Consider the following 144179-nt stretch of genomic DNA (forward strand, 5'->3'; position numbering starts at 1 on the left):
GTTTTGGCAGGGTGTGGTTGCAGGTCTGTATGCAATGTTTTTCCTCCTCTGATTGCCTTCAAGATCTCCTTAATTTGGTACTTAGGAGTTTGACAATGATGTTTTTTTTTTTTCTTTAAAAAAATGTTTTTAACGTTTATTCATTTTTGAGAGAGAGAGACAGAGTGCGAGTGGGGGAGGGGCAGAGAGAGAGGGAGACACAGAATCCGAAGCAGGCTCCAGGCTCCGAGCTGTGGGCATGGAGCCTGATGTGGGGCTTGAACCCACGAACTGTGAGATCATGACCTGAGCCGAAGTCGGACGCTTAGCCGACTGAGCCACCCAGGTGCCCCTCACATTTTTTTTTTTCTTTAATATATCTTTGGCTTATATTCTTTCATTGACTTTGGAAAATTCTTGGCTATTATCTCTTCAAATATCCTTTACACTTCCTCTCACTCTCTTCTTCTGCGACTCCAATTACAAGTGTGTTAGCTCCTTATCCCACAGTTGTTCCCTTCCCTCCCTCCTCCTCCCCTTCACCTTTCTCTTACTCCTCACCCTCCTCCTCCTCCTTCTTCTACTCCCTCTTTGTGTTTCAGTTTGTATGATTCCAGTCGACTTATTTCCAACTACACTGATTCTTTCCTCTGAAGTTTCCAGGCTGTTAGTAAGCTTATTGAAGAAATTCTTCATCTCTGATCCCATTTTTTAAATTTTATTTCTAGCATTTCCTTTGGACTGTTTGATAGTTTTTATCTTTCTAATGCAATCAGTACGCCATCAGTTAATGCCCATTGTCCATTTGTTCCATCAGATCTTTTAACATTTTAATCGTGGTTCTTTCAAATTCCCTGTCAATTCTCACATCTCGATCATCTCTGAGTCTGGATCCATTGAATGCCTTATTCCTTGAAGATGGATTGACTTTTCTTACTTTCTGTAGAAGCTATCTGTGATTATATTTAAATTCATCCGTGTTAGCGAACAGGAAATAAAAACTCACTGTGAGAGAAGGGAGAATCTGTACTGGGGACCCTCGTCTAATTGGAGGTTTCTGGGCAAGAGCTGAGTCTGGTAGAATACGTGACTGAGGTAGAAAGGGCCTCTGAAACCAGGCCTCCGCATAAGGCAGTCAGGCTTTGGCAAAAATAGCTAAGTGTGTGAATATAAACATTTTAAAAGCCACAGAATAAAATATCAAGTCTAAGACACACCCTGCAGCCTGCACAGGGATTCAGACAAGTAACAACATCACACACAGCAGGGATACCTCTGGCTGTACGCAACAAAGTTTGCTCGTTTGTTTGTTTTTTAACTAATGGGTTTCAATTTTTAAGACAAGTTTAGGGTTACCAAAGAAATGAGCAGAAAGTAAAGAGTTCACATATACCCCCTCCCAGTTTCCCCTATTATTATCTTGCATCGATGTATATTTGTTGTAACTGATGAACCAATGTTGATACATTATTATTAACTAAAGTCCTTGGTTTACATTGGGATTCACCCCCTGTGTTGTATAGTTCTATGAGGTTTGATGAATGCCTAGTGTCATATATCTGCCATTAGGACATCATATTCCTAGTTTCATGGCTCCACCTGTTCATGACTTCTTTCCTGGCAAACCCCTGCCAACCGCGGATCTTTTTACGGCGTGTACGGTTTTGCCCTTTCCAGAATGTCGTAGAGTTGGAAGTATATATTGTGTAGCCTTTTAAAATTGGCTTCTTTCACTGACAACACATGTTTAAGATTCCTCTGTGTCTTTGCATGGCCTGATAGCTCATTTCTCCTTACTGTTGGAAGATATTCCATTGTATGGATGTGGTGATGGTTAATGTTTACATGTCAATTTGACGGGGCCGTGGAGGGGGGGCTGGAGGAGGCAGGCAGATATTAGGTTAAATATTATTCTGGGTATGTCTGTGAGGGTGTTCCTGGATGAGATTAACATTTGAGTCAACAGACTGAATAAGGCAGATGGCCTTCCCCAATGTGGGCAGGCTCCATCCAACCCACTGAATGCCAGAATAGAACAAAAAGCTGAGCAAGAGAGAATTCGCTCTCTTTGCCTGAAGGTCTTCAGGCTGGGACATCAGTCTTCTCTTGCCTTAGGACCCAGACTGGAACTTACATCATCAACTCTCCTCATTCTTAGGCCTTTGGACTGCAGATCTGTGGACTTTTTGTCCCAAATATATATTTAAGAGAGGAACAAAACAGCCCAGAGAGAGAGCCAGACTAACTTACACTCCTCCATATGGAACAACCTAGAAACCATATATTTACAAGGCCAGGCGAAAGCAGGGCAAATGACAAGAAGCGCCCCCCCATCAATTGGGACTTGTAAAACTCTACACCAGGGACATGTTCTACTTTTATTTCCAGATACATAATCAAGGTTTCTTCCAATGGTCTGCCTTGGTGCCTAGAATACAGCATTGGTAGACCCGGAGGAATTTGAGATGTATGTGGAGATGGGGTGGGTGGTGTTGCAGAATGAAACAGGATGGAACGTGAACCCTGTTTTACTCTTGTTATCGTTTGCCTACTGAATTCCCAGGCAAGTGTAGCCTGCAGAAACACAGATTATACGTAGAAATGTCCAGAACCATGAAGAAACATTTCAGACCCATTATCACACCACCCAAACCTGACTATTCTTAGCTCGAAATTTACCTGCCATCATTAATTTACTCAATTTGTCGGACATGTTATTTATCGGAAAGTACTGAACATTGCTAAGGTATTTTCTCCTCCTGTGTGTGTGTGTTTTTAATAAATGGTAAAGGGAGTTTTCAATCCCAGTTTAAAATTCTCGTGCAACTTTAAGCTAAAAAGCCAAAAGTCTAGGGTGAATCTATATTTATAAAGTCATAAGTGGCTAAGAATTGGAGTTATATAAAACATTTATACTTCTTTTCTTTCCCAGTGGTAAGGAGTGGAAGTGGAGGGCCAGCAGGCAAAAGACACACAGGCAAAAGCAGTCAGCTGACTAAACCTTCAGGTTTTAGTTAGATTCTTTTTTTTAAAAGTTTATTTATTTATTTACTTTGGGGGGAGGGGGGGCAGAAAGAGAGAATCCCAAGGAGAGAGAATTTGTCAGCACAGAGACCAATGCAGGGCTCGAACCCATGAACTGTCAGATCACAACCTGAGCCGAAACCAAGAGTCGGATGTTCAACCAAGTGAGCCACCCGTGTGCCCCTTAGTTAGATGCTTAAAGGAGAAGACTTTAAGTAGATTAGGTAAAATATCCTTCCAAGTATTTGCCAGTGCTTTATAACATGTTACCTTCTACCCCAGCTTGACCCGTTCATTGCTGGTGGGAATGCAAAATGGGCTGGACGCTTTGGAAGCCCATTTGGCAATTTATTACAAAACATCATACGCCATATAGTCCCATAATGGTGCTCCCAGGTGTTTTCCTAAACGAGCTGAAAACTTATGTCCACACAGAAACTTGTATGCAAATGTCTATAGCACCTTTGTTCATAATTGCCCCAAACTGGAAACAACCAAGGTGTCCTTCAATAAGTGAATGAATAAATAAACTGCGGTACAGAGAAACAGAACTAATAGAAAGTTACATATACGAAACTTTTATTTTAATGTAGTCAACTTGTCAGCCTTTCAAAAAATATTTTTGTGCTATTTGCATGTTGGTCAAATGAATCTATCCTATCCCAACATCATAAAGGTGTAGCTACAGATATGGATAATATATCCTTTATATTTTCTTTTAAAAGTTTGAGGGGCGCCTGGGTGGCGCAGTCGGTTAAGCGTCCGACTTCAGCCAGGTCACGATCTCGCGGTCCGTGAGTTCGAGCCCCGCGTCAGGCTCTGGGCTGATGGCTCGGAGCCTGGAGCCTGTTTCCGATTCTGTGTCTCCCTCTCTCTGCCCCTCCCCCGTTCATGCTCTGTCTCTCTCTGTCCCAAAAATAAATAAAAAACGTTGAAAAAAAATTAAAAAAAAAAAGTTTGAATATTTGGGGCAATAATTTTTTGTCTGCTTTAGTTACTACTATATTCAAACGCCTGGAACAGTGTTGGCACAAAAAAAGGCGGGCGCTATTTGTTAAGAGAGTGGAACGAGAGGGGTACCTGGGTGGCTCAGTCGGTCGAGCAACCGACTTTAGCTCAGGTCATGATCTCAGGGTGTGGGAGTTCGAGCCCCGCATCGGGCTCTCTGCTGACAGTACAGAATCCACTTCCGATCCTCTGTCCCCCTCTCTCTCTGCCCCTTCCTGGCTCTTGCTTACTCTCTCAAAAATGAATAAACATTTATATGTATATAACAAAAAGAGCGGAACGAGAGGAAATGTTCAGGGGAAAACAAAGTAAAAATGGAAAATCAGAATCGTGAGGGGGAACTGCGACGTCTTTGATTTGTGAGACATAGAGCAGGGCCACGAGGCATACTTTTCAGCACTTCGGATTGATTGGAAATCAATGGGTGCCCATGTCGGGCACGATAAATCCTTGTGTTTGGCCATTAGCCAACACAAAGTGAAAGAAGATAGCTACTGTCTGACTCAGCCACGACGTCAAATCAGGAAATAATGACACACAAAGGCGGCACTGTCACGCACGGTGGCTTCACCCAGCTGCTCAGAGGTCACCGTTGACGAGTTCCAAACTGGTTACTAAGTTGACAATGTGTCTACCCTGTTGGTAGGTTTGTTTAACGAATACTTTTATGGCATCTTTCTATTGTGTTTGCTTTTCATGTAGCATGAGACAAGTTTTACTTTGGTTTTAAAATGGTGAAGATAATCTAAGTTTTAAGCTGGTGGGCCCGGTGATGTTATTTCTAGCTCTCATAAATTTTAATCCAAACATAAATTCTCCTCTTCAGGTATTCTATTTTCCTTCAGCTCCTGAGGAGACACTTTCCATAACCCTGACAGCTATGGCCTTCAAAGCAGCATTGGCAATGACATTAATTACTTTCGTTAGATCAACATTCATTGTTCTTTGAATCAATCAATGTAAGAACTGCCTAGTATTTTCCTGCTACTAGTGGTACGATGTGGTCCCATCATCCTTGGGCTAAGAACCAAGGTAGGTATGTTTCAGAAGCTGCAATGACAGAAACCTGGGTTCCCAAACTGAGCCAGTAAAATCTCCTGTAGGATTAGCACCATAGAGAGGGAGGATGTAAATCACTGGATAAGTTAGACGTTGGCATCTGGTCAGAAGAAACATAGAGAACTTCTGTGGATGTGAAACTTCTGGGCAGAACTTACATCTTGATATACCACGGGACTCGGATATCATGCCCAAGGACTGAGGCATAGTTTTCGTCTCTTATTATCTTACCTTTAGCAATTCTGCTTCCTCTGTGACATACACATTTAGCATACCATGACTCATTATAAAACATGACTTCCCAATTTATCTGAACATGTTGCCTCATGTTACTGGTTGTCTGTATCTGGCCCACAATGCCTTTTGGCTGGGCACAAGTGTCACGGCAGATAAGCCGTATTAGCTAAATAGTGACGGTTCCGACACATGCACCGTGAGTTGTCCAAGCTGCAAACCTGACCCCGAATTCCCCCAGTCCCTACCCCACCCCGCTGCCCCACCCCTATCCCTTCCCTCCTTTCTACCTGGATCCCAGGCCCCGTCCTGCCCCGCATCCAGTCCTACAGCCAGATCAGAGTTTATGGTTTCCTATGCTTTCTTAGTCCAAGTTGCATGCTTCTGTTGGTCACGGAGCTTTTAATGACTGGAGGCAGTGAGATCTTTCCACGTGGTATTCCTATCACACCACACAAATATGAAGTTAAAAAAGAATTTCTTTACAAATTCTATCCCTGGGAGTAGTATCAGTGAGTGCTTAGTGAATATTTTGCCTTGTGGATGGAAATATTTAACCTATACTCAAATATTGTTGGCTGTATTCTGGTACACTTTCTCACTCTGTCCACAGGGCAGTCATCTAGATATTGTTTTATTTTTTTTTAATGAAAAAAAATTTTTTTTGAGAGAGAGACGGCATGAGCAGGGGAGAAGGGAAGAGAAAGAGAATCTTTTTTTTTTTTTTTTTGACGTTCATTTATTTATTTATTTTTTTTAATTTTTTTCAACGTTTTTTATTTATTTTTGGGACAGAGAGAGACAGACAGAGCATGAACGGGGGAGGGGCAGAGAGAGGGAGACACAGAATCGGAAACAGGCTCCAGGCTCTGAGCCATCAGCCCAGAGCCCGACGCGGGGCTGGAACTCACGGACCGCGAGATCGTGACCTGGCTGAAGTCGGACGCTTAACCGACTGCGCCACCCAGGCGCCCCAACGTTCATTTATTTTTGACAGAGAGAGAGACAGAGAGACAGAGCATGAGTGGGAAGGGGCAGAGAGAGAGGGAGACACAGAATCTGAAACAGGCTCCAGGCTCTGAGCTGTCAGCACAGAGCCCGACACGGGGCTCAAACTCCAGACCGCAAGATCATGACCTGAGCCAAAGTCAGACACTCAACCGACTGAGCCACCCAGGCGCCCCTAGACATCGTTTTAAAGTCAAACGTGTAGACACCGATTATCATTATTATTTATTTCAATACCTTGATTACGCTCATGGGTTCCTTCAAAAGAGAGCTTGATCACTTCTCCATAGTTTGGTTTGCTCCTATATAGCTCAGCCTCTTCCCACAGATCCCTCCCAGACATATTATGGGGCGTTTTTCATCATTGAGGTCCTTGGCTAGGTCTCTGAATGGGGCCCACTCTGCAAGGGGCCGCCGGTGCACCTTCGGTCTTCCCTACGTGTAAGGGTTTGTCACATGTTGTGACTCGTGCCACTTATCGGTACAGGGAAACGGCTCTTTTTCTGGATACTGTAGGTGCACAGAACTCCAGCTCTGAAGAGTAGCTGTGTCAAGAGCGACAGGATTGGGGAAAATGTACTGGAAAAGGAGAATGAAATTAAAGAGTCAACTTAAGGGGCACCTGGGTGGCTCAGTCGGTTGAGCGTCCGACTTCAGCTCAGGTCACGATCTCCGGGTTCATGAGTTCAAGCCCCGCGTCGGGCTCTGTGCTGACAGCTCGGAGCCTGGAGCCTGTTTCAGATTCTGTGTCTCCCTCTCTCTCTGCCCCTCCCCCGCTCATGCTCTGTCTCTCTCTGTCTCAAAAATAAAACATTTAAAAAAAATTTTTAAATAAAAAAAATAAATAAAGGGTCAACTCAAAAACTTGGTGGATCTTAAGTTATGTTGTATTTACCACATATCCTTCTGTCAGTCCTACTCAACTCACTAAGCTTGGTGGCTTAGTTCTTAGACAGTTCATTTGGACACAGTTAATTTTCCTTTTTTACCTAAGTCTTTTGTAGCATTAATAAAGCTGTGGGGGCACCTGGGTGACTCAGTCAGTTAAGTGTCCGACTTTTGGCACAGGCCACAGTTTCACTGTTTGTGGGTTCAAGACCCACATCAGGCTCTGTGCTGTCAGCCTGGAGCCTGTTTACGAGTCTTTCTCTCTCTGTCTCTTTCTCTCTCTCTCTCAAAATAAATAAATAAACTTTAAAATAAACTTAAAAATAAATAAATAAATAAATAATAAATAAATAAATAAGGTTGCAAATTCTTCTTCTGGGTTTCTTCAGTAAATTGCTATCACATTGTTTCCCCAGTTTATGTAAACAAGGATTTATAAAGACTAAGCAAACAAGTAAACTTTGATTCTATTTAAAAAAATTTTTTAATGTTTATTTTTTTTTTGAGACACAGAGAGCGAGCGAGCACGAGTGGGGGAGGGGCAGAGAGAGAGGGAGACCCAGAATCCGAGGCTGGCTCCGGGCTCTGGGCTGTCCGCACAGAGCCCCACGCGGGGCTTGAACTCACGAACCTCGAGGTCCATGACCTGACCCGAAGTCACATGCTTAACCGACTGAATCATCCAGGCGCCCCAAGTAAAGTTTGATTCTAATCTGAATAATAAATGATTAAAATAAAGTCTATTAATTCTGTTAAAAATGGTTAGTAACCATCAATATTTGGTATGTGTTTTGTTTGTTAAATTTAATTGATATAGGGAAAATAATACCCTCAGATAATTAATTTAGAACTCTTGTTTCTATTTTTTCTTTGCTCCTGAGTAATTTAAAAGACTGATTATAAATTTCCAAATGGAAAGAATGTATTTTGTTTTGATTTATTATTATTTTGTTGTGAATTTCCACATTTTCTGCATTATGGTCCAAGAATGTGGTCTTATGTGGATTCTGATCTGGGGACTCTAAATTCTTCAGTGTGGCCTAATGTATCATCAGTTTTGGTAAGTATTCCATGTGGATTTCAGTATAGGGCTCTCTATAGTGAATTGGCAAACAAAACTAAGGGTCTGAACAAACAAAACAAAACCGACTGAGCCACCCATGTAAAATGGGTTAATTACATGAAAATTACATGAAAATTTTTACATGTTAATGTAAATTGTTAATTACATGAAAATTTTTAAATTTTTACTGTTCTCAGTTTGATATTTTTATTTCTCCTTTATAATTAACTTTCCTACTCTGGTTGGGGATTTCTCATTTTCTCCTTGTCATTCTGTCAAGTTTTGTTTGCTATACATTTGAAGGTATATTGATAGGTACATTAGTGGTTCATCAATAAGGGATGCCTTCTCACTAATAAAGATTTTTGCCATATAGTCCAGTTGTTTTCATTTTTATAGTTATGCTTTTCTTTATATTAGTGTTTGCCTTGTATATCTTTCCCATTCTTTTTGTTCGCTTTTTTTTTTTTTTTTTTTTTTTTTTTAAATTTCAGAGGGAGAGAGAGCATGACTGGGTAGAGGGACAGAGGGGCCGAGGGAGAGAGAGAATCTCAAGCAGGCTGCATGCTCGGTATGGAGCCCAATGTGCGGCTTGATTCCCACGACCCTGGAATCATGACCTGAGCCAAATTCAAGGGTCGGACACTCAACCAACTGAGCCATCTAGGCACCCCTTTTTGGTCCCTTTTTATTTTTAATGTATGATTTTTGAATATTGAAGAGTTAGAATTTGTTTTTACCCCACTATGAGAGCTTCTGCCTTTTCTTTCTTTTTAAAGTAGGATCTAAGCCCAACGTAGGGCTCAAACTTACAACCTGAGGTCAAGGGTCACATGCTCTACCCACTGAGCCAGCCAGGCATCTCTGAGAGCTTCTGCCTTTTAATTGGATGAAATTATTGTATGTCTACTTTGTTTCTCATATCTTCCCATCCTAGTTTTTTTTTTTTTTTTTTTTTTGCCAATTATCACTCTTTCCTATTCCTCATCCCCTTCCTACCTTTGTTGGACTGAGGATTTTTTTCTCTGCATATTTAATTTTCATTCTCTTTTATGGCATATATATAGATATCTGTATCTATATAGATGGATAGATATAGATATCTATCTTCCTAGCACGTAACATATACATGATGTATTAATAGAATAGTGCTTATACTCACATGTTTAATGCACTTACTTAATTTGTAGTCTTCTAGTAACATCTAGAGATATTCAGTGTCTTTTTATGTTCTCAAACGTGATTTGAGCATGGTTTGACTTCCCTCCTTCCATTCCAGAATCTTCTACGTGCAGATAATGTGCAAGGTAAGTTCCAGTTTGTTGTGTTAAAGTTTTGGCTCTTTTCACATTTTACACCAACAATTAGACTTTCTATATTTTGCTAGTATTACCATTATTTTTCACATCCCACACACATATCCCTCACTTTTCAAGTCGCTGTTTAATTTCCTAGAATATATCCCCAAACAATTCTTCTAGGAAGAATGAGTGGCTATGCCCCTTAGCCTGCTTATCCATGAGGGCTCCTCAGTTTTTCCAGGAACCACTTAGCTAAGGCAATGTCTGGCTTACCTGCTCCAGTTTCCACACTGAGAATTCTATCTGTGAGGAGGCCGCAATCGCCCTTTGCCCACCTGGGAAGAAGGAGAAGAAGAAGTGTGCCTGCTCTGTACCCAGATGCCCATGGATAATTCTAAATATTCCAAGAACTCTCTCTTGCTTCTCGTACTTACTTCTTTGGCCTTGGAGTTGCCGTAAAATGTCCACACCCTCAAACTGAAGCTTTTCTGCATATCTTCCGGGCTACAGTTTTCTTGGGTAAAGGAACATGGCGCTTTAACACTTCTGTCCATCACTTGGCTGCTTCTGAGTGTCCCAGGGGAAGAGTCTGTTTCTGTTTAACTAGGACCTCCCTCGCTGCACTCACAACAGCAGAGCGGTCGGCCAGTTGAGTCAGATGCAGCTCTGGTGAGCTGTGTCCAAAGCCCAGAAGCTAAACGGTGTCATGTTTTCATAGTGGCCATATGTACAGGGTGGTACAGTAGACTCAGTGATGACTTTCCAAGGATGTCCATGGAGTAATGCCCAGAATTGGCCAAAGTGTTAACGTACATGGTAAAAGGAACTTTGCGGTTGTGATGAAGGATCACATTAAGTTGGAAAGAAAGTCCTGTACAGTATTAACAACGTGGGCCCAATGTAATCATGAGACTGGGGAAAGGGTTACAGTCAGAAAGGCAGATGTGGCCACAGAAGCTAAGTTCAGAGACATGAACTTTGAAGATGGAGGAAGGGACTTGAGCCAAAGAATGCAGGCAGCTTGTAGAAAAGCAGGGAAATGAATTCTCCACTACAGCCTCCAGAAGGAACACAACTCTGCCAACACCTTGAGTTTAGCCCCTAAAACCCCATTTCCACCTTCTGACCTCCAGAACTGTAAGGTAATATATTGGTGCTGTCTTAAGGCACTAAGTTTGTTATGCTTTGTTATAGCAGCAATAGGAAACTAATGCAGTGGCATCTTTCTCCAGCAATAATGACTCTTTGGGTGTGGGTTCTCTATTCCCCATGCTCCCTTCAAGGTAGGGTGGTCCAAGCCAAAGCTCTTCAGAGAAACCTGTTTCCTCTTCCTTGCCCTAGAGTCAGAAGAACGGACAGGTGCCAGTTACCTTACAAATGGGAATCCGTGGAGGTTTGCGCTTCAGTGGAACAATGCTATTGGGTTGTGTCGGCTACTATAAAGGCAGAACAACCCAGGAAAGTCATTGGGACTGGTGAAAGATGAAATCAGGGATGTGGGAGGAAGAAGCAAGTAAAAGAAAGGGCCTCTGCCCTGATGAACCACGCCGGAGAGCTGGGTGGAAGGCATAGTCTCACTGGCTAGATTCTCTACCCCGGCTGTGAGACCACAGGGTAAAGAAATCTCCAGATTATTTCCTGAAAGTTCTTCACCCCAGCTATTACATCTAGAAGCAACCTGCTCTTGCAGATATGTGTCAATGCTTCATAAGCACAAGTTGACCTCTGGATACTGGGTCAAGGCCAGTCCCCGGACCCGACCTCCCAGACCCAGACATGCCATCCCTTCACTTCTCTCTCTAAGAGAGAGAGAGAGGGACAGCGAGACAGAGACTCATCGGCAGAGCTGGCTCACCCTCTACCTTTACAGTAACTCTATTTCAGGGGCCTCATTCCCCATATCTAGTCTGGTTGATCTGGGAGATCCCCATAACTTCAAATCTTACAGAACAAGAATTAGAACACAGCTTCCTTGCCTCGAAAAAGTCTCTGAACTCTTTAACTGCTTCTTGCCCCTCCCCACACAAGAAAAATGTGCTTCCAGGTGATTTTCCTGTCCCTGGGGTCGACTGTGAAGCATGTAGCAATTATAAAGAGAGCAAGTTAACCAAACGTAATTTTTGACTGTGTACCCTTCCATGGTTGGGCATGAATCCTTACTCTGACTTTCCATGAATTCTTCCGACGAACTTTGCCCCTCATGCTGTCGTGTATCTTTAATGGTAGAAATCAAGTGACACAGTTCCTGGCATATTAAAAATGCCCAGTACACATGAATTACTTTGAAGTTATACTGTAGCAGAGAATACTGATTGCTTCACCATATCCATTCTCCCTTCTTTAATAATAAAACCCTAGGAAGTGTGTTTGGCTATAAGAGGATATCTCTTAGACCCTTAGCAATTAGATATGGCCAGTGAGATGTAACCAAGTATTCTCTGAGGCTTAGCGCCATAAAAGGAGGGGACCTGCCTTTTGGCAGGTCTTTTCTTCCTTTTTCCTGTGTTTGGAGTATGAACATGGCGCCTGGAGCAGAGCAGGACTCTTGCGTCATTTACTTCTAGATTATTTTTATGTGAGAAAAATTAACGGCTCTATTGTTTAAGCCACTTTATTTTGGATTTCTGTGGGCAGCTAAATATAATCCTGACCAAATCAAGCATATTTTTCCTTGCCCTAGAGAACAGAAGAAAAGAAACATGGAGAGAGGACGGAGGAAATGGCAGAGGGTGGGGGCGGTGGGCGGAAAGGAAAACAAAACAGTGTTAAGATTCTAGGGGTGGTGTATTCCCTGAAGTCTTTCAAAGAACAAAAGGTACATATGTGTGCTGCTGTCACACGTGTGTTGGCGACACGAATTAGCTCATACACAACTGGTAAGCAGGGAAATGGTATCAGTGAAACAATGGTGAGGTCACTTTGGTTCATAAACCATTTTTCCTGCATGTGATTTCCAAGAAATCAGGAGCAAACTTTCTCCACAATGAAAGCAAGCCTTAGCAATACATGAACGCCATAAGAAAAATCCCACAAGGTATCTTCCTTTCGCGAAAGCAAGGACTGGGGTGGTGATTCCAAGAACTGCTACACATTTTCCAACATTAAACTTTTTGATGAAGTTGTGAAGACAGATAAGGAAGTTGCAACAATATTTCCTTCTATATTAAAAAAAAAAAAAAAAAAAAAGATGAAGCCTCCTGAATCAGATGTTTCATTTTGATAATCTGGTCTCTTGCAAGCAAATGACCTTATGTTTCAAGGAAGAAAGTGCAAGCCACCAAGTTCAAACGCTACCCAGGGCAAGCTGCTAGTGGAGACTAACTGAGCCAAAAAAAAAAAAAAAAAAAAAAAAAAAAAAAAAATGTTTGTTGTTTTGTTAGCACTCCTGTTATAAAGTTGCATGGCATGGTCTGCCCCTAACCCTATTTATCCCATATGCCTGTTATTTTTAGCACATGTTTTTATAGAATGCAAAGCTTTAAATGAATGCATACATGATTTTATACATATAAAAAAATTAGATGTTAAGAAAACAATAAGAATAGCTCTAGAGCAAACTATAACTGATAAAGTATTCCTCTTCCACATCTTAGCACCAGTTCTTTAGCCCAGCTTGGCTTTCCAACCCGCTTCCTTCTATAATTTCATTTCTTTTATCATCTAGAATAAAATCTTGAAAAACGCCGAGCCTTAAACATTTTACCCTCCATGCTCCTTTTCTCAGGAGGCTACTAGGGGAAATACTCTTGCAGATTGCGAGCATGAATGGAGGCATGCAAGAGTGAGGGGCTCAGGGCAGGAAAGCAGTGAGGTAAGGTCTAAGGCGATGGTGACGGAAGGTCCCGGAAAACCTCTGGGGCTAACACAAGACAAATGGCTCAGACGGGCTTCCTTGGAAATGCAAAGGAGGGGATCTGCTTGTGCCTATGGAAAAGTAACATCTAAAGGTATTTTGCAGCTCTACTGGGGACACCAGGAAGAATCAGCGGTAAGACCACAGACAGCCAGTCCTGACTTGACTCAAGAAACAAGAGACAGGACAACACTTGCACCTCCCACTATACAGTGTGGGTCACGCATCCTACGCTGGCCATTAGGACGGAAGAATAACAACATGGATGTCATCCTGTTACATTTCAAGAGTTCCAGTAACAGTCCTGTGCTTTTAATAGGAGATTTACTTGCCCTGAGCCCATGGGATATTTTGTGCTTTTGTGCGGGTGGCCTAGCTCAGAGGGTTTCCCTCCGTCCTAAAACCCTGGTCAGGAAGCATCATCTCTGCACATTTTCCAGAGGTATAAAATTCTGATCGTCTAGTTGCTCTTTTTGAGTGTGCTTATCTAGACCTTTGGCTTCAAATAACAATAGTACACCTGTTTCTCTCAATTTCCTATGCCCAGCCCTGATCTTGCTCCTGAAAGATTCCTTGCGAATCTTATACGCCTCTTTGACGGATACTGGGTTTATTGTGATATAGGCCTCCCTTGCAAAAGGTGGGCCTTCATAAGGTCAATCACTGAAGAAGAGGCTGATCCTTGGAGAGGAAACAACCTCTTAAAATATATACAGGTGAATACCTATTCTTTTCAAACTATTCCAAAAAAAATAGAAGAGGAAGGAAAACTTCCAAATGGATTCTCTGAGGCTAGTAGTACCCTGACACCCAAAACAGATAAAGACACCACAAAAAAGGAGAAATACAGGCCGGTATCTCTCGTGAATATAGATGCAAAAATTCTCAACAAAACAGCAAACTGAATCCGACAAGACATTAAAAAAAAAAAAAAAATCATACACCATGATCCGGTGGGATTTATACCCCGGATGTAAGGGTGGTTCCATATTTGCAAAGCAATCAACGTGATCTATCACATCAAGAAAAAGGAAAAATACCGTGTGATCATTTCAATAGATGCAGAAAAAGCATCTGACAAAGTACAACATCCATTCATGATAAAAACCCTCTGCAAAGTAGGTCTAGAGGGAATATACTTCAATATAATAAAGGCCTTATGTTAGAAACCCACAGCCAACATCATGCTCAATGGTGAAAACCTGAGAGCTTTTCCCCTAAGGTCAGGAACAAGACAAGGATGCCCACTCTCACCACTTTTTTTCAACATAGTACTAGAAGTCCTAGCCACAGCAATTAGACAACATTAAGAAACAACAGGCATCCAAACTGGTAAGGAAGAAGTAAAATTCTCACTGTTTACAGATGAGGTGATAGTATATATATAAAACCCTAAAGACTCCACCACAAAACGACTAGAACACATAAATGAACTCAGTAAAGTTGCAGGATACAACATTATCGTACAGAAATATGTTGCATTCCTATATGCTAATAATAAAGCAGCAGAAGGTGAAAGCAAGAAAATAATCCCATTTACAATTACACCGAAAACAATAAAATATCTAGGAATAAACTTAACCAAAGACGTGAAAGACACCCGTACTCTAAAAACTACAAAATACTGATGAAAGAAATTTAAGATGACACAAAGAATAGAAAGACATTCTATGCTCATGGATTAGAAAAACAAACACTGCTAAAATGGCCATATTACCCAAAGCAATCTACAGATTTAATGCAATCCCTATCAAAATACCAACAGCATTTCCCACAGAGCTGGAACAAACAATCCTAAAATTTGTCTGGAACCACAGAAGGCCTTGAATAGCCAAAGCAGTCTTGAAAATGAAAAACCAAACTGGAGATATCACAGTTCCAGACTTCGAGTTACATTACAAATTGGTAATAATTAAAATAGTATGATACCAAGCATAAAAATAGACACAGAGATCAACAGACTGGAAGAGAAAGCCCAGAAATAAGCCCACAATTATATGCTCACTTAATCTTTGACAAAGGAGGAATGAATACACAAAGGGGAAAAGTCTCTTCGACAAATGGTGTTGGGAAAACTGGACAGCTACACACAAAAGAATGAAAGGGGACCACTTTTTTTCACTATACACAAAAATAAATTGACAATGGATTAAAGATCTAAATGTGAGGCCTGAAACCATAAAAATCCTAGAAGAAAGCACAGGAAGTAATGGCTCTGACATTGGCCACAGAACATTTTTCTTTTCTTTTTTCTAAAAAAATTTTGTAAAATGTTTATTTTTTTTTAAATTTTTTAATGTTTTTATTTATTTTTGAGACAGAGACACAGCATGAGCAGGGGAGGGGCATAGAGAGAGGGAGACACAGAATCTGAAGCAGGTTCTAAGCTCTGAGGTGTCAGCACAGAGCCAGACACAGGACTGGGAACTCACAGACCATGAGATCATGACCTGAGCCAAAGTCGGATGCTTAACCAACTGAGCCACCAAGGTGGCCCTATGGGACATTTTTCTTAGGCAAGGGAAATGAAAGCAAAAATAAACTATTGGGACTACCTCAAAATAAAAAGTTTCTGATAGCAAAAAAAAAAAAAACAAAAACAAAAACAAAAAAACAAAAAACAAACAAAAAAACGGCAACCTATTGAATGGGAGAAGATATTTGTATATGGCTTCTCCAATAAAGGGTTAATATCCAAAATACATGAAGAACTTATACAGCTCAAACCCAAAAAACAGATAATCCAATTTAAAAATGGGCAGAAGACATGAACAGACATTTCTCCAGGAGACATCCAGATGCCCCACAGACATGTGAAAAGATGCTCAACATCACTCATCATCAGGGAAATGCGAATCAAAGCTAGAATGAGATACCACCTCACACCTGTCAGGCTAAAATCAAAATCATAAGAAATCACAAGTGTTGGTGAAGATATGGAGAAAAAAGAACCCTCTTGTGCTGTTGGTGGGAATGCAAACTAGTGCAGCCACTGCAGAAAGCACTGTGGAGGTTCCTCAAAAAGTTAAAAATTGAACTCCCATATGATCCAGTAGCTACACTACTGGGTATTTACCCCCCAAAAATACAAAAACACTAATTCAAAGGGATCCATGCAACTCTACGTTTATAGCAGCATTATTGACAATAGCCCAAATCGGGAAGCAGCTCAAGCACCCATTGACTGAGGAATTGATTAAGATGTGGTGTATATACCTATACTATAAATATTATTAAAAAATGAAATCTTGCCATTTGCAACACCATGGATAGAGCTAGAGAGTGTAATGCTAAGTAAAATAAGTCAGACTGAGAAAGACAAATAGCCTGTAGTTTCACTCATATTTGGGATTTAAGAAACAAGACAGAAGAACTGAGGTAAATGAGAGAGAGAGAGAGACAGAGAGACCAAGAAGCAGACTCTTTACTAGAGAGAACAAACTGATGGTCACCAGAGGGGAGACAGGTGAGGAGATAGATGAAGTACTTGATGAGGATTAAAGAATACGCTTATCATGATGAAAAAACAATTAAAAATACACATGCAAGTGAGATCATGAATTCCTCCCTCTGGCCTTGTTTTGTTTCTTTTCATTGCACAATCTGCCTCTTAACTTGCGGTTTTGAGTTACTTCCCTGTGCAATCTTTTGGAATGCATTTTCTGTGACAACAGGGAATCCAAACTTATGTTAAAAATCTAATGGTTGGAGTGGTTAAGAATGCAAATAATACAGCCAGGTGACAAAGTGTTCAAGGGATATCTTCTGAGCCTGGCGACATGAGCAGGCAAAACATTTTTTAAAAACCTGTCTCAACTTACTTTTTGGTCCGGCAGCTGAAACATCCTATCAACACTGATGATTACAGAACTCTTAAGTTCTGACTTGTTAAAATGGGAACAACAGGGGCGCCTGGGTGGCTCAGTCGGTTAAGCATCCGACTTCAGCTCAGGTCACCATCTCGCCGTCTGCGAGTTCCAGCCCGGCGTCGGGCTCTGGGCTGATGGCTCAGAGCCTGGAGCCTGCTTCCGATTCTGTGTCTCCCTCTCTCTCTGCCCCTCCCCCATTCATGCTGTGTCTCTCTCTGTCTCAAAAATAAATAAACGTTAAAAAAAAAATTTTAAATGGGAACAACAATGGGAACGTGGATCCGAGGAACCAAAAAATACGGTAACTCTAGACGTGTAGAAAAATAGCCGTTCCCCGGGCACAGCGCCAGGCATCAAAGACCATTTCCAGCATAGACCCAGCCCTCAGGAAGTTTCTATAAGATGAAGTAATGATGACATAGAAGAAACGATAGGGAAGAAAAGCAAAGACAAGGCCATTTCTGATGACGCGCAAAATTACATACGAAGGGCTATCGAAAGAGCTGAAGGATGAGGGGGCCATCCAAAGGTCAAGTAACTACAACTGCCTCATTATCCACACGCGAGAGACTGAATGATTGAAACTGTAGTAATTTTCCATATGAGTACAGTTCAGAAATTATGCATTTTCCTGGCTGTATAAATGCAACTGCTACGGCTCATTCTGAACATCTGGAACGCTTTTGGCCACGCGAAACTTGGAACAGAGCATTTGGCATCCTTGTGAAGGGTGTGTGCTTTCACCGTTTAGGGAGGAATCCCAGAGAGAATGCCACAGTTAAAAGCAAATACCATTTGTAATATACCGAAAGAGTACTGGCCTGTGAGATAGAGGAATACCCAGCTGATAAATGATGGAGCCCAGGGTAACCTAAATGTCAATGTGGCACATCTCCTGCGAAATGCGGATGCATTCAGAGACTTTAATGATTTTACTTGCTTAATAGAACCCAGACGCTCCTAACTATTCCAGGTATTATTAAGCATTAAATTATTATGGTGTTCTTTCAATAATCGTTTCGGACACTGGTGTAGAAAGAGCCGTGTCCTTTTATCAACATGGCTGTTTCGCATGCGCTACAGTAAATTCTTGTATATTGCTGACCATCTCCTCATATTTTCTGTTATAAGAATTCTGTATCCAGTGCACTACAGTGTATTTATATTTCTTGCCTCGGAAGTGTTATTCATCAGGGTCAGTGAAAGAATATAGAAAATAGAACCTTGAAACAAAGCAAATGACCCAATTGACAGTTGAAACTCTTTTTTTTAAGACCCACTTCACGTTAGCTTTGCTTTAAAATTTTTCAGTAGCCCCCTAGAATATTTCTATTTTGTGGAGGAGAGGGCTTTCTAAATGAGATGAAATGTATTTTAATTTCTTAGGGAAGTGGAATTCAACACACACCTTTGAAATGAGAGTCAAGTGCCATGATGTAAGTTAATTCAACTATATTTACGAGTTATGTTTAACTTATTGGTATGTCATCCAACCATACTTTTATTACCTGTGAAAGGTGTGGCTCATGACTGTGATGGAATATTTATTTATTTATTTATTGGGGGGGCCGGGGAGAGACTCTTAAGCAGGTTCCACGCCCGGTGCAGAGCCCCAAGCAGGACTAGATCTCACAACTGTGAGATCCTGATCTGAGCTGAAATCTGGAGTTGGTGGCTTAATCAACTGAGCCACCTAGGCACCCCTGTGATGGAATTTTTAGTGCAGACGACCAGTTCAACATGACGAAATCACCTATGATGAAGGAATTTTAAACACAGCTTTGTAAAAGAAGGCAAGAACCCCAATCCAAAGGAATACATGTGCCCCTATGTTTATAGCAGCATTATTTACCATTGCTAAGATATGCAAGCAAACCTAGTGCCCATCAATTGATGGGCATAAAGCAGATGGGATAAAGCAGATGTGGCATATATTCACAATGGAATATTATTCAGCCATAAAAAGAATGAAATCTTGCCATTTGCAATGACACGGATGGAGCTAGAGGGTGTGATGCTTAGTGACATAAGTCGGTCAGAGAAAGACAAATACTATATGATTTCACTCATACGTGGAGTTTAAGAAACAAAACAAGACCAATAAGCAAAGGGGGGGAAACATCACTGTATGTTAACTAACTGGAATTACAATTAAAACTTAAAAGTAGCTTTGTAAAAATTGTGAATACCTGGGAAAAAATGGTAATTTAACAACAGAGACGATTATTATTTACACATCAGTGTTCTATTGTAAAATAACCAGTCACACTACATCCAAACTTAAGAAGTAATATTTACTAAGGAATAATTATTCACTCTTCGCAAGTGTCTTTACACTTAAGTCAATGTTCTTTTGAAATAGGGAGCACCCCTTGCATATTTAAGAAGTGACTGAATTGACATATTATTCACATATTTGTTTTCCAGGAAGGTATTCTCTTTTAAGTGAGATTCTCTAGAATGTACGTAAATTTGTTCCAGAAAAGTCAGCTGAGGAGGGTTTTAAGTGGTGGTTTCACTGTTCAATAAAACATTGTTCATAACCTTGTTGATGCAAAACCCTGAGGAAGGAAATGTGTTCCGGAATGAAGGTTAACATTATAAAGAGTTTAGGGCAGTCTGGTTAGTCATGTGGCTGAGAGTTTAAAAAGGAAGAGAAAGTTACATAATTCAATAGAGCAAGTGACCTATAAGTGATTGACTGTTTTTTGTCTTTACGGTAAAATGAAATCTTTAGAAATAGCAATAATGCTAATTAGGATAGTACTATTCATTATTAGTATTTCAAGGGCCTGAAAAAGACAAAGTTCTCAGTTCTGGAGATTGAATAAAAATGTATCGTAGTCGTTCCTATCTTTACTGCTACCCATAAGCAACATTATAAACCAGGAAGAGATCCAAGGTGCAATTTTTAAATAATAGTCCTATACTTTAGGCATTGCGTGGAATATAAAGAGATTTTAATATATAGTAGTATCTTTAAAAAAAATTTTTTTTAATGTTTATTTATTTTTGAGAGAGACAGAGACAGAATGCAAGTGGGTTAGGGGCAGAGAAGGAGACACAGAATCAGAGGCAGGCTCCAGGCTCTGAGCTGTCAGCACAGAGCTGGACGCGGGGCTCGAACTCACGTGCCGTGAGATCACGACCTGAGCCGAAGTCAGACGCTCAACCGACTGAGCCACCCAGGCGCCCCAATATATAGTAACATCTTTGGTTAGGCATACCCTACCATGGTCATTGTCAGAGCATATTCGTATTTGTGGATCTGTTTTTGTATCAGACCAAGGAAAGTAACATGTTCTGGAAAATAACATTAGCGTCTGTGGCTACCCCATGATCATGGTTTGGGCCTAAACTAATAAATAATATGTTGATCTTACTATGCCTACATAAATATTATTCAAAGATGAGTCATGTAAAGCGATATGATTACATTTCTTTTCTTGGTCAGTTTGCCTCATTTTTTCCCACTGGTTTGTACTCTAATTTCTTATTAATTCATCTCCCCTCTCCCAGAAGCAGGAAACTCTTGCTATGTTCACATACATTACTTTTCTTGGAGACATGCCGCCTAGAGCCCTCTATCATCCAGTTTCAAATGGGATCGCTCCTTTCTGGGCCTCTTACATACCTGTCATCCCAGGGTCTCCCTTCAACAACATCCTTCACCAATGTTTGCCTCTTACTGATGTTGAAGCCTCTGTGTTGTGGGAAACTTCTCACCTCCTTTGACTTGCGGTCTTATTTTTGTGCAGCAAGTGCACATTTAATTTGCCACTTACTTCCTGTCAAAGAGAGCATGAGAGAAACTTTATGATTGATTCTTTGTAGTATGTAGAAAAAGTCTTCGTTCTATCACACTCGAATGATCTTGTTCGGTTCAGTATACAGTTGTCGCTTAGAAATCACTTTCCCTTAGAATTTTGAAGGCATGGCTCCATTGTTACGTAGCTTCAAGACTTTCTGGTGGGAAGTCCAATCCATTCAGATTCTCAGTCGGGAGCTTAGGACATGTTTCTTCTACCTGGGAACCTATGCACAAACTCAGTCTCCAATGCTGTCTCCTCCTTAAACGCTGGGAACCAAGGCTGAAAGTACCAACTCTCTAATCACAAGCTTGGTCTTTCTGGCAACCAGCCTCCATCACGAAGCTATCTAGGGCTCCTTTCACACGGCCATTAGCTACCTCATTAGCATAACAAAGACGCACATTATCACTGGAAACTTGAAGGGTTTCTGAAGCTCTGGTCCAGGAACTGGAGACAAAGACTAAACATATAAAGACCACAGACTGTCCTCTGGCCTTTGACCAATGCATAATGTCATTGTCTACCATTATGGTATCATGCAAAAGAGCTTCACCACCTATGTTTCACCCACCCATCCTTCCTGTTATTCCTCAGACTTCGGGCAGCTATTTTTTACTGCCTCTATGATTTTACTTTTCCCATAATGTCGTATGGTTAGAATCATACAGTATGTAGCCTTTTGAGACTGGCTGCTTTCACACAGCAATATGCAGTTAAAGTTCCCCCCATGTGTTTGCATGACTTAATAGCTCACTTCTTTTTATCGCTGAATAATCTCCCATTGTATGGGTGTATCACAGTTCATTTATCCATTTAACTTATTGAATGATACCACGTTTGCGTCTGGTTTGGGGCAATTATGAATAAAGCAGCTCCAAATATTCACGTGCAGGGTTTTGCATGGGCATAAGTTTTCCACTCATTTGAGCAAACATCCATAAGTGTGGTAACTGGTTCGTGCGGCAAGACTATGTTGACCTGTGTAAGAATATCCAAATGATCTTCCAAAGTAGATGAACCATTTGGCTATCCTCTCGCAATGAATAGGCATTCTTTTTGCTCCCCGTCCTCACTGGCATTTGGTGTTGTAATTTGGATTTTAGCCTTTCTAATAGGCGTATAGTGCTATCTCATTGTTGCTTTAATTTGCATTTCCCTAAGGTCATATGCTGTTGAGTCTCATCATACACTTCCTTGCCATTTACATATCTGATGAAGTGTCTGTTTCAGATCTTTTGCCCAGTTTAAAAAAAAAATTTTTTTTAACGTTTATTTATTATTGAGAGACCGAGAGGCACAGAGTGTGAGCAGGGGAGGGTCAGAGAGAGGGGGAGACACAGAATCCGAAGCAGGCTCCAGGCTCTGAGCTGTCAGCACAGAGTCCAACTCGGGGCTTGAACCCACGAACCCTTGAGATCATGACCTGAGCCAAAGCCGGTTGCCCAACCAACTGAGCCACCCAGGCACCCCAGATCTTTTGCCCAGTTTTAAATTGGGTTGTTTTCCTATTGTTGAGGTTTAGGTGTTCTTTGACTATTTTCGATACAATCCCTTCATTAGATATGTATTTTGCAAATATTTTCTTGTAGTTTGTAGCTTGTCTTTTCATTTTGTAAACAGTGTCTTTCACAGAAGTTTTAAATTTTAATGAAGTCTAACTTGTCAATTTTCTATTTCATGGATTGTGTTTTGGTGTTGTGTCTAAAAACTTGTGACCAAACCTAAGGTCACCTAGTTTTTCTCCTATGTTATTTTTCAGAAGTTTAAAGTTGTATGTTTTAAATTTAAGTCTGTGATCCATTTCAAATTAAGTTCTGCAAAAGGTGTAAGGTCTATGTCTAGACTTTCTTTTGGGGGGGGGGGCAGGTGGAAATTCAGTTGTTCCAGCACCATTGAAAACAATTTTTTTTTCAATGTTTATTTACTTTTGAGAGAGAGAAGACAGAAACAGAGCGCAGGTGTGGGAGGGGCAGAAAGAGAGGGAGACATAGAATTTGAAGCAGGCTCCAGGCTCTGAGCTGTTGTCCCAGAGCTCTACACAGGGCTTGAACCCACTAACTGCAGGATCATGACGTGAGCAGAAGTAGGCTGCTTAACCGACTGAGGCACCCAGGTGCCCCTTCCAGCCCCATTGCTGAAAAGACTATCCAGTTAGCACCTTTGGCAAAGATCCATTGAATGTATTTGTGTGAGTCTGTTTCTGGGCTTTGTATTCTGTTCCACTGATCTATTTTTCTAGTCTTTTGATAATGCCACACTGTCTTGATTACTGTAGCTTTACAGTACGTTTTGATATCAGGCAACTGTCAGGCCTGTGACTTTGTTCCTCTTTGATATTATTGGTCCTCCTGGGACTTTTGCCTTTCCATAAAAACTTTAGGATTAGCTTGTTGACGTCCATAAAATAACTTGCTGGGATTTTGAGATCATATCAAATTTATCGAGTTAGGAAGCACTGAAATCTTGACAATATTCAATCTTCCCATTCATAAACATGGAATATTTTTCCATCTATTTGGATCTTCTTTGATTTCTTTCATCAGAATTTCATAGTTCTCCTCATATAGATTTTGTACACATTATGTTAGATTATACCTAAGTATTTCATTTTTTGGTGTTAATATAAGTGATACTGTGTCTAATTTCAAATTTCAGTTGTTCCTTGATGGAAAATATAACAACAATAGGCTTTTGTATATATTAACCTTTTATCCTGCAATTTTGTTATAATTGTTTAAATTTTAGGGGGTTTTCTTGGTTAATTTTTTAAAAATTTTCTACATAATCATGTCACGTTTATGATTAAAAAGGAGGTATATTTTTTTCCTTACCAATCTATTGTCTCATTATTTTTAAACGTCTGTTTCATTCACTAGACCATAAACTCTCCGAGGGCAAGTTTCATTCCATTTACTCGTCATCCCTTTTATGCTCAGATTTTTTATTAGTTTTACTACAGATTATTGTGGCACTAAATAATTTAGCTAGAGATAAAATGCTTCTAAGTTAATGCTATGTGGCCAATTACTCGGTGTTACTCTACGGTAATACGGTAAACTTTGGTGATTTAGTGCCTCAGTTTCTTTGTATGCTAACAGGGATGTTGTACCTTATAGACTGATGTAAGGACCAAAGACTATATACATCAAGTTCTTAGGACAGTGCCTGGAACATAGCCCTCAAGAAATATGGTTGTTGTTGTTGTTGTTGTTGTTGTTGTTGTTTTAGTTTTTGCATCCAGATACTGGTTATTACTTTTACGCAATACCACACACAACCTTGAACGGCCAACGAACTTTCGCTCGGATGGCCGAAGAGTTTATTACAGCCGAAGAAAGCAGCTGTCCCAAAGAGGGCAGGCGCTGGGAAGGGTTCATGGAAGCAATGTTTCTAAGCCTGTGAGTGGCGAGGTAAAGCGAGAGGGAAGAGATTAGTAGGAGGAAAGCGGTAGAAGTCCAAGGCTGGCGAGGAAATCTCCAGACGATGGGCTCTTCAGGACTCCCTCTGTATTGGAGGCAATGGGAACCAAATGACCCTAAGCACGGACGAACGCGGCGGAGGGCAGGTGGCACCCGGCCCTGCCGCACTACCCGTCGGGGGTGGGGGGTGGAGAAGGTGGGAAGCGTAACCCGGGGCGGCGGGTGGGCACCAAGAGCGCCCCATCCCCGGCTGGAGCGGGAGCCGGAGCAGCCCCCGTCGCGCCCCCGACACCCCGCCCCCGCCGCAGCCCCGTTACCATAGGGACTGGATCACCTGACCCGGAGCCGCGCGCTTGCGCGGGCGGAAGGCGGGGGCGGCACCGTGACGCGCCTCGCGGGCGGTCCTCGGGCGCGCGCCGCTCTTCTCTCTTCGGGTCTCGGAAGTCGGTGCCAGTTACCGAGGCGGCGGCGGCGGCGGCGGCGAGCGAGTCCTTGTGGCCTAGGTGAGCAGCCTCGGTGGGGAGAGAGGGGAGCTCGAGCCGCGTCCCGGGCGCGGAGACTGCGGGCGGAGGCGAGGGGGCCCCGGGTCACCTAGCGGAGAGCGTCTGGGTCACAGCGGTTTTCGGGAGTCGGCGGCGACGCCCTCTCTCTCCTCAGTGGTCGCCGCGCCCCTCCTTCCGCCCCGCGGGGCCCGGGGCGAAAGTTTGCGCGGGCGGCGCGCTCTGCCTGCCCGCGACCCTGTGGGTTTCGTGGTCCCGCCCGGGACCGGGGCGAGGGGATCGGGGTCGGCGGGGGGCTGGCGGCGGCGGGCGTAGGGACAAGCCCCGAGGCCCGGCCCGCGGCGACGCCGTCAGCTGCCGCCTCAGCTCGGACTCCTGGTTCTGGTCGCTCTCGATCGTTTTTGTTCGTCTTGGCCGAGATCCCTCGGGACCGGGGTGGGAAGAGCCTGGCTGCCGCTCGTCACGGTGCGCCGCTTTCCTTGGACTGCACTTAGCCACCTTCCCGGGTGGCTTCATCGGAACGGCCTGGATTTAGAAGGAGGAAGGAGGTGTCTGTTGGGTGGGCCAAGCCTTGACTTTCTGGAAGGGGGTGGGGAGAGGTTATTCGCCGCGCGGATTTCTGGAGAAGTTGGAGGAAAGGGAGAAACGTTCCAGCAGGGTGTGTTCAGAGGGAAATATCCCCTCGAGATGTAAATGACTCACAGTTTTCATTTCAGGATTTCCTTGTAATAAGGGGAAAGTGAAGGCATGTATGGAGGTGGAAAGTTTTCCTTTGCGCTGCAGTGGAGTTGATCGTGGGGTCTTCCGGTGTGCCAGTTTTCGAAAGGAATTTCTAGGTTATCTAGGCTGTGTGTACTATCTGCATAGGCATTTACTGTGATTTTTTTTTTTCTTTCTTTCTTTAAGTACACTACGTTGGTTTACCAAAGTCTCAGCATCCACTTGTTTGCGGGGCACCTGGGTGGGTTAATCGGTTAATCCTGGGACTCTTGATTTGCGCTCAGGTCTTGAGCTTAGTTGGTGGGATCGAGCCCCTCATCCGGCTCTGTGCTGACCGCGGGGAGCCTGCTTGGGATTCTTTCTCTCCCTCTCTCTGCCCCTCCCCCGCTTGTGCACTCCTTGCTCTTTCTGTCTCTTTCTAAATTAATTAATTAAGCGTAAAAATTTTCTGTTTTAAAACTCTACTTGTTTGACAGAGAAAACGATTGATTAAAAAGGAAAGTTACATTGAAAACAGCTGCAGGCTGTTCGCTGTCTCTCCAGTGTATGTAAGGGATTCGTTTAAATTCAGATTTTCCAGTCTTTAGCTTTACTATTGAGGGCAAAAGGTAAAGAAATTTCTTTTTTCATGTGTTCTGGTCCCAGTTTAGTTGTATACGTTTTTGTCCGTTAATTGGTGTGTAAATATTATGGATCAAGTGGGTTGTGCCACAGAATGAAACTAAGGATGTGGAACGTGTTTTAAAACGTTCAGGAAATAGTCCATTAAAATCCAAATTTAACTTTGACAGCATTAGTTTTTACTTATTGGAGCATTAAAAGGATATAAAAGTCATGACCAGAAGAGGATGAATTTACGAATAGGTGGCAGTTGAACGCACTCTTTAATAAAGCCATTCCTTTAATTAAACATGACTCAACAAGTTTTTTCTTTCCTCTTTTTGCCAGATTTAGATACTTGTTTTAGGCAGTAAATACCAAGATTTTCTTTAAAAAAAAAAAAAAAAAAAGATTCCCCTGAACCACTTTATTTATTTATTTTTCAAGTTTACTTATTTTGAGAGAGTCATGGCGAGTGGCAGGGGAGAATCCCACGCAGACCCCACACTGCCAGCGCAGAGCCCACTTCGGGGCTTGAAACCACAAAGCCATGAAGTCATTGGGACGCCTGGGTGGCTCAGTCGGCTAAGCGTCCGACTTCGGCTCAGGTCATGATCTCGCGGTCCGTGAGTTCGAGCCCCGCGTCGGGCTCTGGGCTGATGGCTCAGAGCCTGGAGCCTGCTTCCGATTCTGTGTCTCCCTCTCTCTCTGCCCCTCCCCTGTTCATGCTCTGTCTCTCTCTGTCTCAAAAATAAATAAACGTTAAAAAAAAAAAAAAAAAAAGCATGACCTGAACTGAAACCAAGAATCATGAACCTTAACCAGCTGAGCCACGCAGGTGCCCGTTTTCTTGAGTTTTTGATTATAGCCATTCTGGTAGGTGCTAGGTGATATCTTATTGTATTTTTGATTGCATTTCCCTTTGAGAGTGATGTTGAGTATCTTTTCATGTGTCTGTTGGCCATCTGGAAGTCTTGGTTGGAGAAATGTCTGTTCATGTCTTCTGTCCATTTTTAAAAATCTGATTATTCTTTGGGCTTTGAGTTGTATAAGTTCTTTATGTATTTTGGATACCAGTTTTTTATCAGATCGGTCATTTGCAAATATCTTTTTTCATTCAGTAGGTTGCCTTTTAGTTGTGTTGATTGTTTCTTATGCTTTGCAAACAACTCTTTATTTTGATGTCATCCCAATAGTTAATTTTTGCTTTCAATTCCTTTGCCTCAGGAGACATATCTAGAAAAATGTTGCTACAGCCCACATGAGAAACCATTGCTGCTTGGGCTCTCTTCTAGGATTTTTATGGTTTCAGGGCTCACATTCAGGGCTTTAGTCCATTTTGAATTTATTTTTGTGAGTATGGTGTAAGAAAATGATCCAGTTTCATTCTTTGGTGCCTGATCAGTTTTTCTTCAATACTTGTTTTTTGTTTTTTTTGTTTTTGTTTTTATAGTAGCCATCCTAATGGGTGTGAGGTGATATCTCATAGTTTAGATTTGCATTTTCGTAATGATTAATGATGTTTAGCATCTTTTCATGTGTTTATGGCCATTCTTGTATCTTATTTAGAGAAATGTCTATTCAAGTCCTTTACCAGTTTTGTTGGTTTTGTTTTCTTGTGGAGTTTTAGTAGTTCTCTAAATATTCTCAGTATTAATCCCTTACTGGACATATGATTTACAAATATTTTCTCCCATTTTATGTGTTGCCTTTTTGCTCTGTTGATGGCATCTTTTGAAGTACAAAATTTTAAAAGTTAATGAAGTCTAATGTGTATATTTTCTTTTGTAAATATACACATTGGTATGATGTGCCTTGGTATGATGTCCAAAAAATCACTGCCAAATCCAAATTCATGAATCTTTAGTCCTGTGTTTTCTTCCAAGAGTTTTTTTTTTGCTGTTGTTGTAGATCTTGAATTTAGATCCTTTATCCATTTTGTTAATTTTTGAAATGGGGTTGTTAGGTAAGGATTCACATTTATGCTGTAGCACATGGGTACCTAATTTTCTGAGCACCATTTGTTGAAAAGACTTTTATTCATTGAATGATCTTGGCACTCTTGTCAAAAATCATTTGACCATATATACGTGTGAAGGTTTATTTCTAGGCTTTCTGTTCTTTTCCAATGATCTCTGTGCTATTATGCTGATACCCTACTGTTTTGATTACTGTAGCCTTATAATAAGTTTTGAAATCAGCAAGTGTGAGTCTTCCACTTTTGTTCTTTTTCAGGATTGTTTTGGATATTTGAGTCCCTTGAAATTCCATATGAATTTTAGGATGAGTTTTTCTATTCTTGAAAAACATTCATTGTGATTTTGATAGGGATTGCATTGAATCTTGAGATCACTTTGGATGGTATTGACATTTTAACCATATTAAGTCTACCAATCCATGAACATATGGTACCTAAGTATTTTATTCTTCTTGATGTTATTGTAAGACAGTAGCAATTTTAAGATTGTTCATTTTTCATGTATAGAGATGTAGCTAATTTTTGTGCATTGACTGTATCTTGCTACATTGCTGAATTTATTAGTTCTAACAGCTTTTTTTGTGTGGAGTCTTTAGAAGTTTTTAAACCCTAAACATATACATCATATAATATGCACAGATCATTTTACTTCTTTTTCAATTTGGATGCCTTTTATTTCTTATTTTTGCCTAATTGCTCTCACTAGAACTTCCAGTACTATGTTGAATAGAAATGGAAAAAGCGGGTTTCCTTGCCTTGTTGCTGATCTTAGAGGAAAAATATTTAGTCTTTCACCACTGAGTATGATGTTTAGTGTGGGGTTTTCATGTATGGCTTTTAATAATGGATGTAGTTTTCTTCTATTTGGTGAGTGTTTTTATCATGAAAGCATGCTGAACTTTATCAAATGTTTTTTCTGCATCAGTTGAGATGATCATGTGGTTTTTGTCTCCTTTATTTTATTGGTGTGACCTATTACGTTGATTAGTTTTTGTATGTTGAACCATCCTTGTATTCCAGGAATAAATCCCAATTGTTAAAAGGTGTATAATCCTTTAATGTTCTGTTGAATTCCATTTGCTTGTATTTTGAGGATTTTTGCATCAGTGTTCATAAAGGATGTTGGTCTGTAATTTTCTTTTTTGGAGCGACTGTCTGGCTTTGGTATCAGGTTAATGCTGTCCTCAGAGAATGAGTTAGGAAGTTATTACCTTCTCTTCAGCTTTTTCACCAATTTTGAGAAGGACTGGTATTCTTTTTTAAATGTTCAGAATTCAGTGAAGTTTCACGGTTAGGGCTTTTATTTGTTGGGAGATTTTAGATTACTGATTTAGTCTTCTCACCTGGTATGGGTATATTCAAATTTTGAATTTATTTGTGATTTAATTTTGGTAGGCTTTATGTTTCTTGGAATTTGTCCATTTTATTTAGGTTATCTGATACTTTGATGTACAGTCATGCAGACTACTCTCATAATTTATTTCTGCAGAATAATTGTTAATATTACCATTTTCTGATTTTAGTATTTTGAGTTTTCTCTATTTTTTAGTCCATCTAGCAAAAGGTTTGTCAGTTTTGTTGATTTTATTCAAAGAACCAACTTTTGGTTTCATTGATTTTTTTTTTTTTTCTCTCTCATATTTTCAATTCTCTGGTTCACTTATTTCTAATCTTTATGATTTCCTTCTTTTTGCTAGTTTTGGGTTTAGTTTATACTTCTTTTTTTAGTTCTTTAAGTTCCCTCTCCTTGTAACACATATGTTAGCATATTTTGCACAGTGCTCTAAAGCATAATTTGTTTTCCCAGTTAATGATATTTTAGACCTCTTTCAATGTTCGTATATATAGAACTTCCTCCTTTGAAGTCTTTTGCTATTGCGGTTGGTGCTTCGATGAATAAGCTTTTACATATGTCACTCTTTACATGCGAATATTTTTGTAGGCTGAAGATCTAAAGTGGCATTGCACTATGTTTATAATTCTGGTAGATACTGCAAACTTCTGTATGGAACTTGTACTAGTTTACACTTCCACTAATAATGTATGAGTGTTTCCCACAACCTTACTATCAGAGTGTTGCCAAACTTTGGATTTTTGCCAATCCAGCAAGTCAGAAATGTAACTTTATGGGTAAGAAGACAGTATCCTACATAACAGTAGACTTTATATGGCCACGTTTCACAGTGGTTTATGAGAATCTCCTTGGATAATTATTAAAGAGTTCCTAAGTCCTTCCATGGTCTGTGTCAGCCTGGGAAGCTCTTTTTAACTAGTGCCCAGGTAATTCTGATCTGATGATTAACCAAGTTTGAGAACCATCACCCTAGACCTGTTTAGGACTTTATCAAAGTGAGCGCATTGACGCCATTTATGAGCCATATAGAATGCTTAGTAATCCTTAGTGTACTGTAATAAATGGTTATCACCATTTATCATGTAAGCCCAATGGACACTTCTTTTATTTTTTATACTTTAATTCACCTTATGAAAAACTTGTAGAAGTAAAAAGTAAAGGGACAGTGAAGCACAGTTTTACTGAAAACACAATTTTAATAATGACTGGACACAAGAAACCCACATTTTATTCTAAATTTTCCTGGATTTGGGGTGCCTGGGTGGCTCAGTCAGTTAAGCGTCCGACTTCAACTCAGGTCATGATCTCGCGGTTCATGAGTTCAAGCCCCATGTCAGGCTCTGTGCAGACAGCACAGAGCCTGGAGCCTGCTTGGGATTGTGTGTCTCCCTCTCTCTCTGCCCCTCCCCCACTGACACTGTCTCTCCCTCTCCCAAAAATAAACAAACATTAAAAAACAAACCTGAGAATATGTGTAGCAGACAATAAATAACACAGAGAGCAGGAAAAAAAAATTAAAAAAAAAAGAAATAAGTAACATTTCCTGGATTTGAAAGCGTATGTGGCTGAAATGGGCAACATCCTTTTGAGTACGACTAATTGCTCATCAATTGTAATAAAGGAAATTAGCGTGTGTCTATCTTATAAATATTGTTTCCATTTGAATATGTCTCTAATATGTTCTAGCTTGTCATTACTTCATGATATTTGTTGTCAAAACAATACTGATTCTAGATCTCAAATATATCTCTAATAGATTCTGTCTTTACCATCTGGTAATTTTTGTATTTGCATTGTCAAAATGCAGTACTTCTGCAAATATTAATGTCTTTTTGAGGGGAACACTATCTTTGTTCTATATTTACAGAGAATTTTGACTTATACTTTATATTATAAACTCCAATTAGGGTAATTAATGTGCTGAGTTTTAAAAAATTTCTCTACATTAGTTTCCTTCCAATCATCTTTGTTTAAACAGCGCCTTCATTTGGCCATTTAAAAGCCATATCAAGTAAATTTTGATTCACAGATAATAAGAGTAAAAAGATGATAATATTTTAGTAAAACTAACTGAGTGAAAAGTTGTATTTCTTTATTAGAGATATATATTTACCTACTGATTCTTAAGTTTGAAGAATTTCTGTTAGGGTATTGTCATCTGAAAACCCAGTCTGTGATTTGCTTATGTAATCAATTTCCTCATTATATAAGAGCCTAGAGTACAGCTACTTGTCACTTTGCATTATCTTCTGATTTGTCTAATAAATAACTTCCTCCTTCAGTTTCCTTCTTTCTTCCATCATGGGTGAAAAATGAAAAATTCCAAGTGTTCAAGAAATGCTTGTTTAGAAAATAAGCTACAAATGTGGTGTCTAAAGAGTATATATATTCTTGAGAGAGGATGCAATACTCTGGCCAGTACAAACTGAAGGATGAAAGAGTGTGATTAATTTACTATTGCATCATTCTAGGTGATCTTATTTTTTGTTAATTTGGTTTTTTTAGCATGGTTGGGGATAACTGATGAATTCTGATGAAATAATTCCTAGATTGATGAAATAGGTGTTTCAAAGACAGAGGAAAATAAGTTCACTAAGATCTCATAATAGATCTTAGTTTTATAAAAAAAAAAAAAAGTCCAGTTGAGCCCTTATTAAATTTATAAGATAGAGTGATTTTACTACATTTAAACATTTTTCTTCCTCTTTGTTCTTTGGATGATCTGTACGAAAGAATAAAAGTCGCTAAACAGAACTCCTAAAAAAAAAAAAAAAAAAAAAGGGAACTCATTGGACCCTGATGGGTACACAGTGTTGAGGGCAGATTTCTGAACCTGACTCCAGACTTGACTGTTTCATTTTCTGGGCTAGGAATCTAGATTACGGTACTATAGTAGTCTCCCTTTATCTGCATGGTCAGATGTGGTCTGGAAGCAGATGATTCTTCTCTGATGTATTATCAGAAGGTCAGTAGTAGCCTAACGTTAGGTCACAATGCCTATGTCATTCACCTCACCTCATCCGTTTTATCACCTAACATCATAAGAAGGGTGACTATAGTACAAAAGCATATTTAGAGAGCGAGAACACATTCATATAACTTTTGCAGTATGTTTTTATAATTGTTTTATTGTTATTGTTAATTTCTTAGTATGCTTAAAACTTTGTCGTAGATACATACGTGTAGGAAAAAGCATAGTGTGTTTAGGTTCAGTGTTATAACTAGTCCATATATCCAGTAGGGGTCTTGGAATGTGTCCCTTGCAGATAAGGAGGTTATGAGTGTACTTTAGGTTCCTTTACTGATGTGCATTTGTTGTTTCTTGTGCTAATTAAAAATGTTTTGTACCATATTTTATTTTACAGTAATTGTAAGCTAATTAGGCTACTTCTATGTTTAAATAAGAGAATAGTTTCATATGCTGACTTCCTGTGAAAATAACTTGTGGGACTAGAACATTCAAGCCCTTTGCTGTTGAAGAGTTCAGGAATATAGCTTGTGGTGGCAGATATTTAAAAAACAAATGGGTTCTAAAAATTTTTGCCTTACAGGAAAGATACTTTGTTGATGTCATACGTTAAATTGAGACCCTGGAAAGCAAATTAAGTTGGTGGCAGAGCTGAGACTAAGACTTGGCTCCCCTGCCCCCCACTATATTTTTTAATTTTTAAAAACTGTTATTAAAGTTCAGAGGAGACCTATATCATTGTTAGTTTCAGGTGTGCAACAGAATGATTTTATATTTGTATATAATGTGAAATCACAGTAAGTCTGGTTAACATCATCACCACACATAGCTTTTTTCCCTTGTGGTGAGAACTTTTAAGATTCATTCTCTTAGCACTTTCAGATATACAGTACAGCATTATTAACTGTAGTCATCATCCTGTACGTTATATCATCAGGATTTATTTTATAAGTGAAAGTTTGTGCCTTTTGACTCCCTTCATTCACTTTGCTCATCCCTTACCTTCCCCCACCACTGGCAACTACCAGTCTGTTCTCTGTATCAACAAGTTTGTTTTTGTTTTTGTTGTTTAGATTCCACATATAATAAAGACCATATGGTTATTGTCTTTGAACTTTTTTCACGTAGCATAATGCCCGTAAGGTGTGTCCATGTTGTTGCAAATAGCAAGATATCCTATTTTTTTATGGCTGTGACATATTCCATTGTGTGTGTTTGTGTGTCTTATATTTTCTTTGTCCATTCCTTTATTCATGAATAACAAGATTTCCTTCTTTGTTATGGCTGAAAATATTCCATTGTGTATATATACCACATTTTCTTTACCCATTCATCCATTGATGGACTCTTATGTAGCTTCTGTGTCTTGATTATTTTAAATAGTGTTGCTTTGAACGTGGAGGTACAGATATCTTTTTACGTTGGTGTTTGTGTTCAGATATATACTCAAAGGTGGAATTGCTTGGTAATTCAGTTTTTAATTTTTTGAGAAACCTCCGTGCTGTTTCCCACAGTGGTTGCACCAGTTTATGTTTGCACCATTGATGCACAAGGGTTCCTTCTTCTCCGGATCTTCACCAACACTTATTTCTTGTCATTTTGATTACAGTCGTTCTGACAGGTAGAGGTGATATCTCATTGTAGTTTCGATTTGCAGTTCCCTGATGGTTAATGATGTTGAGCACCTTTTCATATACTTGTTAGCCATTTGTATGTCATCTTTGGGAAAATGTTTGTTCAGATCCTCTGCCCGTTCTTTTAAATGAGATTTGTGTGTGTGTGTGTGTGTGTGTGTGTGTGTGTGTGCGCGCGCGTTCGCACGCTTAAGTTGTATGAATTCTTTATTTTGGACATTAACTCCTTTTCAAATATATGACATGAAAGTGTTTTCTCCCATTTTGTGGGTTGCCTTTTCAATTGTTGATTGTTACCTTTGCTCTGCAGAAGTTTTTAGTTTTAGTCCCACTTACTTAGTTTTCTGTTGTTGCCTTTGCTTTTGGTGTTACATTCAAAAAATCATCAAGATGAATGTCAAGGAGCTTAACATCTATATTTTTTTCCTAGAGGTTTTCTAGATGTTCTGAAATATCACATATGGCATTTGAGTTATGGAGGCCTTTAGTCCGCCCAGATAGAAAGACTCCAAGGAAGTTACCCTGACACTGCCCTGAGGAAATGGAGAGTCAATGGGAAACTGGATACTGAGGCAGAGTAGTTGGGTAATTTTTATTTTTAGGCGTTCTAAAGAAACCCTGGCACTATTTCAAGCTCTGAGAAACCTCTTAGTAGAAACGAATTTGGGGGTTATTTTCTAAGGCCTGGGATGCAGAGGCCTTTCATTATGCATGGAGAAAGTTGAGAGTCCATGAGGTTGCATAGAGTGGGCCAAACCTGGTGTAGAGGTAAATGGAGAACACCAGTTCTTTCCGGGCATTAGACCAGTGAAAGAAAGCTGTTACAGTCAGGAATGTTGTACTGAACGGGTGGAGTAGAGTGGATGGCAAGATGTTTTGCCTACTAATCTCAGGGTGAGTAGGATATACACCAGTTGATTCTCAGCTGTAGGGGAGGCCTGGAAACAAAATTGTATAGTCAGTCCGATGATAGTCTGTGAGGGGCGTTTTAAGAGAAAGTGAAATGAGAATTCACATACTGATGTAATAGAATTATTTTCACAATCCCCTTAAATCTCATCATTAGTCATTCTGAAATTCCAGCCATACTTGAAAGGATTTTTCAAAGATAGCTTTGTAGTTCTTCAGAAAGAACTACTTATTGTTGACACTTAAGATTAGACCAAAGATTAACTCATACAAGTTGATAGAGCCTTTCGGAAAAATAATACAAGAATTTATTATTATCCTGGAAGAGCTTTAAACAGGGTTGTGTTCAAATATGTAGACTTGGAGGTGAAGAAAATTGAACTTTTCAATAAATGTTCGAAAGATACTTACTGCTATTGACAGACAACATCAGTAAAAATGTAATAAACATTTGACTTGGTTTAGGACAAGACATCATGCTAGATAAATAAGAAATTAAAGGCCTTGACCTCAAGAACAGAGATAAACGTAAACTAGCTGTATAACGTAAGGCAGAATGACGCTGGTGACTTGAGAGAAACGGTGTCAGACTGAGGTCATCAGTGGTGTCCTCACAAAAGTGGCTCTTGACTGCGATTTTGATAGAGAAGTCCTGGAAGGACATTCTGGGAAGAGGAAGCAGCTTTTGCAAAGATACGGAGACACAGAAGCACTAGACCTGGCTGGGAAATAGCAAGTAGTTTGTGGCTAGAATGTTGTAACGCTTAAAGGAAATGATGTGAAATGAGGCCACAACAATAGTTTGTGAAGGAAAATCATTAAGGAATCCTTTGTATTTTAGAAGAGTGGTGAGAGTTAATTAAGGTCAACGTACTTAGAGCAAACCTGAAACTAAATGTTTAAAAAAGCATAGGTTGGGGTGATATTTGATATTTAAAAAATGTCTGAAAAGCCATTTATTTTTTCGGGGATTGAATTTGAGTATTTGTATGAGTGTGAAGTCACTTCTGGGGAATGAGCAGCCTTAGAGTTGTTTGGATGACTTCAGTTAATATTTATTTGAGGGAAAGCTTCTATGAGGAAAATCTCTGAGAAAATTCACTGAGTTTTGAAACTTACCACTCATCCAGTTCATTTTTCATGAGGAAAAGGGGATCTTGTGGGTGGCCAGTGGCAAAACTAAAAGTAGAAACCAAAAATAGAAATAGTACTAGATTAAAAGTCAACATTTGTTCCAGTGAATTTCAAAGGATTTTATGAGGTTGATAAAATGGTTGGAAAGGTAAATAAAATGTGTTTAAGGGGGAAGCTGTTAGAGAAATGATTTTTTGAGACACAGAAAAGGTACTCCCATTCCCCCCGCCCCCTGGATTAATAGAATTAAGTCATTTTTTAAAATTGTGCTTTCACATAAATTTGTATTTTATTCATAAACCTAAGCCCTATTTTCCCCTTAAAAACTATCAGGCCATTTTTATTTGGCATTTTGTTGGAGGCCCTATCCCAGGAGAATTAGGCAAAAAAAAAAAAAAAAAAAAAAAAAAAAAAAGAGAGAGAGGAAAGAAAGTAATAAAGTAGTCAAAGGATTTGAATTGGCGTTTTCCCTAAGATATACAAATGGCCAATAACCAAATGAAAAGATGCGGAACATTGTTAGTCATAGGGAAACACAAGTCAGAACTGCAGTGGGTGCAGCTTCATGTATGCTAGGGTGTCTGTAGTCAAAAAGACAATAGTAAGTATTGGCGAAGATACGGAGAAATTGGGACCCTCTGTTATTTGCTACTGGTGGCAATGTCGAGTGATGCACTTGGGTAAAAAGCAAAAGATGTATGCAATCTGAAAAGCCAGAGTATGATGATGCAGTCACTTTGGAAACCAGTTCGACAGTTCCTCAAAAAGTTAAAAACATCAAGTGACCACGTGACTCAGCAGTTCTACTCTTCCCTGTGTGACAAGAGAATTATACATGTTTACACAAAAATCTGGATGTGAATGTTCATTAGCATCATTAGCGGCATTATTCGCAATAGTCAAAAAGTGTAAAAACCCAAAATGTCATCGAGTGATGAATGGATACCCCAGATGCAGTGGCTCTGCAGTGGAATATTACGTAGCCATAAAAAGGCGTGAAGTGTTGGTCCGTGCTACAGCGTGGAGGAACTCGGAAAGCATGAGACTAAGTGCAAAAGAAAGAAACACGAGAGTCAGCATGTTTTGTGATTCTAAATTAAATATCCAGAATAGGCAAATCAAGAAGCAAAAAGTAGATTCTTAGTTGTCTAGAGCTGGAGGGAGGGGAGAATAGATAGGCGTGTCATTTCTTTTTGAGGTGCTGGAAATACTCTAATATTAGATGGTAGGGATGGTTGCACAACTGTAGACATGTTAAGACTGTAGAACTGCATCTTTTAAAAGTGAATTTTATGGTATGTGGAGGATATAAATTTTTTTAAAAGTACGGTGGTCCGGCATCCAGTCAAGAAATGGAAGCGATACGGCAATTTAAACGGTGAAAGTTGAATGCACGGAATTATTAACTATAACATGATTTAAGGGACAGGAATTGGCTGGCCAAAAGTAAAGACAACTTTAATGAATGCAGGAAGAGCAGATTTAGTTAGTACCTACTACCCCCGGGGCTGAGCTGGAGCGCCCCCAGTGGCTGCCCTCTTCCTGCGTCTGAGACCCGGGCCTCGGGGAGTGCGGGCCTTGCTCGGTGGAGGGTGAAGTTGGCGTCTCAGAGGCAACCCTACTGGCCCTTCTCCCTCCGGGGTGCTGGTGGAGGCCAGGATGGTGCCGTCTCTGGGGACTTGCTGCACACGAGGCGGTGTCAGGGAGAGCTGCTCACGGGGAGGTGCCTCTCGGGTGGCAGCAAGCGGGAAGCTGCTCGGCGCGGCGCCGGGGTCCGAGGCGCTTCTGCGCACTGTGGGCCTCGGGCGCTAAAGAAGCCGCTCCCTGGCGGGAGCGAGGTGCTGGAGAAGCAGGTCCCGCGAGGGCCTGGCCAGAGCGGTGTCCTGGACCCTGGAGGCGAAAACCCTCTCGCCTCCAGCGTATCTCCAGCTCCCTGCACTGAGGGAGCTTAACCTGGTGCTGCTGGTCACAGAGCGGTGTTCAAGGGCCCATCTCCATATCGCAGAGCCTAGAGGAATGCCTGGATTTGGAGAGGGGAGGTAGGTAATAAATTGATAGCTAGTTCCCGAATCTCTGTCCTACCTACCCTATGCCAGTTTGGGATATGTTCTGTTTGGTTGGCTTTAAAGAAGTACCACGTATTTATTTCAAAATAGCCAAACAAAATTTTAAAGTACATATCCTTGTAATACTTCTAAAGAACTTTGTTTTAAATTACTAGAAAAAACAACTCATGGTCACTAAAAAACATTGAACAGTATAGAAATGTCTAAAATGTAAAAATTTCTTTGGGCTCCTCAGTGGCTCAGTCGGTTAAGCATCCGAGTTAAGCTCAGGTCATGATCTCATGATTCATGAGTTCGAGCCCCGTATCGGGCTCTGTGCTGACAACTCAGAGCCTGGAGCCTGCTTCGGATGCTGTGTCTCCCTCTCTCTCTGACCCTCCCCTGGTCATGTTCTGTCTTGCAAATAAATAAACATTAAAAAAATTTTTTTTAACGTAAAAATTTCTCTTATTCCTTAGTCCCTTAATATCTGCATCATTCGTGTGTCCTGAAGATAAAACTGTTGTTAATAATTGCTGTCTATTGTTTCTTCTAACTACGTGTGTGTGTGTGTGTGTGTGTGTGTGTGTGTGTGTGTTTCCTAGTGATAGAGATTCTATAGATACTGCATAGGAACTCTTTTAGGGTTTTGTTAGGATATGATCATTGCACATCTGCCAAGTGCATGTGCACACTAGGTAAGTCACATAACTGTACTCTTTGATTTTCTAAACTTTTGAAGTGGACTTTTCCTTGAAGGGAAATTTAAAATCTGCAGTGGATACAGTTTGGTAGTAGTAGTAAGGGAGGGAGAAATAGTTTGCTAACCAGTAATCAGTTTTTAGTGTAGGCTAGATGTTCCTATTTTTCCATGTGTCTTACAGTTCAGATGTTTCTTACTGTGTTAAAAATTTACACATGTTCACATGTATTGCTGGTTTATATGTTGCTGGCTATGCATAGTATTTAAATTTCAATGACATTTGAATTACAGAAATTTATTTTTGTTTTTTCTTTAGAAAAATCCTGCAAAAATGTCTCTGTACCCATCTCTTGAAGACCTGAAGGTAGACAAAGTTATTCAGGTATGTTTAAGTTGTTTGTGTACTTTAGAAAATATATATGTAATGTCATAATGTTCTAGTTATAGGTGAACTGAAGGAAGAAACTTAAATAGCAGGTGCATTCATTTTTACAGTTCAACTTTTTTCAGTTTATTAATTGCAGACTAAAAATTTACAGAAAAGCTACCAATTCTTTTTTATTTCACTGTGAATTAATGGGCCTGGGGTATTACTTCTTTAAAACTGGACTTAAAGCTCTTTAAAGATAGGTTGATTTTAAGACCAGAATTTAAATACTATATATTTAAGTTGGTAAAATACACTTCAACTCCTTAGGCGGTTCATAGTTTTGTTTAAAATTAGTACATTGTTCTCTTGGATCGTCAGGTATGACTGATTTTTAAAATGAGTCTTTGCCTTTTCTTCGAAGTTAAAAATTACAGAAATGGTGAATGCTTTTAGAAGTAGCGTAAAAGCACAATGAAAGTGAAGGGTTTTGTTTCCTTTTAGGTATAAGTGGCAGACATTTCACGTGTTTGTCCTCTAAATGTATTTCATTAAGTCAAACGTTTTTTGTAGTACTTCATGTGAGTATTAGTTTTGAAGACAGATGCTTCTGGGGCAGGCACCTGGGTGGCCCAGTCAGTTAATCCAGCTCTGGGTTTTGGCTCAGGTCATGATCTCACATGGACATGTGGTCTCTGGACATGAGGTCCAGCCCTCCTCCGGGCTGACAGTGCAGAGCCTGCTTGGGATTTTCTCTCCCTCTCTCTCTTTTTCCCCCTCCCTGTGTATGCTCTTCCTCTCTCTCTCTAGATACATAAATAAACTTAAAAGAAAATTTAGTTTTTGAATGAAGACTGAGTCTTCTTAAGAAAGTTGGAAATAGGGGTCAATTCTTGCTGTTTTTGTGAGTTTTTATTCTTTTTAACTGGGATAATTTGTAGTATTTAATGAACCTATCCTTTTTTCCAGTTTACATTAAACTTGATCTTATAAATAAGCTCATTTTTTTTTAGCTCTTGTTTATTCTTTGAATTTGATAAGGTAAATGAAACTCCGTGATTTCCTTCATTAGTCCTAAAACCTTTTTAAAATGATAAATGTGATGAGATTCTTTCTGAGTTGTTAATTACTTCAAAGCTTCTTATCCTGAAGGTCCTTGTTTACTCCAAGTAAGATTTACTTCTTAGTAATTATTTAACAGACATAAAAAGTTTATTATAGGGGCACCTGGGTCTCAGTCCATTGAGTGTCTGACTTCCTCAGGTTGTGATCTCGCAGTTCGTGAGTTCAAGCCCCACATTGGGCTGTGTGCTCTCAGCTCAGAGCCTGGAGCCTGCTTTGGATTCTGTGTCTCCCTTTCTCTCTCTCTCTCTCTCTCTCTGCCCCTCCCCTGCTCATGCTCTGTCTCTCTCTCAAAAATAAATCAACATTAAAAAAAATTAAAAAGCTTATTCTAAGCCTGCAAGAAGTCTTAAGCAACCTCAAGTATGTAAGTTTTTTTGGGCAAAATGTTGGCCTTTCTAGGGTGAAAAACCCCCAGCAATAACAGTAGCAGTTGTATGGCTGCTTATAGCAATGATTGGGTAAATATGGGTGGACATCATGAGTATTTATTTTCCATTATAAATCCACTGAGGATATTAAAATACGGTTGGTAAAAGTGTCTGAAATCTGTTCAGCTGCTAAAGGCTTTGATGCTTCAATTTTAAGAGGTTTGTTCAGTCATGTAATGCTCTATCCTTTCTTCAGTATTTTGTCAGCATTTTTCTTATATAGTTTTATTTCTGCAAAATTCATCTGAACAAGCATACGTTGTTTTTAAAAAGCTTGTGTCTGAAATATTTAGCCTTCACGAATAACAAGCCATTAATAAGACATCAATAAGGATTTGCAGATGGATCTGAAGGAATGACTAATCTGTTTTCATCGTTTTCTGTTAGTTTTTATAGAATTGAACGCTAACCAGAGTTGCCTTTGAACAGAAGTTTTTGATTTTTGAAAAACAAAAAGGAAAGTTGATATTTATAAATGTTTGATTGGAAAATAAAGAGGGCTACGAACACATCACACTGACCTCTTTAAGGAGAAGCAAATTATATGGGTATTTCCATCAGAAGACCTTTTAATGTTCTGAGCAGGAAGCTAGCTGCTTAGAAATACAACCATGAGTTAAGGAGGGGGAAACTTGGCTTTTTATTCTTTCTGTATTTAAAAATAGTCCTGCCTTAGTCACTGTAGTCCTGGGCTGGTCTTTCTTGTTTCATTTTCTAAGATAGAGATAGGTTTATTTTTGTGCTTGAGATGCCCCTGCAGAAGCAGCGTTTATTTTCTAATCTTCTGACCTTGTACACCACGGCAAAGCTAAACTGCAGCAGCGAACTGGCAGTTCATATTGTGTAAACTGTTTTACAAAAGCCATTAGGCTGTTGCTCTTAGCATCATATAATCCCTGAATCTCTATCCATTATGAGGTTGACGCGAGTGTCTCCACATGCATGCCCTGGAAGGGACTCCTTGGGGATCCCATTCCTTTTTTTTTTTTTTTTTTTTTTTTTTTTTTTTTTTTTTTTTTTTTTTTTTAGTAATTTGAGATTTCCAGTAAGTGTGAAATAGTTTGCTACATTTTAATGGTGTATAGTCTTTAAGCCCTTGATGTACCTTCTTTCTTGTGTTTTATCTTTACTACAGATTATATGATAATTAAATATGTACCTATTAGCAGAGAGCTTTCTCTATATAGTCTCACTTCAGTATTTCTTGGATAAGAACAGAAGCAATGAGTACAAGAACAGAAAAATATACCCAACGTAAAAAGGAACAATTTTTTAAACATTAAAAAAACAATTTTTAGGGGCGCCTGGGTGGCTCAGTCGGTTAAGCGTCCGACTTCAGCTCAGGTCACGATCTCACGGTCTGTGAGTTCGAGCCCCGCATCGGGCTCTGGGCTGATGGCTCAGAGCCTGGAGCCTGCTTCCGATTCTGTGTCTCCCTCCCTCTCTGCCCCTCCTCCGTTCGTGCTCTGTCTCTCTCTGTCTCAAAAATAAACGTTAAAAAAAAAAAATTAAAAAAAAAAAAACAAACAATTTTTAAAAGTTTGAGAGTCGGGGAGGGGCAGAGAGAGGGAGAGAGGATCCCAGGCAAGCTCCACACTCAGCACGGAGCCTGAAACAGGCTCATGAGATCATGAGAAAGAATAATTTTTTAAAAATAGGGGTGCCTGGGTGTCTCGGTCAGTTATGTGTCTGACTTTGGGATCAGGTCATGATCTCCTGGCTAGTGAGTTCAAGCCCCATGTCAGGCTCTGTGCTGACAGCTCAAGAGCCCGGAGCCAGCTTCAGATTCTGTGTCTCCCTCTCTCTCTCTGCCCTTCCCCCATGCATGCTCTGTCTCTCTCTCTCTCCTTCAAAAATAAATAAACATTAATTTTTTTTTTTAATTATTACGTTCTATTTTTAGAACAGTTTTAGGTTCACAGCAAAATAGAATGGAAAGTTACAGAGGGTTAACCTGTAATTAACCACCCCTCCCTTCAACACATACATAGAGCACATCCTCCCCCACTATCAGTATCCTCATTTGATTGGTATGTTTGTTGTTAAGTGATTAGCGTACACGGACACATTACCACTCAAAGTCCATAGTTTGTTTACATTAGGGTTCACTCTTGGTGTTACGTACTTGGTGTTGTTTTGACAAATGTGTAATGACATAGCCACCATGGTATTGTACAGAATCTAGTGTTATACAGAATTCTGTATTGCAAAATATGGCCCTAAAAATTCTTACCTATTCCTCTCTTCCTCCCCACTTACCCTGGCAGCTGCTGATCTGTTTACTGCCTCCATAGTTTGCCTTCTCCAAAATGTCATATAGTTGAAATCATACTGTTTTCAGACTTTTCAGGTTGGTTTCTTTCACTTAGTAGTATGCATTTAAGTTTCCTCTATGCCTTTTCATGGCTTGATAGTTCATTTCCTTCGAGTGCCGAACAGTATTTTTTTTTTTCCTTAGAGGTTATCCAAGAAGTAATCCACTGGCTCCTAGCTCATTTTAGCTGATAGCTGCTGAAAGAACTTTGAAAATTCAACATGCACTGAGTTTGTGGACTATTATATAAAATTATAGAGATTTTCATTGCATTTTATTTCAGTTTAGAATGTGACAAATTGTAAAACAATCAATACTAAAGTATGCAATAACAAGCATATCAAAATATTTACAACCCAAATGAATGAAGTACCCTCCAATGCTTTTATAGGCTGTGCTTATTTAAATTAAGCTTCCATCACTCCAAGCCTCTTTGGGACTACTCTTGGCACTAATTTCAGGAATAGGTATAACACTTCATTATTTTTTTAACGTTTATTTTATAAGTTATTTTTTTAAATTTTTTTTAACGTTTATTTATTTTTGAGACAGAGAGACAGAGCATGAACAGGGGAGGGGCAGAGAGAGAGGGAGACACAGAATCTGAAACAGGCTCCAGGCTCTGAGCCATCAGCCCAGAGCCTGACGCGGGGCTCGAACTCACGGACCGCGAGATCGTGACCTGAGCCGAAGTCAGACGCTTAACCGACCAAGCCACCCAGGCACCCCTTAACGTTTATTTTAGAGAGCATGAGCGGGAGAGGAACAGAGAGAGCGAGACACAGAATCGGAAGCAGGCTCCAGGCTCTGAGCTGTCAGCACAGACATTTGCACTTTTCATTACTCTTTTACTCACTACTCTACAAATACTTGTAGAAGAAAAAAAGCTCAACCAGACTCATATAAAAAGTCACACATCAGAAAAACACCTAAAAATGTAAATACTTTTAAGTTGCTAATATTTTGCCGTTTTAGCATATCCCAGTGAAATCATCTTCATTTTATCAGCTGTAAGCAGAGGGATACACTGTACTAAATACAAAATTATTACGGAGTAAGCAAAGTGCATACTTTATCATGGGTATAAAAGAATAACGATTAAAATAACGTATAACTTTTAAACAAATTTGTCAAAGTCATTTCACAATGCATGTATTTGTCAACATGCTACTCTTACCGAAATACGCCAGGAACTCCTCTCAGGCTGCCTCACAGCGCATGTCACATTAAGTATTCCAAGATGAAATCCTTTTTCTGATACGGATCCGACTTTCTGAAATCACCATGTATCATTTAGAGACAATATTGTAAAGTTGTACGGCCCACCTCTCTTTTGTTTAAATTCACGTATTTATTTTAACATACATCCAAGTTAGTTAACATACAGTGCAACGGTGATTTCAGAAGTAGAATCCAGTGATTCGTCTCTACGTGTAACAGCCAGGGCTCATCCCAACAAGTGCCCTCCTTGCTCATTTAGCCCATCCCCCCACCCACAACCCCTCCCAGCAACCTTGTTTGTTCTCTGTATTTTAAGAGTCTCTTATGTTTTGTCACCCTCCCTGTTTTTATATTATTTTTGCTTCCCTTCCCTCATGTTCATCTGTTGTGTATCCTAAATTCCAAGTATGAGTGAAGTCATATTTGTCTTTCTCTAATTTCGCTTAGCATAATACACTTTAACTCTGGTTCCATCCACATTGTTGCAAATGGCAAGATTTCATTCTTTTTGGCTGGATTAAATAAATATGTGGATTAAATTGGAAATACGTGTATTAAATAAATACGTGGATTAAATAATGCAGTTTAGGGGCACCTGGGTTAAGCGTCCAGCTTCAGCTCAAGTTATAATCTCATGGCTTGAGCGTTCGAGCCCCGCATATGGTATATGGTAAATGTTAAAATATTCAGAATATGAAGTGTATTTTAGATTTGCAGATTTTCTTTGAAAAATATGTTGCTGAAGGATTTGAAATTAAACTTTATTGAATAAGACTTAAATGTTTTAGTTTTTTTGGAAGTACTAAATTTAACTTACAAATTATGGAAGAATTTTAAGTAAGTGTATATGTAGCATTGTAAGAATCTTCTTTTCTTTTTCAGGCTCAAACTGCCTTTTCTGCCAACCCTGCCAACCCAGCAATTTTGTCTGAGGCCTCAGCTCCCATTTCTCAAGATGGAAGTAGGTTTATATTTTGGGTTCATTGTTCTTGAACAGAAATATGTTTAAGCTTTCTTTTACTGAAATAGGGAATCCAAAAAAATTTTTTTAACCTGTAGCATAATATGTGGTTCAAGTTCCAGTAATAGTAGGAAAAAAATGTTTACTTCAAAATAGAATCCTTTAATCAAAAGAATGAACTATGACTATGAAGATAGGTCTTATAGTTTAATCAAACTTAAGTGGATTAAGTGACATCTCAGCCCCATAAACCCCTAATTTATGACTGCTTCATTATGAAAAAACAGTATATGTGCACTGTGTGTCCCATGCTACTGCTCTTGAACTTTGTGAACTGTCCTCCACCTTTGTGAGGTGAGGGTGGGGTTTGAAATTTCCAACCACCTCCGTTTGGGGGAGCGTCCCAAATTCTGGAACCTCTACTAGGTCTCCGTATATACGTCTCTTTGATTCCTTTTCTTCTTTGTTTAGAGAGGTTTAGACCAGAGCTCCTAATTAGTATGACTTAAAATAAAAAAGGAGTATTCAATAGATTTTTGTAGCCAGTCATCTTATAACTACTTATAACATTGTTTCTTCTAGAAAATTCATTTTAAGTCACAAGTCATGTAAAAAGGAACTTAAGGAAATAGCACCTAACTTTGCTACTAAGTTAAATACTGCTGATACTTAAATATATTGTTTCTAAGATTTCGTTGGAATGTGGTTAATGTTTTTTAAATGCTCTGACACTAAATACGTTTTTAAGCTTTGATTTATTTTTTTTATTTTAGTTCAGAAGAATCATTTCAAAGCTGTGTTTATTAAATGAGTTGTAAAGTAGCTGGCTTGACAATAAACATTTTAGTCAGTTCTGAGGTGGAGATCAGTGCTATGCTTACAAAATTGAGAAATAGGTTTATGTTAAGAAAAAAAGGCAAGATAATTTATTTGGAAAAATTTATTTGTACTCTTCACTATTTAGAAATCTGAGGTTATTTCAGTTTAAATGTCTTTATACTTTATGACTTTCACCTTAAACTTTTTCTGTATTTCCCATTTCTAATTGTCATTACAGAGACAAGGAGACGATTTTCCAAATTGCTAATTTAAATTCATTCTAGATTTTCTAAATTAAATGTAGTTTTTAAACACAACTAGAAGCCCAGAATAACAGTTTTCATTTTAAACATTCCTCTGTTTTCTTTATGCATTCATTTATGTTAGATCTCTATCCTAAACTGTATCCGGAGCTCTCTCAGTACATGGGGCTGAGTTTAAATGAAGAAGAAGTCCGTGCAAATATGGCCTTGGTCCCTGGAGCATCAGTTCAGGGGGTACGTATAGTGTAATTAATTCTGAATTGTATAAAATCATATTTTAGACATAGGTAAAATGTCTTATGGCCAACTCTTATGGCCAACAGATTTATAACTTCACAGATTTATAACTTCTCTAATTTTAGATTGCCTCCTGGATCTCACTTCGTAAATGATCTACTTTCATCCTTTTACCACTTTTCTAGTTTCTTAAGAGTGAGAGATTCAGACGCCGCTGACTAGTCCGTTCTCCTTAGTCTTCTGCATTTAGTCAGTTACGAAGACCTGGTGATTTTGTCTTCACTGTGATTTTTGTATTCCCTTTAGTCATTCCAGGGCTGCTATAACCCTACTCAGGCTACTTCTAACCTCTTCAATTTCCTCGAGTGACTTCTTATATCAAACAGTACTAAGCTGCTGCTGGATTCATCTTTCTGAAGTACAGGTCTGTCACATCTCTTTGGTCACAATCTTCTAGCACTCCCGAGTCTAAAGCTCCCTGTAATAAGACCCCAGATTCCAGGCTTGAATCTGATGCATCTCACAGCCCCTTATTAAGGTTCTTGCTGTGAGGCCATAGCCCTTTATAGCACTTATTATAATTAAATCACAAAGACAGGGTCCGTGTCTGTCTTGTTGCCGTAATTCCAGTACTTAATACGGTACCTGGCATTTACCTGTTTACCAAATATTTATTGAAAACTTGCTCGGATCAGTCAGAGTCCATTTGGTAGACAGCAGAAGAAATTAGAAAAGTTGAAGACTTGAAAACGCGGACGTGGAACGGAGACGTAATTGCAGGAAGTAGCTGCTGCTCCTGGTACTGGGGTGGCACAGGGAAGGGTTCGGAGTTTGCAGAGCCCGCAAGCTTGGGGGGAAGGGCCCCTTGGAGCTGGGCCTCAGACCTTGCAGGAGAGGACACTGCTGTTAGCACTGGGACCTCGGGGAGGGTGTGGCGAGGCCGGTTCTGGGAGTGGCAGGAAAAGCTGGAGAACGGAATCAACTCCTGCCACCAAGATGAAGGGTGAGGCCCAGGCCGTGCTGACAGGAACAGGAAACAAAGAGGAGGGAACAAGGCACTTGTCCTCCTCTAGCCTTCCAGCCTCCTGTGGTGGATGCTGACGAGAAGCCCCTGACCCAGGAATACGCACGTAATCTGCACGCGTGAGCCCCAGTGTCGCCAAATAGAGTCTAGAAGGGTGGCTTAAGAGCTGGCACTGCCTCCTCCTTTGACTACTCAGTATATGCACACATTTCTCCAAGGATTGTCATTTCCTAGGACAGCAGTTACTTCACAGGTGCCTTTTAAAAGATGTAATTCTTGGTAAAACTGAGGTTCAGTCCACTTTCTGTTAAGGGAAGCCCTCATGGTAAGCGTTTTAGGCTTTGCTGGGCACATAGGGTTCCTGTCGCCTATTCTTGCGGTTTTCTTTGCTTGCTTACAACCTTTAGAAACAGAAAAGTCATTCTTAATCCAAGGGTGTATAAACCAAGTCCGTTACCACTGACGGAACGACGTTTCTCTTACCCTTTCCCCAGAATGGGACAATGCCAGTTATCATAGCCATGTCTGGGCAGCGGCCTGTGGTACCAGTTACTGTGCAATATCAGTTACTCCTTACTACTCATGTTCCCAGCTGAATATTTGTAACCTAAAGAAAAGGTATCGAGTTCACTGCTATAAAAAATTCAGGTATTTTGGGTAAAGGAAGTAGGGGGAAACAAAAAGATCAATTGCTGTATTTACAGAAGGTGTACAGGTACAATCACAGAAGGTAGTCGTGGCTGCTGTGATTCTCTTGGTGACTGATCATGATGCTGTAGTTGGTATTATGACTCCCTTTGACTGCTACACATTCTTTACCCCCTCTGCCCTTGAGCTGGTCTTTTCTTAATACCTACTGGGGTGACCTAAACCATTTTTGAAGTGTCTGATTCTCTGGGGTTCCTTTTTTTTTTTTTTTTTTTTTTTTTTAATGTTTATTTTGAGAGAGTGCAAGCAGTGGAGGGGAAGAGAGAGAGAGAGAGAGGGAGAGCGAGAATCCCAAGCAGGGTCCGTGCCGTCAGCACAGACTGGACACTGGACTTGATCCCACGAACTGTGAGATCATGACCTGAGCCGAAACCAAGAGTCAGATGCTTAACCAACTGAGCCACCCAAGTGCCCTGAATCCCTGGGATTCTTAAGCATCTTGCTTTCTCTTTTGTTTTATTTTGTTGCTGGAGATTTCTACTAACCTTTTCCATGTAGTGAATTTTTCATTTCACATACTGTATTTTTCTTCTCCAGATGGTCCAGCTGGTTTTGAGTCCTTGAGTGTACTGAACGTAATCATAGTAGCTATTTTAAAATCCCAGTGTGCTAATTTTATGATTTTTTATTTCTGAGTTTCTGTTAACTGCCCTTTCCCCTAATCATGGGTTACATTTTCCTCCTTGTTCACATGCCACCCGTTTTTTTTAAAATCAGAACCGAATATTGTGAAATTTACGTTTTTAGGTGCTGAATCACGTTGTACTTCTTTTTTTTTAAATTTTTTTTCCAACGTTTTTTATTTACTTTTGGGACAGAGAGAGACAGAGCATGAACGGGGGAGGGGCAGAGAGAGAGGGAGACACAGAATCGGAAACAGGCTCCAGGCTCCGAGCCATCAGCCCAGAGCCTGACTCACGGACCGCGAGATCGTGACCTGGCTGAAGTCGGACGCTTAACCGACTGCGCCACCCAGGCGCCCCTCACGTTGTACTTCTAAAAAGAGTGTCGGCACTTATTCTGGCAAGCAGTTAAGTTCGTTACATGTGCATCAGCTTGGTCATTCAGGGGCTTGACTTTACACATTGTTAGGGTAGGTCTGAGGCAGCCTTTATTTTTAATGTTTATTTTTTAATGTGTATTTATTTTTGAGAGAGAGAATGCGAGTGGGTTGGAGCGGAGAGAGAGGGAGGCACAGAGTACAAAGCAGGCTCCAGGCTCCGAGCTGTCAGCAAAGAGCCCGACGCGGGGCTCGCGAGCTGTGAGATCACGACCTGAGCCAAAGCCGGACGCTCCAACTGAGCCACCCGGGCCCCCCGGGGCAGCCTTTATCTTATTGTAGGGTTGTTGTAGCCCCATTCCTCAACATGCGTGTCCCCTCAGGTTCTCTGCTGAAGGTCCTGGGTATTTAATGAGCACACCACACTTGCTGGTAGGACCCTGGATGTCTCCCAGTCGTGGGGCATCTGCGGGAAGCCTCCACTTACAGCTCCCTGCATGTTCTTTGCCTGGCCTTTGGAGCTTTATTTCATAGATACTGGGATTAGCATTCAGCAGAGGGTTCAAGGAGACCCCTACAGCTTTCTGGAGCTTTTTCTCTGTGTAGCTCCCTCCTTTTTGGAACTCAGCCCTATAAATTCTAGCAGTCTTTCTAGCTGCTTCTGCCTTCCTGACTTTTGTCTTTTCAACTAACAAGAGCACAGTGCTCTGCTTGGGACTTGTACTTCTGTGTTCCAGTCCAGATAGTGGTCTGGGCAGAAAGCCAGGCGATGACAGGGCTCACCTCATGTGTTTCCCATCTTTCAGGGATTACTGTCCTACCCTACATAGTGTCCACTGTCCAAAAATTGTTGCCTCCTATCTTTCCAGTTTTCTGGTTATTTATCGCAGGAGGGTAATTCTGGCTCCATCGTGACTACAAGCTGAAGTGTATTTTTCTATTAATTTTACTGTTGGACATGGAAGACCTAAGAGGCATCTCAAAGAACTTTCTGGATTCCAAACAGAGTCTAGAACCCATTATCAAGCAGCAAGCCAATTTCACTTGGTTACCAGAATTAATCACACTAGCCAATTTAGTAACCTCCTCTTGCCTTTGTTCAGTGGCATATGAAGTCCAAAACAATGGTTAGGTGATGTTCTTCTGATTCAGAGGAGACAGTGTTGTGTTCCCAGGTGGAGGCATGCCTCCTTCGTAAATAAGACCTTCACACTGCAGAGCTCGGTATGGGGGTACGGGGGGCGGGATGCAAAACTTTTGTGTTTAGATATAACAGCGAGAGGAACTAACTGTTCCCACAGCCACACCTTGGTTTCCAGATCTTTTATTCTGGCCTTGGAAAAAACTGCATCATGTATTTGGTTGCACATTCAAAGCATCTATTCTAGAGGCTAGAACCCTTTTCAGGGTGCTGTCTTCCACTGGCCCTTAAGTGAGGGGCGATGAGAGCCAGTAGCTTAAGAACCCACACGTTTCATGCACTGTGCTAGGTGTGATAGATCTGATAGTGAACCACAGCAGTGTCCCGCCCACCACACACGCCAGTGAAACTCGCATTGTAGGCAAATAAGCCAGCGCTTATGACATGAACCAAATGAATGAAGTGCCAGGGCTATATGTCAATATCGTGAGCATATGTGTTCTCTCTGAGGGGTTGACGTACGATGAGTAAAGAACTGAAGGAAATGAGGGAGTAAGGCATGTGAATATCTGGTAAGAGAACACCGAGAACTTGAAGGCTTCATTTCTTGAAGGCAGAAATGAACTTGGTGGACTTGACAAGACTTGTGTGATGGCCAGAGGAAGCAAGGGTAGGACATGGTGGTAGCAGATGGCATTGGACGGGTAGTGAGGGCCGGGTGGTCTGTGGCCTTGTAGACCGTGGTAAGGGATTGGGATCTGAGTTGTGGGAGTGGTGTAATCTGATTTCCTTCTTTCCCCCCCTTTTTTTTTTTTTTAAATTTATGCTTTTGCTCTGTAGACAGTCAGGAAGACGGTCTAGAAGGTTATTGTAGTAGCCCTCTCCGGAAATGGTTGCTTGCTTCGAATGGGGGAAGGGCGCAGAGATGATGTGTTGGTCATAGTAAGTAAGAACACCTAGTACATCAAGTACTTAAAAATACTTGCTGGAAAAAATAAAGATATTTCAAAAGTAAAACCTCCTCCAAAGCTCCCTTGCCCCTTTGTTCTGTATTCCAGCCAAACTAAATAATTCATTGGCTTCAATTTTTGTTTCTATCCCATTACCTGATTTTCCTGTGTCTCTTATAGCTGTAATCATTTCTTGTTTTGAACCTGTATAATCTCATAAGTAGTATTTTCTGGCATTGTGTTCTGATTTCTAGCATAATTTTATGTGTGCATTACTCCCGTTAAGACTTTCAGCTTTAGGAATATGCGGTCATAATCACCACACATTCTGAACCAAAAATTTGCGATCTGTGATTACGTAGTTGAGGTTCCTTTTTCCCTGTTATTGTTGCTCTGAGCTCATAGTTCTTAGGTAGGTCGGAGGTTCTTTTGACAGATTCCAATTAAGAAGGCTTGGTAAGCTCTTCCCACATTATCTTTTTGGTTGAAGAAAGGGTCCGCTTAAACTAGAAAACCAGTTTTGGTCAAGAAAACTTGAGAAAACTGAGAAACTGGGAACGTGGTACCCGCCATGAATGCCAAGTATAGCTCTTCTCGGTCAGTCTGCTTTGTGCGTACAGTTGGTTAGTCCATAAATGTTCACTGTGGAGGAGGAGAATGATCCTGTCTCGTGTGCCAGCACTTCTGGAACCTGCAGTTTTAATCCTTACAATGGCACTGTGAGGTAAGAAGGTTCTCCCTTTTATAGAAACTCTGAAAGGGTCAGTAGATGGCTACACATCAGACCATATACAGAAGAACCCTCTGGAAAATGTGTGTTTTCAAGAGTATGATGTGGCCTTTAAGCTCAAGGATAATATGTTTGAAGACAAGCCAGAGTATACATGAAGCAGATATCAGTGAATTCAGAAGGCGACAGAGAAAGCCATTGAATCTTTTGGAGGTGATACATGTGGTAATAAATTTCCTTTAGGATTAGTAAATAAAAGCTGGGGACATTTTTGTGTAAATCTATTTATTTGAAGGAAACAGTATGCAAATTACTTTGTGGGAAACCACAACTGAGTATATTCAAGTTAATTGTCATTTTAGGTTTTTTCATGAAGAATGTTTCTAAGTATTGACACGTCGTATATGTTTTTGTCAGCAGCTGGTAGCACGACCTTCCAGTATGAACTATATGGTGGCTCCTGTAACTGGTAATGACGTTGGAATTCGTAGAGCAGAAATTAAGCAAGGGATTCGTGAAGTCATTTTGTGTAAGGATCAAGATGGAAAGATTGGGCTCAGGCTTAAATCAATAGATAATGTAAGTATTTTTAATTATATTTCAGTTTGTCAAAATAGCTTATGGGATATTAAGTGATCACTATTAGCATAATTTACAGTGCAAATGTTTAAAAAAAATTTTTTTTAATGTTTATTTTTGTGAGAGAGAGAGCGAGCATGAGCAGGGTAGGAGCAGAGAGAGATGGAGACACAGAATCTGAAACAGGCTCCAGGCTCTGAGCCGTCAGCACAGAGCACAACGTGGGGCTCGAACTGATGAACCGCGAGATCATGACCCGAGCCGAAGTCAGACAGTTAACTGGCTGAGCCACCCAGGCGCCCCTGCAGTGCAGATGTTTTAATTAATTGTATTGCATCTATAATCAAGATTATTTTAAGTCCACTAACTTAAATTTTTCCACTTGGAGATGCTCTATTCTGCAGAGGCAGAGCTGATACTTCATTACCTTAAGTGAATTATTTTTTGAGTCTCCTTTCTGGAATAAAGTTCATCGGTCTATGTATAACATAGTTTATACAGATAAAATCATGACCTTCAAATAGGGCATCATATGTACATGTTAAGAAAGACTGACCAGTGAGAGTTGGTGGTCTTGTGTGTATTTTCCAATAATGATCATTTAACTTGTGAAGTGAGTTTGCAGGCTTGTTATTTCCATCCTTCAGTGTGAATTTAATAGGTCATTTCTTGAGCAAAAGTGATTTTCTAATTAGGGCAGTCATTATTTTACCTTGTAATTACTTCTTACCGCACCATACTGAAGAAATTAAATGGGGTGGTTACTCTCTGAGGAGGCGTTTAGGATTGTTAAAGACATGCTGAGTCTTTACCCCGATTTGTGGTTTCAGGCATTACCTCGGATTCCTTAGCACTCTGAAGTCTTATTAGCTTAATGTGTCCCACCTTTTCACATAGAAAATGCTAAAGGTAATGTGTGTTGCACACTGTGGTAAATGGCTGACGCTGATCCTGGCAGGAAGCCCCAACCCTGCCTGCCTACCCGGAGGGCTCAGGGCATCAGCGGCTCGCACACCTGTAACTTACGCAGGACACGTCACCACGCTTCCTCGGAAGCCCTGACTTCACTGCCTTTCCTTCCTTTTCAGTAGTGTATGCAGCCCCTTCTGCCGGGATTTGCTCTCTGCTCCTTCGTCTGCCCTAAAAGACAAGATACTCTTCATAGGCCCCTATCTCCACTGCACTTATCCCTGCAGTGGATTTCGCCGTTTGGCCAAAACTCCTTGCTCTGACCATTTCATAGGGGGCCAGCCAGTTTTCGGTACTGTCCTAAAGTAAGCTGTAAGATACGGGACAGGAATTCTGTCCGACCCAGCCTAAGAGTATAGAAAGGGTCTAGCTTTGTAGATGCTTTCATATTTTGCCAAGTTTACTCTTCTTCATTTCTGAGACAGAGTGAGAGCGTGAGTGAGGGAGGGGCAGAGAGAGAGGGAGACAGAATCTGAAGCAGGCTCCAGGCTCTGAGCTTATCAGCACAGAGCCCGACGCGGCGCTTGAACTCGTAAACCACAAGATCATGACCTGAGCCAAAGTTGGATGCTTAAACCGGCTGAGCCACCCAGACGCCCCAAACTTGTATTTTTTTTTTTTTTATATTCAACATCTGAGATTGAGAGTTTATAGGAGTAGAAGTATCCATGTGGGTTTAATTCTCTGTTGACTAAACTTGAGTTTTCTGTATTTATTTCATAGTGGATTCTTTATAAAAACTGGAGTGGTATTGAATGTACCTTTTAGGCTATTAAATAAACCTTAATCTTATTTAATTAACCTTATTTACTTCTCTGTAATTTAGCAAATGGGTTGAGGAGTCCTTCAACTCTAAAGAAGAGTTGTGACCTTACACTGTCATTTAAAAAAAAAAATTTTTTTAATGTTTATTTTTGAGAGGGGCAGAGAGAGAGGGAGACACAGAATCCGAAGCAGACTCCAGGCTCTGAGCTGTCAGCACAGAGCCCGGTGTGGGCTCGAACCCATGAACCGTGAGATCATGAGCTGAAGTCATGCTCAACTGACTGAGCCACCCACCCAGGCGCTTGTAGAAACCCTACTTTGTTTTCCTTAGACTTTTTATTCCAAGATGAAGGGGGTGATTGAGGTTGGTCAGGTGGGTCATGATTTGAGGTAGAAATTACTAGTGTGATTTTACGTTTTTGCCCTAATTCCTGGGGTCATTGCCTCCATAAAATTTTCAGTTTCTTTTTTGGGAGTAATGACGCATACATATTCATGTAGTTTTTCTTTTTCTTTTTTAACTAGGGTAGATTCGTAACCTGAACAGTTGGCTCTTAATTTCCCAGTGTTTTTAAACCATTATCGTAACAGTGGCAAATGACTAAAGTTATTTCCTTATTCTCTAGGGTATATTTGTTCAGCTGGTCCAGGCAAATTCTCCAGCCTCTTTGGTTGGTCTGAGATTTGGGGACCAGGTACTCCAGATCAACGGGGAAAACTGTGCAGGTTGGAGCTCTGATAAGGCACATAAGGTGCTGAAACAGGCTTTTGGGGAGAAGATTACTATGACTGTTCGTGACCGGTAAGTTGACTAGACTGTTGAAATGGAAATTCAAGACTAGTTTTCCATTCTCTGGGGCTTTGAGATTCTGTGAATATGATTGACTGTGTTGCAGAAGAATATTAGATGTTATTGATTAGCCTTCAGTCTTGTAGTTGTTTGGTGCAGATTTTTCTTAAAAATTTTTAGAGCATTCTGGTTTCGTATGCATCCTCTAGAAGTTACCTTCCTGTCTCTTTCTCTAGATCGTAGTAAATGAACATTGGAAGGGCAAGCAGTATGGCATCTCTGGCCTCACTTTCCAGTTTACTGTTTAGATATCCAGCATAGGAGGGACACCGTGCCAGGGTCCCTGCAGAACTCCCAAGTTGGGGTGGGAGTTCTAAAAACCAAATCCGGCCTTCAGGGGGGTTATGAAGCTCTAGTTGCCAAGGTAGAAAGGTGGCATTTTTATATTTAGCAGTTTATAAACCAAACATTTGGCACTGAAATAAGGCCTCTATTTTCCTGCCCCTTAGCAAGTGTTAAGGGTCAATCTATGTCACATTGGTACAGTTAGCTTTTGGGTTTTTATTCTTCTCAGTTAAACTTCGGTTTTATCTAATTTTGTTCCTAGTTTCTCACACGGTAGGTGTTTAAGTAAACATTCTGCAGATGGAACATCTTCTCTACTTTAAGGAGAATTTTGAAGAGTAACTTGGGCCAATAGAAAGAATTAAACTTTTCACTTAACCCATTATGTCTGCAGGCCCTTTGAGCGGACGATTACCATGCATAAGGATAGTACTGGACATGTTGGGTTTATCTTTAAAAATGGAAAGATAACATCCATAGTGAAAGACAGTTCTGCAGCCAGAAATGGTCTTCTCACGGAGCACAACATCTGTGAAGTCAACGGGCAGAATGTCATCGGGCTGAAGGTAAGAACAGAACTCGGGTCTCGTGCTACCTTTCCCATTTGTTTCGGTGGCGTTTGCGTGTAGACTTGCAAAATAAACAGGAACTTGGGGAGATGTGGGCCCTCGGACTCTGGCTGTGCTCTCAGGCCAAAGGAATTACCTGGACTATTCTCTGGAATTGTCGTTCCTATAGCAGAGGGCTTGACCGCTGTGATCTCTGCAGTGCCCTGAACTAGAATTCTGTGGCGATGTGGGCGTTGAGGATTTTGAGGACATTCTGAATGAGTGATTGCTCAGCTTTTTCCAACCCAGGGATGGTAGGAAGTGAGTAATGGTTTCTGTTTAGGTCAGTACCACATTTTCCCCCTCCACAGATTCCTAAATGAGGCTATGTTAGGGTCGAAAGGTTTTCATTAAGACCTGCTCGTTTCATGAACTTGGTTAAGAGTGCACTGTTAACTGAGAAGACATGGGAAGTCTTGTACATGAAGAAAATGATTTCATCTTAAGTAATGAAAAAGATGATTCTTTGGCTACAATACTTAGTTTACTTAGCAATTTTGTTACCGTCTATAAAATTGCCATTCTATAGAATTAAACTTGGTGAAACTAGAAAAAATACCAAATGTCGAGGGTCAGATTTTAGAATTATTAGCAAAACGTATGTGGACATACATATTTACCAAGAATAACATAATTTCATACTTCTTAAAGCCTTAGAATTAATTTTCATTGCGTGTTTTTAACAGGACTCTCAAATTGCAGACATACTGTCAACATCCGAGTCTGTAGTTACTATTACGATCATGCCTGCTTTTATCTTTGAACATATTATCAAACGGTAAGTAGACCGTACTTCAACTTGGTGCTTACGGTCCTGTGAGGTAAAAGAAAGTCCTTGTGCCTGTATGAATTCCTCCGTCTATGGTTCTTTTACCTAAGGGATGACGTGGTGTTGATCTCAAAATTTGAAGTTAATTATTTAAATCAGGGGAATTGGTAAGGATGACCGCTCACAACTTCCCAAGTATTGAATAAAATTCACCATCTGCTTCTGAAATTTTGACCTTTTCTGGTAGAAAAGAGGGACGTGAGCAGAAGTGGGCAGGCTTTCATTTCAGCTTCAGTAAAACGGACTAGGGTTGCACTCTGCCCGCAGTTCCTCTGCTCAGTAGAAATCTACTCGTGGGGGTTCACGATGGAGAATTCCTGCCTGTGGGATGTTAGGAGTAACAGTGCCTATTCTGAAAGCATCTCAGGAGGCAGGTCAGGCGCGTGGTGCCACCGTGGTCCTCAGGAAGGGAGGCTGGAAAACTGACTTGGGGGAAGAGAAGAGGGACAGCCAGTGTTACCTTCCCTAGAACCTTTGGAATCCTGGCTTCTGTCAGCTGTTTTTACCAAGCCAACTTGGATCCTTTTTTCAGATTCTGTCTTGCCTGTGGAGATAGCATTTAAAAGAGTAAAAACATAACACCTTAGTAAAGTTTGCGTTTATGGATGGAAGGAAAAGGAAGCTGGAGTCGAGACTAGTCAGAGTTCTCTCAAACCAGCGATAGGGTCTCCCTTGCCCTTTCCCTCCCAGTTCATAGCAGTGTTGTCATTTTCCTTGTTTTCATCACCGGTATTAATATTCAAGCACTTACTTGTATCTGATCTAACTTTTCCCAACCTTTCACACTGGGTATTTTGTGAACTAGATTACCTGAGACTCTTAGAACTCATGAAAAAGACCTTCCCTCTCCCCACAATTCCACTGGATCCCAAGTGCTAAGCTTGAGTGGGAGTTTTCTTGGATCAGCATGATAGCTTTTTTGAACCAAGAAACCCAAACCTCCGTATTTAATAAACTCTCTCGTAGGATGGCCCCAAGCATTATGAAAAGCCTGATGGATCACACCATTCCTGAAGTTTAAACGTCATGGCACAATGGAAACTCCACTGAACTTCTCCGGTTTACTTCTCGGGCAACTTAACTTTATATTATGCACATGAAGCTTTCTAGGAGCCAGAGAGCATATGCTGCATGAAGCCCTTTCTATCTTACATTATGGCTGGGAATCTTAACTGTTTTGATCGGATATCTCGTCCCACTTCAAGATCGTTGTAGCCTTATCCTGGTTTTACAGATGTGAAACTTTGGACAGATTTACTGATTTTCATAGAGTAGTTTCTCTACTGGAAACCCAATGCTTTTACAAGCCATTATGATTAGAATGACTGATACAGGCTTAGCTCTGTGTTAGAACGAATCACCTTTATCCTGTATATCAAGTAGTGCCGCTCACGTTACTTTAGTTCTGTGGTATAATTGCCTTTTTAATGTGTTACCATAGTACGTGTAGAATGATTACTTTTGATGGTTTTTTAGTTCTGCGTGCGTGCGTCCAACACCAATTAAGAACACTGGTTTCATTCCGTGTAAGCATTATACAGTGTAGGTTGCAAGAGACTGTTGATCATTAAATTGTAACTACCTTTACTCTATATGCTTGAACTGTCGCCTTAACTGTGTTAAGCATCTAGAATAAAAGCCAAAATAGAACTATTGCTGCCTTTCTAAAACCCAGAATGCAGTTCTGTATTAAACTGAAATGTACACTAGCCCAGAACGGTTAATGGTACATGCTGAGCTACCGCATAGCTGCTTAGTTGCATTGGAGATTTTCTAGTCGTTGTGTAATGGAAATTTCTTTCTTCCAAAAGTTACTGACCTTACTTCCTAGAAATGAATCAGTATGTATTAACTGTAAAAATTCTTATACCAAATAGGATAAACTTTGACTCTCTTTTTTCATTTGTAGATTAAGTGGAATAGTATCTAATTTTGTCATTTACTCTAACATTATGTAACCTAGCTACTTCGGGATGGCCTTAGGATGTCTTCCAGGTAATTTGTTCCATTTCCTGACCCCTCCCTACAAACCAAGGGGCATATGACACATTACCCTCATTTTTTTTGTTTTTTGTTTTGGTTTATGCCTATTCCATTTTAATTAAATATGTATAAATAAAGTTAACTTTTAGCCTATTTATTGCATCATTTGGAAACTGTCCGTGGATTTCACCAAACTTGCGCATGACTTAGAAAACAGGCCCGTGGGGTTTCTCCCGGAGCAGCTGACGTCCACGGGCCCTGAGAAGAGCCCTCTGTGCTGAGAGAGGAGGAGGAGCGCCTGTCAGGAGAAGTGCTTCCGCCTCTGAACCCCAGAGGGCCGGCGTGCACATCCAGGCAGAGCAACAGGAAGCCACTGAGGCTCCTTGCAAACCTGAGACCGAGTCATGTTTAATGACGCTTGTTACCCTGGTCAGGTTCTCCCCCCATGTGATACGGCCTATAAGACCTAACAATGTTTCTAAAGATCACAGAAGAGTTTTAACATAAAGGCAAATCAGTACTGTTTAACATCTTACCTTGAGATTTAGAAAAGCAAACCAAACAACATTTCCCCGTTTACTTTACCTTGTTTTGTTCTCTGGATTTGGACTATCTGAAGACAGTTCCAAAAATATAAGGACATTCTCATCACTAAGTTTGGTTTTCTAGAAGGACCAATACTTGAAGTTCGTAAAGGGCACTAGCCTTGGTAATAAATCACTTAAGAAAATGAAAACAGCTTTCATTACAGAAAAATATTTTTAATGTAGAAAAGATGAGCATTTAATAGCTATAATGAAATAAACCGTCCTGTACACAGTAAACTTACTGTTACAAGAATTGCTGATCCTTCCCCAGGTTCTTAGAATCTGAGAACAGTAGGTTATACAAAGTAAACCACTCCATGAAAACACATACCCAAGGACCCAATGGGCAGCAATTTCGTAGGTAAGGAAGACAAAACAGCGTGACTCGGAAGTAGCAGAGAATACTGCACATTTTCTTGGAAAATTCTGAGCTGCTCAGCGTTTTTTGAAAGTTTTCCCAACTCCGTTTTGTATCTCTTAGCTACTTTTCTTTGCCACTCAAACCTGCCGCGGGACGAACACCTGCCTTACAGATGTAATGTTTTCTCCCTACCACCGCCACGTTTTGTCCGCCTTAGAGGATGGCGACCAATGGCTTTCAATGAAGTCACCATGATTTTGGAAGTTTAAAACCACAGATACCTCATGTGGTAAAACTTCGAATGCCATCATTGCACATTCACCAGTTGATTTCAAAGTTTGGTTTAAAATACATTAAATAGAGTTCAACTTAACATTCAAGAGAGGAAAAGGCACTTAATACTGCAATTTCCAGAACATTATCTGTCTGTCTTCCCCTCCTGTGATGATACTGCTACACTGTTCATTCATCCATATACATGTCACAGCACCTAAGGGAAAGAGACCGTGTGGTTAGGTGGCAAGTCGACCAGGGGGCCCGGAGATCCGCTGTTAAGTACTCTCACCCTGTAATCGGTGTGTCAATGAAAAATAACTGCTTGGCACAAGGAATGTGCGAGGAATGAGAAACCGCTCACGTGGAAAGCTGAAATAACGGAGGATTAGGAGTGACACCAGAATGCAAGTATATACCTACGATAACAGGAGACGGACGAGAGGAAGAGGTAAGGAATTGGTGTGAGGCTGCGAAGTCCATTTACTGGACAGGGTCGAAGGTTATTTAAAGCCGGTAAACTGCGAATGACCTACGCAGGTCACTTTAGAACGTGACGAGATAACCATGTCACCAAAGGACAGAGGGAAGAGGATGTCGGGGGGAAGTTCCTGGTCACAGTGGAAAAGCAGATACTTATAACCTTAGAAACTAGAAGAATTAAAGACCATAAGTCTTTGAGATGAGGAGGCAACCGCGCAAATAGAAGCACATACAGCGAGTCTCCAGGGGATACTGGGTGGGAAGAAAAGGGCAGAATACTTCATACACGTACAACACATCCCTCGTCTCAACAGTAAGGGTGCACCCACACCCAGGACGCAAACTGGAAGGAAGTCCTCAAAGGAGAACAGGGAGGAAGGGGGTCAGTGGTGGGAGGAAGATCGTTTTTACTGAAATTAATTACTTTTGTGCTGTTTTGGGGTTTTTAAAAAACTTGGTGCGTGTACTTAAAAAAGTTGCAGCTTTTACTATGGTTTTTAATTCTCCAAGTGGGAGTTAATGCAAAAACTTCCTTTTTGGAGTCAGTCAACGTAAATCTCAGTCCCGAAGGGTCACTTGGCCAACGAAGATGCTCGTGGGGAACGTTTACGACGTGGAGGGCAGTGGGGTGTTTTCTGCCTGGGAAAGGTAGGTTTCCTGATGGGAAAAGCAGGTTGGAGTTCAGCATTTTAGGAAGAAAGGTCAAGTCACCTGCATAACCGCTTACCTGCGTGGCCCTGTATTCTCTCACTGAGCTTTCCTCCGAGGAGGTCCCAGACAAGCAGTTCACCAGACTGACTTCCAGACAAAACAGAATTTCCATCCCAGATGAAGCACCTGCAACAATGATTTAGAAACAGTCATTTGGTCATTTGCCATGAAGGAAGGGCCCTATCCACGCCGGCCAAAGCAAGCCCAAATGTCACGATCACGAGCTTGTCCGTAAACGTCTTCGCCCACTAGTAACGCGAGCAAGAGAACGTACCTCTGGGGCTCGTCTGAAGTCATAGAGGAGATGAGCATTCCCGTCTGCACATCTATGACGTTTAGACAGCCATCTGCACCTGTGCTGAGGACGTGGCGACTGTCTGTAACGCGAGAGACAATTACAGCTTCAGAAGTGTGTTCTAGAGCGTTCTGACGTTTCATCTCTGGCATAGCGTTCGCCTGCATTTTCCCTGAGCTACTTGTACTTAACCAAGGACTCTCCTCTCGTGGAAATGTTTGTTTCTAAGACACTGGGCCGATGACCCTTTGGGGTGAGTCCACCCGCGCACTATAAATCCGTTCCTCTGGTAAGCTGGCGAATTAAGAGCAGCGTCCGCCGTAGCTCTCCTGGAGGTACAAATGGCCCAAGTAGCCCGTATTCTGCCACGAAGCAGCCTTGGATACGGGCAAAACTACTTCTATCGGCAGCCTGTTTTTCTTTTTACATTCTTACGATTTCAAGATAATAATTCTGATTCCCCCAGTATCCTCTGTATTAAAAAGGATAAAACTACCTGGGCTAAAAGCAGCATCACGTATGGTCCCCGAATGGCACGGGATCTGGTGCAGTACGGTGGCCGTGGTGAGGTCCCAGATACTCACTGTGCCTTCTTTGGTGCCTGAGACCAACATCGTACCTGCGGCATTTAGGCTAATTGTATCTACCTGAGGAAGGAAACACATAACGTAATCCATTTAGAATTACGGTCATCACGGTTTCCCTAGGCTGACTCGACTATGTGCACGTGATGAAGGTTAAGCTCTAACGGACAGTGTACTGATGTGGCTAATGCAGACGTGTTTCAACGTCGCCTACGCAGTTACTGAAAAATGAAATTCTTCGTATGCTAGTGAACAAAATGAAATATTGCCAACGTAAACGGAATGCAGTTTTAAAAGAGCTTAAAACTGGGGCGCCCGGGTGGCTCAGTCGGTCCAGCGGCCGACTTCGGCTCAGGTCATGATCTCGTGGTTTGAGAGTTCGAGCCCCTTGTCGGGCTCCGTGCTGACAGCTCCGGGCCTGGAGCCTGCTTCGGAATCTGTGACTCCCTCTCTCTCTGTCCCTTTCCCACTCACACTCTCTGTCTCAAAAAATGTTAAAAGAAATTCTTTTTAATAGCCTAAAATCAACAGTTTCTGAATAACTCTGTGAATTACAAATTGTAACGAGGTACCAAACTGAGGCACAGGTGATCCATGTTATTTGAGGGATTTCGGAGAAATGGGGATCTCTCGGGTTATATTTGCGTGCCCGCCTGGAATTACATACTCCGTAAATATTTCTGAACCTTAGCTCGTCTGTCGACCACGCAAATCAGGTTTCAGGTCACCATCTCAGAGAAAAGAGTACCGTGAGCTCCAGTGGGAGGAGCAGCTGTGCGACCCACTGGTTGTGGAACGAGCGAGGGGAACCAAGTGCGAGCTCTGGTTCTGCCCCAGGTCATGTGTGCCCGGGCCACCCAACACCAGGTTTACGTTCTTGGCTGTTGGAGGGTGTCACGCTAGACAGTCCCTTCTACTAATGTGCCGGAAAACATGAGAGATGATGGGGCATACTTTCTTGCCCCAAATAGTTCGAGGGGATCTAAATATTCATTGTCATGCTCAGAAATTGGACTGGACGGTAGCTGATTCTCAGAGAAACAGCAAATCGGAGAAAAAAAAGCAAAGTAGACTTGGAAACCCAAAGAGTCGAGTCAAAAGAACGGAGAGCCCGTGCTCTCCTCCCATAAGCGAAATAAATGAAGCAAAAAAATGAAAACACAGGTAAGACCAAGAACAGCCCACCCTCCCTCGGACTCAGGCGTGTCTTTGCTGGTACTCACACTGACGTCGTGTTCCAGCTCGGCCAGCATGTCAAACCGGTGTCTTTTGGGGCATGTCGTTTCTGCAGGAACCCCGGACCACACCTAGGGTAGAACGTGTCACGGGAGGGATTTGCAAACATTCAGAGCGAAAGCATTTCTAACACATCCAAGAAAAGCGCCCTTGACCGACCAACTCCCATTTAACCTATTTGCCAACAAAACACAGCTGTGACTAAGTGTTTCTGGCTCCCTCCCTGCACTGCCCACGCTTCTGTTCCTGCCACAGGCGCTTGCCCCGTGTTGACTGCACCTGTGTCTGTTTCTGTCCTTTGCACCTGCTGTCGTCGTCGTGGTCTTCGTGTGAACTACGGAAACCTGACTGCAGAAGCGCCGTGGCATCCGGTGACGTTTCGAGAAGACCCAAAAAGGCAAGTCACCGAAAAAAATTGCCAAAATGCGGCGCGAGCGAGAAAATTTGTCTATAAGAATGGGGGGAAATCCTGAAAAACTCCGGAAGGAATTCTAATAGTTTTAGGTTCCTGCTTGCTTTTTACATAAATGCAAATTGGAAACTGAGGATGGTGAACGCTGGTGTGGTCTCTGCCAGACAGTTGGGCAGGATTCCAAAGCGGAGGCCATGGATGCCCCACGTCGACAGAACGGTGAAGGCGTGTGCGTTTGTATGTTCTAACTTTAAGTCGAATGCATTCTCTTTTCATGATTCCCCACTTCAGCTTGATGTTTTTTGATTAACTGCTAGTTCCAACTGTGAGATAAGAGGACTCCTACTGCATACAGTTGGCCCTTGAACAATGCAGGGGTTAGGGCTCTGACCACCCCTACCCTCCCCCCCGCCACGCCATGCACTTGAAAATCTACTTATAACTTTGACTCTCCCCAAACTTAACTACTGTACTGATCGCATACTGTGGACTGGAAGTCTTACAACATAAACAGCTAACCTAGTCTGCATCTTATATGTATTATAGACTGTAATCTTACAATCAGCTACAGAACATAAAATGGTAAGAAAATCATAAAATAGATTTACAGTAGTGTATGAATTTACCAACAAAAATCTACATATAAGTGGACCTGAGCAGTTCCGACCTGTGTGATTCAGGGGTCCAACTGTTCCACCTCATTTAACCCCCTGGTTGAGCGCACAGTACAAAAGTCATGAAGACTTCCTATTAAGAGGTGCACACATTAAACACACACAGGCAGGGGCGCCTGGGTGGCTCAGTCCATCCAGCTTCCGACTTGGGCACAGGTCATGATCTCACAGTTCGTGAGTTCAAGCCCTGCGTTGGGCTCTCTGCTGGCAGCGCAGAGCCCTCTTTGGATCCTCAGTCTCCCCTCTCTCTACCCGTCCCCTGCTCATGCTTGCGCTCTCTCTCCCTCAAACATAAATTAATATTAAAAAAAAAAAAAAGGCATTAACATACAGGATCTTTATATATCACTTATACACTTCGTGAAAAATAGTGAAGTGACTGAACACATGAACAGACAGCGGAATGGTTTATAATACTTGTATTATCCTAACATTTTAAGCTAGAAATTCTATGCAAACCTTCACTGTGGAGTCCCACGATGCGGAATACAGCCGGTTGTCATGCCAACAGATCTTACTAACGGCATCGTCGTGTCCCATTAACGTGTCCTGGCGTCTTCCAAATGCTATAGAATAAAAATAGCTAACAGACAAGATAATGAGAACTATTAAAAAGCATTCCAGCTTAATTTTAAGACCCTTAAACACATATTCAAGGAATATTCTATCGTTTTAGTTCTCTACTTACTCAGGCCCACTAGAATGACAAATTTACTTGTTCTCCTGTTATCAGGCCAAAATACTCAAAATCTGAATTTAAAGCTAGAAATCTCCAGGTCTGGCTCATCTGTGTTTTCACCTCCATTTAACACACAAAGGAAAACAGAGTCCAGTTGGAGAACTTATTAGATTCAAATGCAGAGTCAAAGCCATCAGCACTACCCTTCTGTAGTATGTCTCCCCAGCGGAAGACCTGGCCCTTCCTGCCTTTCATCCGCAAAGACAGCGGGGCCACGCGAGGGATTACACGAGCAGCCCGCGCAGATACATACACATTGTTGTCCCACGAAGAACTGATGACCGTGGCGTCTCCTGGCAAAAGCAAACAAGATGATAAAGCCTGAAATACAAATGGTTTGACATTAATGGTTTACGATAATCAGCAGATCCCGAACATGGTGAAATTATCTTGGCAGCCCTCCCCTGCCAAATTAATGCTCACATTCTGCTTATTTTGGCCTTCCTCATATTCAGGGAGTTTTTTTTTTTTTCAATCGGCCAATTCCAGAGGCTTAGTTTCCTCCCAAACGTAAGAAAGGAGGTCAAAGTGTGTGCAGTGCACACGGGTCTAGCCTGAGGATTTTCAGGGGCTCCGGATGGCTCTCGTGGCCCTGGGCTAGAGAAAATCCTAACACAGGTGAATCGTGGGGTGGGCAGAGGTGGGGGCTTTATTTATCCTCAAGAATCCTCTCTGGATCATACACTTCCCATGTGTAGGGAGGACTTCAAAAATTCTTTAGGGAATTTCAAAACCTTTCGGATGGTTTACATGAATAATAAAGTGTGTCTTTTTCAGAAGAACTGGTTTTCTAGTATTAGGTGTCCTATCAACTCAGAAACACAAGTTATTTATAAACTACAGAAACATTTAGTTAGATAGTTCCAGAAAAGCACAGATTTATTAAGTAGAGAATTCTACTGAGTAGTACTTCAAATTTTCTAGGCTACAAACGAAAACACGGTATTATGAGAAAGAGGTACCCTGAAAAAAGTTGAAATTGAACTTAGAACTAATCTAACTCGGGCATTCTGTGCACACCTACACAGGAATAAACCCAATTGTCTGGGGGAGAAATGAAATGCCATTATACGTGTGTTGAAAACAAAGTGCTACGTGAATTTCCATGGTGACGCTGACTTAAAAGTAAAATGAACTCACCATATTTGAAAAGGATATACTTCTTTGTAGCATTTTGGATTCCTTAGAAAACATCTTCAGGGTGGAATCTAATTTAATAACGAGAAGGCAGACATGTGAGAAAGATTTCCTGACCCTCCCTTACAGAGGACAAAGAACAGCCAGAGGCCAGCAGGCAGTGGCACACTCTTACGGAGAGCTGGGTGGCAGGTGGGGGGCTGATCTGCGGCCCATCTGGGCAACAGCACTGGCGACCTGTAACTCCTGGACGAGGAAGTTAACATACCAGTACGGGCCCAGCACACTGCTGACATTTCAGCATGGCTGAACACAGAGCTGGCCCAGTCACTGACAGGAGTTAAAAGTTAAAGAGAAGTAAAGCAGCAATTTTGAATTAATGAAAACAAAAATCTTGCCAATATCTGTTTTTTTTTTTCTTTTTAAACAGCCCAGTTAGGGTGTGATACCCTTGAATTAGCGTTTATGGAAGAACCACTCGACTTTCTAAAGGATAATAAAGTAGGGATTATAATGTCCTTGCCTAACAAACAAAGGTGTAGCAAAACAATTTCTTTAAAAACCAAGATTCACAAAACTTACAATGAGCTCCAAACGCCCCATATTTGAAACATGTAACGACTCATTTCCTAATCTGTAAACGTATAACACGATAAATAAAAGGCCCGAATGAGTTTTAGGCAATTTCTTCTGTATAGTAAAAGGTAATCTCTCAACCTAATTTTTGCAACACCAACACACACGAGCCCGGAGACTTCGTAAAACTGAAAATTCTCCAGGATTAGCTTGGAAACAAAGCCCGAAGAGTGAGCACATTACCTGAACTTCACCCTGTGGGGCACAATTACTTCTGAGACTCTTTCCAACAGTGCTTGTGATTCTAAAGAATGCCCCTCCTATTGGGCATTTTTGAGTATTCACCCCAGGGTCTACGAAAGCTCACTAATTTGGGGCATCCTATAGAAAGCCATAAGCCAGCCTGGGGGACAAGGATGCTGTTCTCAAAACCAAAGGTTCCCTGCGTATGCTGGGGGGGATCCTGTCAAAGGCGGCTGTAAGAGCCAGGCTCACAGGTGATGGGTCCCCGCCGAATGCTCACGTCACTAAACGCATCTACCACGTACGGGAGGAAGCAAGGTCACTTTGGGGTGGTGATCTCGATATGTATAAATCAGTAATACAAGTTTTATCAACAGAAGAAAGAAACCAGAAAAAAACCAAAGCTTCTGACTTAAAAGAACCCTCTTTCTCCTTTATTTGTCAAATTCACAAAGAAGCAATACAATGCTTAATAAAAGCCTCGGAGGTGCAAAGCCTTGACACTCCTAAGACTCAGGGTTTTACAAGGTCATACAAGTACAATGGACTAAAGGATTTAACAGACCATGTCAGACAAATCCGGCTAAGAACACAGGCTCTGATTGAAGCATTTGTCTTGTGTTATAATGCTGGCACATTCAGCGGGCAGGATCCTGGCAAAACACGGATGGCTTCCTTCTACCGGAGCAACACCTCCGTGACCCCAACAGGGCCCGGTGCGTGTCCTGCATGTTAACTCCCTTTGGTCTACAGTACGATCACTTTATGTTTTTAAATTTATTTCTATTCTATTTTAGAGCGAGCGTGTGAGTGGGGGAGAGGGACAGAGGAAGAGAGAGAGAGAGAGAGAGACACTATTAAGCAGGCTCCATGCTCAGTGTGGAGGCCCACTTGGGGCTCCAGCCCACGACCCCAGGGTCACGACCTGAGCCAAAATCAAGAGGTGGACACTCAACCGACTGAGCCACCCGGGCGCCCCTACAGTAGAATCGTTTTCTAGACTTTGTGGAAAATTCCGTTTCATGAAACCGGAGACTGTACTGGGAAGGGAAAGGAACGACGTGCTACAGACAGTAAACCACAATTGCAGAACCGGAGCGTAGCAACTCTCGTTTATCTGGAGGTGTCTGGTTAGCACCATTGCTGACCTCCGGCGACAAAAAACAGGATTTCCTCTGAAAAACGCTAAAGAAGAAGTACCCTCAAAAAACAGCCAGCTACTAACTCTGTCAGAGCAAGCTGTAAAACACAAGCAGGACAGCGAAGACATACTTCGATAACGCATAAGAACATTAACAGTGTATGAACGGGGTTTCCAGCTGAAATCGACATCAAACTCCCTGAAATATATACCAGCGGACAAGAACGAAAACCTGAGCGGCGAATGCGCCCCTTCACGCTCCGCGCCCGGGGACGCCCTCTGCTGGACACTGCGGCACCCTGCCGGGCCCCGGGCTGGGGACCTCAGCCAGCCCCGAGGCAGAAAGGGCCCCACCGCGCAAGCAGGTGGGAAACAAGCGCTTTCTGTCCCTTAAGTTTCGGGAAACCTTGTCAGCAACAGAAAGGCACTTGCGTGATCGTTTCCGGCAAACCACGAGGAAGCTGCGTGCTAAACGCCACAGCTGCTCAAAATTCACGTTGTGGGGAGGCAGCACACTCAAGTGCGAGCCCCTGACCGAGAGTTAACAGACTTCGCGACTTGGACGCTTCGCGCTTCCAGGCGAACCACCTTTCGGGCAGGGGACATACCTTGCGAGGTGGTGAAGACGGAGGAGCCGTTGCCAGACACTGCGATTCCAGTAACCGCCCTGTGTAAAAACAGACTCTGATAAATCACCATCGACCGTGTGCCAGACGCGAGTCTCTTCCGAGTCTCCGATTTCCTCTCTCCAAGCTCCTGGGATTCCCCTCGTCACATCCGTCTGCCGGATCCGTCCCCCCGCCCCGTGACACCCGCCACCGCCAGGTCACCGCCAGATCATCGCCGGGGAGCTCCTCATCTCGTCTGGGCGACGCCCGTGGCTAGAAATCATCCCCACTCCCGGCTTCCCTGGCTGCCACATTCCGAGTCGCACACCGTCCTGACAGCCGGAAAACTGGGATGCCTCTCCTTCCGTTCCACTCTCCTGGGCCATCTCCCAACATTACCGAACCCCTCTCTTCTTCACGCTCGCTCGCTCGCTCCGTGGCGGAGTCGAATTTACCTAGCATCTGTTCACGATGACACCCTTGTCTGGTTCCGCCATCTCCTCCTAAAGGACCCTTTGCGTATTCACTGCCTTGGATGATAAGGCCTCTTTCTGTGCGTCACGTGGAGAAGTTGAGACAAGGGAAAGCCTCTGTTGTAATGAGGAAGGCAGGACGCTTTCTTTTCAGGAGGCTGTGCTCTGATAGGAAGCCACTTGTCTCAAGTAGGTGGCACATTCAGTTCCACCCATGACCAACGGTGTCTGTGGCACCAGCACGTCGGAGGGGACGTCCGTGTCCGTGGGACAGGACAACGGGCCTCACCCCTGAGCTGGCGTTTTCTTATCTGTGACAGGATGGCTGAGGGGACGTCAGTGCTTCTCAAGCCTTTCCAGCACAGTGCGTGAATGACCTGACGGCAGAAGTCTGAACGCCCGAAACCCCTCTGGGTCTGACAGCAGGCCCGCATTTTTTGAAAGGATAGGTGCTATTTTGAAAACTCCTGTCGAACTTAGCACTTTAATCTCTCTCTCTCTCTCAATACACACGTTTGTTGTAATTTTTTTACAAAGACACATTCTCCCCTACGATATCCGTAAAATTCAACACCCGGGGAGGATACACTGTGCTTCTGCCACGGCTCCACACCATCAAAGCCGAGAGGGGCCGTGCACCCCAGCGTGAGAGGCACAAATCTAGCTGCTGACTGCAGACCCCATCCTGTGCTCTGGAGAGACCAGGGGTACAAAGGACAGCATGGGATGCTGACATAAATTCATTTTGTGCCAAACTTTGTTTCCCTTGCCACACTGACCTCAGATGGCTGATCACTACAGACATTTCGGGGGATAAAAACCGATCAAGACAGCACTGAAACAGAATTTCCACCCCCTTGACTCCACGTAAAACCGGGGGCCCCAAGCCAAGACCCCGACCTCTGCCATGATGGCACAGAGACACTCTTACTCTTTGTGGATTTTGTATCGCTCGTGTAACTGCAGTTTGGTGATGTTATTCCAGGCCAGTGTTTTGCTCTCTTCGGTCAGGTCCTCAAAAGACTCTTCACCTGGAGAGACTACATTGAATTGTTGCTAAGTGAGTCAACCCGATTACTAACGTGCAACCCAGGCAACCAATACCAGAATGACCGTATTTTCTATTAAAATCAAACGACCAAGGAAACAAAATGCCCCACTGAAATAGAACTGCTTTGAAATGTACCTGCTAGGCGGCTCCATGCCGGGCAAGGGAAAATGATAAAATGTGTAATCTAAGTAAGATAAAAATCCTGTGGGGAAAGACTGAAAAGTACCTACGCGGTAACTGAAGTCATTTTAGACTCTTATCAGCGTCTGCAAAGTTTTCACTCGCCCCTAGCTTAGGAACCTCAGGAAACAGACTGAGTAACTACTTCCTTGTCAGTAATCTTGCAAAAACCCGTTTCCGAAAAATGCTGCGTTGTCCTTTTGGTTTTGAGGGGGAGAGAGAGCAGAGATACGATCAGAGCTACGAGTGCCCCCGGACGGGACCAGCGAGGCCATCCCTCCTGTTTTATGAGCGGCTGGCACAATTACCCTTTCAAATCATCACAAGACAGTGGTATGAGCCTGCTGACTAAACAGGGCACAGGTTTAAGAGGCATCACAAGACAGTCCTATGGTCTCTATGACTTAACCCCGCGGGACATGACCTCTCCGAGAACTCCCAGCCAGCCCTGGCTCAAGGGCCCCTGCGAGCCACGCCTCCACGCCGGAGGCAGCACGCAGCTGTGTGTGCACAAGCCCGAAGCTGTGTGTGTGCCCGGAACAGACGCACAAGCGCGGAGGAGGAGAAATCACGTGACTGTGCTCCCCATGTTCCACGTCCTGTCAGACTCCTTCTGGGAGCCGGTGGGTTTGAGGCTGTCCTACGTGCCATGTACAACATGGATAACGGGATAAAGGGGAGTATTCTTTCCTCCTTTTCCAAACACTAGATGTGAGAACAGGCAGGGTCGAGTTCAGTTTGAGCACGTAGCACATGCCTGGCACACGAGAGAGACTCCGGAAATGTCTGTCAAATGACTGAATAAGGAAAAAGAATCCAGTAAAGAAAATAAAGCACCTGGAACTCAAGACCTGTGTGTGGGGAAGGAGGAGGAGAACTCGGGACGGAGGAAGTCCTTTCTGGGACAGAGCCGGGAGGAGCCGGGTGAAGCGGCAGGGCCAGGACGCGTCCACGCGGACGTGTGAGCGGCTAAGGACCGAACGGCAGCGTGGAAACCCACAGAGAAGAAAGAGAAGCAGAATGCTAACAGAGTACTGCCAAGTCTCATGTGACGTGAGTAACGCTACCAGAAAATAAAAGTAACTTGGTTTTCTCTGAAGTCAGTAGTCAAACACAAAACGGCGACAAAACCAGCCTTGTCAGAGTCGTTTCTCGGCTGAACTGCAGTAAGATGGCCGAACACACCCACCTCCAGGGAACGCGACGGCTCCCACTTCAGCTACGCTTCAGAATCTTCCGGAACATCTTCGTCAGAAAAGAGCAACACAAGGTGCTCGCGTTTATTCCCTTTACAAAACGTACCTGGAGAATCTGCTAGGGGAGCATTATGACCGCAGGTCTGGGAGAAACTTCTACACTTTGGGGTGATCCGTCGAGGATGGGGCGTCACAAAGAGCTGTTTTGGCGTCTGCCCAAATTCCAAGATTTGGGTTAGCATGGCCACTTTCTCGTCAGGGTCCTCGATGCTTTAGGACAGAACACAAATAATGCAGTGAACCTCGAGGTTCCAGTTAGTTTCTTGAAAGCATAAACGTCAAATGATGCAGGTCAACACGAGAGGTTAACCCTCACATAGCTGCTGTTGAGCAACAGCTATGTGCCGGGACTGCTGAAGCCTCATTACAGGTTGTTCGATCATTTTCTGAGGCTCCGGAATGTACCTAGTGGTGAATGCAAGATACTATTCATTGTGAAATTTCCGTACCTTAGTATTATTATTCACAGAGCTGCAGTAATCATTTAAAGAAGTACTTGTTTTTTTATTTTAGAGAGACACAGAGTACAAGTGGGGGAGAAAGGGAAGGGGGGCAAGAGAGAAAGAGACAGAGATTGAGAACCTTAAGCAGGCTCCATGCTGAGCACAGAGCCCAACACGGGGCTTCCTTCCACGATCCTGGGATCGTGACCTGAGCCGAAATCAAGTCAGGCGCTCAACCGACTGAGCCACCCGGGTGCCCCGATAAAGAGGTATTTTGTAACTTAAGTAGAAACTCCTTACAGACATACAAATACCTGTTCAAGTCTACACCTCCTTCGTAGGTCAGCGGATGAAATACTGAAAAAGGAGATGAAAAACACTATTGAAAGAGGTCATGTTTAGATAATATACACGCTGTACAGAGTTCTGTTTTTTTTTTTTTTTTTTAAACTCAACAGCTTTAAATTTTTATTCAAAGAAATTGACGGTCACTTTGCAAAAATGACTAATAATATCCAACGGCAATAAATATCAACTTGGGCTATTATCTCTCGCAGAGCAAAAATCTCATCGGCAGCTCAGACAGTCTGTTATCTCCGGGTGTTTCCCCACCAGCACTTCAGGCCCCCACCCCCATCCCCCGCCCCGGGGCAGCACAAATCACCCCGCACTGCCCCGAACTTTCAGCTCAGCCACCCTCATGAGTGACACCGGAAACCTGGAGGCGGTAAGAACCAGACTGAGGAGGAGGTGGAATTCTGCCCGCGTCTGTCTTTCTGCTCAATTAATAAGACACTCTGGGGCCCTTCATAGGAACGGAGCGTGCTCTCCTAGTCTATCCTGACTGAGTTTCACTTGAGATTATTGGGTGGGATGGAGAGTACATGCTAAAACTGGAAGGCTGTAGAAAAACACTTCTCGGGATCACGGTAAAGTTGATGTTCTTAAGGCAAAAGTCCTTCCCCCTCTGTGGCTCAGTCTGATCCCAGAGGCGGGTGTCAGATGCTTCTGCCGCACCAATGCCTCAGTTTTTCTTTCTTCCTCTTCTTTTTTTATTTTATTTTTTATTTTGGGTTTGCTTTCGCTTTTATCAAAGGCTATAGGAACTTTCCGAGGCTATCACGTACCATTATGGGCCCCAACAGCATCGGTGCCTTTTTGCTTGTAGCCAAATATTAGATCGATCCACTCATGAAGGTGTTCTGACACGTAACCGCTTTCCAACGCCTCTTTGCTCTTCTGGAGAAAGTCCTCGGGACCTATTAGATTAGACTTGATCAAAACATCAGTCTTCATTTGTTTTCTCCCATTTCTTGTCTGCCCGTATGCAGACAGAGCTTCTAGGAGAGGCAAGAGGTACATATTTCTTAATGAGGTTCCCCCCCCCCCGCCCCCCATCACATAAAATATAAAGTTTGGTGGGAAGCGGGGGGTGGCAAAAGTCACGTTCACAACATTTAGGTCTTTCAAATACCTATCAATGTTTTTGCATCTTAGACTCACAGACCATTTCTGATTTGGAATAGGACTGGTATTGCCTCATTTACATAGAAAATTACACCGTCATTTAAAACCACCCAGGCAACTATACATAATAGTACTCCAATGGCACTGCCGGGTGAGGAACTGTTGTAATTCAGTACTTGCACGGCGGTACTCACTCCGTGCCCAGGGCGGAAGTTCAACGTCATCCACCATCTGCCCTCCTTGTCTCTTGCCCAGATCCAACTTCAGACTGTTAACTAAAAAGCTGACATCATCACCATAGAATTCTGGAATCAACTGAAAGTGTCAGGGGAAGAAAAAGAAAAAAAAAAAGGAAAGGAAGAGCAACGAATATTTTTTCAAGCAGTTGGAAACCACAAGCCCAGTGGATCATTAGCTTTAATAACCGCTTACCTCTTTAAAGTCTGTGGCACCATCCAAACAGTTTTTCCAAGTTTCTGCAATACTAAATACAAAAAAAAAAAAAAAAAAAAAATCAACTGATCTGAACGCTCAGGTGAGTGAAACAGCAACCGCATCGCAGTCTATGCAGCTAGGTGTTGGTCTACGCTTTACCTGCAGTGACTCACTTCTCTAACTCACAATTCTCAACATTTGTATGAGGATCCCCTTTTACAGAAGAGACACCTCCCTGAGCTCATGCAGGGAGGGACACGGGGGAAGGACACAGACCCAGATGGGGTGTCTCCAAGTCCTTGCCGGGAGCCTCCGCACACACAGCGGCCGGTGCTTAGACACGGAAAACCTAGCACAGCCGTTGTAATAGCTCGTTTCAAAAAGGAATTATAAATAAACAAGCGTACAGTTTAAAAAATGATCGGAGAGGCACAGATGAAAAGATTAACAATGAATATTATCTCAGCATGGTGGGAGGCCAAGTGAACTTAATTTTCTTCTTCATATTTTCTGATTTTTTTTGCAAGGAAATATTACCTTTACAATAAAGAAGTTAAATGCTCAAAGGGAATTATATTCAATAGTATTATTTAGAATAGCAAAATGTCAGAAATTGTCTAGATGTCCAACAATAGAAAAACTGCTAAAATACTTAAATTATGGCACGCATCAGGATATGATATGGGAATTTTAAAAAAGCACTGTTTTGAAGAACATGTAATAATATGGAAATATGGAAAACTTCAACATCTAATACGAGGCTGCAACAGGCAGGACAAAAGCTGTATTTAAAAGAAGTTCTTACAGTTACTTACACACACACACACACACACACACACACACACACACCCACCCACACCCACGACTAGAAAAAGCCTGAATGGAAAAGATATACCAATCAGTGATTCTTTACATCTCTTGACATTTTGGTATCCAGTTTTTGGAAGCAAACACATTGCACGTTTGTAACTAGAGGGTTTAAAACACGGTAAGGGAAGCATTAGGCCAAACCTGTTGAACATTCTGTCTGCATTATCAAACCTTCCGTTCTGCAGGCACAGCATGTACTCCGGTGCTAGAGGGGAGATCAGAGTAAAGTGAGACCACCGAGTCACCGAAGACGCCACGTGAAATAACACCGCATTTGGGAGCGAGGGTAAAGAACCTTACCGATCCTAACTAGGTAAAACAGCACGTAGCCCGGAGAAGAGTAGTGACTGCCGTACATGAACTTTGGCTCTGGCATTTCCTGGTAGCGGCTCTACAACACACGGAAAAAGATCCTGCTAAGTGCTGGCCTGAAAGTAACAACTGACCCAAGTAGTAAAAGCCTCAGCTCGTGGCATGGATACATTATATCCCCTAATTTCTCTCTTAAATAGGAATAGAAGGAAGGAAAAAAAAAGGAATAGAAAATAAAACTGCACACACACAGTATTCCTGTGATAAGTATTTTGCTTTTCTTGGCTCAGTGGGAACAATGCTGGGCTGGATTGAATAGAATGGATTTTATGCATCTCTTGAGCAATTTACCAGAGCACCTTCATGAAAATAAATCAGTCAACTAGTGATCAGTAAACTCCTACTTCCTGAATTGTAGGCCAAAGATGCAAATGGCGGGTGAGCAGCGAAACCCATGGGGGAAGGCAGCGGGCAGAGAGGATAGTAAGAAGAAATATGACGTAGATCCTCTGGTCACTCGGCATAGTCCTCATCTAAGTCTTGGAGAAATGAGTTTCCGTTACTATGGACACAGAGGCCATGGCTCGTGGAGTTGTTTAGAAGCCGGGTATCCCCGAACCCACATACCAGAAGTCTTTCCAGCCGTTCCTTGTTTAGAGCCCCTACCGGCCTGCTGAGATCCCGGAACGTTCCCGGATTGGACAAATCTGTAAAAATAAATACATTTTAAAAAATGAATTATTTAAAATAAAGCAAACAAGCTTATACTTAAGAACCTCACTTCCCACACAACAGATACACATGCACACATTTATTTCCACAAATAGTTTTTGAAAAACCTGAGACAGACCCATTAGAATTCTAGTGTTTCTGATAGTTACTTATGCAGCTGTAACGGTTGCAGCCTGAGCTTTAAGTTAGCAACAGTCACTCAAGAGTAGCATCTCTAGAGGCGCCTGGGTGGCTCAGTCGGTTAAGTGTCCGACTTCAGCTCAGGTCATTCTCTCCCGGTTCGTGAGTGTGAGACCCATGTTGGACTCTGTGCTGACAGCTGGGGCCTGGAGCCTGCTTAGGATTCTGTACCCCTCCCCCTCCCCCCACCCCTCCCCCATGTGCACCAACGCATGTGACTCTCTTTCTCAATAAACATTAAAAAAAAAAGAGTAGCATCTCTAATTGAAAATGCCCTGAATATTGATTTTTTAAAAAAAGAACTACAAATTAAAAAAACAAAACAAAACACTATATTCCAAGGAAAACAACAAAAATAAACACATTTTAAAAGCTAGTATTCTTCTACAAGATTTACGGTTTAAGTTTGAATTATAGTCAACCTTATTTTTCTTATTTTTCTATTATAGCACAATTTGAGAATTGGGGACTGAATATTAGCAGAGAAATAAATTCTCGTTCTTAGAAAATCTGTTATTTCCTTCAAGTGTGAGGGTTCAATCAGTCAACTGTCAGAAAGAATTTACTGCCCACAGTACGTTATTTGGAAATACTAGAAAATAAAATTATAATAGAATCACATTTTTGTTAGAAGTAATTTGAGAGATAAATACACAAAGTTAAAATGGTTGCCACTCATTTATGTAATTATTGATGGTTTTTATTTCCTTCTTTAAACATCTCAGTATTTTCTACATGTTCTGGAATGAATAATTATTACTTTTCGCAATCTCATTTTTGAGCGTGAATTTTAAAAGTCTATGACAACCTGGAACAAATTTTCAAAGTGAAAAACGTAAGTATTTCTAACGTGGTAATTAGAGGTAATGCTGGTAACTGGCTTCAAATCGTCCGCCTACTTTCTGGGCAGGTCTTTCCGGAAGTATGGCGGGGGGGGCGGGGCTTTTGTTAGGACTAAAAAAATTGAGATAGTGGAGAAAACACCTATGAAACCCATATATAATTTATGGAACACTTATCCAGTGTCTCAGAATGGACATTAGCAACCTTCAGTAAAAAAAAAAAAAACAAAAAACCAAAAAACAAAAAATCAAGATGAGTTCTAACGTGCTTACATATCACAACACGATTCTCAGTGAGAATCCATTCTTCCCTCTACAAACTCAGCGCGGCGGCAATTACCCAGTTCTGCGCTGCAGTAATCGTTTATTATCCACGGAAACACCGGGTACTGAGAGAGGTCGTTGCAGCTGCGGTCGGCCAGGTTGTTGAGGTGCAGGAGGTACTGGTAGTTGGAGAGGTGCCCGCGCTGCCACTGCAGGGTGTAGCTTTCGGCCGTGCGCTCCGCGACGTGGTGCTCTGAGGAGGACGGGGCCCGCGGTCACCACCGAGCTGGGCGAGCGCTGGCTACGTGTTACTGAGCGTGTAAAAGCTAGGTGCCTTCCACGGAGGCCCTTCAACGCGTTTTTGAAAAATACATTTTAAGAAAACGAGGGGCGCCCGGGCGGCTCCGTCGGTTGGGCGTCCGACCGCGGCTCAGGTCATGATCTCACGGTTCGTGGGTTCGAGCCCCGCGTCGGGCTCTGTGCGGACGGCTCGGAGCCTGGGGCCTGCTTCGGATTCTGTGCCTCCCTCTCTCTAAGCCCCTCCCCCGCTCACGCTCCCTGTCTCTCAAAAATAAATGAACATAAAAAAAAAAATTTTTTTTTTTAAAAAGAAAGAAAACGAAAAGGAGGCTATGGCTGGTTTTCACCAAACAGCCGTTGTGTTGTGTGACTATCTCCAAGATCCAGGAGGGAATATTATCACATATATGGTATAAAACATACTTGTGTATCAGATATATGAAAGAAAACAAATATGAAGGTATGGAGCAAATATGTAAATTACATGGTAATGCATAATACTTACTATATTATATATAGTCTGCCACATATACAAAGTGCTTGAGTTTTAACGCCCTAAAGAAGCCATGGCCGCTCGTAAAAGCTTATTTCCTCCATTTTTTTATGCAATCAAAACAAAAATAATCTTTCAGTCTTCTTTTAGATTAGGAAGAGGTGTACGACAGCTGGTTTGCTGATGCCTGTGCATTATGTATGCGGGTGAGGAGCAAGGCTGAAGGAGAAAAAGGTCTCTGGCAGGAAAACCTAATTTCTCAAATGAGAAGAGCCAGAAGGGCCACCCCCTCCGCCGCCCAGAACACCTCAGGAAACTTGGAATCAGTATGTGGCACCAAGGATAGCTTTCCTCTCAGAGAGCATGAAGTGACTGACTGCTCTCTTTTGTTGAGAAAATTCTGTCGACCTGTTGCTGGCTGCACCAAGCCACTTATCTAACTCATCTGCTGGCTCAGTATTTACTATTTACTTTTACCACGTTGCTTCTCCGACCAGCTATGAGGAAAGGGGTTAAAAAAATCAAAATGCTTCTTCTTCTCATTTCCCACACTCAGAACACCTCAGAGAAAGTCTGACCAACCTGAGGAATAATACCAGGGAGAATAAGGAAGATTTACAGAAGACAGGTTTTTAGGTCATGGCAAGTTCCTTGACTTGAGATTTGAGGACTCACCATGAAAGTTGAGTTTTTTGTTGTAATCTTGTTATATAGTTAGAGAAATAAAATGAAAAAAAAAAATTAATCAGAAGGCAAGAAATAACAGTCAACTCATATCAGAGCTATACTTAGGCATTAAATTAAACGTAAGAGCTTAATGTGAGACGAAAAAAAATGAACTCTAAACCTACTAGAAAATAAAATATATTTCTTATTGAAAATAAACGATTCTTCTTTGAGGGAAAATTCCATTTCCAAGGGAGTAAAAGCAGCAAACAAAATTAAGATGGCATTCATAGAAGCCCAACATCTATTTTTGAAAATCAACCCATTGTAGTTTTCACGGTTTACAGACAACTCTGTAAACAAGAATAACTCAACTGAACCATATACAACTTCATATCGTTTATGCCTAAAAAGAAAAATATAGGTGTTCTTTCTAACAAAGGTGGGAAAATTCACATTTTTATGGAAGACTGAGGAAATATTAATTAAAAGCAAATCAAGTCGGCTAAGCATCCGACTTCGGCTCAGGTCATGATTTCATGGTTTGTGGGTTTGAGTCCTGCATCAGGCTCTGTGGGGACAGCTCAGAGCCTGGAGCCTGCTTCAGATTCTGTGTCTCCCTCTCTCTCTCTCTACCCCTTCCCGCTCACGCTCTGTGTCTGTCTCTCAATAATAAATAAACGTTAAAAAAAATGTTTTTAAATAAAATAAAAAAAGCAAATCAAGTCCCATAGTATTGTACTGAGTACAAAAGGCTCACGTGCACCTTCGGTGCTGTTCTTCAGCTCTGCGATTAAGACCACAGCTAACGCTCACAGACACATGACTGGGTAACTCACGGCCTCATATTAAGAAACCAAGTCTTGGTTTTCATAAATGAATACAAGACATGAATGAACATAAAAACAATTAGATGGATTCTTTAGAATTCATTCAACGTGGGAGGTGTTAAAAAGTAACAAACATTTAAATGTATTTATCAAGAGATTTTAAAAGACGCAATTGGCATGAGCTATTACCAAGTTTCACTTCTATCTCCCTCGGTTTTTGGAAGGCCATTCTGCCAGCCACAGTCCCTGCTGAGGAGAACCAAGCAGACCCGGAAAGGGGATTCTACATATAGCAAGCTTCTTACTTCCTACCCCAGGCACTTAGGAGTTGAACTAGAAGATGAACAGAATAGAAGGAATAGATACAATGAAGGGTGAGCACCAAACCTAGATACGTGGCAATATAAAAATAGAGGTCATCTCTGTCTTGAGGTTCATAGAACTTCAGGTAGATGTCAGAACAGAGGTCATCTTCGGTGCAAAACACTTCCAAGCCCTGTAAATTCAGGAAGAAAACAGTAAAGTAAATAGCGTTGTATTTACCCTGCAATCTCAAAACAAGCTACGTGAGTACAAAAGCCTTTCAATTAAACATTTCTATTTTTTATCTGTAGGTCTTATTTATTTATAATCTCCACATACAAATTTGGTTTAGTGACGTGTGTGTGTGTGTGTGTGTGTGTGCGCGCACGCACACAGCTCATCTGAAAGAAAGACTCAGAGTCAATGTGCTTATGACAACATACCTGCGCTTTTCAATCACGCCCTGGGTATGTACAAGCGGAGAGACCACTGGCTAAACTGAAGACATGACAGTCCTCCACCCAGAAGGGACACTGCACACGAACTCACCAAAGGCATGAGGCCATGTCTCCTCTTGTAAATGCGGCGGACATCCTGGAGTGTTATCTGCACCACGGGTTTCTTTAAAAGTAGAAAGGCAGCTTCAGACATCAACACTCTGACACAATTAGAAGCTGTCCTTTGGTATCAGAAAGGTGAAAAAAGGGGCCAAATCTTGCTTTTCCAAAGCGTTACACGTGAACAACTGGAAAGGGAGATTTTATGGGGCGCCTGGGTGGCTCAGTCAGTTGAGCATCTTGGTTTCAGCTCAGGTCATTGTCTCACAGTTCGTGGGATCGAGCCCCACTTCGGGCTCTGTTGCCGACAGTGTGGAGCCGGCTTGGGGTTCTCTCTCACCTTCTCTCTCTGCCCATCTCCCACACAGGCACACAGACGCACTCTCTCCACTTCTGGTTTTACATGCTGCTCTGCCCTTTTCCTTTTCCTTTTTTTTTTTTTTGTTTTTATTTGTTTTTAAAATGTTGATTTAATTTTGAAGGAGAGACAGAGCACGAGCAGGGCAGAGACAGAGAGAGTGGGAGGCACAGAATCCGAAGCAGGCTCCAGGCTCTGAGCTGTCAGCACAGAGCTGGATGTGGGGCTCGAAGTCACGAGCTGTGAGATCGTGACCTGAGCCGAAGTCGGATGTCTGACCAACTGAGCCACCCAGGTGCCCCTGGTCTGCCCTTTTTCACGAACTTTATGACCTTGGACAAGTTCTGTTACCTTCACTCAGTACCCAGAATATGATAAATGCTCTAATCTATCGCTCAGGATACTGCCAGGCTGCTGCTGAGTGACAAGGAATATTAACGTGCTGGTACAGGTAACTTCTCAGGAATTTTGCTTTTTATAGATCAATGGTTTGCTTACAACTGACACATTACATCTTTTTTTATTTCTGTAATCATCTTTATTTCTGTACAAACTACATTGTGTTAAGGCTCATAAACAACTACACTATTAAGCAGGTCCTCTAAAAGTTTTGTTCTTTATGAGGAAGAATATTTTCTTGCTTCTCTAAAGGCTTAAAACACTAGTAAGGGGAGAGCAAGGTTAGAAAAGCCACTGAGGGGGGTCCCTGGGCGGCTCAGTCAATTAAGCCTCCAACCCTGGGTTCCGTTCTGGGTTTCAGCTCAGGTCATGGTCTCACAGGTCATGGGACTGAGCCCCACGTCCGGCTCCATACTGACAGGGCAGAGCCTGCTTAGGATTCTCTCTCTCCTTGTCTCTGTGCCCCTCCCTCTCAAAATCTCCCTCCCCCTCCCCCTCAAAATCAATAAATAAACTTAAAAAAAAAAGCCACGGAGATTGGCTAAAAGGTGACACATCCGTGCTTTTCCCGAGTGAGAGGGAAGAGGAGCCCGCAGAGGCCAGGATACGCAACTGTGGAAACTGCCTGAAGACTGGTCAAGGATCCTAGCCCAGAGATTTGGGAGGGGATGTATGCTCATACTGTGGATTCTCAAGCTATGGCACATACTCAGATATTTTCCTACAGTTTTGGACCCAAGCCACAGTAACAGTAGCGGCCAAGCCAAGTATTACACCAGGAGAGAACGCCCATCAGCAATGCGTAGGGTCTACTGCAGGGCTCGGTGAGGGTGCCCCGCCACCTGGTGGACAAAATTGTCATAGCACCACTTTTCACACAAAAGTGTTAGATGTTTTAGTGACATAGTGACTGAGTGACCAGCCTGGAGAATTTCCAGGATGCAGCCTCCTACGACAGAAAACACGTTCTTTAAGCTGAAAGTCGCACCAAATGGTCCGACTGTCTTATCATGGTGTATTAGGATTTCTGTTCTTCTAATGAACCAGGCCAAAAAGGGGTGAGATCCAGAGAAAGCTACAAATCTTTACAAACTTTAGTGTGAAAATCTGAGTTCAAGTTCACTTTCTGGCCCAGTAAGCCTAAAGTCATTGTGAAAGAGGAGCCTGTTTCCAGAGCAGAAGCACTACAGCTGCCCCTTTCCAGCATCCGCACACACACCCCGCGCTAGCTGGCAGAGGGCCACTTCGTTCGCTCCTTTGCGTATGGAGACCTACTGAGTTTGTTCCTAATTAAAGAAAAACAAAATATACCGCATATACAAACGCATAAACAGATGTACAGAAAACATCCATTTCTCGAAGTGCTTCCGAGTAGAAAGCTGTAACAAACCTCCACTGACTCTTCACTAAAAGTGGGAGGGGCAGGGTTTCTTTTCACCGCACTGAGAACAAGTGATCCCCAAATTACGGAAAAGACATCAGAAGAGCTCAGATCTGGATGAGCAGGCCTCGAGATGACACAGGGAGGCCTGTTAAACACACAGGTGCTGGAGGGGAGGGGGCGGATTCTGATCCACCAGGACAGGGGAACACTGTAACCTCGAGGTCAGGCTCACAGGGAGGGTGAATAGTCTGGTGCTAACACAGCCGTCCCGCTGACCCTGTGTCCTTCCTCACCGGGTGGCCGTTGAGAGGCTGGAAATACAGGTTCGTGTCCGTGATGCACACGTGTCCAGGGTTCGTCACCAGCGGGGTCACCATTTCTGCCTGGCATTCCATGTGCAGCTTTTCAGAAACACTCTGGAATCTGACAATACAGTTTGCAGCAAAAGCGAGAAAAATCAGAAATCAATCGAATTTCTAGGTTTAACTTTCTCTAAGGGAGCTACAGCCTGACTCTGCACGAGGTGTCTAAACACGACATTTAATACAAGAACAACGGTAATCTAAATTGGTCGCTTAAATCAAACGGGCATTCTTTACACAAACAAAACCCTGACATTCTTTTAAATGGCATAATGAAAACTTAGAAAAAAACAACAGATGAACTTATGTATCATAGAAAACAGACAAGTAAATTATACTAAATAATCCCTTATAGCTCAACTCTTCTTCCTCCCAACATAAACTGGCCTTGAAACCGTTATTTTTAAGTTTATTTATTTTGTGAGAGAGAGTGCGCACGGCAGAGGGACAGTGAGAGAGGGACAGAGAATCCCAAGCAGACTCAGTGCTCTCAGCAAAGAGCCTGATGCAGGGCTCGATCCCACAACCATGAGATCATAACTAGAACCAAAACAGTCGGGCGCTCAACTGACTGAACCACCCAGGTGCCCTGAAACTATTCTTAGATTAACGTATTTTGCTGTTTGGGGGCCACTAAGCCCTATTTTTATAGTCCCATAAGTCTCCTGGCGTAAATGGCATTTACTTCACATTCTACTTTAGGAGGCTATGAGTATATAATTACAATCACTTGTATGTCAGTTCCAAGGTAGTTCTTTTGTGGATTTACTGCAGAAAAACCAGTCACACATGATCTTTCCACTACCTCCTCCTAAATCGTTTAGTCAAAAAAGCCCATTTTCCTTTTTTTTTTTTTACTAATTAAAACAAAATAGAGGGGAAACAACCATGTCATCGATATTTTAAAGCAATTCCTTTGTAAAAGTAACTGGGATAAAAATAAATCTTCCCTGGGGCATCTCGGCGGCTCAGACGGTTAAGCATCTGACTTCAGCTTCAGGTCATCATCTCCTGATTCGTGGGTTTGAGCCCCGTGCAGGGCTCCGTGCTGACGGCGGGGAGCCTGCTTCGGATCCCCCGTCTCCCTCTCTCTCTGCCCCTCCCCTGCACATGTGCACACATGGGCTCTCTGTCTCTCTCTCAAAAATACATAAATATTAAAAAAAAAATCTCCCCTGCCAGTAACAATGGGACAAAAGCCCACGGGACAGACTTGAGGTTCCTTGAGAAGTCAAGGGGACCTCAGAGCTCTCACCCTCACCACAAAAACCAGCTGGAGGGCTACACAAGCCTTTTACAAAGCCATCAGAAAGCTTAGATGCAAAGAAACCTAAAAGAAGAGAGAAACAGCTGGGTGGTGGGAAGAGGAATGACCTGTGTTAGAAGGGGAAGGGCTGCGGGATGGAGAGAGGTCTGCAGGGAAGCAGAAGGCAGAGTCAGGACTGAGAGTGGAGGTGCAAAGATGCTGCCAACCGGGGGGAAAGCAGACGGAGGTCGCCCCCGGCTCCGAAAGCAGGTGGTTCAGCTCCATGGCATAAAGATGGCTCTAGGGATCCTCTGAGGGCTCGGATCCCAAGCCCTGCTGGAAGGAAGTCTCAATCGCCCGCAGCAGAGACGGGGAATGGAACGAGGGCTGCAGTGAAGCCCTGACCCCCCTCGATCAGGGGTCACATGGTCAGCACCCTGTCAGAGCCTCAGCACAGGTGGCCATACAGAAGAAGGGGCGCCCAACTACTTTTGGAGGTAAATAGTATTTAGTTCAGTCTCCACAGTTCTTTTTAAAACCCAACACTCAGCATACGATAACAAGTTACAAGAAACACAAAGAATCCAGAAAATATGACCCATGCTCCTGAGAGAAAAGATTCAATGGAAGATGACTCAAGGTCGGATCCACCACAGGGAGACTTCGAGATCAGAAACACGCTAAATATCTAGAAGATGAAGAACATGTGTGAAGACAAAGGGAATTTCACCGGAGGAATCAAAACTAGGAGAAAGAACCAAGAGGAAACGCTAGGAATGAAAAATCTGGATGGGAGAAATGAAGAATTAATTAAACAAGCTGAACAGACCGGAGATAGCAGGGAAGAAGTCGGGTCAGGCTGAAAATGGGTGAATAAAAAGTGGCCTGAAACAAAATGATAAAAAAAAAAAGAACAGAACAGAGTATCTGACAGCTGAGGGAATATACAAAACACACTGACATAGGCATAACTCCAGTTCCAGGGGAAGAGACTGAATATGGGGCAGAAGAAACACTGAGGGAGAGAATGCGGAAGAACCGACGAGAGACACGGGTTCTAGACTCATGTTACCCCCAAACCGTGAGGTCCCCAGGCAGGATGAGCACAGAGAAAACTACACCTTACATGCAGGCAACAGGACAACACATGATGTGACTTCACAGCAAACAGGGGACACCAACATACAAAAGAACAGAATTCTTTAAAATAGTGACAAGAAAACCAACCCAGAATTCCATATCCAACAAAAATGCCCTTCAGAAATGAAGGGGAAATAAAGATATATTCAGAGAGACCTACTCCGAAAGAAATCACTGAACAGGACTGCACTACAAGAAATGTGACAGAAAGTTCTTCAACCCGAGGAGAAATGAGACTAGATTAAACACACTGGAGTTGCAGAATGAGTACATGTTTAAATATCTGAGTATATGGAACAAGATGTATTTTTCTGTATATTTAGTTTACATACACACATGTACGTAGCTAAATTCTTTTAAAAATCAAATGATTTTTTTTTTTTTTGAAGCAAAAATAAGAACTCCGTGGTTATGGGCTTCATGCTAGATATAGAAATATAATATAAGACCATAAGATCAGGTCTTATGGGCAGGAGAGGCCATATGGAAATACACTGCTGTAAAGCATTGTTGTAGAGTAGTGTAATATTATCGAAGATACACTATGGTCCCAGGTGCCTACTGTAATCTCTAGAGCAACCACTAAAAATGATACAAAGTGGCACAGCTTAAAAAGTCAAGACAGTAGACAAAATGGACTACTTAGAAATATTAGATTTACCCCAAAGAAGGCAAGAATGGAGAGTCAGAAAAGCCAAGAACAAATGGAATGCTAACAAATACTGAGATAGGGGATTTAAAAGCAACTATATTAATAACACATAATTACAAATGAATTAAGCATCCCAATTAAAAAGGGAGGGTGTCAGACTGCATGAAAAGCAAGACTCAACTACATAAAGTGTGTGTTGTCTGGTAACAGAATGAAGACACAGACAGGTTAAAAGTAGAGGGACAGATGGTGCGCCTGGGTGGCTCAGTCGGTTAAGCGTCCGACTTCAACTCAGGTCACGATCTCGCGGTCTGTGAGTTCGAGCCCCGCGTCGGGCTCTGGGCTGATGGCTCAGAGCCTGGAGCCTGCTTCCGATTCTGTGTCTCCCTCTCTCTCTGTCCCTCCCCCATTCATGCTCTCTCTCTGTCTCAAAAATAAATAAACGTTAAAAAAAAAAAAAAAAAAAAAAAAAAGTAGAGGGACAGAAAAGGAAATACCATGCCATCATACCATATGAGGAACTCGTATGGCCAGATTAGGAGAGGACAAAGCAGACTTCAAGACAAATGGATAAAGAGGGATACTTCATAATGATGAAGGGTTCAGGGCATCAAGAAGACATTACACATCTAGGGCGCCTGGCTGGCTCAGTCGGTTGAGCATCTGACTCTTGAGTTCGGCTCAGGTCATGATCTCATGGTTCGTGAGACTGAGCCCTGTGTCGGGCTCTGGGCTGATAGTGCAGAGCCTGCTTGGGATCCTCCCTCCCTCTCTCCCTCCCTCTCTCTCTCTTTCACCTTCTCCCACTCATCACGTTCTCTCTCTGTCAAAATAAACATTTGAAAAAAAGAAGACATTACACATCAAAATGTACGTGAACCTAACAATATGGCTTCCTAATATACAAGCCATGAACTGACAGAAATGGGAGGGGAATAATCCCACAATCATTGCTGGCAATTTTAACACCCTTCTCGCGGTAACTGATAAAACAAATCAACAAAAACTTGCCAGAGTATAGATGATCAAAACAACCATCAGCCAGGTGGAACCAAATGGCATTTACTCAACACTATATTCAACAACTGCCCAGCACACCTTCCTTTCAGGGACATACGGAACTTTCACCAAGACAGCCCATATGCTGGGCTGAAAGCAAATCTCAACAGTACCAAAAGACTGGAGTCATATGGAACGTATTCTCTGAACCAAGATGGTATTTAACTAAACGTCGGTAACAATAACAAAATCCCCAAATAGGCTGAAGTTAAATAACACACTTCTAAATAATCCATGGGTCGCAGAAGAGATGGCACAGGAAATTACAAAATATTTTTGCAGTAAAGACAGTGAAAACATAAAATGTGTGGGCTGCAGGTGAAGCAGCACCACACAGGTCAATTTACATGTAAGTACAAAAAGAAGGTCTAAAACTGCTGATCTGATTTTTGTAAGAAGCTAGAAGAAGAACAGTTAAACCCAAAGGAAGCTGAAGGAAGGAAATCAGAAGAGGGGAAATCCATTTTATATAAAATAGAAAAGTAGAGAAAAATCAATAAAGTCAAAAGTTGGTTCTTCGAAAGGTTAATAAAATTGACAAAGCCCTGGAAAGGCTGGCAAAGAAAGAAAAGAGAAAACACACAGCTTCAATGTAAGGAGTGAAAGAGGGACGACCATCACGACAGATCTTACTGACATTAAAAGGACAATAACCATTTCACACCAATAAATGTGCCATGAAGTGGACAAATTTTTTGAAAAACACAGCGTAACCAAAACAGGCACAGGAAGAAACAGACAACATACACAGTCTCATGTCTAGTAAATAAATGAGTAAGAGCCCTCAGGCCTATATGGCTTTACCAATGAATTCTGTTAAAAACTTAAGAAAGAAATATAATCTGACAAGCAGTCTTTCAGAAAACAGGATGACGGAACATTGCTAAACTCATCTGATGAGGCCAATAGAACCCTGATAGCAAATCCCGACAGATACATTAAAGATTTATGGAGCAACATCCCTCATGAACATAGAGGCAAAAATCCTTTACAAAATACTAGCAAAGCAAACCTAGTGATATCAAGTAATAAAAAAAGGAGAATACATTATGATCAAGTTGGATTTATCCCATGAATAAGGTTGGTTGAACATTGAAAAAAAGAATCAATCAATGTAATTCACAACATTAACAGAATAAAGTGGAAAAAAAATGATCATTTCAAGAAGTGCAGAAGAAAAAATTAACAAAACTCTAAACCTATTATTGAAAATGCTCTCCGCAAACCAGGAATAAAATGGAGCTTCCTCATTCTGATGAAGGGCATCTATAAAAAACCTAGAGCTAGCCTCTTTCTTCAGCAGTGAAACAAACCCTTTTCCAGTAAGATCAAGGACAGGGCAAGTATGTGCTCCCATCACATCCATTAATTAAACAGCACAATGAGGCAAAACGCAGAAATAAAAGCCATGAGGATTTCTGTGAAACTGTCATTATTCACAGATGAAACGATTATGTATACAGAAATCTACGCAATTTAAAGAAACCCACCAGGACTAATGAGTAAACCTGGAAATGTCACAGGATACAAGGTGGATGTAAAAATCAAAGCAGGCAACAACAACAACAACAAAACACTGTATTTCTACATACCAGTAACAAATAATTGGAAGAAAACATTTAAGTAGCAACAAAAGAAATCACAAATCTAGGAATCTGTCCAACCAAATATGGCCACATCGACAGACTAACCATATAACAACAGGAGAAAGCAGGTGAGTTGTAGAACTCTGTGTGCTATCTTTACACCTTTCCTTTATACCCCAAATTAGTCCAAAATAAAAGACTTTCAAGGGGATTTTTGGGGTACATATGGGGGCAACTTGAATATGACACTATAAATTACATGATGCTATAGAATGATTGCCACTTGAGTACTGTAACAAAATGGAGGGGTGCCAGAGAAGATCCTTGTAAAAGACACAAGTTGAGATGGTTATGGGTAAAGTGTCATGTCTTGCAATGGAATTTCTAATGATTCTGAAAAAGAATATTTTATATGTAACACATTTACGTACAAGTACACACGACTTATAATGTATATACACATATATGTAAGTATAAAGGAAATATAAATATCAGACATACACCCACACATACACACACACATATATATACACACACATATACTTGTACACACACAAACACAGAACGTGCAAGAACTAAAGCAAATCTGACAAAATGTTAACAAATTAACCCTTGGTGACTCATAGGGTATCTCTGTTCATTATCTTATTCTTCGGACTTGTGAGGATTTGAAAATTTTCAGAATGAACGGTAGAGAAAAATAAACGTAGTTATCTTTTATTTCTTCAATAAGAAAGTATTTCCTTGGAACTATGATGGTCAAAGTTTACCTTTCTTTGAGAGGAAGTATACCACACGGGAATATCGCATTTTATACAGTAAAAGTTTCTTTTCTAAATTGTTCAGCCTAACATTTTGGAGGCTGGATTAAATTAAAACCTCCACAGTGAGCCATTTTTAAAATTAATGCGATGCTGAAGCCCAGGACTGAAAAAATCGCTACTCAGAATTATGCATTCTAAGTAGGTCAAGAGAAGCTAATTCTTCTTATTCCTTTTCCTTCCTAAAAAGGAAGCTATTCTTCCCCTGGCAATCCATTTACCTAAAATATCCTGCAAGTATTAAAACAGAAAGAAAGATTAATGCTTTATAGGTGAAACAGAAAGAGAAGCAAACAAACATAAACAGAGAAACATTATTGGCCAGATGGCTTTCCTGGCAAGTGCTTCAACACTCTAAAATGTAGTGTAAGGTCACAAATCTCACAAAGATAGCAATAAAACAGAATATTACAAACTAATCTCATTTATAAACATAAGCCTGGAGCAAAAGCCTGGCATATGATAATCCATAAATGAGTCTATTCAACCAATACTTTCTACGTTGTCTTAAGCTGGAGTCATTACAAATGTAGGAATCTGAAATAAGAATCTAAAATAAAAATGGTATTTAGTGAACAGGGACTGTAATAATTTATGACAAGATTTTGTACATATTAAAGAATTTACATATAAAGTTAATGGAACTGATCACGAAGTTTAGCCACAAACTGAATACACAAAAATCCACTGCATTCCATGTATCAACAATGAACAGGAAAGGACTTTTTAGGACATCATTTACAACACTGTCAGAAATATGAAGTCCCTGGAATAAATCTAACACAAGTGGGGAAAGACCTTTACAGAGAAAATCATAAGGAAGACGTTAAAGAAGGCCTAAATAAATGAGTGATTCATTGCAATCCCAATCAGAATCCCAGCGGGCTTTCTTTTATGGAACTTGACAAGCTGTTCTTAAATGCACATAGAAGTGCAGGATAAGGCCAAGAATAGCGAAGACATAAACTGAAAAGGAAAATAAAGTGTGAGGCCCTGAACCTGTAAATATCAAGAGTTATTATACAGTTACAATGATTCATACAGTGGTATTAGAGAGGAAATGCAGATCTACTTAATAGAAGGCAAGAAACCAATAAGAACACAGGTCCGTACAAAAAGCATAATTATTTGCAGGAAATATGCTGTATACTTAGAAAAGCTGAGAAAATCAATGAAAAGAATCACCGGACTAGTAGGAATATAGTTTCCCAGTCCCCACAGGACACCTTAGTAAGGTACCTATCACAGCTTGAAGGGTCGGATAAGACTTTCCAGAACAACTGGAAACAAGTGACTTCAGCCAAGCTGAAATCAGAAGAATAAGTAAGAGTCAGCCAGATGCAAAAGAGGAAGGAGGCTGAATGCTCTCAGTACAGGGAACATGCAGGAAGGCTCAGAGGGACCAGACCATTTGATTCAGGATCTGCACAGATGCAAAGAGCGGGAGCACAGAATTCCACAGGACACCAGCGACCACACGTACTGCACACACAAGGGCTAGAACCTAAGCCACGTAAGGTTCAGACTTTACCCTGAGGGCAGCTGGAAATCCTGAAGAGTTTTAAACAGACGTGCGACATAATCAAGTTCCTTAGAAAAAGCACATTTTCAAGGCATCCTCGGTAGGGAAGAGAGAATAGGAAAAGGGAAGACTGGAGTCAGGTGGACAAGCTCACAGCCGCTACAGTGTTCTGAGTGAAGGCAGTGGGGGCCTGAACTCAGGCCAACAGCAGGGTGAAAAGACGGAAGTTGACGGCCTAGAAAGATCTTAGTGAGCATCAGTCCACAGGCCTGTCTGGCTGACCCAAGTCAGGATGAAGAAGCGGAGGCAGGGACATTCCCGACAACACGCAGGTCTGGGGGCCCGGACGGTGACATCGGCGGTCTGGGACAGGCCAAAGGAGGCACTCGGATCAAAGACATCTGCTGCTTTTAGAATCTGGGAACGAAATCATTAAAAACTTACCTGTTCTTGTCAAATGATGTCCTAGCCAAACGCGACTGCAAAATAGCGGTTATCTATTAAAACAGAACCATTAAAAAATAAGGATTTAGGAGTGAAACCTCAATACAATTTAATTCACGAAAAGGACACCGATCTTTAGAAACTCTTACCATAGCAGTTTGGTCCCCAAGTTTGTCAAGGCAGGACGCTCTGTGAAGCTACAATATACAAATGTACAAGAATTTATTTTTTTTTCTCCAAAACGATACAAAGATATTTCCTTAGAAGCAATGAAAACCAGCAATCATTCTGTTCCTCGGTAACAGGTAAGATCACTTCTGATACATCTGTGACTTCTTCCTAACATACAGTGTTCAAATGCAACATATTCAAGTAAATCTGCTTCATATTTAGAAAAGAAATTATGGTTTTAGAGAGATGTATAAATAAGATTTTTTTTTCTTTTTTTAAGTTTCTGCCTAAGCGTGCTTTGAATTCTCTGCCCAGGGAATGCCCGAGGAAGGCGCTGGCTTACCTGAAGCAACGTTTCCACGACATCTTCCACTTTCCCTGAAACATCCAATTCAAAAACGTACTCCATTGTGCCCTAAGAAGAAGGGAAACAAATCAAATCAAGGGAAGAGAAGAAGCCCAACCATACTACTTTAGGAACATTTGCAATGCCTCTGCTGGGCTGTGCCCGTGTCTGCCGGCTCCTCCCCCTGGAATGAGAGCTGGGGGGTGGGGGAGGGGGCAGGAGCAGACCCTGCCAGACATTACTGCTACATTTATTATTTCTTCCCTTCTGCCAACTTTGGACTCAGTTGGCTGTTTTCTCTCATTTCTCGAGGTGTGTAGTTAGGTTTTTAAATGAGATGTTTCCTTTACTGTAGGTACGTATCACTAGAAACTTGCCCCTTAGTACAGCTTTTGCCGCATCCTGTAAGTTTAGGCATGTTCCGTTTTCGATTTTGTCTCGAGGTGTTTTTTAATTGCCCCATTTCTTCTTTGACCCACTGGTCGTTGCTGGTAACGCCTGTGAACTTGCCTTCTGCTATGTATTTCTAGTTTTAGTCCACCACGGTCAGAAAAGATGCCTGGTATGACTTCAATCTTCTTAAATTCGTTTTGTGACGTGACATGTGCTATGTCCTAGGGAATGTTCCTTGTGCTCCTGAGAAGAATGTGTATTCTGCTGCTGTTGGGTGGAGTGTTCTCTGTATGTCTCTTAGGTTCATCTGGTCTACACTGTTGTTCAGATCCTCTGTTTCCTAACTGACCTTCTGTCTGGATGCTCTACCTATTATTGAAAGTGGGGCATCGAGGGGCACCCGGTTAAGCATCCAACTCTTGATTTTGGCTCAGGTCATGATCTCACACACAGTTCGTGAGATCGAGCCCTGCGTCAGGTTCTACACTGACAGCACAGAGCCTACTTGCCTACTTGGGATTCTCTCTCTCTCCCTCTCTCTCTCTCTCTGCCCCTCCCCGACTGTGTGCTCTTTCTCAAAATAAAGAAACATTAAAAAAAAAAAAAAAAAAAAGGAAGTGGGGCATTGAGATCTTCTATTTTTATTGTGTTGCTATCAATTTCTCCCTTCAATTCTGTCAATGTTTGCTTCAAACATTTAGGTGCTCAGAGGGCAGGTGAATATCTCCTGTGATGGTTAATGTGATTTGTCACATTCTCTCGTCTTAGCCCTGAGGGAGCGTCTGCTGGGCTGCACTGTCCTCCGTCTGCTGGACCACAGGTCCCTGGAGCGGCAGCCTGATGCCCAGCTTTTCCTCGTGGTCGGTGGCCCCAGGCATCTAGAGCATGCTGGGTCCTGTCACCGCTCCAACACAGGCAACACTGAAGCCAGTCCCTCGGGCAGCCACCCCAACAGTCAGAACACAGTCCCGGACACACGGTTGGACACGGTCCTGTCTTCTCCCGGAAGGAGCTGCGAGTTCCCTCCCATCACGCGGTACAGTATTGGGGGCGGGACTATATTGAAAGGATGTTACAAACATCCCTATTGGCTTCAGTGGGGCTGTTTCCATGCTAACCTGGGGTGCAGGGCCTCTTAACTGGTTTCCAGGTTTGTCACAAAAGGCACTGGTGGTCCATGTATTGTTGACTGAATCAGGGTCTCCATGAGAGGAACCAGGGCTTCCTATTCCGCCATCTCTCATGGTCACCACCGATGTCACTATCCCTCTTTTTCAATCTGAAAATCACACCCATTTTACGCTGAAGCAACAGAGCTTCTCTGCTTCGGAAACCTCCCTCATCTCCTTTTACATAACTTCTCAATGGACCAAGAACAGCTTTGTGGATATCAGGAGAGCGATGGGAGGGAGAGTCCCCCAGGCAGTGGTCTCAACTTGGCGGGGGGGGGGGGGGGGGGGGGGGGGGGGGGGGGGGGGGGGGGGGTTCCTACTACCCCAGTGCATTGAGGTCCTACTCAACACCAGGGGGAACAGTGAGTAGGGTGTCTATACCTGCAGTGTGAGGGATGCTCCCACACCATTAAGAACCATCCTTCCCCAAATGCCAACAGCACCAGTGGAGAGCAATTAAATCTCATATCTACAGTTTCTGACTGGTAAATGCCAGTGTTTCTTGTGCATAAACCTCAAAGCCACAGCATGTAGTCTGCGAGTTCCCCGAGTGCTGAGACACTGCAGGCTGGCCTATGACAGACGGAGGTTTAGCCTGTGGGGCTGTTTGCTCCGAGAGGGTGGCTTTTCCTCATTCACGGTGGTGTCCATGTGCAGAGCACCAGCCTGAATGCAGGTCCCGTAAAAACCCTCTTTTGGTAGGAGTTACCCCTTTACTATATATTAAGCTGAAGCCAAAGAATGAAGTGATGTACAGAACGGTTAAATGTGATGCCTATGCTTCCTTGACAAGGCCTGGAAAACCAGAAATGTATGTAAGTATACTCATAGCTCTCTCAATTAAGACAATTTATAAATTATTATTCAGCTCTCAAGGGCATTTTATATCCTATAAATATTTCTTAAACATTTTAAAAAATACAGTTAGCAAATAACCTTATAAATGACACACATTCTGATTTCAATTGCTAATCTAATAATTTAAGCTTTATTTCTCCCCCCTATTAGACACATTTATTTTTTTAAGTCAAAAATTTATTGAAATCTCTTGGACTAAAGGCTATGGCTCCCTTGGGTAATTCTGTTATAACTGCTGGTAACAAGCTTTAAATACTCTTTATTATTCTTCTATTCGATTAAAGATGTTAATAAAATCACAAAATCTTACTGCTTAAAATCACTATATAAAGTGCCGGGAATAAATGAAAAGCTTTACTTACCCTTTCTATTTTATACGGCGCAACAATATTGTGTTCTTTAATGAAATATACCTGAGAAGGACAAATCAATTACGTGTGAGATAATTAAAAATTCTCAGTAATAAGTTACTATAAATTAAGATATTATGCATCAAATTTAAAGCAGTGTGAACATAATCTCTATTTCCAAAAGCACTTGCATTGCTCTTAGTATGGCTTTAAAGTTGTAGTGTTAGGATAACAAATTTTAAAAAGGGATTCATCAAGGCAGCAAGGTAGCAATCACTGCCGGGTAAGTAAAATCCCCAAGATGTTTTATGAATGTCATGACCTGTACCCAGTAACCAAGCAGAAAGAGGAAGGAAGCTAATCGAAGTGCCAATTTTCTAAGAAACGGGTAAAACAAAGTCACTGTGGTATGAGATATGCTTATTAACATAAAGAAACTTCCCTTCTCTGTAGGTGATCTGGGCATAGGGTGTCTTACACGCACTGGTCACCTGCCTACACTGTATGTTAGCAACCATGTCCAAGGAGCAATGCCACCCACCAGGGCCGTCAACATGGAGCCCTACCCGTCTCCCTGCCTTCCCTCCTGCCATGATGATGGGAGTGCCCCGGCCCTCAGAAGCAGTCACTCTACTAGGCCACAAAATGTAGACCTCCCTCCACCTGCCAGCTGTTCAGAAACTCGGCTCCTATGGTGATAACGCTTGCTGTACTTTCTCACATTTGAAACAAACAAGAGATAAGAACCCTCCCTTGGGTCTTATATCCTCATTTTACTGTTTCTGTTCCTTTTTGTGGCAAAACTCTTTGCAAGAGCTGACGGTACTTTCTCTTGGGCCCTGGGTGGGTTTTTAGCCACATCACACATTACAGGGGTGAATCCACTCCTGAGGTCATAAAAGGTGCACCAGATCTCCAGGTCACCAAACTCAAGGGTCTGTTCTGAGCATTTCCTGGGTTCTGTTTCTCGGAGCTCAGGATGGCTCTTCCTGAAGCAGCTGTCCAGCTGGCTTCCAGCCACCAGCTCCCAGCCCTCCGTGGCCTCGCCCGCTACCCCTTCTGTCTTCCTTCAGACCCTCTCTCTTCCCAACCTCCCAAGGCAGACTTGCTGGGTCTAGTCCTCAGGCCCCTCTGTGTACACCCGGCCCCTAGAAACCTCATCCAGGCCCAGGGCTTCACCCAGCTTATGTCTGTCGCCTCAGCCTTCTCCCTGAAACCCAGACCAATGCTCCCGAGGCCCGGCAGACTTTTCCTCTCAGAGGTCACCTTCTCAACAGAGCCTGCTCTTCCCCAGGCTCCTTGACAGCAATGAAGGGCCTTGCTATCCACCTTTTTGGGGGTCATTCCTGACTGTTCTCCTTTGTACCTTGCAACGAACCCATCAGTACACCTGTTAGGTTTTTCTTCAGCATGTATCCAGACACTGGCCACCTCTCACCCTCCCATTGCTACCATCCTGGACTAAAACCTCCAGGTTCTCAATACCCCTCAAGGCTCTCCTTGCTTCCGCTCATGCCCCCTACAGCACATTCCCTACCCAGCCTCCAAGAGATTTACCAACACACACAACTCAGCTGGCAGGGGTTATTTATTCTCTTTTGTGCTTTATGTGGACTGCTTATTACCCCACAGGGCCTCCGTGACACGGAGCCCACCACCGCTCCACCTCCCTTCCCCGCTGCCCTTCATCCCTCGCCCCAGGCACGTTCACCCACACTGAGCCTGCCACCTGCCAGGACCTTCGCCTCTCAGGCCCCCACCACTCGGCAGCTGCCTGGCTCATTCCCTCAGCCCTTCTGAGTGGTGTGCCTTCCCATGTGCCTTTGCGGCCAGGCACCGCTGCCCATTCTCTCTAAGGCAGCTCCTGCTTTCCTCATCATTCTCAATTCTTTTGTCCTGTTTGCATTTTCTTCAGTACAGAAGATGTCTGCTTATTGTCTGTTGCCCCCATCAAACAGTAAAGTCCATGGGGAGAGGGGCTTTGAATACTTTATTCTTCCCTATGCCTTCAAAGCCGTGAATATATATACTGAATATATAAATGCATGAATAAAAACTATTATTTACACAAACACCTACTCTCTAAAGCCTAAAGAACCATAACATAGTTCTGAAACAAGTGTGACCTCTTAAAGTAATCAAAAGCCACAAAAGTTGAGCTGCTTTTAATTGTATACTTAAGCTGATTTTGAGTTAGTCTGACACGAGACCTCTGCTACTAAGTCTGTAAATGACTAAAATGGATCATTTGTATAATGGAAACCACGCTTCCAATTGAGAAAGTACCTCTTCCTTTCAAGAAGTGGACTTTCTAGAACAAAGCTATGATGTAGGATGATACTACAGAAATAATGAGAGCACAGGTGCAGGCCAGAATTATGGTGTTCCCCCCACCCCACCTCCAAAGTAATAGATGGCTTTAACTGTTTTCATTTATACCAGGTAAAACAACAGGAAGTCAAAGATAGGCTGGTTTCAAATGTTTTCTTCCTGGAAACTAACTGAATCATGGAAGGTAGACCTAGAAAATCACCTCATCTGTTTATCTCCCTGCTTTCATAAAACACTTTTCAATACACATTAAAAAGTGTTCCATGGGGCCTCCTGGATGGCTCAGTCGGCTAAGTGTCTAAGTCTTGATCTTGGCTCAGGTCATGATCTCACAGTTCGTGAGTTTGAGCCCCATGTCGGGCTCTGTGCTGGGCACAGAGCCTGCTTGGGATTCTCTCTCTCCCTCTCTCTCTGCCCCTCCCTTGCTCGCTCTCTCTCTCAAAATAAATGAATAAACTTAAAAAAAAAAGAAAGTGTTCCATGAACAGAAGGGGTAGGTGATCTGAAAAAAACCCACCGGAGCAGCCTCTGCTCCAATCATGTCCCTCCTACGCTTACTTGACCGTGGAATGATTTCCCTTTGAGAAAATCCACTTCATGGAACTAGGCCTCTGCAGATAGTTGGGGCAACGTGATCTCTAACCCTCTCATTTTAAAGATAAAAAAGGTAAAATCCAGAGCAAAAAGCAAGTGGGAGAGGCCCTTGACTCCTTTCTTATTTATAAGTTAAAAAAAAAAAAAAAAAAAATCTATGAACGAACTAAGTATATGATGGGAGAAAAACCGTATTTTAATTTTCTCTGTGTTGCTGGCAGTAAGCACGGCACTGGGTACATCATTGTACACGGAATACATCTGGAATGAGTAAGAGGTCATGACCCCAAGCCTCATCACTGTACAAGCCGGCACATCCTGAGCTGGTGGCCTGCTGTCACCATGAGTCAAGCCGAGATCCTACTTCAGTGCTGTGCTGCTGGCCCCCACCGACTAAGTGGCCAGGAGGCCTGGGGGGAGGAGGGGACGAGGGGGGGGCTGCAGTGGTTTCATCTCAACCCACGGACACCATCATGATCCTCAGGACGAAACCACAAGCCTGCGGGCATCACACAACTTTATAAACATTAAGGATCTCATTAGTGATCACAGCTTTAAAAAAATATATTTCTCGGGGCCCCTGGTGGCTCAGCCAGTTACGTGTCCGACTTCGGCTCAGGTCACGATCTCATGGTTCGTGGGTTCGAGCCCCGCATCGGGCTCTGGGCTGACAGCTCAGAGCCTGGAGCCTACTCCGGATTCTGTGTCTCCCTCTCTCTCTGCCCCTCCCCCGCTTGTGCGCTCGCTCTCTCTCTCTCTCAAAAATAAATAAAAAATTTTAAGAATATTTCTCAATGGTTCAATATTAAAAGCATTTAAAGATCTATTCCAGCAGTCTTCGTCTGAGATTTCTACCAATAATTTCACTGTGCTAAAAAAACCCAAAATGGTGTGTGCGTGTTTTTACTCAGGTTAAGAAAAAAATATTCACTATGTGCTTCTTACCTGACTGAAAAGGAGTGAAATCGCCCCAGATTTTGCCCTACAATGCAGATAAAAGTCATTAAATATACAGAATTTTTTGGCAGAAGTAAAATTAATAGTTTTACTGTTACAGAAAAAGTTACTGACAAAGACATACTTTGTAAAGTGTCTACTGGATCCATTTTCTTCATGTTTTCCTATTTTTATACAATCTCTCAAAGGAATCTGGATAAAATTGAGGGAGAAATATTATAAAAATAAGCAAAGGTAAGATATACACAAAGAGTAGGAATGTCTCTGTTCACATTTAAGATGCATTTACCTTAATGATGGGCTGGGATATTGCATCTGGTTCAAAAATAACTGATTTTGAACATATTTTTAAGGAGCCTCTGATTTTCCTAGGGATCAAAATACAAAGGATTATTGCTCATGAACATAACAGAAGTCACCAAAGAACTAGAATACATTTTAACTAGAAAGTACATAGCCAAACCATTAACTAAAAGAACAACAATGCAATTTAAGAGAAGTGGCAGGCCAGATTTTGAACCCGGGGCCATAGTTGGCCATCCTGATCCCATTGCTCATTAGGAACTGAAATTTTTATCATTCTTTCTGTGTTTATTATCTAGAATTCATTAATAGAGAACAACTTGACAGTATTTATCTGCGATCTGGTTACCCTAAAAGTACAAGTTGTACAGAGAAAGCAGGAAAACTGCTTGATTCTTACTTTTCTGAGGGGAGAGCTAGAAAATGCTTTCTTTTAAAAGAAAAGTGTATGAATCCACATAAATGTTTCCAATTCAAAAGTAAGATCAGGCTTTTAACTTAACTCCTTTACTATTGGATTTGTATCTCTTTCGTACTCAAAGTCTCTGTCACAGCATCAACATACTACTCATTTGCTTCACATAAATCTACGTGCGTGTGTGAATAACGAACAGTTTCAAAATAATAATACCAAAAGTACTAACAACAATATTACTACTAAAACATTTGCCACCTTTTTTGCAATTCTTTTTCTACTCAGGCTGCATCTCACCAGAGACACAAATTACTGTAGTTACCCCTCAACTTATATGTAGTTAAGTTCATTTGCTTCATTTTCTTTTCATTTTTAGGATTTGCTGTTTCTTCTGAAATTCAATTCTATATTAAAATATGGGTAGGGGGCGCCTGGGTGGCTCAGTCGGTTGAGTGTCCGACTTCAGCTCAGGTCATGATCTCACAGTCTGTGAGTTCGAGCCCCACATCGGGCTCTGTGAGGACAGCTCAGAGCCTGGAGCCTGCTTTTCGGATTCTGTGTCTCCCTCGCTCTCTGCGCCACCACCCGCCCCCCACTCTCTGTCTCTCTTTGTCTCTCAAAAAACGAATAAATGTTAAAAAAAATTTAAATATATGCAAAATATTTCTATAGTTCCAAAAGCAAAGGATATAAAATAAGGGACACTCAGAGAAGTCTAGTTGTCATTTTATATTATTCCCCCATCGCTCCTTCTTCTGTGTAATCATTTTCATTACCTTTTAGTTTATGCTTTTTAAAATGTGTAATTTAAAAAATTTTTAATTTTTAAAAAATATAGCCAAAAAATTATTTCCTTCCATTCTTATGTGAAAGATAGCATACAGTACCCAGTATTCTGCCCTTCACTTTTTGCACTGAATGCATGCCGGAGACAACTCCACAGCACTATGCACAACTTCTTCAGTCACTGGACTCTTTCCAGTATTTTGCTATTACAAGCAACGTTATGGTAAATAACCCTGTTCATGGGTCCACTTACATATTTCCCACGGTACCCCTGAGACAGCTTCCTAGAAACAGCCTTGCTAGATCAACAGGTTAATGCACATGCCATGCTGCTAGATATCACCGAATTCACTTCCGTGGATTATACCAATGTACTCTAATGGTAACTTAAAACGTAGAAAAATAGGTTTCAGTTTGCTAGCTTACATGCGTGTTTTAATAAGAAACAAACGTACAGTAAAACCTTGGGTTGTAACTTGTTCTGCAAGCGTTCTGCCAGACGAGCAAACATTTCTAATGAATTTTAACTTGATAAACGAGCAACGTCTTGCAATATGAATAGTACATGACGCCAAACATCACATGATCACCACTGACCCAATGGTTCTTTTCTCTCTCTCTGTCTCTCTTTCTCGCTCTCTACGGGATCGTGGGTGATCGTCTCCCCACGGATGCTCGGTCTCAAGCCACGGTGTTCGGCAGAAATCAGTGATTTTTCAGAATGTTGGAAGGTGCCCGCAACGGGCACTAGGGTATTTTTTGTCATTTCACAGCACAGTCCTTTGCTTTTCCAGGAGAGTCAGCTTAGGAACGCTTTGCTTCATTCTAGGTCAGGCTACCCGCAGATAGAGACCCTCTCCTCTGCAGCCTTATTGCCGGTTACATTAAATACAGTACATGGCAAGAATTTATTAATACTGTACTGTAGTCAACATCCGTTAGTGATAGTGAAAGTTGTCCTACACAATAACCCTCCTCTCTCTTGTCTCCCTCACACCAGTCACAAAGGTTTTCAAGGGTAAGTGCAGGTTAATATATTTTTCTTTAGATGTTGTATTTTCTTTATTATTTTATATAATATTACAGTATTGTAATCATTTTTATAGGAATATTTTTGGGTTGTGGAATGAATCATCTGAGTTTCTGTTATTTCTTATGGGGAAATTTGCTTTAATGTACAAATGCTTTGGATTACAAGTATGTTCCCAGAATGAATTACGCTCACAAATCAAGGTTTTACCGTACTTAATTTTAAGCAAGACATTGTTATGATATAGGGCAGAGGAGTATTGGGAGGAAAAACAAAGGTATGAAATTAAGGAAAAGAATATGAGCAAAATTCCAGAAGTAAGAAAACAAGGTCCTACTTTCAAGGAATAGTAATTATCTAATTTGAATGCTAAGGAAACAGACATTCAATGCACAGTAGTTTCTGATGTCTGCCTTCCTCCCCAATAGGACAGACACTCCAGGGTCAACTTGTACCCTTCCTGCCCCAGACTTAGACTTAGCCACTTCTCCCAAACAAAAAGCTAAGTAATTTTCACTTTAGGTTGTATCCAAACAAACACCACACGGCTTTGATGGCCCTTTCAAAATAAAACCTGAAGAACAATAAATATTAAAGAGTTTAACTAGTATCAAAGCATGTTCAAGTTGTGGCCTGTATTTGTTAAGGGACATCTCTCAAAGGAAACCATAAGCAAAAACAACTTTGCTGCAACAACTCTGATTTTATGCATTTCAAGTTGGTATTTTAAACAAAAAATTTCATTATAAATTTTTGTACACAGCTTTCAAAAGGTATGGCCAAAGAAACTGAATCTGTTTTTATAGCAATAAGCTGTAACTATTACAATATTCAGAAAACTGATTTCACTTCTACTTCAGATCAAATTATTCATTTCGAACGTACTGATTTTTATGCCACTCTGGTGTTTTATGATCATTACCTTATAACACCATAACCCAAATAATTGAGAGTATAAGTACAAAAGTGACACATGAAAAAAAAAAAAAAGATGGAATAATGAAGCCTAGTCCTATCCAGCTGATTTAAGCACCCATATTAGAGGAATTCATACACACTACTTCTTAGCTTTAGAAAAATCTGAAGTATGACAGCAACTTGTAAGGCCTCCTTTCTCATTATGTTCCCAGTACAAAAGGGGGGAGAATCTGCAAGATCATACATTTAATTTTTAAAACATCAGACAAGGAAAAGGTCTGTGACTCTGTAAAGATCCAAAAATCTTCCTTACCTTTCGTTGTGACCACCTTTGCTCTGAATATGATTAGCTGTATGTTGTTCAAAGTAGTATTCCTCCAAGTTAAGTAGGAGCAAGGAAAATCTAAATTTGGAAAAACCAGAGCAAACAAAACGAAACCTCATGTTTATTATTTTTTTTAAGTATAAGAAAGCAGAATATTTAAAGCATCTGTTCTCAAAGCGTTTTTCCATTCATTAAATCAACAAGTACTTATTAAGTGTAGATCCTATACCAGAAACCCTTCTCTAGTCACTGGGAGAAAGCGACAGACAGACCTACCTGGCCAAGCCAAAAATAACACAAATAAAATTGTTTACAAGTGGATTTTTTAACTCCTTTAGGAGAACCCCCAAATTTTATATTAAATTTTTTTTGAAATGTTTATTTACTTTTGACAGAGAGAGAGAGAGAGAGAGAGAGAGAGAGAGAGCACGCAAGAGCAGGGGAGGGGCAGAGAGAGAGGGAGACACAGAATCCGAAGCAGGCTCCAGGCTCTGAGCTGTCAGCACAGAGCCCGATGCGGGGCTCGAACCCGCAGACCGCAAGACCATGACCTGAGCCAAAGTCGGACGCTCAACCGACCGAGCCACCCAGGTGCCTGAGAACCCCCCAATTTTTTGAAATAAAACTTATTCTTGCCTGAACAAAACCTGGGGCTTTCCCATCTATGGAGTTTTTTCATCCTTTGTTTCCTCTGACCCACCACCAGACGTCCCCACCTCCCCTTCAGACTGCACCCCTCCTCCCGTTCTAGTGTTCCACCTTCTGGTTAGTTGGGTTTATCTTACGACTTCTACAAGATCATATGATTCTGAGAGTCAGATCTTTAGATACAGTCCAATGCTTTGGTGTTGAGTAAGTAAGTAAACTGAACAGAAGAGGACTGAAATGTAGATCTTTTAAAAGTTTTAAGTGCTTTAAAAGTATGAATTCAGTTGTATGGCCACAGAAATAAACACATGGCAAATAACTGAAAGCAAGTGTTTTGTCTGTTCTGCGGTGACATCGGGCAACACTGGCGGCATTCTACAGGGTCAGGAAAAGCTCTCACGGGCAGTGTGGGACTGGAGGTCTGGTGTGTTGGAGGAAGGTATCTCTGATATACATAGCAGATCAAGCATGTGTGTCTATCTCTGCTCCACTAACATGTGAATGAAAATATTTTTTAAATTGTAAGACCTCAGACCAAAGAAAACTGAAGAGTCACAAAGACAAGAGCAACAAATATGTAAGAAATGGAAAGCAGATGGGAGGACTCGCCAGAGATCGGAAACCAGAACGGCAGATGCCTCCAGTAGAAGATACCAATCGGTAGAAAACCAACTCAAGTCACAGGACTTCCAAAAAGTCCTGAAATCGCAGGAATCAGGTACCAAGAAGATAGGGAGGAAGCATGGGGGGCATGGCCCGAAGTCTGAATGAGTCAGTAGCCCAGATTCCTCCCCTGATGCCTATCCTACTTCGCTCTGGCACAGGTTTTTCTAGACAAAAACTGAGTAAGAGGCTCCAAAGCAGACACCAGGCACAGTGGAGAGCAAGGCTACGTACGGCGTGAAAAGAGAGTGATTAAGGAAAAAGTAGGAACACGTAACCACTCCAAGCAACAGTTTGGCAGATTATTTTTAGGAAAAAACCGACTAGCTTTAGAGAAAAGACCTATGGATAGGAGTACTTGAAGGAGCCGGGTCTCTACAATATCATCCCTTACTGGAGCCCACCAGAAAGGGCCTGCCCACAGTGACACAGAATTACATGCTTCATGCTTCAATACGAATCGATAACTCAAGATCACCAGGCTCGAACATGAAGGAACTAGAGCAAAACAAGCGGAAGAACACAGTGTGAAGTTCTAGACATAATACAGAGAACAGGAGCTCAAAAACCTATAATATACTTACAAAAAAGCCATTACATCCAGACAACAAGACATTGCTCGTTACAAAGAAAACCTGAACCAAAAGACAAATAACTCATAAATTAAAAATAATGACAGCAGGAACCAGCTTTACCATCCTCATAGGTAACTCTTTATTAGCCTATTTATTCTATGTCTTTAAGTCCATGAACAAGAATTAATCATTGGCTAAAATGCCAGAGCTCAAAGGCAAATGCTCACTATTAATTCTTATTCTGAAGTTGAATACAATCACCAGAGTTAGGATTGCTAGAACAGTCCTTTGATGCTTCAGATAATTGCCACGAAGGTTTAAATCAGAGACATACTTCCTAGTTACCTTGGCCCTTGTTTTTAGCTTGTGTCTTAATGACCTAAAAACCTTTGCTTGGGCTGGAGCTATATAATCCTTCCTTCCCCTTCTTGGTCCCCACTCCTCCTCTTAAGAGAAAAGGTAAAATAAGATAAGTATCTTTAGTAAGACAATGGCACAATTTTATTGCTATGAAGCACAAAGAACCTTCATAGACAATCGGCTCTTCCATATAATTATTAAAATATAACCCTGTTCTTTGCCACAACATGGATGGATCTAGAGGGTATTAAATTACATGAAATTAATCAGAGAAAGACAAATACCATATGATTTCACTCATATGTGGTATTTAAGAAACACAACAAATGAATACAGGATAAAGAGACAAAGAAAAAAATAGACTCTTAAATACAGAGAACTGGTGACTGCCAGAGGGGAGGAGTTGGGGGGTGGCTGAAATAGGTAAAGGGATTTAAGAACACACCTGTGATGAGCACCGAGTAACGTACAGGCTTGTGGAATAATTATATTATACACTAAGTTTTTTAAAAAGAAAAATAAACATATATACATATATAATCCTATCCTTAATATTGTTAAAACGTCCATACTACCCAAAGTGATCTGCAGAAATCATTGCCAAATCCAGTGTCATGAAGCTTCCCCCCAAGTCTTCTAGGAGTTTTGTACTTTCAGGTCTTGCATTTTAGGCCTGCAATCCATCTCGAGTTAATTTTTGTATGCGATTTTAAAGTAAGGGCGCAACTTCATTCTTTTGCATGTGGAAATCCAGTTTTCCCAGCACCATTTGTTGAAAAGATTGTCCTTTTCTTTCTTCAAAAACTTTTTTAATATTTACTTATTATTTTGAGAGAGAGAGTGTGAGCGAGGGAGGGGCAGAGTGAGAGGGAGACATAGAACCCAAAGCAGGCTCCAGGCTCTGAGCTGTCAGCACAGAGCCCGACGCAGGGCTCGAACTCCCAGACTCCGAGATCATGACCTGAGCTAAAGTTGGATGCTCAACTGACTGAGCCACCCAGGCGCCCCATGAAAAGACTGTTCTTTTCTTATTGTGTGGCCTTGGAACACTTTTAAAGATCATTTGACATTGATTTGGCAATGATTTCTTGGACAGGACACCAAAAGCAAAAATAAATGAATGTGACCACCTGAAACTTAAAAACTCCTGTGCAGCAAAGAAAATAATCAACAGAATGATAAGACAACCTAAAGAACTGGAAAGAATATTTGCAAACCATATATCTGGTAAGGAGTTACTACTCAGAATATATAAAGAACTCCTACAGCTCAACAACAAAGCTTAACCCAATTTAAGAATGAGCAAAGGACTTTAATAGATACTTCTCCAAAGAAGATATACAAATGGCTGAAAAGTATATGAAAAGATATCCAATATCAATCATCAGGAAAATGCAAACCAAAACCATAAATGAGAGATCGCCTTGCACACTATTCAAAAGAAGAAGAAGAGGAGGAGGAGGAGGAGGAGGAGGAGGAGGAGGAGGAGGAGGAGAACAAATGTTGGCAAGGATGTGGAGAAATGGGGACCCTTGCCCACTGCTGGCAGGAATGTAAAATGGGGCAGCTGCATGGAAAACAGTGTAGAGGTTCTCTCAAAAATTAAAGAAAGAACTACCACACAATCCACAGTCCCACTTCTGGGTATTTATCCAAAAGAATGGAAAAGGGGACCTCAAGGTATCAAGTGAGCATAACCAGGCTCACTGCAGCGCTGTTTACAACCTAAATGTCCATCAATGATGAATGGATAAAGAAAATGGGATATATGCATACAATGGAATATTATTCAGCTTTCAAAAAGAAGGAAGTCCTGTCTTATGCTACAACATGGATGAACCATTATGCTAGTGAAATAAGCCAGTCACAAAAAAACAAATACTACAAAATTCCACTCATGTGAAGTATCTGAGGTAGTCAAACTCTCACCAAGAAAAAACAGAATGGCCGTTGCTAGGAGCTGGCGGTAAAGGGAAAAGTAGAACAGCTTTTCAGGGAGTTGCTTTTCAGTGGGTACAGAGCTCCCGGTTTGCAAGACGGAAAAGTTCTAGAGATCTGTTGCACAACAATGTGAACATACTTAACACTACTGTACTATACACTTGAAAATGGTTACGACGGTAAAACTATGCTATGTGTTTTTTACCACAATTAAAAAAAATAGTATCAACCATTATAGAACTGGAGTCATCATTTGCTAAGTAACTTGTATCCTGCTTCATTTACTTTTCATTTCATACTTTGTAAGAAACGTAAAACACATGGTAAAGGGACAGAACCAAATTATTTAAAGTTAAAGGATGAAGGGATTTTTCTGAGTTTATTTTTCTCTCTACTGAAGTGTTTAGTTATGCCTGCTTTAAAATTTTTGTATGTAAAAATGGTTCCAATAAGGTTTCGTGGTGTTTTGAACAATGACTTTTAAACCACATCCCCTGGAGGAAAAGGTTCTGTGAAATCGCTTTTATAACTTTAAATTATTTCTTTCCGAGGCTCTTGGCCCTGCCCCTGGGATTCCTCAGTTTAATCTGTCTTTACAGAGGTGTGGTGGGCTCTTCAGATTCTCCTGATAAATTCACTCACTCGGCAACTTAACTTTCTTGAAAAAGATGCTGTCCCATCCTCATGTCACCTAAATTTTAAAGGATACCATTCAACACTTAACCAATAGCATAAAATAAGCTCACCCTAGGCAGCCCTGACGGCAACCTTGTGTTCATGCCCACTCGGCCCCTACCCAACACTCCACTGATGAACAGTATGCACGATGGATCCAGAAGATTGTTCTAGTCGATTAGTTCTCTCGGTTGGAGCTGTACAACAGGCTTCGCTGTGTTGAGGAGAATTGCGTTACGTGCTCAATGGGAGAAAAGGCCCCGAGGCCTCAGTGATGCGTGCACGGGCACAGGAAGGGGCACGAGAGTCCTGTATCTACCATGTCTACTCTGGATACCCTGACACCATGCTTGGATTAAGCTAGATTCCAGCGCCCCTCCCAGTTACAGAGTTGGTTTAACCGAACTGGGCATTTTGGGTCAGCTTCCTAAATTGGCTCCGAAAACGAGGATGTTAAGAAAAACGCTCAACAAACGAGGCGAGAACACAGTCCTTGACTCACCATTAGAGATGTTTCCCCAATAAGACATTTGACAGTCTGAATACAGTCACTCACACACATATTATCCCACCTGTCATACTAACATTAATTTCTCCCTTCTTGATTCTGTTAAAAGACATCACAAGAACAAACCTGATTCTCTGACGAAGTTCAGATGAACTAATCCACTGTGTGTTCCTGACCGACCAGTCAGAATGCTGTCAAAAGAGATTCGCAAGATGTGACTTTACAGTGGATTCGTGCTCGAGACCGGTGGCAACGACTTCCTCTTCTAGTGGTTTATAAACAATCCATCTGATCTAGAAGTCGCACGAAGCCTGCTTATGCACGTATGCTCTTTCTGCACCTTTCAAAGTTCCTAGATCACGAAAACGATCCTGTGGTCCCAAACGCCAACCCTCCCAGCAGCTTACAGCAGGGGAGGGCACACGTTTTCACCCATCTTACGTAGGCTTATCCTGTTACTCTCAGTCTGAAGGTTCGTGTCATGACAGAGTACAAAATAAGAACCACTTTCTCTGTTATAAATCAATTTTACAGTAGCGGCCTGGGCCCTACCCAGCAGCCTGCTTATTTAAATTCAACATCAGGAAACTTAAAAAAAATTTTTTTAATCTATAGCAGTTTTTAAAGCCACCACTCATTCCCATTTGGGGCTTTAACTTTCTTTTTGCTAATTAAAAAAAAAAATTATAAGCTCAGAGGAACACTACCTGTACAACCATCCTATGTTTAGTTGTTTGTCTGATTTTCTGTAACTCTTTACCAAAGACCATTTGGCATGAATGTTCTGAATTTTATTTTTGACAGTTTCACAACTTTCTGGATCAATATCCATTCCAGAAGAGTCCAGTAAAAATGCCTATCTTTTTTTTTTCTTCATTGAAACTTTCAATATCTGTCTTCTAAAAGTCTAGATTCTATGTATGACAGAATCCTTCTTGATCCCGACCCTGGGCTTCAACAACAAATAACTTGCTATGGACTGCTTTTCCTGAAGGTTTCCAGCACTGCTACTTAATTAAGTAATTTCTCTTTAATATTCAGAATTTCACAGCTTTCAAGCTCTCTGTCTTAAGATAAATCAACATTTCAACAAGGAAACTCAAGAAACAATAACTGTATCTCACTAAGCATCGACTAAGTAAGGTCTCTTGTCATTTTCTGGGTGCTATTTCCTGTTTTCAATCTACATGAGGTACACATCCGCCATTTTTTCCCACTCACTCAGATGCCTTAAAACAAGTGAATGCAATGATCTCCGCTCCTCTTTCCAGTAAGTGCCCTGGGTGTTTCCCCCTCTGGTCATGGATTCCCCTGCAGTTGTGCTTCTTGACATTCGGGTGCACTGCCTCACTTCCTGACAGGTCTTTCCTTTTGTATAGCTCTGCAGCTTTTCAGCACTAGTTTCCAATCTGGAGTCCTGTCCTGCCAAGCTTCAGCACCATCGAAGACACACCGTTAATCATCTTCTGTAATAAAATTCGACTCATTTTATCATTCATGGTCCACACGATTGCACAGAGACATCTGTGTGACTAAATGTTATTTCTAGGTCTTGAACCCATTGTTTTCTCATGTAAATTACTGCCCCTTCTTCCCTTGGAGTAGCATTTCATCTCCTACCTGCTGTCTTCCAGTGTAACCAGTATCACCATTTCATCTGCCCTTGTGATCCTTTCCCTTGGGAGTAAGTTTAAAACTCTAGCCCTTGGCCAGACTCTAGGAAATTACATTCTCCTCTGACTTTGTGAGATGCAGTTACTTCCTGGACAAGATGGTTCAGATATCAAAATCCCTTTCATTGACCATCCGTAAAGCCAATCACTTCTGCTCTCAAGTCTCAACTATCTTTGAGAACAAATGGCAAAACTATCACCTACGCTCTCGAAGACTTTCAATTTCCTCATCAAGGGAGGATGCTCCATGAGCACTCCCTAAACTGTCGAGAAGCATAGTTCAAAGAAACCAAAAAGAAAAAAAAAAAGAAAAGAAAAGGAAAGAAAAAGAGGAATACTTAATTACTGTTCTCTAGAACAGTGCTTCTCCAACGTGAATGTGTGTGCGATCATCCGGGGATCACGTTAAAGTGCAGGTTCAGATGCGAGAGATCTGGGGCACAGCCTGAGACTGCGCGTTTCCTAAGGAGCTCTGAGGCAGTGCTGATGCCACCAGCCCGTGGATTACCCCGAGGACAACAGATGCTAACCAACAGCCACGTACACCAGGCTTCGATCGTCCCTCAGTCATTCTACGTTTCTGAGATACCATAAAAATAAGTAGACCTCATTTTAAAACAGAAGCAGGACGCTGTGGTGGCACAGGAGATGGGCTCGGATAGGACAGTATCTTTTCTAGCCCTAGTTCAGCCGTGACTTGGCCATTAGACTTTTAGTCAAATCACTTTACTATAAAATTGAGGGGAGGGAGACAAATTAGATTACCTCAAGCCTCTTCTTAACCAGCGGGTTTATAGATTTACTAAATAAACCCGGGCTTACACAAATCAGCAGGAATCCCATTTCAGACATTATGGCAGATTACACGTCCAGAGAAACAATCTCAGTACAGAGCCTCTAAAATTGCTGGATCAATTACTGAAATCTCTTTTCAAATGCTTGGCTGAGGTGATGGGAAAGTGAGGAAAAGCTTCAGAAGAGAGAAGTTAGCAGGCACTGGAGCAGTCTTTTCCCCTGGGTGTTTGCCCAACTCTGAGTATTAGAGAGCCTGTACTTATATGCCCTGTGTCCTGAGGGGACAGTGGGAAGGGGGACAGGGGTAGAGAAAGCTAGAATCCCTAAAGTTAATACCCTTGAAGGATGGAAATAAAAACCACCTCCCACCCTTCCCCAGAGGGAGATGGTAGGACCCAGGCTCTGGCTGGGCTGGGGACAAAGTCCGTCTTCCTTGAGAATGTGAAACCACCAGCCTGTCTTGATACACATCTGGGGCTAGAATTCACACTACTTATTTAGCCCAATAAAACTCCAGACAAACCAGTGTGGTCTCTCTCAGCACCCCAGGCAGAAATGAACACAAATACTTTCTAGAAAACTCCACCTTAAATCCAGGTCTGCAAGGACTCCCAAGAAGGAGCTTCCAAGGAACAAGAAGACACAATCAAAAAATCATAAAATAAGGAACAAAATTACTGAATGAGGCTCAATACAAGCAACAAACTATTCAATCAAACCTGTATAAGCTACAGATAGCTTATTTCCTATATCTAAGCACTCCAATAGAGAAGTTTAAAGAAACAGAAGGACATCAAAAGTATAACAGAGAAACAGACTTTTATCAAAACTGATCAGGCAGTTATAAATGACCCCCCCCAAACTAGAAATTTAAAAATAATTGAAATTAGAACAAACTAATGATATAGACAGCAAATTAGGCAACTAGAGAAAAAAATGTAAAATGTAAGATAGATTTAAAGAGTCCATAAGGCAGCACAGAAAAATACATATTAAAGAGACTTTACGAGAAATAAAAGTAATATCCTAAGAGCTGAACGCCTGGCTCCAAATTTTCTAAAACTGTTTCAGCTTTTGAAATACCAATCAGGACAGGTGAATAAAAAGAAATTTTTATACAGACAAACAGCAAAGCACTACAAAGAGGAGATCTTAAAAGCAGCCAGAGAAAAGACAGAGATCAATGTTACAAAGAACAATCAGACTTAAATGATAGGGGGTTGTGGGGTGCCTGGGTGGCCCAGTCGGTTAAGCGACCGACTTCGGCTCAGGTCATGATCTCACAGTTCCTGAGTTTCAGCCCCACGTTGGGCTCTGTGCTGACAGCTTGGAGCCTGGAGCCTGCTTCAGATTCTGCGTCTCCCCCCTCTCTCTACCCCTCCCTCACTCACAGTCCGTCTCTCTCTCTCTCTCTCTCTCTCTCTCTCAAAAATAAACAAACATTAAAAATTGTTTTTAAAAAACTGATAGGGGTTTGTGGCAGGCTGGTCTCCTCTAGAATAAAAAGTAGCCTCCTGCAAAGCTCCACACAAACCCACTATGCTTCTATGTCAAACAGTCCAGACAAACGCAAGGCTTGGACCCCAGCGCCTTAATTATGCCAGGGAAAGTGCTGGTGGTTCCTTAACCACGGGCACAAATACAACAAATCCTGTCCCTATCCTGCCATATCATATGGCCTCAAGTGCAAGGCTTACCAGCCCCAGTCAGGTCAGAGAAGGGGCGAGGCCAACGCATAGCCACAAACGCTGAGCTGGATGGTGAGTCAAGTCTCCATCACAACACAGCTCTACTGTTTCCTGGCTCCTGGTCATTCCATGGGGTCCAGGTTTCTCCTGGAGTCTGAAGCCTGATCTTACCACGTAGCTAAGAGCTGTACCTTGGGGCAAGGCACACCTTTTCTCTTAGTTTGGGAGCTGAGATCCCCTCCACCAAAAAATGCTTCAGCAAGTCGGGCGCATATTCCCTGGATATCTCCCTTCATTTGCGCAATCTTCAAAATGCTGAGAAAATTACAGTTGACCCCCAAACAACATGGGTTTGAACTGTGCTGACCCACTTATATGTGGATTTTTTTCAATACATATACCACAGTATTGTAGATGTATTTTGTCTTCCTTATAATTTTCTTAATGACATTTCTTCTCTAGTTTACATTATTGTAAGGATACAGTATATAATACATATGATACACAAAATACTTGTTAATCAACTGTTTGTTATTGGTGAGGCTTCCAGTCAACAGTAGGCTATCTAATAGTTAAGTCTGGGGAGAGTCAAAGATTTTGTCATAGATTTTTGATTGCGCAGGGGGTTGGTGTCCCAAACCCCCTTTTGTTCAAGGGCCAAAACTATACATCTAGCAAGACTGATTTCCAAAACAAGAACATAAGCACATGTTCAGACAGACAAGAAGAGTTTAGTACCATTAGGGGAACTTCTAAAGGATATTCTTCAGGAAAGAGAAAATAATTCTACATGGAAGATATGATAGGCAAGAAGGAATGCTGAACTAAGACAATGGTAAACATGCATGTAAAACTATATAAACATAAACTAGACAATTGTAAAATCTAATTTATAGGTTTAAAATACGGACTGAAAATACTAGACAATAAGAGACTATAATTTGGATGGGACAGAAGTATTCCAAGGTCCTTATATTGTTAGGAAGGTGGCGGGGAGTGGGGTGGGATGGTAAGAGAATGATTAGCTTCAGATCTTAAGCTAAATATAAATGTTAAAATTTCAAGGTAAGCTCTAGAAAAACAGAAACAGAATATATAAGTTACCATATTCTTCAGGAAAGATGAAAGAGAACAGAGTCTTAATCCAAATGAAGGAAAAAAATAAGAAAAAAATTAAAGAACAAAATAAAAAAATAAAAATAAATCCAAATATATCTGTACCATAATAAATATAAATGGGCTAAATTAATCTTTCAAGACAAAAATTATTAAAAAATGAATTATTAAAGAATCCAACTATAAAGCTATTTGTAAAAAATATCTCTAAAACCTAAGGACACAGAAAAGTTGAAAGTAAAAAAAAGAAAAATTCCATATAATGCAAATAACCCAAACAAAACTGATAGAGTTATATTAATATCAAACAAAACAGAAAAAAAAATCATTCCTAGAAGAAGTCATCATATATTGACTAAAGATTCAATTTTGTAAGATAGCAATTTTAAACTTACATACTCAATAACAACCCCTGAAAATATAAGCAAAAATTGATGGAAATATTAGTCAAAGTTTGCATCATGAAGCATCTCTCGGTAACTGGTAAGTCAATCAAAAAAATTCATTAAGGAAAAAGAAGATCTAAACACAGTTAACAAGATTAACATAACAGATATACAGATATTATATCGATATTAATGTACATCTATTTTCAACCTCACATCAGTTTGTGACAAACAACTATAACCTAAGTCATAATAATTTCAAAGCATTAGTATTATACAGACCTTACTCACTAAACACAAATTAAAAATGAAAAACAAAATAATTTTCAAAATCTTTTGAGTTATAAATGTTAAATCACAATTTTACATGTCTGATGGGTAAAAGATGAAATCACAATGGGATATAGGAAAATAAAACAAGCAATGAATTCATTAAATGGCCATACCCATTTTATATTACATTAAAACAAATTTCTTGGTGGGGGGGGCACCTGGGTGGCTCAGTCAGTTGGGCGTCCGACTTCGGCTCAGGTCATGATCTCATGATCTGTGAGTTCGAGCCCCGCGTCAGGCTCTGTGCTGACAGCTCAGAGCCTGGAGCCTGCTTCAGATTCTGTGTCTCCCTCTCTCTCTGCCCCTCCTCTGCTCACACTCTATTCTCTCAAAATTAAATAAATATTAAAACAAAATTTAAAAAGATTTTCTTGGGGCGCCTAGGAAGCTAGGCGAGTTTGAGCATCTAACTTTGGCTAAGGTAACGATCTCATGGTTCATGAGTTCAAGCCCTGCATCGGGTTCACTGCTGTTAGTGCAGAGCCAGCTTTGGATCCTCTGCCCCACCCCCCCCCACCCCCCCCGCCTCTCTCTCTCTCTCAAAAATAAATAAACATTAAAAAAATTTTTTTTTCCTTAATGAAAATCATACAGCAAATCCACTCAAAATGTATGAGCATTCTCTTGTGTCTTCTTAAACAGTAGCCATTTTGGAGGAAATTAATGTCAGACAGCAATGAGGGCATAAGGTGAAGGGCTAGTAATGTAGTTTGGGTAAAGCCAATGTAAATTTTAAATTACTCAAAATATTTACAGCATTTATTTTTTCTCCCACTGTTTTTTTGTTTGCTCTTATGTGAGAAAAACACGTCCTATTTCTGAGTCACAGGCAGATTTCCTTCAACCCTTCAGCATTCTAACTGCTGATTCCGCAGTTAAGTCTCCAAATTCAACACCGGGCACATCCCAATTGAGATACTGAAAGAATGGGATGCTCAGTCTCGGAAATGAAAGAATAAACAGGAGTACAGCAAGTCACTTGGCCCTCTCAACCAGCATCATTAGTATAATAAATACAGAATCAACTGATAACACTTGAAGTAAAAGATATTTCACATCAGCCAAGAAATGTGGGATCAGCATAACCAAGGGAATTAAACACGCATGGAATGTTTGAGGCAAAGATGAATTTGAAGAAGTGTCTTATGTAAAAGTATTAATGAAACATGTGTGCCCAATATAGAATTCACGATCACTAATGTTTTATCCTAGAATGACAGCTTGTAAGCTATAGCTAAGTAATTTGCTGTACAACCTTAGAGAAAAATTTGACTCCCCAATAGAGTATGCCTTAGGTTATCTAAATTTCTGTATCACCCCAGAAAAAAATAGCTATTCTTCCATCATACCACTCTAGATGTGAAGATAAAAATATTTAACAGTTAACCTACTCCTAAATCTTGAAATAGAAAAATCTTAAATGCAGCAGTTTGTAAAATATCCTTATCTGCTAACCCACTGTACACGTTATTTCCAACAACTCCAAACAAAGACACGAGTTGCCTTTTAAAAATGTTTTCCACTGATCTTCATTAAGACCTAACAGCACATTTTTTAATTAACATTTTTAATGTTTATTTTATTTACTTTAAGTTTATTTATTTTTGAGAGAGAGACAGAGAGAGTGAGCAGGGACGGGCAGAGAAAGAGGAGGAGAGAGAGAATCCCAAGCAGGCTCCGCACTGTCACTACGGAGTCCGATGTGGGGCTCGAACTCACAAACTTGTGAGATCATGACCTGAACTAAAACGAATAGTCAAACACTTAACCAACTGAGCCACCCAGGCCTCCCATTAATGTTTACTTATTTTTGAGAGAGAGACAGAGCGCAAGCAGGGGAGGGGCAGAGACAGAAGGAGACACAGAATCTGAAACAGGCTCCCGTCTCCGAGCTGTCAGCACAGAGCCCGATGCTGGGCTCAAACCCACCAACCGTGAGATCATGACCTGAGCTGAAGTCGGACGCTTAATCGACTAAGCCAGCCAGGCACCCCGACAACACATTTTTAAAAACCAGTAAAATTAATATAGTTCCTGGCATCTAAATCTTAACCAGAATACTAATGTACTTTTAATGACCAAGTATCTCTTCATTTTCTGATACACTACCGAAAATTCCCAAAGCATTCTTTACAAACATGACTAATAAATGGTACTACTGTACAGCTGGTCAAGCCAGAAACCTGAGTGTAGGACTGCCAGGCTGAGCAAACAAAAATACAGGATACCTAGTTAAATCTGAATTTCAGACAAATTACAAAAAAATTAATATAAGTATGTAGCAAATACTGCATGGGACATACTTGCACTAAAAGATTTTTCATCATTCATCTGAAATTCATTTAACTGGGCACCCTGTATGTTATTTGACAACTCTAGCTGGGATTCTTTCTCCGTTGCCTCCTACATGAAATCTACCACACCAAGACCTGTCAATTCCACCTCCTAAGAACATCTCCTAAGTGTAAAATCCATACACTTTTCTCCATTTCTTCTGCCTCCGCTTTGGTCTCAGCCACCAAGAATCTCCCAACCGGTCTCTCTGCTTCTATCTTTGTAGAAATATCACTTACTCTAAATGCAGTAGCATCAATTTAATACTAAAAGAAATAAATGCTAACTTCAGGTTTCTCCTTTTCTGAGGTTATTACTGGGTAGTGGTAGAAATCTAAAATCTCTAAAGCAGCATGAGAGGTGAGGCCTTTTATTAAGGGTCACCTCCGAAGGAGTCCCAAGGAAAGAAACAGTTCTCTTGGGTATGCTTGAGCAAATGGCCTATATCAATCACTGTGCTAATTGGTGTTTATTGCCACAAAGGGATGAGCTAGGAAAAATCTGTGCGGAAATAAAGTTTGCTTTTTAAAGTTTATTTATTTATTTTGAGAGAGAGTGAGCAGGGGTAGGGCAGATAGAGAGGGAGAGAAAGAATCCCAAGCAGGCTCTGCATCGTTGGCACACAGCCCAACACAGAGCTGGATCTCACGAACCCTGAGATCATGACTTGAGCCTAAACTAAGAGTCGGATGCTCAACCGACCGAGCCACCCAGGCACCCCGGAAATGAAGTTGCTTTAAAATAAATCGCCTTGTCTTTCAGAGTGAATTCTAAGATTTATAGAGAGTGCGTGGTTCTAGCCTACATCTGCTTGTGAGACAGATTCCTTTCATTCAACTGGTACTCTAAGGACATCTTCGGGGTTAAAGTCCACTCATCAGCCCAAGGTTGCAAAGTCGGAAAGCAGAGTATTAAAAAACGTGGGCAGTCAGCAAGTAAGATCCAAATAACTCTAAGATATATGGCGCCAACGTCTTCAGATTCCTGATATGGCAAGTGCAGACTTTAGGATTTGTGCAACATTGTAGAGCTGTATAAACTAAGCAAATTAAGCAAAAATTACAGCTATTGAATGAACTGACAAATCTAAAGAAAACAGGTTTTCCTCTTATGAAAGAGGCCACAGAATTGTTACAAATAACTCTTTGATCAGAGAACATGAGGGCAATTCAAGTGTTTCTAAGGTCTTACAATGCAAATTCGAACATCCATCTATTTAATACAGAATACCCCCAATTCTTAACGGTGTTGGTACAGAACAAAGAAACTCTACTCAAGCTCCTTCCAAATGAAACAAGCATTATAAATGAAGTCAGAAGAGCCTCTACAAGTATGAGTTACTTTATTTAGGGTCCAGTCATTATTTAAAAAACAAGCGTTTCTGGGGATGCCTGAGTGGCTCAATCGGTTAAGCATCCGAATTTGGCTCAGGTCATGATCTCATGGTTTGTGAGTTCGAGCCCCACATTGGGTTCTGTGCTGACAGCTCAGAGCCCGCAGCCTGCTTCGGATTCTGTGTCTCCCTCTCTCTCTGCCCCTCACCCGCTCACACTCTGTCTCTCTCTCTCCCTCTCTCAAAAATAAACATTAAAAAAAAAAAAGGCATTTCTGTGGATAAAAGGCTAATCACAAAACCAGAAACATTCTTGAAAGCCATGTCTGAGATATGTTTTTTTGATACATCTTATCTTCTTCTCTACAGTGGGGAATGAAATTTCAACCTACGGATATCCTGGCCAGGCCAACATTATAGATTAGAAAAGGATATGAATGTTTGGACAAAACGGATCAAATCAACACCTATAAAACAGGTGTGGATGTTGCAAGATCACGCAAACCTTGAAGTCTCCACCTGTATTTCCATGTATAATCTGCTTTGTTGGTGTCCACTGTAGAGGCCAAGGGCAGGCTGTCCCAAAACGTGCCCCTGCGGCATATTTTACATAAAAGTTACTTAAGAAATAGCCAATGCAGGGACACTCAGACCCTCCTCCCGCCTGAAATCAGGAACAGAATCTTCCAAATGAGAAATACCCTCCCTACTAAGAAACAAAAAGACATCTTTATCACCACAGATAAGGCCTTTAAAGCCAAGAAAGCTGTAGAAACAAACCTTATCCCCCCGCCCCCAATCTACTACCTCAGCCTAAATTCTAAATTCTACCTTGAATTCCCTACTAATTAAAGCTCCCAAACACCTGTTTTCTTTATCCTGTCAATTCCTCACAAATGTATCGTCTCTTTGTCTGAAATGTGAAAGAGCTGCCTGCCTTGGTCATTTCTTTAGGTCTCTATTTTAATATTGGGCCTCTGCGGACAAGTCATAAAACTTTGCTTTTCTCCTCCTGTTCATTTGTTGTATGCAAATTGAATTTAGCCCAGCTGGAAGACCTTCAAAGGTAAAGGAAAATTCTTGTTTCCTGCCACCGCTGATCACACAACAACGTGACAGGCTAGCAGAACTCCTAGATAACTTATTCTCACAATCAAAATAACGACTGTAAAATAATTCGTTCCCAGTTCCTTTTGACACCCGAGACCACAGACCCGAAATTCAGCAAGCTATTTCGCTCACCAGTAATTTACTTAGGGCAGAAGTGACTTTTTTTAGAAATGACTTCCCTTGGAGGCGGAGAATCAGAAACTAAACGGGTGCCGCTGCTCAGAGATCATTTGATTGAGCTCGCGGGACCCCAAATCCCTACTGGGATCTGGGGACAATGACTGCTGTGCCTCACCTCGCGTCTGAATGCAAAGCCTTCAATGCACTTGTCTTGTATATAATGAGACCCAGTGCTCGGTACAACACGTTTGTGGGGTGGCCCTTGGCTTTTCGCAGAATAAGGCCTTTCTTGCGGCCCACCTCGCGGCCCGGCAGGGCAGGGAGCCGGGCAGGCCCTTGCCTTGGCCTATCGTCTGAAGAAGTCGACAAAAAAGGGCGCAATAAAGCGTGGTATCCAGGTCCGTCCCGGCGCAGGCGGGGTGGTCGCCGACCGCGGAGGACAGGCCTGGCGGAAAGCCCCTACGGCGCCCACGCAGTGCCCGGACCCGGCGCCGGTGACCCGGGGGGACAGGGGGAGGCCGCCGGCCCGCGCACCGCCAGCCGCACCCCTCCAGAGAACGCCAGGGCTCGCGTCCCGGGCCGGGGCGCCGGGACCCTCGCGGCCTCTTCCGGGTGAGCCGCGTGGCCCCACCTGCGCCCGGCTCGCTACCCGACCGGGGCGCGACCCCGGCCCCGACCCGGCTCCCGGGCTCCGGCCGCGGCCCCCGCCCGAGCGCCCGGCATGCTCCGAGCCCCGGCCTTTGTGCCGGGTCCCCACACCGGGTCCGACCTCTCGGGGCCCGGCCGGAAACCCGGCTCCCGCCCCCCTCCCCCGGCCTCCGACCCCGGCTCCGGCCCTCCCCGCCTCCGCCCGCAGGCCGGGGCCGGCGCTCACCTCTCCTTGGAGTAGAGCTGCAGCTGCTGCTCCCGCCGCTTCTTCCGGATAAACGCCATGGAGGGAGGGCAGGGCGCCGGCGCGCGGGGACGCACGGCTCGGGCGCCGCTGCAGTCCGCGAGGAGTCCGGGACGCGCCTGGGAGGCGGGCCCCGCGAGCCGGCCCGCGAGGTCCCGGCCGGGAGGGGAGTGCGGCTGGGGGGCCTGGCTTCGCGCGCGGCGGCGCCGCTGGGCGCCCCACCGCCTGACGCTGCGCCCCCAGGGCCCGCGGCGTCCGGGCCGCGCTCAGCGGAGCATGTTCGCGTGGGGACTCCCGCGGCGCCGTGACTCAGGCCGGAGGAGGGGCGCGCGCTGACCCGAGGCGCCCGACACTCTGGCCGCCGGGTGCGGGGGAAGCACCGGGGCCAGCCTGCGGTCTGTGCTTACGCGCCGAACGTTCCCCGCTCAGTCACCCGCTGCACAGCCCCGTTTTGAATGTTGCACGCGTGAAAACGGAAGCTTGCCCGTGGACTGCCCCCACGTTGCTGGCCACCGGGACTCCAAATAACACCGTTTGGGGCTCTCGATCTCTTGGTAGTTGAAATGTTTGGTCGCATGACTTCTCTTTCTCTCTTTTTCTAACGGCTTTGTTGAGCTAGAACTCACACAGCAAGCAGTTCACCCATTTAGAGTGTACCATTCGGTGATTTTTACCACGGTAGCAGATATGCAGAACTTCCCCCCCCCCCCCCCCCCGCCCAATACCCTTCGGTTATCACCCCCACGTCCTCGAAGCCCAGCATGAGCAAGCACTTACCAACTTTTCTGTGTCTATGAACTTGCCTATCCGCAACATTTCATATAAATGCAATCGTACGTTATGTAGCCTTTTATGTCTGGCTTCTTTCATTTAGCATGAATGTTTTTCAGATTCATTCATGTATCTGTACTTTATTCTTTTTTATTGCTGGAGAGATAGATCCTAGCGTACGGACGTACCCCATTTTGTTAATCCATTCATCATTTGGCAGTTATGAATAATGCTTCTAAGAACATTCTTGTACAAGTTTTTGCACGGACCGATGTTTTCATTTCTACTGACTACCTGCCTAGGAGTGGAATTGCTGGGTCGTGGAACTCTACGTTTAAACACTTGAGAAACTGCCAAACTGTTTTCTAAAATGGCTGCACCATTTTACGTTTCCACCAGCAGGGTATAAGGGTTCTAATTTCTTCACATTCTTGCTGGCACTTGTTATTATCTGACTTCTTGATTATAGCTATATCCTAGTGGGAGTAAGTAGTATCTCACTGTGTTTATGACTCCTTCATACATCCTGAGCATGACTCTGTGACTGTAAAGGATTTCTAGAATAACAAACTTCTAAACTGTATATATGCTAACACGTATGTATTATCTTACAGATCTGGTTCTGCAGAGTTAGATTTCTAAAAGCTTCAGGGTAAATGAGTATTTCAGCTCGCTAGGATGTGGCAGGACATCTCTGAAGGAAAGATGGAGAACCAGGAATAAAAGCCAGGGCCGGATCTTACTGAACTTGATCCCCGCAGCATTGGAAAAATGATATGCATAAAGGGGGCACTCATTACAAGCGTTTGGGAAGGAGTGAGGGTGTGCGGATACCCTGTAACTACTGCACAGAACCTGTAACTGTACAAACGTGTCCGAGGCGTTAGCCCCAGTATACCTCTAGGAAACTGTGATTTAGTCGGGTGGCCAAGACAAATACAGGAGTAGATCCACGATGAAACAGGATGATATAACTGCAAAGAGGCACAACGTGATAGCTTTCTATATGACAAGTACACAATACATATTAAGAGTTATAGGTATTATGAGGTACCACTTTTGGCTGGAAAAAGGCAAGAAAACAGCATGCACGTTTTCTTTCTTTCTTTTTAATTTTTTTCAACGTTTTTTATTTCTTTTTGGGACAGAGAGAGACAGACAGAGCATGAACGGGGGAGGGGCTGAGAGAGGGAGACACAGAATCTGAAACAGGCTCCAGGCTCTGAGCCATCAGCCCAGAGCCCGACGCGGGGCTCGAACTCACGGACCGCGAGATCGTGACCTGGCTGAAATCGGACGCTTAACCGACTGCGCCACCCAGGCGCCCCGTACGTTTTCTTCTTTTAAACGTTAAAGGATGGGGCATCTGGATGGCTCTGTCTGTTAAGCGCTGACTTAAGCTCAGGTCATGCTCTCCTGGTTTGTGGGTTCAAGCCCCGCCTCGGGCTCTGCGCTGACAGCTCAGAACCTAGAGCCTGCTTCAGATGCTGTGTCTGCCTCTCTCTGCCCCTCCTCAGCCTGTGCTCTCTCTCTCTCCTAAGTAAATAAAGAAAGAAAGAAAAATAAATACGCATTAAACATTAAAGGATAATGTGATTCTGGTAGGCAGAGTGACAAGCAATTTCTCCTTGACCGAACTTTAGCCAGGCCTCTTTGAACTTCTTTGTCAATTAGGCCTCAACCGTGCCCCATAAAGACTACAGACTCTCAGCACAAATGATTTTCTCCACACCCTCACCCACGTTAAAAGACCTAAACCAACACTAGCATTGTTTCTAAAAGCTCAAGACCTCACACCTGGGATGACCCTAGCCTCCTCTAACGTCCCCGTCTGAGAAAGCTCAAGGCTGCCGATAGAATTTCATGTTTGTTCTAGCCAACACCTGACATGAACCCCTGACTGCTGTTTCTTAGAGCATTTACTAAAAAGAGGTTCCAATTCTGAATTCTCTCTCTGAACCTGTGAGATGGACAAACATGTACCTCCTACAACTCAGGAATGCCTTTCTCAAGGACTTGAAAGCCATTCCTTTGAAATGTAATCATCAGGAAGGATCAGGCTTCTGTCTCCCAGTCCAGGAAGATAATTGCCAGGTAGCAGATACAGATACTGCCTTTACACTGATTAACCCTTTGTAATTCTTCACTTCCCCAGCTTTATCTTTGACAAGAGGAGGGGAAGAAACTCACTCAAAAGGATTTTCTAGAACAACGGCTCAGAAGATGGATGCTTCTGCCGTCACAGAGTGTATGTTGGTGGAGAATTGAGAGGACTGGGGCGGCAATTTCCTCAGCCCCCTTCCACCTCCAGATCCTTCTGGCATCTGCTCCTGTGCTTTCCTTACTGCTGTTTTGAGGTATATTTGCTCCTTTGAAAGACCAACTTCTTCCTTCTCAGCAATTTCGCTTTCATAATTGTGCTTTGTCTCTAGTCCCTTTCTCTCCCTTGCTTTGGCTATTTCTCCCTCCCTTTTGAATCATGCCCACCCAAATAGAAATACAGTTTTCAAAACACGGTCCTTTTGTTTCCTCTAGCTCCCCATTCTTAGCAAAACTTCTGGAGACATCTGTCCCTATGTGCTGCCTGCATTTTCTCTCCTTGGACTCCCTTCGATCTGTTCCAACAGGACTTCTGTTTCCATCATTCGACTGAAATGTCAAGTCACCATGTTCCTTGGTCACCTTTCTACCTTCAACTTCCCTGAACTCTTGGTGTTGCAGGGTGTTTTACCTCAATAACTGGGATTTGTGGTCTCGCTGCTTCGAAGAGTGAAGAGGTGGACACAAAATGAGCAGCACGAGAAAGTTTATTAGAGTATAAATTTAGAAAGTAAGAATAGTATGAAAGCTCCCTTTACAGGGAGGGAGCATTCTAAAGTGAATGCCCATGGACTACAGGCAAGTGTCCTTTTTTTTTTTTTTTTAACGTTTTTATTTATTTATTTTAAATTTTTTTTTTTTAATGTTTATTTATTTTTGAGACAGAGAGAGACAGAGCATGAACAGGGGAGGGGCAGAGAGAGGGAGACACAGAATCTGAAACAGGCTCCAGGCTCTGAGCCATCAGCCCAGAGCCCGACACGGGGCTCAAACTCACAGACCGCGAGATCATGACCTGAGCTGAAGTCGGACGCTTAACCGACTGAGCCACCCAGGCGCCCCTTTTTTTAAAAAAAAATTTTTTTTTTAATGTTTGCGTTTTTATTTATTTTTGAGAGAGAGAGAGAGAGAGACAGAGTGTGAGTGGGGGAGGTGCAGAGAGAGAGGGAGACACAGATTCCAAAGCAGGCTCCAGGTTCTGTCAGCACAGAGCCCGACGGGGGGCTCGAACTCACAACCCGTGAGAGCATGACCTGAGCCGAAGTCAGACATTTAACCAACTGAGCCACCCAGGAGCCCCAAGTGTCCTTGCTTCATAAGTTCTAGTCAGCCTCCATATTCCCCCTTGTTCCTTCTCAAGTTTTACCCTTATTGGCTAGGTAACTCTAAATGCCTAGTCATTCCCTCTTGATTGGCTCGCTTCCATTGAATGAGGGGTGGTCTATGACCATACTGTTCCTTGTGGGTCATACATTTCATGGTCTTTTGGCAAATTCCTGAGGGGAACCTGAGGGGGAGTTGGTGGTATCTCTCACATTCTTAAGAGGAAACTTACCCCCGAGGGAGTTTGCTGTGGTCAAACTCTCCCAGCATTGTTCCAAAATATGTTTTTTCCCCACCCAGGGGCCTTGGGACCTAACCTTTCCCTCTCTGCCTGTTCTATCCTATCTTTTCCCTATGTGTTAGCAGAACTCTGCATACTTGAACGTCGCTTTCGACACAGCTCCTTATTGGAGTGCTTCCCTCCATGAGTTCCAAGGCCCCACAGTTGCCTTGCTTTTCTCTTATGTTGGTCCTTACTCTTCCCCAGTCTCCCTGGCAGGGTTCTCCCCTGCCTAACTTCATACCATTGATTCTGTGCACTCACCATACAGGTCGTTCTACCCCGTGCTGTGATTGGGTGGGGTGGAGGAAGGAGGATCAGAGATATAGTCTTAGGTTTAGGTGTGGGTGAATTCAATTGAATAGCAAATTTCCAAGGTTCTACCCTGCAGAGACTTACCAGGGACGACAAGAGGGAAAATTTCAGGACATACAACAAAGTAAAAGATTTCACTGGGGGATGACTGACAGATTGCTTTGTCCCCCAGGCAATGGAGTTTTGGACAGAACGTCGGACTTCCAATGATGCTGAGTAAAGCCTTAAGATAGTCTTCTGTTTTTATTTGTTTTTTAAATTTTTTTCAGAGAGAGAGCTCAAGAGGGAAAGGAGCAAAGGGAGAGAGAGAAAGAATCTTAGGCAGGCTCCACATTCAGCGTAAAGCCCAGCATGTGGCTCAATCCCACGACCCTGAGATCATGACCTGAGCTGAAATCAACCAGCTGAACCACCCAGGGGGCCCCAGCTCGAAGCCAATCTTACTTTGATCTTGAGTTGCTTACAAAACTAGTTTGAAGTAATGTTGTCGACCTCAAATCAAGGTGCTTGCACACCCCAGAAAACATGATGAAGCTCTGGAAGAGATCTCATCTCTTTACCCCCGCCCCCATTAGCATCCTCATAAACTCAGAGCTTTATTCTCTTGAAACAATTTTCATTCAGAGCTATTTTGCAAGGCCAAAACACATCTTTGAGCTCTCGGAAGTGTTTTTATTTTCATTGCACAGAATAAGCCCTAAAAACTCCAAAGAGCTTTGTACTCATCAGTTTAAAAAAAAAAAAAAAAACAAAACTTGTGTTTGGAGGGGCGCCTGGGTGGCTCAGTCGGCTGCGTGTCTGACATCGGCTCAGGCCATGGTCTCACAGCTCATGAGTTCTAGCCCCGCGTGGGGCTCTGCGCGGACAGCTCAGAGCCTGGAGCCTGCTTCGGATTCTGTGTCTCCCTCCCTCCCTGCCCTTTCCCCACTTGCGCTCTTACTCTCTCTCAAAAATAAATAAATAAACAAACAAACAAACATTAAAAAAAATTGTGTTTGGTCACAGATGAGGATGTGTAAATTTATGTACCTCCCACTTGCAAGGTGACCATCATCAGAGTAAGCAAGAACACTGTCTTCATCCTGTCCGTAAAATGAATATCTTTCACTAACGCATATTTCTGACAAATGTCTGCTTGAGTTATTTTTTAAAATCTTATGAATGGAAGATTACGTACAGCTGTGTACCATTTTCCTAACATAGCAGCAAGAAGGTTTTCAAAAATAATAAGCTGGAAGAACTGATGTTCTAGACCCTGACGACTGTGTGGCTGCCTGATATATCAATAAATAATTCTTGAAAAACTTTTTAGAAATCTTATGAAGTTGTCCATATTTAGCTCTTCTTAAGTAGAAGTGGTAGCCTCCTTTTTTTTTTTTTTTTTTTACCTAGACAATATGGTCAGTCATCATTCTCTTTTATATGTTATGTCTTGCTTCCATTATGCCTTTAAGCTTCCTGTTCTCTGCCTCAGTGCCATTGTATCTTTCACGCAACATTTCTCCCTGTCAACATCCTACCTACTTAAGTTGCCACTCAAGACTTTAAGGCCTTCCCTGATGCACCCAGGGAATTCATCTCACGTTCATTCACTCAAGACATGTTTATTTCACACCAAGATATGTCAGACGTCGTAATGGGCACTGGATAGTGACTTTACAAAGCTCACAGTCAAATGAGGATTTTAATAGTGATCCCAGTCTACCTTATATTACTGGGATCTTTCTCTCCATTTAGGTTGGAAACTCATTGGAAACAGGAACAGCAGCTTCTTGGTCTTTATATCACATTACTACTCACCACAGTGTCTTGCATCTCGTGGTTGCTCGGTAGTTTTTTTGTCACCACTGTGTCTGTTATGATTTGTTGCATTATAAGTAACAGAAAACTCAGTCAACAGTTTAAGCTCATTTTCCCACTATCGGCTATGTTTGAAAAGCTCAGGAGTATGATATGACTTTTCTCTTAGGCTTACATCCATATGGTCTACAAGATCACCGCTTGGTTACCACGATCATACTTGGCTTCTGAACAGAAATAAGGAGGGGAGCGCCTGGGTGGCTCAGTCGGCTGAACGTCCGACTTCGGCTCAGGTCATGATCTTGCGGTTTGTGAGTTTGAGCCCTGCGTCGGGCTCTGTGCTGACAGCTCAGAGCCTGGAGCCTGCTTCGGATTCGGTATCTTCCTCTCTCTCAAAAATAAATAAACATTAAAAAAAAATTTAGAAATAAGGAGGAAAGATAGAGCCTTTCTTGTCCCTTTGACCAGGCAGCCAAAAGCATTCCCAGAAACATACTCCAGACTTTCACTTATATCTCATCAGCCAGAACTGTTATATAGGCAAGCCTATGGCGGCAATAGAGGCTAAGAAAAGTATTTGAATCTTGTAGGCAGGATTGTGGAAAGTAGCCAGGAAGAAGGGGATGGGGAATGGTTCTTGAGTCACCCAACCAGCAATATGTACCCCGTTACTAAAATAAATAATAGTCAAGGACTTTACCTTGATAGTTCTTCTTAAGGAAGATCACTCTTGGACACTATTACTGTCTTCTCTATTTTTTCTTCAACAAATATATACTGACTGTTTGCTGTGTGCCAGGCAATGCTCTAGGTGCTGGAGACACCGTTGTAAAGAAAATACAGTACTTGCCCTCATGGAACGTGCATCCTAGTGAGATTGAAAGCAAGGAATATCAATACAGGTAGGGATAAATGCCATGAAGACAAATAGAAGAACAGAACAAGGGCTAGAGTGTGAAGGTGGTAGGTACCGCTTTCAATAAGGGGGTCATGGAACCCCACTCTGCTGATTGACATTTGAGCTAGTAAATGAATGAATTTAGATATGAATGTGAAGATCCCAGGAAGGGCATTCCAGACAGAGGGGACAGTAAACAGAGCAGCACTGAGACCTGAGCTGAAGTAGCTAAGCACAGGAAGGGAGGTGGAGCTAAGGCAGCTGAGGCCAGAGACATGGAGCTAGGGAGGGCACTAGACTATTCGTTATTATGTTATTACCATTATTGTCATCGTTGACGATGAGTGACGGAAGCCACCTGGGGGGTTAAGAGCAGGGGAGTCACCTGCTTTGATTTAAATATTCAAATTTGATAATGGTGTAACTAGCCTGATAGAAGCTCAGAACGTACACAAACAGCTTTGAAAGTTAGGTGGGAACAGTTACTGCTTCCCTCTCCCTTTCACTTCTTGCTTAACAAAGAGAATTTTCGGCATAGATACCTGGAAATCAGAGGTACAGTGGACTTCAAGGATTATTGAGCTAGTGGCTCAACATTTTCATCAAAGACACAGTTTCTTTCCATCTGTGTTAGGCCTGTAGCACCATTAGCTGATTGTAAGTTTGGCCCCTCTCCCCACGGGGCTGACGGATCGTTTAGGTTTTCTCCTTCAGGGTGAGAGACCACATCTAGCCCAGCATCCTAGCAAGAATCCAGAGATCCACCTTGATCAGATTTCTAGGTCTCACAACTACTTTGAATCAAAGACTTTGGAAAAACGGACTGTTCAATGGGATTTAGGCCAGGGCCATCTCTAAAATTAAAGGTAAGAGTGGGTTTCCCCCAAAGCACATGGCTACGTGAAGAAGGGGAGAAAAAACAAGTGAAACGTATGTGAGAAGGACCAGGTCATGGGACAGCAATGAGATGCTAGCTCTGCCCCTCATGGTAGACACTACCCATAACCCTTTGAATGTTTTCACTTTGGCAATGTGGGTGTGAACCTCTTCTTTTTCCTTTCATGCCTACTCAGGCTTTTGAGTTAGTGTTGAGGTTAGTGGAGCGATACGACCTTACCTTTTTTTTCAGGCAATTCTTCTCCTTTTTTTTAATTTTATTTTTTATTTTTAAAAATTCACATCCAAATTAGTTAGCATATAGTGAAACAATGGTTTCAGGAGTAGATTCCTTAATGCTCCTTACCCATTTAGCCCATCCCCGCTCCCACAACCCCTACAGCAACCTCAGTTTGTTCTCCATATTTATGAGTCTCTTCTGTTTTGTCCCCCTCCCTGGTTTTATATTATTTTTGTTTCCCTTCCCTAATGTTCATCTGTTTTGTCTCTTAAAGTCCTCATATGAGTAAAGTCATATGATTTTTGTCTTTCTCTGACTGACTAATTTCACTTAGCATAATACCCTCCAGTTCCATCCACTTAGTTGCAAATGGCAAGATTTCATTCTTTTTGATTGCTGAGTAATACTCCACTGTATATATAAACCACATCTTCTTTATCCATTCATCCATCGATGGACATTTGGGCTCTTTCCATCCTTTGGCTATTGGTGATAGTGCTGCTATAAACATGGGGGTGCACGTGTCCCTTCGAAACAGCACACCTGTATCCCGTGGATAAATGCCTAGTAGTGCAATGGCGGGGTCGTAGGGTAGTTCTATTTTTAGGTTTTTGAGGAACCTCCATACTGTTTTCCAGAGTGGCTGCCACCAACAGTGCAAAAGAGATCCTCTTTCTCCGCATCCTCGCCAACATCTGTTGTTGCCTGAGTTGTTAATGTTAGCCATTCTGACAGGTGTGAGGTGGTATCTTATTGTGGTTTTGATTTGTATTTCCCTGATGATGAGTGAAGTTGAGCATTTTTTCATGTGTCGGTTGGCCATCTGGATGTCTTCTTTGGAGAAGTGTCTATTCATGTTTTTTGCCCATTTCTTCACTGGATTATTTGTTTTTTGCGTGTTGAGTTTGATAAGTTCTTTATAGATTTTGGATACTAACCCTTTATCTGATATGTCATTTGCAAATATCTTCTCCCACTCTGTCAGTTGCCTTTTAGTTTTGCTGATAGTTTCCTTTGCTGTGCAGAAGCTGTTTATTTTGATGAGGTCCCAGTAGTTCATTTTTGCTTTTGTTTCCCTTGCCTCCAGAGACGTGTTGAGTAAGAAGCTGCTGCAGGCAAGATCAAAGAGGTTTTTGCCTGCTTTCTCCTCAAGGATTTTGATGGCTTCCTGTCTTACATTGAGGTCTTTCATCCATTTTGAGTTAATTTTTGTGTATGGTGTAAGAAAGTGGCCCAGGTTCATTCTTCTGCATGTCGCTGTCCAGCTGACCACATGTCGCGGTCCAGACATTCTTCTGCATGTCTTATTCCACTGGATATTCTTTCCTGCTTTGTCAAAGATTATTTGGCCATATGTTTGTGAGTCCACTTCTGGGTTCTCTATTCTGTTCCACTGATCTGAGTGTCTGTTCTTGTGCCATTCAGGCAATTCTTCTAAGCTAGATTTAAAAAAAATTGTTTAAATGGTTCTCCCTGCACAGTTAATATTGTTTCTGAAATTCAGATTTTTATGGCCAGTTGGATTTTTGCCTCAGTCTCAGTGAGCCTCAGGGAATGCATATGCCCACAGTGCATTAATATTCTTCTCCTCAGGGAATGTATTTGTCAGAGGGCACCTGTTATCTGTCATCTGCATAGAGTATCTTCCCTGCATGAGTAAGTGAGTACTTTATAAACCCAGGAACTTTTTACAGGAACATTGCCCGTGAGAGATTAGTATGAATTAGATTAGAAGGTAAGTAGCAATTGATAAATGAAACGGTGACTTTAAGATATACATCATACACCTCAGAATACAGAAATGTCAACTTTATTAATAAACAAGGAAATAAAAAGTAAAACAGGGGCTCCTGGGTGGCTCAGTCGGTTGGGCGTCTGACCCTTGAATTTGGCTCAGGTCATGATTTCATGGTTCGGGGGATGGAACCCCAAGCCTGCTTGGTATTCTCGTTTTCCCTCTCTCTCTGCCCCTACCCGGCTCACACACGCATGATTTCTCTCTCTCTCTCTCTCAAAATTAACAACAACAACAAAAAAAGTAAAACAAAATGAGATGTCATTTTCATATATCAAATTAGCAAATAATCTGTTCTATTAATGGTAGCGTTGGCTAAATCCTTAAACATGACTGATAGAACTAAACTTTGGTACCTGTTTCAAGTGTGTGCTGGTACAGATTTAACAACTAGCAAGCTGGGAGAAAACAGACTGATTTCCAGTGCTTACCAATAGCTGTGGTATAAATACTCCTGTCATGGCCAATTTCAAGCTACCAACAGGAAGTCATTGAAGACAGAGTTGTGAAGAGACGGGCACAAGTGAACCAGTCCTTCTGGAAGGCAATTTAAACAGGTGGCAAGACCACTGATTTCATGTCTAGGAATTTATTCCTCAGGAGCTATTCGGCTGCACAAAGAAACACTTTATCTCTTGATCCAAAAGTACTCGGGGTGTAAGGACTCAGGATTAAGACAGAACAAATGATTGGGGTGCCTGGGTGGCTCAGTCGGTTAAGCATCTGGCTTTGGCTCAGGTCATGATCTCACAGTTCCGGAGTTCAAGCCCCACGTCGGGCTCTGTGCTGACAGCTCAGAGGCTGGAGCCTGTTGCGGATTCTGTGTCTCCCTCTCTCTCTCTGTTCCAACTCCCACTCACATTCTGTATGTCTCTCTCAAAAATAAATAAAGATTAAAAACAATTTTAAAAGGAACAAATGATTAAGAGTTTGGGGAGGGGCGCCTGGGTGGCTCAGTCGGTTAAACGTCCGACTTCAGCTCAGGTCACGATCTCGCGGTCCGTGAGTTCGAGCCCCGCGTCGGGCTCTGGGCTGATGGCTCAGAGCCTGGAGCTTGCTTCCGATTCTGTGTCTCCCTCTCTCTCTGCCCCTCCCCCGTTCATGCTGTGTCTCTCTCTGTCTCAAAAATAAATAAACATTAAAAAAAAAATTAAAAAAAAAAAAAAAAAAAAAAGAGTTTGGGGAGAAAGGGAGGGATGAGAGATGGGATCAGATTCGGAATGCGTGTCTTGCATCAGCGGCTTGAAAAGTTTGGGCTTCTAATAATAACAGAAGTAAAGAGATGAGAAACGGGAGACTGGGTAGAAAAAGGATTCAGCCTGTTGTCCTGAATACACGGCTCATTGACTTCTGGCTAGTGCTCACGTCTGCATCTCCCCAGGCTTCAGAAGCCCGGGAGGGAAGCCTCTACTGGGAGCAGCAGCATACTTACTCACACACCCAAGCATTTGCAAAGTTGTTTTGGACTCAGTAACTTCCTTATCCTCCAACTTCTCATTAATGATTCAAGTAAAATTTCACTTCCTCCTAGAGCCATCCCCCAATCTCCATTTTGACCTAGCCACACCCAAGGTAAAACACAAGAGATACTGAATGCCCAGCATCCTCATGGTTTCCTGTTCATAGTGTAATTTTAGATCAAACTATAATGTAAATATTTGTTCACATGCCTGTTTACTCTAGTAACATCTCTTCACGGGCAGAGATCATGTTACTCATTTCTGATTCCTAGCAATTAGTAGAATGTCTGTCCATGCATATCTCATCAATGAAAGTTGATGGAAGAAGGAGAGATTCAGGGGCACTTGGGTGGCTCGGTTGGTTAAGCCTCTGACTCTTGATCTCCACTCAAGTCTTGATCTCAAGGTCATGAGTTTAAGCCCCATGTTGGGCTCCTCGCTGGGTGTGAACCTACTTCAAAAATTTTTTAAGTTGAAAAAAAAAGAAGAAAGAGAGATTCAGCTACTTTAGTCTATTATCTGCTTTGTGCTGTCATATTTCCTCATATTTCTTGTACTTATCTCATTCAAGTTTCAGAGTGCCCCTTATAGTAGTATTTTGAACTTAGCTAACAAATCTCTCTTACCTTGATCACATGGTTTAGATTTGTGTGTTGTGCGTCTTTCTAGTCTAAATCCTGGCAAATTAAAGAGTCCACACTTTGTGGCTCATCTTTTTTTTTTTTTTCTTAATTTTTCTAAGTTTATTTTTTTGAGAAGGAGAGAGCATGAGTGGGGGTGGGGGGGGGGAGAGGGAAAGAGTGAATCCCCAAGCAAGGTCCTCAACGTTAATGAAAAGCCTGATGCTGGGGCTTGATCCCATGAACAGTGGAATCATGACCTGAGCTGAAATCAAGAGTTGGACGCTCAACCAACTCTTGTGCCCCGTGGCTCATTCTTTCAATGTAGTTTCTCTTTTCCATGGTTTCAATGTCTTCAGTTGCCCTTCTTTGTACAATTAGGTGCAGACTCCCTTTGCATTGTTTAAAATGTGAGTACTTGCTTTAATTCTTAGTCTCTTCACTGGGGCTTAAAATCAACTCGGAAAGGTGACTGGAAACAGGCCCCATTGTCCCTGTGAAAGAGATACAAAATATCACTCTCCACATGGCCTTGACATTCAATAGATTTTAATTACAAAATGGACCAGGTTTTTTTTTTTTTTTTTTTTTTTTTGATCACCCAGGATTGTGTTGCTTGCCACATTTAATATAATCATTTATTTAAAAGGTATTGACCAATGACAGGTGTAAAATGCAGAGAAAGGATGCACTCTCTGTTTCTAGATACATAAAGAGTGTGGAAATTAGAAGAGAAGCCTTAAAATAGCCATAGAACAAACCAAAACATACCAGTCTACTTTTGCACAGATTTATGAATAAGATATCCGGTGAAGAGTATGACACGCAGCCTATTACTTTTTAAACAATATAAATTGCTTTTGGAAATAACAAAGCCTCCTCAGATGCTGCCAATAATCGCCAAAGGCACAGTAATAGCCCCCCAAAGATGTCCACATCTTCATTCTCAAAACCTGTGAACATTTACCTTTCACAGAATTGCACAGGGGCGCCTGGGTGGCGCAGTCGGTTAAGCGTCCGACTTCAGCCAGGTCACGATCTCACGGTCCGTGAGTTCGAGCCCCGTGTCAGGCTCTGGGCCGATGGCTCAGAGCCTGGAGCCTGTTTCCGATTCTGTGTCTCCCTCTCTCTCTGTCCCTCCCCCGTTCATGCTCTGTCTCTCTCTGTCCCAAAAAATAAAATAAACGTTGAAAAAAAAAAGAATTGCACCAAAAAGAGATTTTAAAGATGTAATTAAATGAAGGAGCCTGAGATTGCAAGATTATCCAAGATCATCCTGGATGCCCTGGGTGTGCCCAATTTAATCACACGGCCCTTTCCTAGCGTGTTCAAGGGGAGACGTGCCTATGGAAGACAAATTAGACAGATGGCAGTGTGAGGACTCAGGTCACCCTTGCTAGCTTTGGAGACAGAGGAAGGAGGCCATGAGCCAAGGAATGTAGGTGGCCCCTATACATCGGAAAAGGCAAAGAAGTGGATTTTCCCCTAGAGCCTCCAGAAAGGAACACCACCTTCCTGACACCTTGATTTTAGCTCAGTGAGCCCCTACACAATGGTAAGGCAATAAACTGTGCTGTTTTAAGCCATTAACTTTATTGTAATTTGATATAGCAGCCAGAGGAAAATAATATATGACATTTTTGGAAAAGTAATGGAAGTGCTTTCCAGATGGAAAAAAAAAAGAAAAGAAAAGAAAACCAGGCTAAGCATAGTATCTAATTTACATGGAAATAAGGGAAATAACTTTATAGCATGAATTACCTTTGATTATTATTTTTCTAGATAGGTCTAACGACTACTTAAGACAAAATAGAGAAAAACAGATGGATCATACACACTAAAATGTTTCCAGCATTATCTTTGTTAGTGGGATTGTAGATACTTTATTCATTCATTCATTCATTCATTTATCTATTTTCCTGTCTATTTCTTTATTTGCTTAATTTTTAATTCTTCTATAGTAAATATACATCACTTTGTATATTAACAAAATATTTGCCAAAAAAACTGGAAGTGGGCAGAAAAAGAAATGATTTGCCTACAGAAAGATCTGGTTCAACGTACCAGGTCCTATGTACCAGAAATCATGACCCACGAGTAAGTTTTTCAATCAGTAAGAAATTCTCTAAGTACTCTGCAACACACACACACACACACACACACACACACACACACACACTCATCTTTGAAGCAAAACTTTTAATTTTTAAAAACCTTCATATAAAACCATGAGCTTGGTAGTTTCCTAATGGTCAAAATAATGTTCTTGATGAAATAAGTGGGGATATTAGCAAGTGTGACTTTTTTGACATTGTAATAATGAAATCTGTCAACATTTGGAAGTTATATAATCACATATGTACAAGATCCATTCAGATTGGGAGATAGAATGATGGGCTTTCATGGAAAGAAGAGCTCACTTCGGTTAACTATGGTTTTGGTTTCCACGTTCAACCACTCTTTAAAAAGCTGCCACTTGTTGAGTTTCAGTGTAGTACTAAAGAAGAATATTCGATTATACAAGAAGTCTATTAAAGAGACTTCCCTTTTCTAACTACACACCCCTGTGGGATTGAATTTTCTTCATGTACTTCAACCAAATAATACATCACAATGAATTAAAGGCACAAGCAGATGATGGGAATCCAGTTTTCCTCTATGAAGACAGACATTAAAGGAATAGCCAAAATATAAAACAAAACCATTCTTCGGATTAACTTTATTTTAAAAACATGTTTTTGTTTTTGTTTTTGGTGAATACATTATCTATATCCACAGGTAATGGGTTTATCATTGTCATTTTAAAATATTTTTTAAACTCCTCACTACAAATTTCGAATATGGTAGATATCAACAATCACCCACACACACAAAAGTTCCCCGTAATTTTTAAAACTGCAGTGTGTTTGGCAGACCGAAAAGTTTGAAAATCGCTAAATAAACAAAACCATCGGGAAGCTCTAGAATCTAGAAGTTTCTGACAGAGATATCGCAAAATTTGTTAGCCAGAGGTGTCTTATTTGTTTGATACACTTGTCATTTCAGGAAGGGTTAAAAGTATCACAGATCTAAGACCAATTCCAGTTACCCACATGACTGCTAAGATTTCTGGTTGGTGTTATAAACTGAATTGTAAATGAATTACATTAACATAAAAGAGATTTTCTTATCCTATTGGTAATAAAAAATGCCAAGTATGAAAGACATTTTAGTCTTTTGCTATCAGAGAAAACGGTGATTTATTAAAAAGAAGAAAAACCTGAATAGGAATTGACATAAGAAGGTAAGACTTTGGGAACCATTTAACAGAAAACAGCCACTAAGAAACTTGGTGATTAGGCACTTGGGTGGCTCAGTCGGTGAAATGTCCGACTTCGGCTCAGGTCATGATCTCGCGGTTTGTGGGTTCAAGCTCCATATCAGGTTCCGTGCTGACAGCTCAGAGCCTGGAGCCTGCTTTATATACTGTGTCTCCATCTCTCTCTGCCTCTCCTGCACTCATGCTCTGTCTCTCTGTCTCTCTCTCTCAAACATAAATAAACAAACAAAATCTTAGAAAAAAAAAAAAAGAAAGAAACTTGGTGATAAAGAGGATTATAGATTATGGAAAGACTGGAATTCCTAACAAGATTGAAGGGATATTTGAAACAAGAAGAGTAATACACGTCAGTTAAAATAAAAATCTCAGGTTTAAGCAACATCCTTTATTCCTGTAGAGTTTTTATAAAGTACACTGTCAATGTAAATAACCAGAGCAAACCTATTTCCTATCCACGTAGTTTCTCAGCTGCAGGTCGTAGACCAGCTGGGTCATGGTCATGGCCATAGTGACAAATAACAGCTTTCGAGCTGGCAATCTGTAATGTGGAGAGTTCACATATGGAGAACTGGGAATTTATTTCACGTAATTTAATTTTCCCTCTCTACCCAGCAGGGACAATGTTTCAGATATTTTCAGGAGTCATGATCATGTTCCCCCGATTATGATTCTAGAGGCACAGTGCTTTAATGCCAGTTAATTGAGCCAATGACTCCCTCAACACTCAGGCTCCACCAGCTACACACAGGAGCTAAATGGCCTGTAACATAGCACTGGTCCGGAAGGGCTATTGAAGTACCCCATCGCTACACACTGTTCTGCCACGATGATAAGGGTTTGATGGTGATCCAGATGGATGATGATGGCCGGAACTTACTGATGCTGCTGGACCCCTGGCCATTTATTTTCCTACTCATTCACTTACGTGCTGTCACAGCACATCCAGAGTCTCATAAGTTAGTAGTCTAGAAAAAATACAAAAGCTTTTTAAAAATTGGATTAAGGGGACGCCTGGGTGGTGCAGTCGGTTAAACATCTGACTCTTGATTTCAGCTTAGGTCATGATCTCACGGTTTGTGAGTTCAAGCCCCACGTTGGGCTCTTTGCTGACAGTGTGGAGCCTGCTTGAGATTCTCTCTCTACCTCGCTCTCTGCCCCTCCCCTGTTTGCACTGTCTCTCAAAATAAATAACTAAACATTTAAAAAAAAATAAAATTGGATTAAGGGTCTATTTCCCCCAAGTGAGAGGCTATAGATGAAAAATAATATGGTTTAATAATGATCATATTGTAACAATGGTTAGAGTATTGAGCTGAAGTTAGTTTTAGGCCCCAAGTTCAGGAGATGTTTGTAGTTTTTTGGCAGCCAGCATCCCCTGCCTCTTTCCCATAGACGACTACTAATTTCCTTTTGAGGGTTATCTTATCTCTTGTTGTTTTTAATCTGGTGGAATTTTTTCTGAGTCAAATGTTCTTTCCTCACCAAGCTAAGGCTGGGCACATAACCTGAGTCTGATGCACCTTCTGTGAAGTTTAAATCCTGAGCGGAGTACAGAGACTGAGGATGACTGAATTGATGTATATTAGCGGCACTAACTTGGAAAATCTGTCCTTGCTGCCCCTTCATTCCTGCTGCTCTTGTTGGCTAGTCCCTGGAGCTACCTGGCCTCCTGCCCATAAAAACTCTGCTTCTCCAGGCTGCCCATGGATTTTCACTACTCCTGATACCTTTCCAGAAAACTTTCTTTTTTGTGTGTAAGCAACCAGAACCTAAACATCCAGTTTTGGGCTTGCAACCAAAGAACCCCAAGGTAAACAAGTGTCCATACATGTGTTACCACGTTTAACCCTGTAATTTAAACACGCATTTGTAATTTCATGCTACCTGAAGAGCCCCAGCCTTAGCCGTGTGCAAGAGAGCGTGGCGTAAATACCCCAGACCTCCGTCCATTCAAACAAGTATCCATGAGCACAAGGGACTTCATCAAGAATCGTTCTAGTTTACTTAATCTGCATCACACATTGTTCTAAACCCTAAAGCTAGGTCTTGGAAATACAGAGATAAGAAAGAAATGGTGGCACATCTTCAAAGAACTTCTAATCTAGCAGAGTAAATAGACACATACACAATTAAATAGAACCAGCATAATAAATCCTTCAATAGAGGTGTGGACAAGAGACTGTGGGGGCCCAGAAACAGCAGCAACTTCCTTCTGCCAACTAGTTCCAGAAGGAGTTAGGCTTTAAAATAGATTGGATTTCTCAAGCTCAAGAGGAAGGTATCTCAGTCAAGGGGAACAGAGGGAGACTAAAAAACAAAAAAAAACCAAACCAGATAATGCAATGGGGTGCCTGAGTGGCTCAGTGGGTTAAGCATCTGACTCTTGGTTTCTGCTCAGGTCATGATCTCACAGTTTGTGAGCTGGAGCCCTGCATCAGGCTCTGCACTGAGAGTATGGAGCCTGCTGGGGATTCTCTCTCTCCCTCTCATTGCCCCTCCCCAGCTTGTGCTCTCTCTCAAAAAAATCAATAAATAAACATTAAGAAAACGACAGATCATGCAAGATCGTGGCATGTCTGGGCGACAGCGAGAAGCTCGGAGGGGTTAGCAGGAGGATGGGAGTGTAAAGGCCAGAGCAGGAGGCTGGGGGAGCATATGGGCAAGGATGCAGGAGTGATGACGCGTTTAGGTTTGGAGAAAATGGCAGTGGAGAGCCTGGACACAGTTTGGACTGGAGAAGAGAGTCGAGGGAATGATCAATCCTATATTCTACAAAGATAACTCAGGGGAAATAGAGAGTAGCTAGAAAGGAGACAAAATCACTACAGCATGTATGGGAGTGGATGGCAATGCCACTAAATAAGATAAAAACATAGGATGATGTTCAAGTTTGAGGGAAGGAGGTCCTACTGCCACAACAAGCTTCTGAGCTCCGTGCAATGCAGGGAGAGGAAAGGAGAGAATGGGGGTGACCTGGTTCCTTTGGGTGGCAGCTAGGAGACAGCTCTGAGACGGCCTCAGGGACTCCCTGGTCCCTCTCCAATGTGGTCTTTGGCAGTGGGGTCACATGCCTAGGACAGTGCCCAGAATGTAGTAGGCTCAGAGCCAATATTTGTTGAATGAATGAGGTGGCCATGTCTTGAATCCTTCCTACTTTCCCTCTTTCTTTAGGCCAGCTGCAGATAATTCTAAGTCATGTTGCCACAGGAGACAGACTGTCTCTGATTCTTAGGTTGGTATATCCAGGTTTCTGGACTTGAAATTTTAAGAGAGTTAAATTTGAGTGAGTAGTTGAAAATCATGGAATTGTCCGCATTTTGCTTCCATTATGGCTGTTTGTTTGTTTGGTTTTTGTTTTCAAAGCAGGCTCTGTGCCCAGCACGGAGCCCAATGCAGGGCCTGAGCTCACAACCCCAAGATTAAGACCTGAGCTGAGATCAAGAATTAGAGGCTCAACTGACTGAGCCACCCAGGCGCCCTCCCTTATGGTGTTTAACTGATACTCATTAACATGGCAACTGGTGCAGAATGGGAGTGGATACTCAGGTGGGCCCTATGTGGCTCCCACCTCATCTATGTGAGCTATTTGGGTTAAAAAACAAAATGTGGAGCACGTGTTCTGCCTACAGACTGGATGGTGGGCTCTGGGAACCAGAGTAAAACACTGTTTTGTGGCAATTGTGTTTCCAACAGCTTGATGTTTATTTCTTTATTCATAAATACTTTTTTTTTCATAAAAAATGGACAGATAGATATATTTCTTCCTGATGCTCCTCCAGTTTACCACTGTGAAAATGAAACCATCAAAAGAATACAGTATGAGGGGGGCACCTGGGTGGCTCAGTCGGTTGAGCGACCGACTTCAGCTCAGGTCATGATCTTGCAGTTTGTGAGTTCGAGCCCCGCGTCAGGCTCTGAGCACAGAGCCTGGAGCCTGCCTCGGATTCTGTACCTCCCTCTCTCTCTGCCCAGCCCATGCTCATGCTCTGTCTCTCAATAATAAATTAACGTTAAGAAAAAAAAAAAAGAATACAGTATGAGGAACGTGTTTTTTTTTTCTTAATGTTTATTTTTGAGAGAGAGAGAGAGAGAGAGAGCGAGCGTGCATGAGCCAGGGAGAGGCAGAAAGAGAGGTAGACACAGAATATGAAGCAGACTCCAGACCCCGAGCTGTCAGCAGAGAGCCGGACGTGGGACTCGAACTCACAAACCCTGAGATCGTGACCTGAGCCAAAGTTGGACGCTTAACCAGCTGAGCTACCCAGGTGCCCCAGTACTGGGAACATGTTTTTATGTTTTCATCAACAGAATTCATCATCGAACAGACACTAAAAATGACATTCTTTGAATGATATAATTTCCAGAACATTTTATCATTAGTGACTAAAAAGTCACAGTATCCCTGTATTACTGGTGATATTTTATCCCCCTCTCCATTCATCTCAACTGCCTGTTCTCACAGTAAATGATATATGTGGACAAATATATTGAATGAGGATATTTCAAATGTTAGAGTTTTGCAGGGATTATCATTTTATTGTTTTTTGCAGGAATTATTTTTGAATAAATGAAAGTAGATATAGCTTGACATTTGTAGTTGAGAAGATCAAAAGTCTATATACAGCGGACTGAGTCCTGAACAGCTTTATTCACCTTAAAGTCACTTATTGATTGACTCAGGTATAGTTAGTGAGCTCACACCTAGGCAAGGCCTTTCCCGGGACTCTGGGGATAGACCGATGAGCAAGACAGATGAAGTTCCAATTGGCAGGGAGCTTACATTCGAGCAGGAGAGACAGAGATGAAACAAGCAATTATAGAATGAATTATTTCATTACAATTGTGGTCACTGCTAAAAAGATTAATCACAGAGCCACTGTGAGCTCATGTGGCCCCATTGAAATTGTGTGCGGGACAAACGACATACAAGGGCGGTGGCTGGAGGCATGGAGAAAGCCTTTCTTCAGGAAACACTGTTGGAGTGTTGATCTGGAAGATTAGTTGTCCAGCGTGGTGAGGAAAGTGCCTGGGGCAGGCAGGAGCCTGGCAAAATGAAGTGAAAGAATCTAGGGTTGCTCTCTGAGGTGCTTAGACATGTGGCAAAAATTCGTAACAGCCTCCAGTGTAGACTCTTAGCTTATTTCCAGTTGAGTTTGTGTATACAGTCGTAGTACATGCGCATGTGTATTTATTAAATAAACATTTAAACACAGACCATGGCTTTTGATTCCTTGTCTTATCATTTGGAAGGGGTGCTTCTTTTCTGTCGGGGTCGTCGACAATTCTACTTGGTTCAGGCCCTTCTCACCTCAGAGAGGCTCTGCTGGAGAAATGATGGGAGTGAGGTCACAAGGGATTTCGCTGGCTTTGCAAAGGATTTGGGGGTCATCTCTCCAGGGCAGTGAAAGCCTTACAAGGGCTTCCGTCCATGTGTGAGACATGTCATGTCCATGTTTGCACATTAATCATCTCTTTCCACTTTGTCCCTGCCTGGTGAGGAAGGTGTTTCTTCTTTTTTAAAAAAAAAAATTTGTTTTTAATGTTTATTTATCTTCGAGAGAGAGAGAAAGAGACACACACAGAGCGCGAGTGGGGGGGGGGGCAGAAACAGAGGGAGACACAGAATCGGAAGCAGCCTCCAGGCTCTGAGCTGTCAGCACAGAGCCCAATGCAGGGCTTGAACCCATGAACCATGAGCTTGTGACCTGAGCTGAAGTCAGACGCTCAACCAGCTGAGCCACCCAGGCGCCCCAAGGAAGGCACTTCTGGTCTTATTTTACAAATGGGGAAACCAAGGCTAAGAGGCTACATAATTTCCCCAGGTCACACTGCTAGGAAATAGTGAAGCTGGCATTTTATTACAGGCCTAACCCCAAAACTCAGGCCATCCCCACTGCTTCATAGCCAGCCCACTGCCCTGTGGAGATTTAAGAAGGGTGGGCAATGTCACGAAGAAGGTGAGTCTTATGGACGGAATTTCATCCCCCCTCAAACATCTATGTTGAAATTCTAATCCTCAGTACTTCAGAATGTGACCATATTTGGAGAAAGGGTCTGCCCAGAGGTAATTTAGTTAAAATGAGGTCATCAGGGTGGGCTTTCATCCAGTCGGACGGGAGTCCTCCCAAGGAGAGGACTTTTGGGCACAGACATGTACGTGCACAGACACAGGGAGAAGATGGCCAGCTATGAGCATAGAAGATGGGACTTAGAAGAAACCAAGTCTGCTGACACCTTGACCTTGGAATTACAGCATCCAGAATTGTGAGAAGAAATTTCTTTTTTTTTTTTATTTAAAAAAAAATTTTTTTTTAACGGTTATTTATTTTTGAGACAGAGAGAGACAGCATGAACGGGGGAGGGTCAGGGAGAGAGGGAGACACAGAATCTGAAACAGGCTCCAGGCTCTGAGCCATCAGCACAGAGCCTGGCGCGGGGCTTGAACCCACGAACCGTGAGATCATGACCTGAGCCGAAGTCAGACGCTTAACCAACTGAGCCACCCAGGCACCCCAAGAAATTTCTGTTAGTTAAACCTCCCAGTCCCTGGTGCTTTGTTATGACAGCCCTAGCGAGCCAAAGAGGGAGTTATTACTATCTTTGTGCTTCTTTGCTGTTACTTTGTAATTGATATTATTCTCTTTTTGCAGGTGGTCTTGGCAGATCTCCTCCACTGGCTACAGACCGTGCTTTGCACACCTGGCCTTCTCCCCATAATTAAAAATCATCATCAAGTTAACGGTCGAAGCATTATCCTCCCACCATATGCTGATCTATAGTAAAAGATTATGTTGTTTAAGCTAAATCCTGCCAATTATCAATATTAGCCATCCAAGTTGAGACAAAGCCTTAACACTGATAAACATGTAAGAATGTCGAAACATAACAAAGCTTAAGGATCTTAAAGATGAGCTGTGAGTCTTAGGAATTTCAGGTACTAGGGATTTATCAGAAGAGAGATGTCTGATGAAGAGAAACGTTTGTCATCTTTTGAAACATCCTTCAAACCTCATGCATAAGGCTGACTGCACTGAAAGGGGTATCTTGGCAGATGGAGAGGTTGAGAAGTCCTGTGTAAATTTACTCTCATTTACAATCTCATGGTTTGTTTGGTTTCACTAATTGAATCAATATTTCTTGTGTATTTTTTTCTTGTCTCTAAAAAAAAGGAAACCCACAGAAATACAGTACCAACCTAATGCCTTTAGGCACTTGTATTCTGTCTTCTGAAGACTTTTTAGTGTTATAATTCCCTCAGCCACTTTGTAATCCTTTATTAAGTTTTAATGTGGCTTAAACTCTCCATCTGTAGACAATACATTATTTCCCCCTCTGCCAGCAGGTCTAAAATTTCCCAGTAGTCTGTTTTAGAGCTCCTTCTGGTGGCTTAAAGCTATTATGACATATCTGCCTCTATTCAATCTCACGGTGCTTGCTAAGACCTAGCCATCAAAACAAAATCATAGACGTTATGATTTGTCGTAGAATGCAACAATGCATCCATGTCGTAGAATGCAACAGAACGATGCTCAGCTTTCCACATTAAGAACAATTCTTCAACTCGTGGCCATCAGAAAAAGGACAGAAGAGTTTCTGGGAGGCAGGTTACCCCTATTTTAGCAAATGGCCGTTCTTTCTCCTGTAACTAAAACATTCTAACGGATGCCTTTCATATTTCCATTGTTCGCTGAATTTGGCTACATTTTTGGTATGGAGTGATGGTGGAGAAAGGGCTTCAGTTTCCTCTTATGTTTTTGCTCGTATTAATATCATTTTGAGAATAAGTATATTAGAGGAGGGCAATGTGATTAATTATTAGCTCCTTTGAGATTTTTTGTTGGTACTTCAGCATGGAATGTTAGTAGAAGGAGCTCAATGACTTGTGTTCACAATAGCTCATGTGCCTTATGATTTAAATGTCTGTGTCTTTCTTTTTATTTATTTGCCTTTTATTGTGGCAAAACCACATAATACACATAATATAAAATGTAACGTCTTAACCATTTTAATGTGTGCTGCTTCGGTGCCTTTCTGCACCTTTTTCTGTCTGTTCTATCATATCCTTCTCTGTCATATCATATGAGTTGCAAAGTAAGTATACTTAAGTAGTGACATTTAAATGAAATAAAACATATAAGGATTATAATAAATTGGTTTATGTTTTGATATAACCAGAAAACCATGTGAAAAACAAACAAAAGCAAAAAACAAAACAAAACAAAACAAGCCTAGATGTATATCCACATAAGTGTTTCTCAAAGTCACAATATTGGGAAGTTAAATACTTATTAGAAAAATTTTACCTAAAATTGTGGTATTTACTTTGGAGAACACAGAATGTTAGTTATAGTCTCACTGTTAAAAAGTAATCTGTCTT

The 144179-nt window shown here is 42.0% G+C and overlaps 2 protein-coding genes across 5 annotated transcripts; one reads left to right on the forward strand and one right to left on the reverse strand.

The window, feature by feature from the left end:
• Nucleotides 1–24912: 24912 nt before the first annotated feature.
• Nucleotides 24913–59069, forward strand: LOC122211074 (syndecan binding protein). Of its 2 annotated transcripts, none has more exons than XM_042924156.1 (9): nt 24913–25020; nt 39379–39444; nt 45400–45478; nt 46685–46794; nt 52768–52929; nt 55290–55465; nt 56193–56364; nt 57093–57184; nt 58202–59069. In XM_042924156.1, the coding sequence occupies exons 2-9, from the start codon at nt 39394–39396 to the stop codon at nt 58254–58256; spliced, it is 897 nt and encodes a 298-aa protein (XP_042780090.1). In that variant the 5' UTR covers nt 24913–25020; nt 39379–39393; the 3' UTR covers nt 58257–59069. The 2 variants fall into 2 exon arrangements, with proteins under 2 accessions (XP_042780090.1, XP_042780091.1); XM_042924157.1 differs by having other exon boundaries at nt 52771–52929.
• A 924-nt stretch (nt 59070–59993) lies between these two features.
• On the reverse strand, nt 59994–120270 carry NSMAF (neutral sphingomyelinase activation associated factor). Of its 3 annotated transcripts, none has more exons than XM_042924153.1 (31): nt 119987–120270; nt 102843–102932; nt 99367–99445; nt 99202–99269; nt 99066–99102; nt 95208–95258; nt 92420–92491; nt 92055–92102; nt 91906–91958; nt 83367–83496; nt 80925–80996; nt 80460–80568; nt 77860–78036; nt 76393–76472; nt 75754–75844; nt 75595–75658; nt 74581–74632; nt 74343–74463; nt 73809–73940; nt 72996–73038; nt 72285–72448; nt 70683–70791; nt 69279–69337; nt 66714–66781; nt 65827–65894; nt 65294–65417; nt 63736–63819; nt 62425–62575; nt 61908–62010; nt 61650–61759; nt 59994–60656 (listed from the first exon to the last, which is right to left on the reverse strand). In XM_042924153.1, exons 1-31 carry the CDS (start codon nt 120043–120045, stop codon nt 60562–60564), a joined length of 2763 nt encoding a protein of 920 aa, XP_042780087.1. In that variant the 5' UTR covers nt 120046–120270; the 3' UTR covers nt 59994–60561. The 3 variants fall into 3 exon arrangements, with proteins under 3 accessions (XP_042780087.1, XP_042780088.1, XP_042780089.1); XM_042924154.1 differs by lacking the exon at nt 119987–120270 and adding an exon at nt 110244–111361; XM_042924155.1 differs by lacking the exons at nt 95208–95258; nt 99066–99102; nt 99202–99269; ... (1 more) ...; nt 102843–102932; nt 119987–120270 and adding an exon at nt 93934–94170.
• Between the last annotated feature and the right edge of the window lie 23909 nt (nt 120271–144179).

This window comes from Panthera leo, chromosome F2, assembly GCF_018350215.1.
Source record: "Panthera leo isolate Ple1 chromosome F2, P.leo_Ple1_pat1.1, whole genome shotgun sequence".
In the NCBI taxonomy this organism is placed as follows: Eukaryota; Metazoa; Chordata; class Mammalia; order Carnivora; family Felidae; genus Panthera; species Panthera leo.

Excerpts from the sequence above, each read along its gene's own strand:
- LOC122211074 (XM_042924156.1), top strand. The coding sequence starts at position 39,394 with ATGTCTCTGTACCCATCTCTTGAAGACCTGAAGGTAGACAAAGTTATT. Across the intron at positions 52,930-55,289 it reads GGCTTAAATCAATAGATAAT|GGTATATTTGTTCAGCTGGT; the intron begins GTAAGTATTTTT and ends CTTATTCTCTAG. Across the intron at positions 55,466-56,192 it reads ACTATGACTGTTCGTGACCG|GCCCTTTGAGCGGACGATTA; the intron begins GTAAGTTGACTA and ends TTATGTCTGCAG.
- NSMAF (XM_042924153.1), bottom strand. The coding sequence starts at position 120,045 with ATGGCGTTTATCCGGAAGAAGCGGCGGGAGCAGCAGCTGCAGCTCTAC. Across the intron at positions 92,492-95,207 it reads CGCCGTATAAAATAGAAAGG|GGCACAATGGAGTACGTTTT; the intron begins GTAAGTAAAGCT and ends CCTTCTTCTTAG. Across the intron at positions 65,895-66,713 it reads GTATATCCTTTTCAAATATG|GCTTTATCATCTTGTTTGCT; the intron begins GTGAGTTCATTT and ends TTTGTATTTCAG.